The 140394-nt window shown below is 35.1% G+C and overlaps 13 protein-coding genes and 2 pseudogenes across 21 annotated transcripts; 7 read left to right on the forward strand and 8 right to left on the reverse strand.

Annotated features, from left to right (window-relative positions):
- Positions 1–6793: 6793 nt before the first annotated feature.
- Positions 6794–13837, forward strand: LOC129877856 (transcription factor ILR3-like). 2 transcript variants are annotated; one of them, XM_055953387.1, is made up of 5 exons: positions 6794–7099; positions 12247–12309; positions 12906–12983; positions 13064–13226; positions 13370–13837. In XM_055953387.1, the coding sequence occupies exons 1-5, from the start codon at positions 6969–6971 to the stop codon at positions 13628–13630; spliced, it is 696 nt and encodes a 231-aa protein (XP_055809362.1). In that variant the 5' UTR covers positions 6794–6968; the 3' UTR covers positions 13631–13837. The 2 variants fall into 2 exon arrangements, with proteins under 2 accessions (XP_055809362.1, XP_055809363.1); XM_055953388.1 differs by lacking the exon at positions 6794–7099 and adding an exon at positions 10131–10901.
- A 980-nt stretch (positions 13838–14817) lies between these two features.
- On the reverse strand, positions 14818–18795 carry LOC129877853 (probable galacturonosyltransferase 12). Its single transcript, XM_055953386.1, has 6 exons — positions 18549–18795; positions 17678–17733; positions 17285–17440; positions 16123–16713; positions 15734–16036; positions 14818–15357 (listed from the first exon to the last, which is right to left on the reverse strand). Exons 1-6 carry the CDS (start codon positions 18769–18771, stop codon positions 15073–15075), a joined length of 1614 nt encoding a protein of 537 aa, XP_055809361.1. The 5' UTR covers positions 18772–18795; the 3' UTR covers positions 14818–15072.
- Positions 18796–21788: 2993 nt separating this feature from the next.
- On the reverse strand, positions 21789–26197 carry LOC129877858 (uncharacterized). Its single transcript, XM_055953389.1, has 5 exons — positions 25981–26197; positions 25716–25813; positions 24430–24529; positions 22724–22906; positions 21789–22083 (listed from the first exon to the last, which is right to left on the reverse strand). The coding sequence occupies exons 1-5, from the start codon at positions 26035–26037 to the stop codon at positions 21961–21963; spliced, it is 561 nt and encodes a 186-aa protein (XP_055809364.1). The 5' UTR covers positions 26038–26197; the 3' UTR covers positions 21789–21960.
- A 1000-nt stretch (positions 26198–27197) lies between these two features.
- Positions 27198–30036, forward strand: LOC129877855 (polyubiquitin-like; annotated as a pseudogene). Its single transcript, XR_008763637.1, has 2 exons — positions 27198–27307; positions 28505–30036. The product of XR_008763637.1 is annotated as a polyubiquitin-like (transcript).
- Positions 30037–31460: 1424 nt separating this feature from the next.
- LOC129877854 (polyubiquitin-like) lies at positions 31461–34631 on the forward strand (annotated as a pseudogene). Its single transcript, XR_008763636.1, has 2 exons — positions 31461–31476; positions 32887–34631. The product of XR_008763636.1 is annotated as a polyubiquitin-like (transcript).
- Positions 34632–39584: 4953 nt separating this feature from the next.
- Positions 39585–44746, forward strand: LOC129877859 (protein translation factor SUI1 homolog). 2 transcript variants are annotated; one of them, XM_055953392.1, is made up of 5 exons: positions 39707–39792; positions 43525–43621; positions 43933–44138; positions 44238–44291; positions 44467–44746. In XM_055953392.1, the coding sequence occupies exons 2-5, from the start codon at positions 43585–43587 to the stop codon at positions 44509–44511; spliced, it is 342 nt and encodes a 113-aa protein (XP_055809367.1). In that variant the 5' UTR covers positions 39707–39792; positions 43525–43584; the 3' UTR covers positions 44512–44746. The 2 variants fall into 2 exon arrangements, with proteins under 2 accessions (XP_055809365.1, XP_055809367.1); XM_055953390.1 differs by lacking the exon at positions 43525–43621 and having other exon boundaries at positions 39585–39792.
- Positions 44747–51513: 6767 nt separating this feature from the next.
- On the reverse strand, positions 51514–56166 carry LOC129877357 (DDRGK domain-containing protein 1). The gene is made up of 9 exons (XM_055952856.1): positions 56082–56166; positions 55474–55620; positions 54729–54834; positions 54023–54129; positions 53044–53145; positions 52809–52970; positions 52532–52588; positions 51938–51974; positions 51514–51816 (listed from the first exon to the last, which is right to left on the reverse strand). The coding sequence occupies exons 2-9, from the start codon at positions 55591–55593 to the stop codon at positions 51608–51610; spliced, it is 900 nt and encodes a 299-aa protein (XP_055808831.1). The 5' UTR covers positions 55594–55620; positions 56082–56166; the 3' UTR covers positions 51514–51607.
- A 3838-nt stretch (positions 56167–60004) lies between these two features.
- On the forward strand, positions 60005–63709 carry LOC129876893 (COBRA-like protein 10). The gene is made up of 3 exons (XM_055952372.1): positions 60005–60827; positions 61614–63056; positions 63464–63709. The coding sequence occupies exons 1-2, from the start codon at positions 60239–60241 to the stop codon at positions 63035–63037; spliced, it is 2013 nt and encodes a 670-aa protein (XP_055808347.1). The 5' UTR covers positions 60005–60238; the 3' UTR covers positions 63038–63056; positions 63464–63709.
- Positions 63710–67785: 4076 nt separating this feature from the next.
- LOC129877498 (uncharacterized) lies at positions 67786–78117 on the reverse strand. 3 transcript variants are annotated; one of them, XM_055953007.1, is made up of 14 exons: positions 77982–78117; positions 76271–76516; positions 75241–75336; positions 74959–75062; positions 73743–73924; positions 73530–73613; positions 73218–73340; positions 71951–72039; positions 70606–70711; positions 70081–70178; positions 69666–69923; positions 69137–69220; positions 68675–68742; positions 67786–68077 (listed from the first exon to the last, which is right to left on the reverse strand). In XM_055953007.1, exons 2-13 carry the CDS (start codon positions 76382–76384, stop codon positions 68722–68724), a joined length of 1359 nt encoding a protein of 452 aa, XP_055808982.1. In that variant the 5' UTR covers positions 76385–76516; positions 77982–78117; the 3' UTR covers positions 67786–68077; positions 68675–68721. The 3 variants fall into 3 exon arrangements, with proteins under 3 accessions (XP_055808982.1, XP_055808981.1, XP_055808985.1); XM_055953006.1 differs by having other exon boundaries at positions 77635–78117; XM_055953010.1 differs by lacking the exon at positions 77982–78117 and adding an exon at positions 76778–77107.
- Positions 78118–81705: 3588 nt separating this feature from the next.
- On the reverse strand, positions 81706–83878 carry LOC129875862 (vascular-related unknown protein 1-like; the record flags this gene model as incomplete). Its single annotated transcript, XM_055951083.1, has 3 exons — positions 81706–81959; positions 82594–82659; positions 83513–83878. Coding segments are annotated over 3 exons (564 nt in total), but the record flags the coding sequence as incomplete, so codon positions are not given.
- Positions 83879–92396: 8518 nt separating this feature from the next.
- Positions 92397–96214, forward strand: LOC129875863 (homeobox-leucine zipper protein MERISTEM L1-like). The gene is made up of 7 exons (XM_055951084.1): positions 92397–92783; positions 92949–93050; positions 93239–93556; positions 93651–93837; positions 94306–94571; positions 94665–94760; positions 95873–96214. The coding sequence occupies exons 1-7, from the start codon at positions 92397–92399 to the stop codon at positions 96212–96214; spliced, it is 1698 nt and encodes a 565-aa protein (XP_055807059.1).
- A 469-nt stretch (positions 96215–96683) lies between these two features.
- LOC129876160 (uncharacterized) lies at positions 96684–107677 on the reverse strand. The gene is made up of 16 exons (XM_055951507.1): positions 107440–107677; positions 106536–106676; positions 105294–105385; positions 104979–105075; positions 102661–102704; positions 100328–100416; positions 99957–100048; positions 99728–99874; positions 99292–99439; positions 99121–99197; positions 98457–98528; positions 98157–98204; positions 97938–98065; positions 97684–97840; positions 97348–97558; positions 96684–97088 (listed from the first exon to the last, which is right to left on the reverse strand). The coding sequence occupies exons 1-16, from the start codon at positions 107554–107556 to the stop codon at positions 97042–97044; spliced, it is 1707 nt and encodes a 568-aa protein (XP_055807482.1). The 5' UTR covers positions 107557–107677; the 3' UTR covers positions 96684–97041.
- Positions 107678–112950: 5273 nt separating this feature from the next.
- LOC129877149 (uncharacterized) lies at positions 112951–123783 on the reverse strand. Of its 2 annotated transcripts, XM_055952634.1 has the most exons (5): positions 123147–123779; positions 122241–122282; positions 121319–121405; positions 119273–120721; positions 112951–113315 (listed from the first exon to the last, which is right to left on the reverse strand). In XM_055952634.1, the coding sequence occupies exons 4-5, from the start codon at positions 120717–120719 to the stop codon at positions 113281–113283; spliced, it is 1482 nt and encodes a 493-aa protein (XP_055808609.1). In that variant the 5' UTR covers positions 120720–120721; positions 121319–121405; positions 122241–122282; positions 123147–123779; the 3' UTR covers positions 112951–113280. The 2 variants fall into 2 exon arrangements, with proteins under 2 accessions (XP_055808609.1, XP_055808610.1); XM_055952635.1 differs by lacking the exon at positions 122241–122282 and having other exon boundaries at positions 123147–123783.
- A 2671-nt stretch (positions 123784–126454) lies between these two features.
- LOC129876675 (tryptophan synthase beta chain 1) lies at positions 126455–130700 on the reverse strand. The gene is made up of 5 exons (XM_055952165.1): positions 130318–130700; positions 128821–129177; positions 127376–127818; positions 127141–127235; positions 126455–126814 (listed from the first exon to the last, which is right to left on the reverse strand). Exons 1-5 carry the CDS (start codon positions 130654–130656, stop codon positions 126639–126641), a joined length of 1410 nt encoding a protein of 469 aa, XP_055808140.1. The 5' UTR covers positions 130657–130700; the 3' UTR covers positions 126455–126638.
- Positions 130701–132347: 1647 nt separating this feature from the next.
- Positions 132348–140006, forward strand: LOC129875877 (FHA domain-containing protein DDL). 2 transcript variants are annotated; one of them, XR_008763227.1, is made up of 11 exons: positions 132348–132449; positions 133822–134864; positions 135562–135590; positions 136189–136255; positions 136512–136569; positions 137383–137475; positions 138664–138778; positions 138860–138902; positions 139001–139046; positions 139142–139212; positions 139628–140006. XR_008763227.1 is itself a non-coding variant. In XM_055951102.1 (11 exons), exons 2-11 carry the CDS (start codon positions 133863–133865, stop codon positions 139662–139664), a joined length of 1566 nt encoding a protein of 521 aa, XP_055807077.1. In that variant the 5' UTR covers positions 132348–132449; positions 133822–133862; the 3' UTR covers positions 139665–140006. The 2 variants fall into 2 exon arrangements, 1 of the variants encoding a protein (XP_055807077.1); XM_055951102.1 differs by having other exon boundaries at positions 138860–138907.
- The last annotated feature ends 388 nt before the right edge of the window (positions 140007–140394 follow it).

Consider the following 140394-nt stretch of genomic DNA (forward strand, 5'->3'; position numbering starts at 1 on the left):
TGGATTATACCATACAAATATTGGTACTGTTGAATCACATGCCATAGTAAATAAAAGGTTTACTAATTCTAATGATTTTATCATTTGGCATGACCGGTTGGCCATCCCGGTTATAATATGATGCGCAAAATTATTGAGAATTCACATGTACACACTTTAAAGAATCAGAAAATTCTTCAATCTAAGAAATTCTCTTGTGTTGCTTGTTTCCAAGGAAAATTGATTATTAAATCATCAGCAACTAAGGTTGGGATTAAATCCCCTGCGTTTCTGAAGCGTATACAGGGTGATATATGTGGATCAATTCACCCTTCATGTGGACCATTTAAATATTATATGATTTTAATAGATGCATCTACAAGATGGTCACATATGTGCTTATTATCAACTCGCAACATATTTTTTGCGAAATTGTTAGCTCAAATTATAAGGTTAAGAGTACAATTTCCAGATTATGCAATAAAGACAATTCGTCTTGATAATGATGGTGAATTTATATCTCAATCCTTTAATGATTATTGTATGTCGGTTGGAATAAAAGTTAAGCATCCGGTCGCTCATGTTCATACTCAAAATGGTATAGCAGAATCATTGATTAAACGCCTCCAATTGATAGCTTGACTATTACTAATGAGGACAAAACTTCCTCTTTCGGTATGGGGGCATGCTATTTTGCATGCAACAATACTTGTGCGCATAAGACCAACAATTTTTCATGAATTTTCCCCATTATAGTTGGCTTTTGAAAGGGAGCCAAATATATCCCATCTTAGAATATTTGGGTATGCAGTATGTGTTCCAATTGCTCCACCGCACCACACAAAGATGGGTCCCCAAAGAAGGTTGGGAATATATGTTGGGTATGTGTCCCAATTCAAGCAGAGTTAACTTTACTTGAAAAACGTAAAGTTTTTGGATCAATAATCCGAACACCTAAAGGTGTCAAGCCAATAGGGTACAAATGGGTTTTTGTGCATAAAAAATATGAAAAAGGTGAAGTCGTAAGATATAAAGCACGACTTATAGCCAAAGCTTTTTCGCAAAGGCCTGGCATTGACTATATGAAAACATATTCCCCTGTGGTGGATGCAATTACCTTCAAGTATCTAATGAATTGGCAATTCATGAAAAACTTGAAATGCACCTAATGGATGTGGTTAATGCCTATTTATATGGCTCATTGAACCACAACATTTTTATGAAAATTCTCGAAGGGTTCAAATTGCCTGAAGAATACAAGGATTCTCGAGAAACTTGCACATAAAGCTTCAAAAATCCTTATACGGGTTGAAACAATCAGGGCGCATGTGGTACAATCCTCTTAGCGAATATTTGCTAAAAGAAGGATATAAAAATGATCCAATTTGCCCTTGTGTCTTTATGAAAATGTATGGATCTAAATTTGCCATAATAGCAGTATATGTTGATGATTTGAATATTATTGGAACTCCGGAAGAACTTTCAATGGCAGTAAAATGTCTGAAAAAGGAGTTTGAAATGAAAAACCTCGGAAAGACAAAATTTTGTCTTGATCTACAAATTGAACATTTTACAAATGAGATATTTGTACATCAGTCAACACATACTAAAAATACTTTAAAGAGATTTTATATGGATAAAGCACATCTATTGAGTACCCCAATGGTTGTGAGATCTCTTGATATTAATATAGATTCGTTTCGACCTCATGAAAATGATGAAGAACTTATTGTTGCTGAAATACCATATCTTAGTGTAATTGGTGCATTAATGTATCTTACCAACAATTCTATCAGATATAGCTTTTTCTGTAAGCTTGTTATCAAGATTTAGTTCTTCTCTTACACGAAGACACTGGAATGAAATTAAACATATATTCAGATACCTCCGAGGGACCATTGATATGGAATTGTTTTACTCAAATAAATCCACGTCACAATTGACTGGTTACGCATATGCAGGATATTTGTCTAATCCCCATAAAGGTCGATCGCAGATATGCTATTTATTTACATGTGGTGGTACATCTATATCATGGCGTTCAACAAAGCAAACTATGGTTTCTACTTCCTCAAATCATGCAGAAATAATAGCCATCCATGAAGCAAGTCGAGAATGCGTTTGGTTAAGATCAACAACTCAACACATTCAAGAAACATGTGGCCCTTCTTTGAAAAGAGACGTTCTAACAATATTGTATGAAGATAATGCTGCATATATAGCTTAACTGAAGGGGGATAAATCAAAGGAGACAGAACAAAACATATTTCACCAAAATTCATTTTCACTCATGATCTTCAAAAGAAGGGTGAAATAGATGTCCAACAAGTTCCCTCAAGTGACAATTTAGCAGATATGTTTACCAAGGCATTGTCGACTTCAACCTTTGAGAAAATGAGATACAAAATTGAAATGCATCGTCTCCAAAATATCAAATGAAGTTTTCATCAAGGGGAGTAAAATACGCGTTGTACTCTTTTTTCCTTAACCAATGTTTTGTCACACTGAGTTTTTCCTAGTAAGGTTTTTAATGAGGCAACACTCAAAACGTATTACCAGAAGTTGTGCACTCTTTTTTCTTTATTAGGCTTTTTCCCACTGAATTGTTTCTAGTAAGATTTTAACAAGACACAATATTTATGGATGTTCACGATAACTATGTATATTATTTCTTGTAAAATTTTTAATGAGGAACATTTCTCGTGGACATCCAAGGGGGAGTGTTATAGAGAAGTGAATGTCATTTTAGTGGAGAAGTGGATGTCATTTTAGTGGGACCCACTAGCAAATTGATGAAGTAGGGCCCACTAGGCAAGTTGTCCAACGTGCTCCCTTTTCTTTGCTATAAATTGCCAAGTTTTGGCAACATAGAAATACAGAAGACACGACTTTCTCAATTCTTCTTCTTCTCTCTCTTTCTCTTATTCTTACCTTATTTTGCTAAGTTAATTTACTTTATAACAGTTCACACAATTGCTAAATTCAATCTTTTAACCTTTTAATCTGATAAATATTTATTTGTACTTGATGTTTATATCAACTCAATAAATATATGACACATGTTCTGAAATAGTGGTGGGAGTAAATTTTTTTACTAAAATGAGTCAAAATATAAATAAGTAAACACATGAAGAAGCGAATGAGATTCAACATATATTACAACAACAACAACATACCCAGTGTAGTCCGACGAGTAGAGTCTAAGGAGGTTAGAATGTACTCAAACCTTACTACCCATACTTTTACAGGATAGAAAGGTTATTTTCAATAGAGCCTCTACTCGAATATATATATTGACATCCCTTGAACAAGCGTGACTGTTATTGTCTTGAAATATGTACACTGTTATCACTAAAACATTATTGTTTTAATTTATAACTTAATCACTACGATAAATTATGAGTCGAATCTGTCACATAGGACTTGCCTAATGTGGTTTACATTTTCTGTGTAGTTTGCAGGCTATTACACAGTGAGGGTTTATCCAGTGCACACAAAGTGCTCACCCAAAGGGCAAAGATTATAGCGATTGCGGATTATTCTTGAAATTCCAAAAAAAATAACTATGATTTGATGTAAATATCGGATATAAGTAAACTTTTTACTCTCATAATCTACCACTAGATCACACATCTTGATGTAGTAGTCAACTTATCCCAGATCTTTGGACCACTCAGAATGGTGCTATAAACCATTTCTATTTTTAATTTTTATATACCAAAGTATTTTTTTATTTTAATTTTATATACCAAAGTGTACTTGGTTCACTGTATTCAAACCCTTTTCTTCTCTAGCATATACAGCATATATGAATGCACAACCTGATCTGAATCAAACTAAATACTATATATATAAAGCTTTATAGGCAATATATTAAATGTTTTTTTTCCCAAGTGTCATAAGATAAAGATTTAACGTAAGATTCAAAGACATAATTAATAAACTTATAATTCAAGTAGACCAAGAAAAGGGACTTGACCAATATCAAATAGGGAGAAAGCTCAGAACAAGATGAGTCAAGAATTCATAATTTCACAAATTGATCATTGGATAAGAAAAATGTTTTGCGCAATCTTTCAATTCTATTTTTTTCGTAAACGTGTCATCCTAATTTTTCAGGTCAGAAAACTCTGTAAACGTGTTATTCTATTTTTTCAGGTAAGAAAACTCTATAAATGTGTCATCCTAATTTTTCAGCTCAGAAAACTTTATAAATGTGTCATCATAATTTATCAAGTCAGAAAAGTCTATAAACGTGTCATTAAATTCAATTAGGCTAACTCCAAACGCATGATGAAACTTCACCCAAAAATAACTTGTCAAGAATATTTGAGAATTTGGGGTCAAACGCTAGCATAAGCAATGTGTTTACCAACTGCTTTTGTGAATCTACAAATGTCATAAGATAAGATTTAACATAAAATTTAAAGACATAATTCTAGACTTAAAATAACCTTTTTCTTTTTACTACTAGATAAGGAATAATAATGTAGCAATTTGAGTTTAAGTGATATTTGAATTTACACTAACTGGTAATTTTTAGTATAATATAGCAGGTCATTTACTATTTATTTTATGTTATCAATTAATACATATTAAATAGGAGTTTAATGTCATTGTAATGATTTTTTTATATCATTAAATCACTTAAAAATAATACTCCCTCCATTCCATATTAAGTGATTTGTGAGGCAATGCACACATATTAAGAAAAATATTTAAGGACATAATTTGAACCATATTTTTCACTATTACCCTTTGTAAAATCATAAATATAACTTTGCAAGCAATGTGATTTATCTCCTAGAAAATATAAAACTTCAATAAATGAAAATGCAGATATGGAAAAAATTTCAAACATCTATCTTGAACTTTGAACAATTCAATTATTTTGAACAATGAAAAATCCCTCAAAAATTTACTTAATATGGAGTGGAGGGACTAGCAAATAAGTCGATTTAACAAACATTGATTAGTAACCTATAATAAATGATATCGAAGAAGTAAAAGTTAGTTACACAAGTGATGGCCAAGAACTCATTTTTATTTAATTTTAAAAAAGTCACTAAATTATTATCGATTTTCTATAATAATAAGAACTATAATAAATAAATAAAATTGAACAATTTTTGATAGATCAAAGCTCAAATAATCAACCTCCAAAAATAGAGAATAACCAACATTCTTTGTGAATCTACAACTATCATACGATAAAATTTAACATAAGATTTAAAGACATATTACCCAACTTATAATAACATTTTTTACTTTTACTAGACAAGAAATAATAAGATAACAATTTGAGTTTAAGTGATATTTGAGTTTAACATGATATAATAGGTTACCTATTATTTGTTTTAGGTTATTAATTAATGTCTATTAAATAGGAATTTAAGTTATGTGCGGTGATAATGTAGTAGATTTTTATATCATCAGACTATTTAAAAAATAATTATAAGAAAATGTATTTAACAAAATATTGATTAGTAACCTACCATAAAAGATAAGTAACATGTTATACCATGTCAAATTACATATAACTTAAATTCTTTAAAATAAAGTTATTTGTTATTATCTTTTAAGCAATTTGATGGCTAGAATATCTTTTATACTAGAGTTTCAAGTGAATCAAGAAGAGGAGTATGACCAATGTCAAATAGGGAGAAAGCTCAGAAGAAGATGAGTTAGAGATACATAATGACTTCATAAACTGATCGTCGAACAAAAAAAAAATACACTACTCAATTTTTCAATTCAAAAAATTCTGTAAACGTGATATTCTAATTTTTCAGGCCAAAAAATTCTGTAAAGGTGTCATCCTAATTTTCAGGTCAGAAAACTCTATAAACGCGTCATTCTAATTTTCAAGTCAAAAACCCAATAAACGTATCACTAAATTTAGTTAGGCTAACTCCAAATAATTTTCAAGTAAAAAAACTCTATAAATGAGTCACTAAAAATAGTTGGTTAACTCCAAATAATTTTCAAGTTAAAAAACTCTGTAAACATGTCACTAAAAATAGTTGGTTGACTTCAAATAACTTTCAAGTCAAAAAATCCAATAAACGTGTCACTAGATTTAGTTAGGCTAACTCCAAATAATTTTCAAGTCAGAAAACTCTATAAATGTGTCACTAAATTGAGTTAGGCTAACACTAAATGTTTTTCAAGTTTGAAAACTCTATAAACGTGTCACTAAATACAATTATGCTAACTTCAAATCATTTTCAAGTCAGAAAACTCTATAAACTTGTTACTAAATTCATTTAGGCTACCTCCAAATAGTTTTCAAGTCAAAAAATTCTATAAACGTATCACTAAATTCAGTTAGGCTACATCCAAATATTTTTCAAGTCACTAAACTCTATAAAAGTGTCACTAAATTTCATTAGGCTGACTCCAAAATTGCATATGATCATCATAATTTTCAAGTCAGAAAACTCTATAAATATGTCACTAAATTCAGTTAAGCTGACTCCAAAATTATATATAATTATCTTTCTAATTTAACATCATGGGCGATAATCAGACACTCAACTTTACTTTGTAACAAAAAATCACCAAACTATTGTCATTTCACTCATAATAATTAAAAATATAATAATAAATAATAAAATTAGACAATTTGGATTAGATCAAAGGCTCAAATATTCAACTCCCAAATTCCCAATATGACATGATTGTGGGGAATCTTCCATAATAGAGGGAACACAATATTTTTATTTTACAAAAAAAAAAAGAAAAAAAAAAAGGAAAAGGCCAATATATTGCATATTTAATAAATACCCCCTAAAGTTTCTGTAATTGTTAGATTCCTAATATATAGTTTCATCTTCAAACAAGAATGATCTATCTTTCAAATTTCCAATCTCTAATCTTGGTAATTGAAGACCCCTTTAAGTAAATTCTTTCCCTTTTCTCCTTTCCAATTCCATTTTTTTCTACCTGCCGGAAATATATTTTCTTGAAATTCCGGCGACTGATCGGATATGGTTCCACCGGAAAACACCAACTGGTTGTACGACTATAATTTTGAAGATATAGTTGTCACTGATGCCAATTTCTCAGTTTCTGGGTTTTCTTGGTCTATGCAGGAATTCAATGGTTCAACTAATGCCAGGTTACCTATTTAGTGTTATCAAATTTGACTTACTCTATTCTGTGTTGTATTTGCTAAGTTGGGTTGTCTTCTTTTAGCTGATTGATAGTTTTTTTTTTCTTCTTAGCTAAGCAGAATGGATATAGAAGATTCATATAAAAAGTTGGGTTCTTTTAGCTGATTGATGAGTCTTGTTTCTTTGAATATAAAGGTGGAATGCTGATAAAGGATTTATATAGCTGTTCCAAATCAAAATTTGGGATCTTTTAGCTGATTAATGAGTTTTTGTTACTTCTCGATAGAGCGGAATAGATATAGAGGATTCATATAGTTGATTCCAACTAAAGTTGAGATCTTTTAGCTGATTGATGAGTCTTTTTGCTTCCTAATCATGCTGAATTGATAAAGAAGATTCATATATAACTGTTACTGAAAGTTGGGCTCTTTTAGATGATTGATGAGTCTTGTTTCTTTGAATAAAGTTGGAATGGTGATAAAGGATTCATATAGCTGATCCCAACTGAAATTTGGGGTCTTTTAGCTGATTAATGAGTGTTTGTTACTTCTCGATAGAGAAGAATAGATATAGCGGATTCATATAGTTTGACTCTACCTTTTAGCTTATTGATGAGTCTTTTTGCTTTGGAATAAAGCAAAATGGATATAGAAGATTCATATAACTGTTAGTAAAAGTTGGGTTTTCTTTTAGCTGATTGATGAGTTTTGTTTTTTTTGTATAAAGTTGGAATGTCGATAAACGATTCATATAGCTGACCCCAACTAAAAGTTAGCGGAATAGATAGAGAGGATTCGTGTAGTTGATTCCGACTTAAAGTAGGTATCTCTTAGCTGATTGTTAAGTTTTATTGTTTATGAATTGATAGAGAGGATTCATATAGCTGACTCTAACTAAAAGTTGGGATATTTTAGCTGATTGATGAGTTTTTTTGCTTTCCAGTTGAGCAAGAGGGATACAGAAGATTCATAAAACCGTCACTAATAGTTGGGCTCTTTGCTGATTGATGAGTCTTGTTTCTTTGAATAAAAAGAAGTTGGAACTTATATAGAGGATTCATATAGCTGACTATCTAAAAGCTGGGTTCTTTTATTGATTGATGAGTTCTGTTGCTTCTGCATAGAGCAGAATGGATACAGAAGAGTCGTACTAAGAGCTGGGCTCTATTAGCTGATTGATGAGTCTTGATTCTTTGAATAAAGTTGGAATGTCTATAAAAGATTCATAAAGCCTACCCCAACTAAAAGTGGTGATATTAGCTGATTTATGAGTCCTGTTACTTCTCAATATGGCGGAATAGATATAGACTACAGAGGATTCATATAGTTGACTCGAACTAAAAGTTGGGATCTTTTAGCTGCTTGATGAGTTTTCTTGCTTCTTAATAGAGCAGAACGGATGCAGAATATTCATATAACCATTACAAAAAGTTGGGCTTCTTTAGCTGATTGATGAGTCATGTTTATTTCAATAAAAAAAACTTGGAATTTATATAGAGGATTCAACTAGCTTACCGACCAAAATTTGGGATCTTTTATTGATTGATGAGTTCTGTTGCTTCTGCATAGAGCAGAATGGATACAGAAGAATCATATTAAGAGGGCTATTTTGGCTGATTAATAAGTCTTGTTTCTTTGAATAAAGTTGGAATGTCTATAAAAGATTCATATAGCCGACACCAACTAAAAGTTAGGATGTTAGCTGATTAATGAGTCTTCTAACTTCTCAATATGACAGAATAGACTATAGAGGATTCATATAGTCGACTTCAGCTAAAAGTTGCGATATTTTAGCTGATTGATGGGTTTTATTGCTTCCTAATAGAGAAAAAGGGATATAGAAGATTCATATGACCGTTACTAAAAGTTGGGTTCTTTTAGCTAATTGATGAGTCTTGTTTCATTGAATAAAGTTGAAATGTATAAATGATTCATATAGCCAACCGCAACTAAAAGTTGGGATCTTTTAGTTGATTGATGAGTTTATTGCTTCCGAATAAAGCAAAATGGAAACAGGATTCATATAACCATTACTGAATGTTGGGCTCTTTTAGCTGATTGATGAGTCTTGTTTGTATGAATAAAATTGGAATGTCAATAAAGGATTCAAGTCAGAAAACTCTATAAATGTGTCATTAAATTCAGTTAGGCTAATTCCAAATTTACATACGATTACCTTTGTAATTTAGCATTACAGGCTGTAGTCAGGAATTCAACTTTTTTTTGTTATAAAAAAGTCATTAAACTATTGTTATTTCATCTATAATAATAGAAGCTATAGTAATAATAATAAAATTGAACAATTGTGGATAGATCAGAAGCTCAAATATTCAACTCCCAAAAATAGGCAATATATTGAATGGTATACCAACTGCCTTTGTAAATCTACAACTGTCATAAGATAAGATTTAACATAAGATTCAAAGACATAATTGCCAAACTTATAATAACCTTTTTCTTTTTCTAGACAAGGAATAGTAATATAACAATTTGAGTTTAAGTGGTATTTGAATTTATACTAATTAGTGATAATTTAATATGATATAATAAGTTATTTTCTACTATTTATTTTAGGTTAACAATTAATGCCTATTAAATAGGAGTTTAAGTTATATATCGTGACAGTGTAATAGATTTTTGTATCATCAGACTACTTAGAAGACAGTTGTAAATAAATTTATTTAACAAAACATTGATTAGTATTTTAGTAACCTAAAATAAATGACAAGTTTGTAATATGTTATACCATGTTAAATTATTTCTAACTTACATTCAATAAGGAAAAATATTTGGGATTATCTTTTGAATGGTCTGATGGCTAAATTTTTTTTATACTAGACTTATACCAAAGGGACTTGACCTACATCAAATAGGGAGAAATCTCAAAACAAGATGAGTCAGGGATCCATAATGACTTCACAGACTGATCACCGAACAAGGAAAACACTTTACGCAACCTTTCAGTTTGATTTTTTTTTGTTAACGTGTCATCCTAAATTTTTTCAGGTTAGAAAACTTTGTAACGTGTCATCCTGATTTTCAGGTAAAAAAAGCTCTGTAAATGTGTCATCCTAGTTTTTCAGGTGAGAAAACTATGTAAGCGTGTCATCCTAATTTTTGCATGTCAGGAAACTCTATAAACGTGTCATCGCAAATCAGAAAACTTTATAAATGTGTCACTAAATTCAGTTAGGCTAACTCGAAAAATACATATTATTACCTTTCTAATTTAACATCACAGGAGATAATCAAGAACTCAACTCTATTTTGTAACAGAAAAGTCACCTAACTATTGTCATTTCACCTATAATAGCAAATAATAAAATTAAACAATTTTAGATTAGATCAAAAGCTCAAATATTCAACTCCCAAATTCCCAATATGACATGATTGTGGGGAATCTATAATTGAGGGGACAAAATATTTTTCAAATAAAAACAAAAACAAAAAAAACGGCCAATTTGTAGCGTATTAAAAAAAATACCCCCTGAAATTTCTGTAATTGTCAGATTCCCAATATATAGTTTCATCTTCAAACAAGAATCACCAGTCGTTCCAATTTCCCTTGGTAATTGAAAACCCCTTTGTTTAAATTCTTTCCCTTTTCTCCTTTCCAAACCCATTTTTTTTCCTAGCCGCCGGAAATTTTTTCTTGAAATTCCGGCGATTGATCGGAGATGGTTCCACCAGAGCAGATCAACTGGTTGTACGGCTATAATTTTGAAGATATAGGTGTCCTTGATGCCAATTTCTCAGTTTCTGGGTTTTCTTGGTCTATGCAGGGATTCAATGGTTCAACTAGCGCCAGGTTACCTATTTAGTGTTATCAAATTTGACTTACTGATTCTGTGCTGTATTAGCTAAAATGGGTCGTCTTCTTTTAGCTGATTGATGTGTTTTTTTGCTTCTTAACTAAGCAGAATGGATATAGAAGATTCATTTAAAAAGTTGGGTTCTTTTAGCTGGTTGATGAGTCTTGGTGCTTTGAATAAAGTTGGAATGCTGATAAAGGATTCATATAGCTGATCCCTACTAAAATTTGGGATCTTTTAGCTGATTAATTAGTCTTTGTTACTTCTCGATAGATCGGAATAGATATAGAGGATTCATATAGGTTACTCCAACTGAAAGTTGAGATCTTTTAGCTGATTGATGCGTATTATTGCTTCCTAATCAAGCAGAATTGATAAAGAAGATTCATATAACTGTCACTGAAAGTTGGGGTCTTTTACCTGATTGATCAGTCTTGTTTCTTTGAATAAAGTTGGAATGCTGATAAAGGATTCATATAGCTGATCCAAACTAAAGTTTGGGATCTTTTAGCTGATTAATGAGTCTGGAATAGATATAGGATTCATATAGTTGACTCTACTTTTTAGCTTATTGATGGGTCTTTTTGCGTCCGAATAAAGCAAGATGGATATATAAGATTCATGTAACTGTTACTAAAAGTTGGGTTTTCTTTTAGCTGATTGATGAGTCTTGTTTCTTTGAATAAAGTTGGAATGCTGATAAGGGATTCATATAGCTGATCCCAATAAAAATTTGGGATCTTTTAGTTGATTAATGAATCTTTGTTAATTCTTGATAAAACAGAATAGATAGAGAGGATTCATATGGTTGGCTCCAACTAAAAGTTGGATCTTTTAACTGATTGATGCGTATTATTGTTTCCGAATAGATAGAGATGATTCATATAGTTGACTTCGACTAAAAGTTGGAATCTTTTAGCTGATTGATGAGTTTTTTTTCCTTCCCAGTACAGCAGAAGGGATACAGAAGATTCGAAAAACCGTCACTAATAGTTAGCCTCTTTTACCTGATTGATGATTCTTGTTTCTTTAAATAAAGTTGAAATGTATAAACGATTCATATAGCCAACCCCAACTAAAAGTTAGGATCTTTTAGCTTAATGATGAGTTTATTTCTTCCGAATAAGCAAACTGTATACAGAAGATAGCTCTTTTAGTTGATTGATGAGTCTTGTTTGTTTGAATAAAGTTGGAATTTCAATAAAGGATTCATATTGCAGAGTCCGACTAAATGTTGGGATCTTTTAGCTGATTCAATCACTTTTCTCCAGCATTATACTATATGTATTCGATCCCTTTTCGATTGTGTTTTGACCACTTTGCTTTTTATGTCTATTTTAGTGTTGATATTGATGGCTCACTTGGTGAATCAGACTGCCTGAAGGAAAGTGGTTCTAAAAAAAGGTAAAAACTTTTGTATTTACGGACATTTTTGTGTATTTCCTAAGCATAGAGATCTGATTGTTGCACTAAGTCGTCACTATTAGCTATCAGATTTGATCTGATTAGCTACTTGTCGTTCACCATTGTTAAAGAAAAGTGACGAATTCTCCCCTCCCTTTGTTTCATTTCCAGAGTATTACTCTGTTATCTCGAAGGCTCACGGTTGAGAAAATAATGATCTCATTATGCTTTTAATTAGGATAGTTTTAAAGATTTTGACTTGTTCTGTCCTCTTGTTCTAATTGCCGATATGGAGGACTTATATTCCCTAAACGGACTTCTGAAGATTTTATAGAGATATAGTTCTCTTTGCTCTATTTGAAAGTAATCTATGCTGCAGCAATTCCACAAATTTAGTTTAGATTCAAATTCTTGTGATGTAATGATGGTACACAGAGAAACCCCCCCCCCCCCCCCGCCCTTATGTTATTCTTAGTTTCATAATTCTACTATCAGCCTGCCTTTTGTCCTCGTAGTATTGGTTTGAAAGGAAAGCCAGATACCCTCTTATGTACCTACACAACATAGTCTACTCATGTTTCCAACAATTGTTACAGGACAAGAGCTGAAGTATGCACCTCGTCAAGTTCCAAAGCTTGCAGGGAGAAGTTAAGGAGAGAGAAGCTGAATGACAAGTGAGCTTACTATTCATTCCTTTTAGAACCATTTCACTATTTATTTCATTTTATATATCGCTAAATGAATATGGTCTCAGGTTCATGGAACTGGCGGCGTTTCTTGAGCCTGGCAGGCCTCCAAAAACAGATAAGAGTGTCATTCTAGCTGATGCTGTTCGTGTGGTGACACAGTTACGTGGCGAGGCTCAAAAATTGAAAGACACAAATTTGAATCTACAAGAAAAGATAAAGGAGCTGAAGGCGAGTATTTGTTACTTTCTTTCCATTGGCTACTAGGTTGTTGACAAGTTTTTTCAATTCCGCAAAACAACCTGATGACAAGAAAAGCTAAAACATCGCTTTACTATACTTCTCCTGACTTCAAGTATGTTTAATTTGTGAAGGTTGAGAAAAATGAGCTTCGAGATGAAAAGCAGAGGCTGAAGTCCGAGAAAGAGAAGCTAGAGCAACAACTAAAGACTATGAGTGCACAACCTAGCTTCTTGACTCCTTCCATGCCCAGTGGTTTTGCTGCTCCAGTTCAATCTGCAGGAACCAAGCTGGTGCCAATCATAAGTTACCCTGGAGTTGCCATGTGGCAATTCATGCCTCCTGCTGCAATAGATACCTCGCAGGATCACGTGCTCCGCCCTCCTGTTGCTTAAGTTTGCTGCTAAACCTATGATAATTGACTTTACTCCGATATGTTGTTCTAGTCAAACGCTCTTTAGCTGTGTTAGTTTATTCGTCGAGTCCTTTTGGTGTATTTGGTGGATAATAGATGTTTTCTTGTAATTTTTGCACTTTTAATGTGTTAAATGCTGGTTTTATCAACTGTAAATTTTAGCAGGTTCAAACTGGCATTACATGTACATTCTTTTCCCTCCTGGTTAAATTCTTTGTTATTTCTTCCTTTTGTTTGACATGAATTTGGTGTGTACAGCTCTGTAGCGCCTGGTATTCGAATATTGGCTCAAAACATTTTTTTCTAACCTTAGCCATCAAAAGTAAGCTAGTCCCCTCTGTCCTTCGGGACCAACAAGGGATATATAGGTAATGTTTCGAGTGTTTGAACTTCCCTCAGGACCAACAAGGGGTAGATAAGTAAAGTTTTGAAGTTGAAATGAGGCTATCAATTATCAAAGTCAAGAATGTCTTGTATAACTTGATAACTTGGTATTTGCCAATCACAAAAATCACTGAGTTCTTGTAAGTTTAAAGGTTGAAATGTCTTGTATTACTGCATTACTAATTGCAAAATTCACAGGGTTATTGGAGGACTTGGTATTAAATGTAACAGGAAAAAGGTACAAGCCAACAATTCATCTGAATGTACTTATATTTGTTTTAATCTATATCGTGTAATTAACGAGAACTCTCTGAGAAATTTTTTTGTTTGCTCAACTCCCAGGGCTTTGGTCTTATGGTCTAGTCTACGAGTGCAGCGTGTTATATGTGGATTAAGCGCACATCACGGTCATTCACAGATTCAAACCTTTCACAGACAAAAGCCTAGTATTTAAGTCGAGAAGGGTGGAAGGGTGGGTGAGGTTCATTTTCTGCACTTGTTCTTTACTTGTCTATTTGGTAATTTCATTTTCTTTTAGGACCTTTGAATGGAAGATGAGACTCCCTCCATTCCATTTATGTGGCATTATTTCCTAATTAGTCTGTCATTAAAAGAATGACATCTTTCTATATTTTGAAAACAATATAACATCAATCTTCTTATTTTATCCTTAATGACATGCTTCTATATACACAAAAATCTCATGGAATGTTTAAGACCACAAGTTCCAAAAATCTCTCTTTCTTTCTCAAACTAGGTGTCCAGTCAAACTACGACACATAAATTGAATTGGAGGAGTATCCTTTTTTTATTATCTTTGCAAGTATTATTTAGTGAAAAAATCCACCATGTACATTGTATAATACATTGGGTGAACCAGAAATTATAGTAGCTTTGAGGAGTTCAGGAATGTCAGGCTCGGGAGCTGTTGCCAATCTCGCGTCAGGGAGTGGAGAGACCTTCTATACATGCTTCACCTCTCTCAAAATTTTGTTTCTTGATTACAAGCAACATGGTTAACAAATCCCTTGCCTCATTTCAAGTTGCTCTAATATGACAGGTTCTGATAAATTTATTGGAGAAGTTAATGTACTTTGTCCACAGGGATCGAAGTTGCGGGAATGCTATATCTAGCCAAGGTTTTGCTCGACCATTGAAGTGGATCACACCAGCACTCTTAGCATCCGCGATGCTCGTGTTATCTTGGTACCCGAGTCCTAGCATGTGCCAAAAGGGATCAATAGCATGGACATTACCATGAAATGCAATTAGACCTGGAGGTAATGTTCCTAGCTGCCACAAACTTAGATCTGACTTCAAGTTCTGCACAAGAAAAGGAAGACTATATCATCATCAAATGTTGTAGTAAGTTCTTTCTAGCAATTGCGATTTACTCCCTCTGTCGTGATTAATGTGATGGACTTTCCTTTTTAGTCTGTACAAAAAGTCTGATACCTTTCTATATTTAGAAGCAATTTAACATCAAGCATCCCATTTTAACCTTAAGTGAGATGATTTGTAGCTACACAAATATCAATGATTTATTTTGAATCATAAATTTCAAGAGTCTTTCTTTGTTTCTTGAACTACATGGCCAATCAAGTGTTATTAGTTAAAACAAAATGCTTGAATGTTGCATTATGTTCAAAATGCTTTTCATGGAAGTAACAGTTGATGTCACTTGTAGAGATGTCGTTACCTGTTCGAGCCAGTAGTGGTATGCCTCACTTATATTTGTTTCTCTCCATGCTTCTAGATCGAAAATGTTCATGCCATAGGCCCATGCACATTCATTAGGATCAAAGTTCTTCGATATGAGAGGATGAGAAAAGTTCAAATAGTTTTTGAAGAGCTTTGCCATCACAGACTTGTCCTCTCCCCTGCATGTCTCTACCGCTCCATTCACCTTCCCGTTCATGTCAATATCCCATAAAGATGAAAGATCGGTTTGAACCACGATGTCATCGTCCAGAAACACTACCTTATCAAGACTGGGAAACAACTGCAAAGACATTTGTACTTCTCAGTATTAAATTTTAAGTGCTTTGGAGGCGCGCAATTTAAGTGAGCTTTTAAAACTATTGTTACCTCTGGCAAATATATCCTTATGTGGTTCATTAGAGAATTGTATTTGGGACTGAGTGCTTGCAACTTTGCTGCAATAATATGAGGCTTTTCGGTTGTATTTGCTACAATTGCTGATGACCCTCCCCTGAATTGTGATCTTGCCTTTTGGTCTTTCTCCATCGCTTCCAGAACCGGGACCTTTCCCTTTGTTAACCAATCGAAATGGTGCAATGCTTTAACCTCGATGATTGCGGGTGTCAAAGGATGTAATGAAAACCAAGCTTGCATCGGCGAGAAGGTTTTGCTATCCGTGATTATGTGAAGGACAACTTTCTCAGGGCTGAAAGAGTTCTGGACAAGCGATGATGCAACAACAGAAGCAGCAAGAATATTGTCAGTGGCTAGGACAAAATGGAAGTATGAATTATCAACGAGGGCAGGAACAAGTTCTGCTGATGGTAACTGGAGACGGGCATTGGCGTTGATGGAATGCTCGTGTGCTAGCTTGAGATCAAGGCAGTGCAGCTGTTTCGGGATGCCATTAGATGCCACATGCCGATAAAGGTATTCTTGAATCTTGGCAGTTCTTGTTCTTTGTTCAAGGAGAGTTACCTGCAAGAAATAAACATTAATTTTTTCAAAATGAAAATGTGCTCTCGTAAATAGCTTAAGCCTTCCGATGAGATGTACATAAAATTCAACACTAGTCAGGCCTTGAGTGGTTATTATGATTACATTGTGAATATCTGATGGCTTTTACTTCATAATCAACTGGTCTGCGTTCTGGTTAATTGTTTAGCAGCCAGGAAAGTTAAATAGAAAAACGGCAGTTCAGTGTACTAAGCTCTTGCTATGCACTGTTCTACGAAGGTCAGGAGTCGTTGGTCTACTATAAGCAATGTTGCTCGGACTTTCCAAAAATGCACTAATTTTAAAGGATCTGGCACACACCCATTGGCAATTTTGAAGAGTCCGATCAACATAGACTATAAGCAGCCTTACTTGCATTTCCACAAAAGGTTGTTTCCATGACTTGAGCTAGTGACCTGTTGATAGTAATCAAAAAAGTAAACCAAGGAAAGTTCTTTGTTCGCGTGCAATTTGTTGTCTACGACACAATATAGTACTTTAAAATTACTTTATTTCTGTATATGATGGAAAAGGCATGATAAGTACATAATACCATAGCTTTAAGCTTGACAGCAAAAGTTTCTGCATCTGGCTTTGTATCCTTCATTTGTTCTATAAACTCTTCCAATGATTGAGGAGTATCAGGACCTTCTTCGACTTCAATCTGGTCCGTAGGTTCCTCCAATACTTGATAAATCACCTCGGGGACCTAACATAATACAGGAGAATAGAGATTTTGAGCAAATGACTCTACAAAGATGTCTGGTCTTTCATATACCGATCTCCTGTGTTATTTCATACTGTTCTCTTGTGATAACGGAGAAATAACTAAAAGAATATTTGTAATAGGCCATAAAACCAATCTCCCCTTGACGAGCACGTCTCAAAGGAGATTTCAAAGTTACTATGCACAAAAAGGACCAAAATATGGGGCTTAGAAGCATACAGTTGATTCGAGTTGTGTCCCCAAAATCCTTGGTCCAATTTTTCTCCCCAAGCAACCTGCCTTAGAATGAAATGTAGAGTTTCTTCAGTAGGCAAACAGTGAAAATGACTCTCACATCAGTATGTTCTTTATTAGTAATTTTTAGCTAACGTTCTAAATCATTTTTGTTAAGTTACAGTCAATGGATCTGTAGATTTTTTGGTTCATCTACATGATTTTTTGAGCCAAGGGTCTATTGGAAACAACCTCTGTTGCTATTTGCTATTTTCCTGTATTGTGAAGATTCCTTAGTTTCCTGATGTACCTGCAGACCTATGTTGCTTGGACTCTCAAAAAATGCTACCGCACCGATGTCGGATCCTCCAAAACTGCACTATTTTTGGAGGATCCAACACGTCATTTGAGTCCGGGCAACACTGTTGCAAACTGTTATTATATCATACTGAAATATTTACATACCATTCTATGTTCAAAAACATCCTTTCTATTATTAATGCATTTTATATCTGCAATAAATCAAGTATTATATTATAAAGATCACATATTACCACTAGGCCTATTCATTTTTCCCCAATATTGCTAGCCCACTCGTTTCTCGAGAAGAGATTGGAAACATGCTCAATATCATTTGATTGAATAGTTGGTCTGTAATACCATTTTTCTGTCCTATCATTCCTGCAAATCCTGCTTCAGAAACATTTCTTTTAAGCTCCGAAACAACCTCTCTACCCGCAAAGGTAGGGGTAAGATCTGCGTACATTCTACCCTCCCATACCTCACTTGTGGGATTACAATGGGCATGTTATTGTTTCTTAATACAATATCTTATACTTGGACAAACAGACAGACAGACAGAGAGGGAGAAACGTACCTAGCGTTGAACATTTTCGTTCTCCATCGATGGTGTCTACAGCCGTTAACGCAAAGACAAACCGGAGAAGAAACGTAAAAAGCAGGAGCGAATAGAAGACCATGAGGTACGATATTCTCCTCGAACCAGCTTTTACTTTGATAAACTCCTTGAATCCTTTAGCTGGTAGGACAGTAACATGCCTCAAACTCGGCGATATGAGTAGCTGCATTGTATGTTTCATTCAAATTGCCAAAGAAAAATGAGGGTGCAAAAACACAAATGTTGGTGCTATTTGTGTTTTTGGCCTAGTTATTGATGAATTGGCTATCACTCATATTATGGTAAAGTTTGATGAGTTTCATTGGAAAAGGAAAGACTATGCAAAAGTTGTTGATGTTCAAAGTTGCTGTCATTCACCTAACCTTGCTTAGCATGGAGGTTAAACATGCATTTTTTCCAAGTTTTAACAAGCTTGCATCAATTTTTGACAGAGAAAGAAGACTCATGGATTGTAGTAGTTGGTTCATGTCAGAGTTTAACTACTATACACCGACAACGTAAAAGAATTTCTTTACTATTAAGTCTACAATACATTAATCTCAGCATAAAGTCCCGCATAAGATAATACGATGTTTAGTTGTCCGTATAAGGGGAAAGAAATAAGTGTGGCATAACTAGACCGATGTTTAGTTAGTGGTGGTTTTAAATAGTACTTGTATTAAGTTATGCAAGAATCTATGTATGTGTGAATGGTTTTATGCACAATAGAATGTGCGAATAAGGACAACATTGTTCTAATTGCATGATAAATCTCGTATAACTAGTAAGTGAACCAAACGACCCCTTAAAACATAGTAATTATAGGTGTTGTCCCCCCAAAAAGGTGAGATTTTAAGCTGAAAAACAAAGTAGATTACCTACCAAAATGGGTTCATAAAAAAAAATTATATTGTTAGTGTATATAAGTAAAATCTTCTGAAGACATAGAAGACTGGCAAAAGACTGCAGCTGATTAGTGGATTTAATTTGCTTCGATTATCGTATTATTTGTTGTTACTACTGTTTTTTTTTCTCTCTCTTATTTTCGACACTTCTTCACTACTGTATTTCCTTTTCAAATTTGCTTTAAAATGCTTTCACTTAAGCTGATTATTTATCAAAAACAACTTATTTACCTTCACAAGGTACGGATAAGGTTTGCATACATACTACTCTCCCTAAACCCCACTTGTGGAACTACACTATATATATATTGTTGATTTTGAAGATGGGACTAAAAAAGTTTTTTTTTTTTTAGATTGGAGAAGTTTGGTGTTATTTCACTTTGCCTTCATATGAAGTTATGAAAATATAGTAAGATTGAAAAACATGAGGGAATTTTGGGCTTTTTGATGATTTGAACAGAGTTTCTAAATGGACAATGACCTACTGTCTTCCTTCTTTTCTTTCTTTCTTGGACTTTGGGTTGTTTGGACACTAATAAACTATTTTAATTAAGATTTACGCTTAAGTATACTGATAGTATAAAGATTCTTTTGGGACGTTTATGTGGTTTTCTCAGGCAGCTAAAAGGTATTTCCACAAAAATGCATATTTTAAGAAATATTGTACGTCATACGAATTAGCCAACAGGTATGTGCGTTGTATATTTTTGGGGTGTACAATTCACTTGTTATATGTGATTTAATTGTTCGTATTATATTGAATACTATTAAGTTATACAAAATATGAAAGGTATATAATGTACATAACTACTGTTGTGTAACTTTTTTAAGTGGTTAATCTTGTTCATAAAAAAATCAGGAGAAAAGAAATTAATTTCTGATACAAATGACATTTTTTTTTGAAAATTAAATTACGTGAGCATTCGAGAATTTTTTTTTACTTGAGCATTGCATCTCTGATGAATAGAGTTACTCGTTACCTGTGCTGATGAAAGGTACAAGATATTCGGTGAAATAGTTGAGATGCACACAAGCTAACCAGATACAAATCAACCTTATAAAAGAAGAAAAGATCAATTTTACGTTTATTCATTAGCTCGATCACATTTACAATTTTCCTTGTAAAATTCTCTTAAATTTGATGTAATTACTCAAATTTTTCGAAGTTTGGAAATAATTGTGTGCACCCAATACTAAACAGAGATATGTGATGTTTATCTGTTTAATGCAATCAGTGAGATACCCCTCAACCAGAGGTCTCAATTTCAAGCCTTATTTATGGAAAAAAAATTTGGTAGGAAGCACATCGCCAAATAAGCCCTATGTGGCGCGAATCTAAATCAGTAATCTGAATATCGAACCCCGAATAGGAACTCAAAGAAAACTGTGTCAAAGGAGACCACATTCTCAACTTCAATGAGTCCTTCATTTTCATATAGCTACTATTAAGGTATACAAAATATGAAAGGTATATAATGTACAAATAACTACTGTGGTGTAACTTTTCAAAGTGGTTCATCTTGTTCATAAAAAAATCAAGAGAAAAGAAATTAGTTTCTGATCCAAATGACATTTTCTTTTAAAACAATTGAATTACTTGAGCATTGCATCTCTGATGAATAGAGATACTTGCTACCTTATAAAAGTAGTCGACGTGAACACAAGGTGATCAGATAATAGTCGAGGTGAGCACAAGCTAACCAGACACAAGTCATATCCTTATAAAAGAAGAAAAGATCGTGAATTTTTTTTTTATGACAAGGGAAATCCGCAGCTGCTATTTTTTGGGTATGTGTAGGGTAAAACCCTTGCTCTTATGCAATAGCTCGCAAACCGCATTGGAGAGGTAATCGTGAATTTTCATTTGTTCGTTAGCCTAGATTGCAAATACATTTCTCCACTAAATGCTAATAAATTCTCTTCAAATTTGATGAAGTGTTTCCCCCAATTGGGCCTTATGCAACCGAGAATTTGGATTAGCCGGACTCCATATGGATACCAGATATGAGATGGGAAACTCAAGTAAAAAACTATGTCAAAGGAGATCAGATTCTCAACTTCAGTGACTCCTTCCTTGTCATATAGCTCTTCTAACTATATGAAATATAGTTCTTCTAACTGTACCCAAGAAATATATATATATACTCTGTGTGTGTGTAATTTTGCTCACATCGATAAATTCCACAATACCGACCACTCTCCACTCATCAACAACAGATTCCAAGTAACTTCATCCACATCCATCTATTTTTTTAGGGATAAGAAGAATGAAAGTTGAACCAACGAAAAGAAAAGCAGAACACGTGCAAGAGGATGGCAAAATAAATTCTGGGTAGCTTCTAACCATAAACATTGTAAGTGAATACTAGAAAGAAATATTTTTATCACAATGGAGGGTTAAGGGAGCTTAATATTTCTAGATCACATAGCACAATGCGCTTTAAGATGAACTAAAGAAGTAATACAACATCCATAAGTTTCAGCTGTTACTCGTCGTCTTTGTAAGGATACTCCTCAGGAACTTGCTTCAGAAGTTTCAGCTGCAGCTCGAATGCATCATCCCCTCTAAGCATATCACGGATCCATGTGATTTCAGTCTTCATTGACACCTGAACAAGGCAAACGCAGATAAATTTGGTACTCCAGCGATAGCTAAAATAAACGCAATACTCTCAAATCTACGTTACTGAGGCAGATTATACAGTAGTATATTTTTGCGTCTCATATCCTGCAGCAACTCGCCTAACAATTACTAATGGACCAAGGGGGAGACAATTCAGATAGATTGTAAAGATCCCTACCTGGCAATTCTCTAGTTAGGGAGACTGCAAGATTGGAAAATGATAACTCATCTGACTTTAGTATGGCATGAAATACACAAGGAATACAATGCACTGCAAGATTGACATCTTAAAAACAAAGTAAAAACGAAAACAATGTAATATAGCTCATAACGTTTCGATTTAGAAAAAAAAAGCATTTCATTTGTATGCTATTCACCATATCAGTAGGGAAGACGAAGTCACATTAGTGATACCTATTAAAACATGACAGTAAATGAGATCGTACGCCGATATCTATAAGAGGTGTCTTCTTCTTCTTCTCTCTCTCTCCATATATATATATATATATATATATATATATATGGAGAGAGAGAGAGAGAGATGTGAATCAGTTCATGTATATTTTGTGAGGCCATCGTAAAGTAAAAATTGGTATTAGCAGATGGTATAGAAGGGGGAAGCTCACCATCTCTAATGCCCCTCTGATTACTCCACTTAAGATGTTACAGTAATATAGACCTTGACATGTATCAGGGAGCTCAACAAATTCTACCAAGGGGTTGTCCTCCAGAATTAAACTGCACGTTGTTCCCTCAGCATTCCAATTTCCCACAGTAGCTGTGACACCTAGGAACATTTTGAGGCCAACCTGTTCATATGAGCAGCAAGAGATCATGTTTTCTTTAAAACGAAAAATTCAGCATAATTTTGAAAGGATGATCAACTACGTCCAAGTGTATGTTATAAAGAAAATGAACTTGAGAATATGAAGGGTAGTTATAAGCTGAGGCGCTCAGCTCAAATATGACACAGAAACAACAATATATTCTGCTCACTGCCAATGAATACTGGCAGAGGAACAACAATCAACCCATAAAACAACTAGGAGATTCGTTCCCAACTTTTTTTACTCAACAGCCGAAAGACATAAATGAAGGGAACATGAGCTAGAGATAAAAGCATTTAATACCTCCTGCTGCATACTTTTTGTGTATGTGTGTGTATGTAGAGAACTAGAGATTCACACCATCAATCTTCCATTAAAGAGCAAACTGTGAAAGGAACATTGGTGGTTATATTCATAGTAGACACTTGGAATGTGAATTAAGGTCCAGAAAACTTATCCAGCCTTATTGCGCTCACTATATTTGAGATTTGCTAGGAAGAAAAATATCCAAGAATCCTCATTATCATATCCTAGGGGTAACAACAATCCTCTTTAAAAGTGGGCAAAGAACGATCAGACATCCTCTCTCATTTTCAATATCCCTTTCTCCATCTTTTTTCTATTCTTCTTCCTTAGAAACCCGGGGCAAATCCGCGACCATACACCCTCTAGGAAACCATCCCTATGCAACCCCCCTCCCCCATAAAAACTCTCATAGTTTCTAACTTTTTTAGTGGTTAACTATATTTCTCAACTTTGAAATGATTGAACAAAAATGGTGGCGTGAGTCTCTGTTTCAAAAAGAAAAAAAGTTATGCTCTTGTATACGTTTTCTTTTCTAATTTGATCATCTCTTTGTTTATGCACCATTAACAGACTTGATAATGAAGAGCTAGTTCGGCAAAATTTAGATGTTCTGTTATGCATTTTCTTTTCACTTAACGTACTACATGACCCCCTTAATAGAGTAAATGAAGAAGTAGTTATTCAGTTGTATAGAGACACACCGAGGATTACAACCAAATGACCAAAATATCTCTCTACTTTGTTGTTCAAGTCTGACTGCTAAAAGACTATTTGAGAATAAGGATTTGGCAGTCAGCATCACAGTACAGCTTCCAGAACAAGATACTTGTTTTCAAACTTGTCTCAATTCTTACTTCAATTCAAATTACTGCCACATTAATCTTCATTACAACAACAATAACAACAATAAGAACAACACCTCAATCCAAGCAAGTTGGGGTTGGCTATATGAATCCTAATTCCTAACTGTCCATGTCACTCCATTTAATCACATCTCGGTGATTAACCTCCATTACATTCATAAAATTTATACTTCCATAGTATTCCTTCTGATATTTTTGAACAACTCTGTTTTGTATTGACTATTGGCATGTGTGGGATATCAGCATTCAGAACTACTATTCCAAAATAAAACAGAAACTCCGTAATAAACCAAACACACACTTAAATATAATGCAACTTGGAGGGGGGAGAGAGACCTTGGCAATGACTTCAGCTGTTTCCTTGAAATCAATACACCTAGAAACGTTAGATTTTGCCAGAAACTCATCAATGAGACGAATTCCAATGTTATAACCCCTGCAATTTAGTAAAACTTCACAAATTTAGTCTACACTTCCGAGCCAATACAACTAAATTAAGTTGCCACTGATAATTCCATTCAATATCAATCAACTATGACTCAATCCTAGCTAGAGTCACCTATATGTATCCTCTGGATCCATTCACCTGATTCATCCATACAACAACAACTACAATAAGCCTAAGGTCCAAACAAGTTGGGGTCGGCTTATATGAACCTCACTTCTTCATTTAAGCTCATTTCATAGGATTCATCATTAATAGACTCTTTTCACTCAAACCTTAACTCTCCTCCTTTTTCTGGATTTCGGATCACATAGATGGAGTTCAATTGAAAGTTCTATAACACTAACAAAACAACTATTACCAACCCACAACCTAGAAAACAAATTAGTACATTTTAACTACAGTTTTTGAGGGGGGGGGGGGGGACAAGATAAAGGATTTACATTTGATCAAGATGTATGGTCAGCTCTTCAACCTCCTTTAAATCAGCTTCAGAACACATAGAACAGAGTTCAATTGAAAGTTCTATGACACTAACGAACCAACTAATACCAACCCACAACCTAGAAAACAAATTAGTACTACCTAGTTTTCTCTCCCACAAATACTATAGTTAACACAACTAAGACAAAAATACTAGGTGATTTCTGTCTTCTTTATATGTGCTTCAGATCACATAGATGGAGTTCAATTCGAAGTTCTATAACACTAACACTACCAAAACAACTAAAACCAACCCACAACCAACTAATCAAATCAGTACATTACCTAGTTTTCTCTTCCTCAAATACTATAGTTAACACAACAGAAACAAAAACACAAGGTGATTCAAATACTATAGTTAACACAACTGAAACAAAAACACTGGGTGATTTCTTTCCTCTTTAGCTGTGCTTCGGATCACATAGACGGAGTTCAATTCAAAGTTCTACAACACTAACAAAACAACTAAAACCAACCCACAACCTAAAAATCAAAATACTACATGTTAACAACTCCTTTTGTCCCAATCTAGACGACACACTCTTCTATTTTAATTTTTGTTTATTTTAAGGATAATTTGACAACAATGGCAAAGTCTTTCCATATTTCTTATTTAACTCCTCCAGCAAAACTACATCACATAAATTGGAACAAAAGAGTGTAACTTTTGAGGAAAAAATAAAAAGACTTTTACATTTGATCAAGCTGTTTGTTGACTTCCTCAACCTCCTCCAGATCGGTAAGCAGTTGTCGCACGATCGCACCGTACGTTAAGGTGAAAAGTTCAGCATTCTACCGAAAACCCACAAAAATTAATCCAAAATTTAGTACCCCTCGTTCAAAGTTGAATGAAAAATCTCAAATTTAGTCAAAAAAAATCTCAAATTTAATCGAAAAAAAATCAAATTTAGTCTAAAAAAAATCTCAAATTCAACAGAAAAAAGATATGGAAAACTTACCACTCGTTCAACGTTGGCGAAAATGGCGTCGCCGGATCTGGGAGCAACGGGAGCCATTATTAAATCTCTGAGAATTTGCGGCTGATTTTTTCCGATCGGATTTTGAGTGAGCTAGTTTTTCTCAGTTGAATTTTGTCGAAATAGAAGAGAAATGAGTAAAAATTGCATAAGGTAGCCATTTGTGATGTTTGTTTATGTTTTAACCAGCATTTGCAAATTGTTTGAGATTTACCTGAAATTTAATAGATGGTCAAATATATTAATTTTTTTAAACGTTGTCCAGTGTTTGCATCGAAGATCGCCTAACTTAAATTCGTATTATAGATAGGCTATTCTTGACAAATGCTCTTTATCAAGAATTGATCTTTGATAGGGAATACTTTCCTCGAAGGAGTCTAATACAACGAGTTCAGATTAATCAGATTTCAATAGGATATTTTTTTCGTAGTTTTTTCAAAACGGGATCAAAATCGATAACTAAACAGATTTTTTTTATTGGTTTAGCGATTTTGGTAACATTTTAAATTCCTTTTATCATCGATTTGTTGATTCTTATCGGTTTGAAGTTTTTTCTTAACGGACTAATCAATAACTCGATAGTAAATTAATAAATTATATTTATATCATTCGATATATAAAATTCTATGACTTATGGTTAAATTTCTTACTTTTATTTCTAGTTGTTTCAAACTATTAGTTATTCTACAATGTGCATTGTTTTGCTTTTGAACAAGATACAATCTCTCAACTCACGTGCATGATTCGTTTGATCTGTCACCTTATTTATAAATTATTTTCAATAATTTTTTTTATGTCAAATCTTAATGGTTAAATCGATAATGATCAATAACCAAAAAATCAATATCTTAATGGTTCTACAACTGTTTAGCATGTCTACAAATCGATAATCGATAAGTCAAGTCGATTAACTTTAAAATCGAATCAACCGATATGCAACGACACCTCCCCGAATGTCCTCTACGCGACATAAATCCAAATTAGTTGAATTCCAATACTGATACGGAATACAAATAAAAAATAAAATAAAATAGATTGATAATTATGTCTCAACAACTTTAGTTGGATTTGAATATTCTTGTTGTTGGATTGATAATAATAATATAGGAAGTTGCCATCCAAACGGCACCTAATTTTTCTCCACCCATCAAAGAAAAGGATACGTGTCATCCTATTATAGGCTACTTTATGCGGCAATTTCTTCTCAAGTTGGCCATTAACACCTATAAAAGGAGCCTCTCTGTCACCCCAAAGTATTCCTAAATTGATTTTCTCAATCTCCTCACATTCTTCAAAAAAACCTCTCAAGGTATTAAACTTTTCCTCCTTGTTTTTCTTAGTATAATTTTCTGTATTTTTTGTTATTTCCTTTATTTGATCTGTGATTAGAATCAGAAAGGCCTTTTAATTCTGTTTTAAAAATTCAATCTTTATGTTGTTTAAACCTTCTGTATGTGTTAGTTTTCTGTATTTTGTGCTATTTGATTTATTGGGTATGTGTTTATGTGCTGAGAAGTCTTTTAATTCAGATCTAAAAATTCAATCTTGATTTTGTTTCAACCTTCTGTATGTGTTAAATTTTCAGTATTGTGCTATTTGTTTTATTGGGTATGTGTTTATGAGCTCAGAATCTTTTAATTCAGATCTAAAAATTCAATCTTGATTTGGCGAAACCAAAATTTTCATTGAGGGTTTGAAATATAAATTGTAAATATACGAAGAGGCCAAAGGGGTCAACATCTATTATATATACATAAAAATTATTGTAATTATGTATAAACATTAGTTGAACCCCCTTGGCCCTTGCTAGCTCCCCCCCTACTTGAGTTTCTAGCAGAAACAACCTCTTTATCTGGACTTCACTTGTCGAGTTGCACTGGTTATGTTGTATTTTTTGCCGTGTGTTTCTGTTGGATCTGTGTGGTGTTTAGGATATGAATAACCTTCTATTTCTATTTTTGGAAACTCAGAAATCATGATTTTGTTTCAATGTTTTTGTTTATGCACAGAGTTTAATTTGTGTGCTGACTGCTGCTTATCCCTTTAATTTTCTGTAATTTGTGCTATTTGTGTTATTGGGTCTGTGTTTATTATCTGAAAAACCTTTTAATTATTTTGTTTTAAAAAAATTGAACCCTTTTTATTTGGATGATCATGATAGTTACCAAAAGTTGAAATTATTGATCAATGGAGGAATAAGATACCGAAAGTATCTTAATTGACTCCATTCCATACTATAAATAATAGCAGGAAATTCTTTGATAACCTGGATTCCTATTTTCTAATGATATTACCCAATCAAGACAATTGACTGAATCCTGTGATAGCAGCGGTTGATTCGTTGTATTTTCGATATTTTATGCTATGTGATCTGTTGGGTCTTTGTTTATGATCTGAAAATCTATTAATTCTATTTCAGAAACTCAATTGTCATCTTGTTTTATAGCTTTGTGTCTGCGCCTATTTGAGTTTGTGTGCTTATTTTGGTTGAATTTTGTGTATACAGATGCAGATCTTTGTTAAAACCCTCACTGGAAAGACCATTACCCTTGAGGTGGAAAGCTCCGACACCATTGACAATGTTAAAGCCAAGATCCAGGACAAGGAAGGCATTCCCCCGGACCAGCAGAGGCTGATCTTTGCCGGCAAGCAACTTGAAGATGGCCGTACCCTTGCCGATTACAACATCCAGAAGGAGTCAACTCTCCATTTGGTGCTCCGTCTTCGTGGTGGGATGCAGATCTTTGTCAAAACCCTTACCGGAAAGACAATCACCCTTGAGGTGGAAAGCTCCGACACTATTGACAACGTTAAGGCCAAGATACAGGACAAGGAAGGTATTCCCCCAGACCAGCAAAGGTTGATCTTTGCTGGCAAGCAACTTGAAGATGGCCGTACCCTCGCTGATTACAACATCCAAAAAGAATCCACTCTCCACTTGGTGCTCCGTCTTCGTGGTGGAATGCAAATTTTCGTGAAGACTTTGACTGGAAAGACAATCACCCTTGAAGTGGAAAGCTCTGACACCATTGACAATGTTAAAGCCAAGATCCAGGACAAGGAAGGCATTCCCCCAGACCAGCAAAGATTGATCTTTGCCGGAAAGCAGCTTGAGGATGGCCGAACCCTTGCTGATTACAACATCCAGAAGGAGTCAACCCTTCACTTGGTCCTTCGTCTTCGCGGTGGGATGCAAATCTTCGTGAAGACCTTGACTGGCAAGACTATTACCCTTGAGGTGGAAAGCTCTGACACCATTGACAATGTTAAAGCCAAGATCCAGGACAAGGAAGGCATTCCCCCAGACCAGCAAAGATTGATCTTTGCCGGAAAGCAGCTTGAGGATGGCCGGACCCTTGCTGATTATAACATCCAGAAGGAGTCAACCCTTCACTTGGTTCTTCGTCTTCGCGGTGGGATGCAAATCTTCGTGAAGACCTTGACTGGCAAGACTATTACCCTTGAGGTGGAAAGTTCTGACACCATCGACAATGTTAAGGCCAAGATTCAGGACAAAGAGGGTATCCCACCAGATCAGCAAAGGTTAATTTTTGCTGGTAAGCAGTTGGAAGATGGAAGGACACTGGCCGATTACAATATTCAGAAGGAATCAACCCTTCATCTTGTGTTGAGGCTCAGGGGAGGTATGCAGATTTTTGTAAAGACCTTGACTGGGAAGACCATCACTCTGGAGGTGGAGAGTTCTGATACTATTGACAATGTGAAGGCTAAGATTCAGGACAAGGAGGGAATCCCACCGGACCAGCAGAGGCTGATCTTTGCAGGGAAGCAGCTCGAAGATGGTAGGACTCTGGCGGACTACAACATCCAAAAGGAGTCTACTTTGCACCTTGTCCTGCGTCTCCGTGGTGGTTTTTGAAGGAGTCTGTTGCTGTTGCTGTCTTGGGTCTATTTGTTGCTGTGTTTCGTTCATGAACTAGTCTGTTTTCCTTGTGTTGTGTCCTTAAGAGAGTCGAGAGAAGACTCGTGAACTCATGTTTTTATTTGGGAATAATAATGAACTTGTCTGTTTAATTATGTTTGGTATTGGAACTTTTTATTTTTCTCAATCTATGAGATGACTATGTTATCTAAGTTTGGGTCTTTTAAGTTCGTGTTGATGATCTATAATGTTGTGGTGTACTGTTTTCTTACTTTGTTGAAGTTCAGTTTTATATAGATGACATTCTATATATTGTCACAACAGATCAAACGTTTTGATTATACTAATGTCCTATTGATGTCTATAATGTCTTCTTACTGGAACAGAAGAAGAGCGAAGACAACTATGGTTTTCTATTCTTCTCTCTGTGTTCCTAGCTATGTTGTCCTGATCGTGCATCTGGTAAGTTGATTATGGCTATCATAAGTGTGAAACACTTGGATATCATTATTCTGATTTCTGTGCTTGGTTTCTTATATTTAATCCACTTGGTTTGCCTAGGTTCTTGTGTTCTGAACTAGCTGATGATGATACCCTTGAGTTACATTACAAGCTTCTGTTTTTACTATCTTAATTATATAACCAACTTTTCTTGTTTTTCTGGTACCCCTTTCAAAGGGGTCATGGGGAAAAGGGCTGCTTATTGTGAACGTAGCATATAAAGGGATTCTTCAGTCAAGTTACAACCATCTTTGATGAATTTTGATGAGAGATTTTGGTTCTTGTCAACCTACAACATCAATGTCTCTGTCCCTGAACTTCATCACAACTTCACAAGCAGAGGCGCAGATAATAGGTAAGAAATTCATCTTTTTTCATACATATGCAGCCAATACGAAAGAAAAGGAGCAACCTGTTTCCCATAGCGGACTCAGATTTTTTAAAAGTCAAGAATGCTCAACTCCTTTTGATCTAAAACTACTTTCTAAGATTGCGTGCTCAATCAATATCTTCATTTTTAATAGAAGCAACCTTTCTTAGCACACTTTTCAAGTGCTTAGCTTCAGTTAGTGACAAGGGAGGCAAGGCCATGTTGATTAGTTGGTAGCCTAAGCCAAGAAGGTAGAACGAATGTCCCTTCAGAAGATATTGTCAATATTTTAGTAATAAATCCAATAAATCTTAGTATTTAGTGGGGTGAGGCTCATAGAAAGAAAGGATGGGGTAAGCATGCATGGTATTTCTCGACTCTATCTCTAAGGGATGGTTAAATTATCGACTTATGAATATTATTGGTAAAACTTGTTACCCCAAAAATAATAGAAGTGCAATAGAGCTTGAATTTAAATTAATCAAATAAGTAAATTTCAACCCCAAATTAAACAAAAAGAGGTAGCCTTGGCGTGTAGGTTCAAATAATTGGATACAAAAGTCAACAGGACACGTTTCATCTTATTATAGGTTACTATGTTTGGCAGTTTATTCTCAAGCCGGCCATTAGCACCTATAAAAGGAGCCTCTTTGTGTAACCCAATAGTACTCATCCATTGATTTCTCAGTCTCCTCAGATTCTTCAAAAAAAAATACCTTTCAAGGTATTATAGTTTTCCTTTTCCTTAATGTTCTTGGTTTGATTTTTCTGTAATTTATGCTATTTGTTTTATTTGGGTCTGTGTTTATGATCTGAAAGTTTAAAAACTTGATCTTGATTCTGTTTCAATGAATTGTATATGCAACAAGTTGAATTTTCTATATTTTGTGCTGTGTGTTTTGTTGGGTCTGGTGTTTAGAATCAGAAAGTTAAAAACTTAATCTTGATTATGTTTCAGTGTTGTGTATGCCCCAAGTTGATTTTTGTGCTTAATTCTATTGGATCTGTGTTTATGATCTGAAAAACCATCTATTATAAAGAGCACGTTTGGATAGGCTTAAAAAAAGTAACTTTTATGTATGAAGTGCTTTTAGAACTTTGAAGTGTTGAAAGTTATTTTTATAAATAAGCAGTTGAGTGTTTGGATAAAAGTGCTTAAATGAGGAAAATGATGTGAATTTTAGGGTTAAAAGAATAAAATGGGTAGTTTGGGAATTTAGTTAAAATATAAGGGATATAAAAGTAATTTCTATGGTCAAAGAAAATGATGTGAATTTTAGGGTTAAAAGAATAAAATGGGTAGTTTGGGAATTTAGTTAAAATATAAGGGATATAAAAGTAATTTCTATGGTCAAAGAAAATGACTTTAAGCACTTCATTTTTGACTGCTTTAAGAACTTTATGACTTAAACTTAGCATTAGGCAAACACGTCCAAAAGCTAAAAAATTCTTTAAGAACCAACTTAAAGCCCATCCAAACGGGCTCAAAAACTCAATCTTGATTACGTTTTATAGCTTTTTGTATATGCCTTTGATAAAGTTGTCTCCTTATCACGTGTTTGAGAGTTGGCCACTAATGCTTGCATAGCCCTTGGGTGCGGCCCTTTCCCGTACCAGATCCTGCTAGCACGGGATACTTTGTGTATCGCGCTATCTTGCCTGTTGTATACGCCGTGTTGGATTTGTCTTCTTAAGTTGGTTGTATGAATGTTTCTTCGGTTAATTTTATGATTTGTTCTGTCTGTTTTATTGGGTTTAGAATCAGAAAGGATTTGAAAATTCAATCTTGATTTTGTTTCAGTATTTTTTTTATACCACAAATTGAACTCTCTGTATTTTGTGATATCTGTTTTGTTGGCTCTGTGTTTATAATTAGAAAGGTCTTTCAATTCTATTTCAAAAACTCAGAATCTTGCTTTCGTTTATTAGCTTTGTGTATGCACCAAGACAAATTTGTGTGCTTATTTTGGTTGTGTGGTAGCTGCTTCTTTGTTTTATTTTCTGTACTTTTTGCTGTCTGTGTGTTGGTTTGTATTAGGATCTGAAAAACCTTTTAATTATGTTTTAAAAACTCAAATCTTGATCAGCAATTCAAGTTTGTGTGCTAATTTTGGTTGAATTTTGTATTGTACAGATGCAGATCTTCGTGAAAACCCTCACCGGAAAGACCATTACCCTCGAGGTGGAAAGTTCAGACACCATTGACAATGTTAAAGCCAAGATCCAGGACAAGGAAGGGATTCCCCCAGATCAGCAGAGACTCATCTTTGCCAGGAAATAGCTCGAAGATGGTCGGACCCTCGCTGATTACAACATCCAGAAGGAGTCTACCCTTCACTTGGTCCTCCGTCTCCGTGGTGGTATGCAGATTTTCGTCAAGACCCTCACCGGAAAAACGATCACCCTTGAGGTGGAAAGTTCAGACACCATTGACAACGTTAAGGCTAAGATCCAGGACAAGGAAGGCATTCCTCCAGACCAGCAGAGACTGATCTTTGCTGGAAAACAGCTCGAAGATGGCCATACACTCGCCGATTACAATATCCAGAAGAAGTCCACTCTCCACTTGGTGCTCCGACTTTGCGGTGGGATGCAGATATTTGTTAAAACCCTCACTGGAAAGACAATTACACTTGAGGTTGAAAGGTCCGACACTATTGACAACGTTAAGGCCAAGATCCAGGACAAGGAAGGCATTCCCCCCAACCAGCAAAGGTTGATCTTTGCTGGGAAGCAGCTTGAGGATGGCCGGACCCTCGCTGATTACAACATCCAGAAGGAGTCAAGTCTCCACTTGGTACTCCGTCTTCGCGGTGGGATGCAGATATTTGTTAAAACCCTCACTGGAAAGACAATTACACTTGAGGTTGAAAGCTCTGACACCACTGACAACTTTAAGGCCAAGATCCAGGACAAGGAAGGCATTCCCCCCCGACCAGCAAAGGTTGATCTTTGCTGGGAAGCAGCTTGAGGATGGCCGGACCCTCGCTGATTACAACATCCAGAAGGAGTCAACTCTTCACTTGGTCCTCCGTCTCTGTGGTGGAATGCAGATCTTTGTCAAAACCTTGGCTGGCAAGACTATTACACTCGAGGTTGAAAGCTCCGACACCATCGACAATGTTAAGTCCAAGATTCAGGACAAAGAGGGCATCCCACCAGACCAGCAGAGGTTGATCTTTGCGGGAAAGCAGCTTGAGGATGGCCGTACCCTTGCTGATTACAACATCCAGAAGGAGTCAACCCTTCACTTGGTCCTTCGTCTTCGCGGTGAGATGCAAATCTTTGTGAAGACCTTGACTGGCAAGACTATTACCCTTGAGGTGGAAAGCTCTGACACTATGGACAATGTTAAGGCCAAGATTCAGGACAAAGAGGGTATCCCTCCAGACCAGCAAAGGTTGATTTGGATGGAAGGACACTGTGCCGATTACAATATTCAGAAGGAATCGACCCTTCATCTTGTTTTGAGGTTCAGGGGAGGTATGCAGATTTTTGTGAAGACCTTGACTGGGAAGACCATCACTTTGGAGGTGGAGAGTTCTGATACTATTGACAACGTGAAGGCCAAAATTCAGGACAAGGAGGGAATCCCACCGGACCAGTAGAGGCTGATCTTTGCAGGGAAGCAGCTCGAAGATGGTAGGACTCTGGCGGACTACAACATCCAAAAGGAGTCTACTTTGCACCTTGTCCTCCGTCTCCGTGGTGGTTTTTAGAGGGGTCTGTTGTCAGTGGTAGTGCCTGTGTCTTTTGGTCAGTTTGCAGCAGTGCTTTGTTCATGAACTAGTTTGTTTGCTTGTGATCTTCTGATGTTTCCAAAGATAGTCGAAAGGACTCGTAAACTCTCATGTTTCTGTTTTAATGAATAATAATGTCTTAAGAGTTGAGGTTTAAAAATGTTTGGCCTTGAACTTTTTCTTTGTTTGCGATCTAGACTATGATCTCAAAGTTGTCTTTCTATCTCCTGTGTTGATGATCTTTAATGTTGTAGCATACTTCTGTTTTCTTACTTTGTTGAAGTTCAGTCTTATATAGAGGACATTCTATAAATTAGCAAACGGATTAAACTTTTTTATTACACTGCTATCCCATTGGATGTCTATAATATCTTCTGATTGGAACAGAACGAGATTTCTCAATTGTGTATCATATGTGAAAAAAAATAGAACAGTCATCAGTGTGTACTCTCTTTTTGTAGCTTAATTTCTTTGTACACCTAACTCTTATTATGTAGGTTCCTAAGATTGGATACTTTGCTGGTTTAACCTGATTTTGGTCCTTGTCATTTGGTGAATTCTCCTCCATGTCTGGTCATTTCAGTTTTAGCCTTTAATGTTGAACTTACAACTGTAGTTGCAAATTCTTTCCTAAGAAGGGGAAGTTTTGAGTTATACACAAATCCTGTTTGTGAATAAGATCTTAGATATCTTGTATAGTTTTTTACACCATTTATATCTGCAATTGTGCAGTTGGTCATCTTCAATGTCATGATCTACTGGACAGAGAATTTGTTCTGTCCAACGATATCTGCATTTGCGCAGTCGTCTTTACAACTGCGCATTCTTCCTGAAGTCCCCTGAATAATTTATTGATCTTTTCTTTTACGATGCAAGTTAAGATCTTCAATTTGACTTGTATAAAATTAGCCCACTCTTTGTTGAAATATTGTTGAAGAATGAGGACTACTATGCTTTTATGGTTGTCTACTCTTCTCTCTGTTCTTAGCTTTGTTGTCCTGAAGGTGCATCTGGTAAGTTGATTTTGGCTTCATAAGTGTGAAACTGTAGGAGATCATGATTCCGGGCAAGAGGAACTCCCATCGAAGTTTACTATGAATCTTCAGGTACGTCTTATTTTGATACATGCCAAAGCCTTCCATTTCGCCTTATTGAAAGAGTCATCAATTAATATGTTCTCTTTCTTAGAAAATAAACTACTTGGCTTCTTCTATTTATATATACTCCACTTGTGTTATCCGTATTTTGTTCTCATGTTCTGAACTTGCTGATAATAGCCTTGTTACTTATGGTCCATATGCTCAGTGTTCAAGGTGTCATATATACCACTCTCGTCAGACCCCATTTATGAGACTATACTCGGTATAATCTGGCCATCAGAAGTCATCATATAAGCCAACTCAGAATAGTACTGATGCATATCAAAGATAATAGAGCTAGCAACGATTACACTATTGTATCAACAATGTCTAATTTATCAGATATCAATAAATCTCTCGTACCTTCGTTATAATGTCACCTAAGAGACGAATATCTTGTTTTATATAAGTCAATAATCGTTGATCTATCGTACTCAGATGCAAGTTTCATAAGGAATGATACGTTAGAACCTTATTAATAGTAACTAATTAGCTGTCATAAAATTAAATTATGAAGCTTTTTATATGCAAATTTAATACATTCTTGTTGTTGGAATGATGATAATGTAGAAGTTGCTAACCAAAGGCACCTAATTTTTCCACTGATCAAGGAAAAGAACCAAAAAAGAGGTAGCCTTAGCGTGTTGGTTCAAATAATGTGACCAAAAAGTCAGTAGGACACGTGTCATCTTATTATATTGGGCAATTTCTTCTCAAGTCGGACATAGCACCTATAAAAGGAGCCTCTCTGTTACCCCATAGAATTCATCCATTGATTGATATTTTATCATCTCCTCAGATTCTTCGAAAAAACTCCTAAGGTATTATAGCTTCTCTTTTTCTTAATGTTCTTGGTTTGATTTTTCTGTAATTTATGCTATTTGATTTATTTGGGTCTCTGCTTATGATCTGAAAGTTTAAAAACTTGATCTTGATTTTGTTTCAATGTTTTGTTTATGGACCAAGTTGAACTTTTTGTGCTTATTCGGTTGGGTTTGTGTTTAAGATATGAAAGAACCTTATAAATCTGTTATAAAAACTCAATGTTGATTTCGTTCATAGCTTTTGTATATGCCGTGAAGGGGAATCTTGGAGCAAATCTAAAGTTGTCTCTGCGTGATCTAGGGTCACGGATTCGAGATGTCGAATTCAGGTTCGAGATGTGGAAGCAGCCACTAATGCGCAAGTCTACATAGCACCCAGAGGCCCTTCTCAGGATTCTGTGCTAATGCTGGATACTTTGTGCCGCGCTGGATTTGTGTGCTTATTTTGGTTGTATGAATGTTTCTTGGTTTAATTTTCTGTATTTGTTCCATCTGTTTTGTTTGGGTATGTGCTTAGGATCAGAAACACCTTGTAATTATGTTTTAAAAACTCAATCTTTATTTTGTTTTCAGTATATATGCACTAAATTGAATTTTCTGTTTTTGTGCTATCAGTTTTTGTTGGCTCTTCGTTTAGAATTAGAAAGATCTTTCAATTCTATTTCAATTCAAAAACTCAGAATCTTGCTTTCGTTTATTAGCTGTGTATGCACCAAGTCAAATTTGTGTGCTTATTTTGGTTGCGTGGTAGCTGCTTCTTCTTTTTATTTTCTGTATGTTGTGCTGTCTGTGTGTTGATCTGTGTTTAAGATCTGAAAAACCCTTTAATTCTATTTGAAAAACTCAATCTTGATCAGCAATTCGAGTTTGTGTGCTAATTTTGTATATACAGATGCAGATCTTCGTGAAAACCCTCACTGGAAAGACCATCACCCTCGAGGTTGACAGTTCAGACACCATTGACAACGTCAAAGCCAAGATCCAGGATTTTAATGAGAAGAATGATTTTAAAGTTTGGTCCTTTTAAAAGTTGATGCAACTTTGCAAGTGATGAGCTTTACGGTGAGTGTCCAATTATATCTATCCCAAGAATTTGATAATCGCTTTGGCAGCATTAGTCTTTGCAACTATGCATGCTTCGTGGCTCATGCATGAATAATTTTTTGATCTTCTCTTTTATGATCCTTACTTGAGGCCACTATGTTGCTTGCCATGATAGCCTGTTTTTCTCTATACACTGTTGGCTTTGGCGGCGTCTGGTAAATTGATTATGGCTTGATATCATGATACACTAGGATTTCAAGATTCCGGGCTTGGCTTCTTCTATGGAACCCCACTTATGTTTTGCATATAGATTAAGTTGGCATGGCAAATGCAGTCAGAAGCTTGTTGTAATGTTCTGAATATGCTGATAGCCATGTATTTGCTGGCAATCACATGCTCTTTTTCTTGTTCAAGTTCTCATTTATTTAGTTCCATCTTCAAAATGATGAATTTCGAGGAACGATTTGCTGCTCCCTCTTCTTGTTTGAACCTCACAGTTCAGTTTATTTACCTAAGAATGATCTTTCTCATCTCTATTATGAATTAAATGTTGGGTTCTTGAACTCTCTTTGTTTGCAAGTTGCTACCAAAATAAAGAATTCATCTCAAATTAAGGTGTTCCACGTCTTTTATGCTCCTAAGAATTTGATGATTCTTAATGTGATGGTTCAAATGCATCCACAATTTTCCAGACGAACGATATCCTATACCTAAGAATGGCAGAATTTGATGATTGGTTTTGGCAGTCTTTCTTTGTCAATTGCCTAATATTCATCTTTGTAATGAATTGTAGTCTCCAGAACAATTTATTGATCTTTTCTTTTATGATGCAAGTTGGATCCCATGTAAAGCCACTCTTTATCGATAGCTGCTATGCTCGTCTATTGTTTGTTCTATCTGTATTCTTAGCTCAGTTGGCCTGAACCGCGTCTGGTAAATTGATTATGGCTTCATAGGCGTTGACACGATAAGATTTCATGATTCTTGGTTTGGCTTCTTCTATGTACTCCAATTGTGTTAAAAGGCTGTTCTTTATGTTTTGAACTTACTGATAGCCTTGTTATTTGTGGTATTAATATGCTCAGTGTTCAAGGTGGGATACTTCTGTTTTCTAATTCTCTTCAAGTTTTCAGTTTGTTTACTTCAATCTTTGATAAATTGTGAGGAAAGATCTCCTCTGTGAAAAAGTTAAAAGATCCTTCAACTCTTACTGTGCTGCTATTGTTCGTCTACTATTCTTAATCAGAGATCGTGAAAGTCGTTCATATCGTTGTGTGACTACTACGATTAGGAGTCAATCATGAATCACAAAGGACGACTTTAGTTAACAATACTTCTATTTTTAATACTCAGAATTTGAAGACTTCAGGAACACAATTTTCATAATATAAACATTATTAAAATTTTCAATGACGATTGAGGGATAATACCATGTCGGATGATAAGTGATAACATAAGTAATGACGAAAACACAACTACATAGGTCAAATATGATTTTCTTCCCTAATAATAATAATTAAACTTTGATATAATTAAATTAATTGAGAATTATAGCTTAGCGGTTTGGGATACACAAAATGTATGATGTTTGTATATTCAATTATATTTGTAGGGGGCACAGTTAAATATACAATAGTTTCTCAAGATAAACGAGTGCATGTTAGGACTGCGTATCGATCGGTTCAGTTAGATTTTGAAGTTTATTGGTTAGACTTATCAGTTATCGATTTGTAGAAATACTAAAACATTATAGAACCATTAAGATATTAGCTTATTGGTTATTGGTTTATCGTACATGAGTTGACATATTGTATCTTGCTCAAAAACAAACATTGCCACATTATAAAATAACAGAGAATGTCAAAAATAAAAGTATGAACTGCCAAAAAGTTTATATACCAAATGATATAAATATAGTTATTTAATTTACTGTAGAGTTATTGGTTAACCCGTTATGAAAAAACTTAAAACTGTCAAGAACCGATAACACAATAATAAAAAAAATTAAAATCATTAGCGAAATCGCTAAAGCAATAATTCTTTATTGATAAATTAATAATTTTTTTTCAATTCAAATTATCGATTTAGATTCGATTTTCAATGGTCCTAGTGCACGAGGCCCAATTATTTTTGGTCCTCAACCGACATAACCCAAAACCCGAAGGCTTTTTTCGTATATATATCGAAACCAAAACTATTTTCTCTGTACACTTTACTCCTCTCTATTTCCTCAGACTTATCCGAATCCCTATAGGTTTCTCCCTTTTCATCTCTCAAAACCCTAAATTTTCAGGTAATTTATAATTCCAAATTGTTTGTTAATCTTGATAATTTTCAGATCTGCTTAATAAATCTGTTCTCTAGTGATAAAAATCTGATTTTTATGTGAATTTTTTGTATTTTTTTTGTGGGAATTTTGATCAACAGTGATTCGATTTCTATAGCTTAGTCTAGTGGATTTCAATCTTGATTTGATTTCTATAGCTTAGCAAACATATGTTTCTGTAATCTTGATGATCTTCGGATCTGATAAATTAATTGTCTTTGGAGTTTTTACTTATTATAAAAAATCTGATTTTTATTTGAAAGATGGTTTCTTTCTGGGGAATTTCATTTATTAGTGACTCGATTTTTATTATAGCTTAGGAAACATGTGTGTTTTGGATTTTTGTTTGTTAGCCTGTTTGGGTTGAGGGTCTATCAGAAGCAGCCTTTAAGGTCTGTGTAGATTCTACCCTCCCTAGACTCTATTTGTGGGACTACATTGGGTATGTTTGTTTGTTAAAGCCTGTTTATCTAGATTTTACATGTGAAAAAAGCCTGATTTTTATTTGGAAATTTGTATGATAGCTTATCAAATAAACCCTCCCTAGACTCTATTTGTGGGACTATATTGGGTATGTTGTTTGTTTGTTAAAGCCTGTTTATCTAGATTTTACATGTGAAAAAAGCCTGATTTTTATTTGGAAATTTGTATGATAGCTTATCAAATAAAAGTTGTTTTGGGTTTTTGTTTGTCACCTTGTCTGTACCGAGGGTCTATTGGAAACAACCTATATGGTCTGACTATACTTTGCCCACACCAGACCACCCTATTTTGTGGGACTACGCACTGGGAATTTTGTTATTTGTTAGTCTGTTTATCTAGTTTTTACATGTGACAAAAGCCTGAGTTTTATTTGGAGATTTGTATGATAGCTTATCAAATATAGATGTTTTGGGTTTTTCTTGTTACGATCTCGCTTAATTGACCTGTCTCTCAGCAAATTGATAAAAATAAGATGATTTTTGAAAGTTGGTTTCTTTTTTGGGGATTTTTGTTTAGAGTGATTCCACTTATATAGCTTAGAAAATATATGTGTTCTGGGTGTTGTTTGTTAGGACAGTGTTTGTTAACCTGTATCTCTAGTTTGTACATCTGAAAATGTGTATCTTTTTTTGGGGAATTTTATTTTGACAGTGATCCGATTTCTCTAGCTTAGGAAAAAATTGGGTTTTGTTTGTTAGCCCTGTGTTTGTAATCTTGATAATCTTTGGATGCACTAAATTAACCTTTTCCGCTATATTGACACCTATCTGTAGTTTTTACATCTCACCTCTCTCCCCTACAAAGGTAGGGGTAAGGTTTGCATACATCCTACACCCTCCCAAGACTCCACTTGTGGGATTACACAAAGTATGTTATTGTAGTTTTTGTATTTGATAAAAAATTGATTTTTATTAATAGTGCATCTTCTATAACAATCTTTGTCTCCTTAGACAGAAATATAGTAGCCGTTTTGGAGACTTCAATAATTTTTGAATTACTAGAAATTGTAGTAGCATTTGCTTTTCTTCTAAACAAGTAGGAAAAATATGTTCTTGTCTTTAAAAATGGCATGATTCGTTCCACTATTAATTACATAAATATTCTCGTGATTGATTATTGATCCAAACAAAATTTGAGGCATATTCATATTTTTCTTCAAAAAGAATTAAAGTAAATATTATAATTAAAACATGACTCATTATACAAATTTTATTTATTTACCTGAATCAGAAAAATATAAACATATTATTTAGTACAGACAAATTAAAAGAAAATTATTTAAATATTATTAGACTTATCAATATTCATATTTTCTTTTGAAAAATTAAAGAAATCAGCTACATCCAGGTGCATAGGCTCAATATTATTTTCAGAGATAAAGTTTGTTTCTGAATTATTTTCTGCTTTCTTTAAGGATGCTTGATATAGCTGAACTAGACATTTTGATGACTGGCAGATTCATGATCAGTGTCCCATACCTTCACATCTATGACATATATTTTCTGAATTTTCCTATGGTATAGCTTCTAGCTTTTTTACTCTTCTTTTTAAATTGCTGATCATTTCTCGATGCCAGATGAGCATTATGATTATAATTTCTTCTTCGACCACGACTACGACTAGTGCCATGACCTCTTTCTCGTTGGTTATAGTTTGCCTGATTCACTTCAGGGAGTGACAAAGAACCAACGGGCCAACTATCATGATTTTTCATACGTTCAGCAATAAAAAGGGGAGAAAGTAATTCAGAATATTTTTTAAACCCTTTTTTGCGATATTGCTGCTGCAGGAACATTAGGCAAGAAGCCTGTTTAGGTATGCCATTGAGCCAGGTGGGCGTTAGGCAAGAAGCCCACCTAAATGGGCTTCCTGCCTAATGCTCCTACAGCAGCAATATCGCAAAAAAAGGTTTAAAAAATATTCTGAATTACTTTCTCCCCTTTTTATTGCTGAACGTCATAACGACTTGTTAATGAAAAATCATGATAGTTGGCCAGTTGGTTCTTTGTCACTTCCTGAAGTGAATCAGGCAAACTATAACCAACGAGAAAGAGGTCATGACACTAGTCGTGGTCGAAAAAGAAATTATAATCATGATGCTCATTTGGCACCGAGAAATGATCAGCAATTTAAAAAGAAGAGTGAAAAGCAAGAAGCTATGATACTAGTAGATGGTCCTTTTGGGACATCATCCAGACAAGCACATTCACTGCAGGGATATGCGACTTAGTTATCCGTTGCAAATCAGTAAATGCATCTGGCATTTGATTTGCTATTTTCTCTAAGTAGATGATATTCTTGACCTCCTGCTCACATGTGCGGGTATATATATATGTGTGTGTGTGTATTTTGTTTGTTTGTTAGGATAGTGTGTGTTATATTGATAATCTCTGGATCTGCTAAACTAACCTGTCTCTCTACTCTTTGCATGTGATGGAAATCTGATTTTTACTTGAAAGCTGGTGTCTTTTTGGGGATGGGATCTTATTTAGAGTTACTCGATTTATATAGCTTCGAAAATATGGTGTTTTGGATTGTTGTTTGTCAGCTGATTTGGCTATCATATGTGGTTTTTATCTTATGAAAGCTTTATTAGAATCAAATTATTGTGGTCGGGCCCTTCTCTGAGCCCTGCGCATAGAGGGAGTTTTAGTGCACCGGACTGCCCTTTTTAAATTTCGATTATCTGACTTGGTTTCATGCCTTTGAATTGCTTCTTTTGTTAAGATATCTGGATTTTGTTTGATAAACAATAGCCTTGTCTGTATCTTGGTTTACTGTTCTTCGATTTCATAGCAAATCTTTTGTTCTGGGGGTCTTGTTTGTTTGCATAATCTTTGTTGTTTTAATGCCTTCAATTTTTTTTTGGTCATCATGCTATGAGAAATCAGATTTTTCTTGACAGAATTTTGACTTCACGGTTATTTGATTTATATAGCTTAGCAAATTGTTATTTGTTTGGATTTTTTGTTGGCCTTAATTTTGGTTATTTGATGTGGTTTCATGCCTGATATATTTGTGTGTGTGTCGTGAAATCTTAGTGGTAGAGGTAATCTCTTCTTCATATGCTCTACAACTTTAATATGGTAGATGCTTCTATTTTAAGTATGATGTGTTTTGCTGGGGTGTCATCTCTTTCATGCCCCCTCCGCCAGGCAGTTCTCTTATGATTTCTGGTTGTGTAGTTGTAAATGATGAAGCCTTTTTCCTACTCAGGTCTGAGCATCCAAGTTTGTTGATTTGAGCACGGTTGTCTTTTATTCTCTACAAACTTTCATGTCTGATCTCGACCTCCAAGTTCCCGCTGCTTTTGGTATGCAACTTGTTTGATGTATTATTCCTCAGTTGAATTTGGTATTTAGTTGTTTTATATCATATTTCTCTTTCAGTTTTTTTTTTAAAACTTGCAAATGAGATTTTTTTATAGCTTAGATGGAGCGACGTGGCTAGTGTGAACTCATATAGTCATCCCAACTTGCTTTGGGATAGTGGTGGTTGCTGGATTAGATGTAAATGGCACATGGAAAAAGATTATCTATCTTTTTTTGGGGGGATTGGGCGAGTGTGTGTTCTAGTTATGAATCATAACTGACCGGTATTTCTTTGTTTTGATGACTCCTTTAGATCCCTTTGCCGAGGCAAATGCTGATAATTCTGGAGCTGGGACAAAAGATTATGTACACATTCGCATACAGCAGAGAAATGGTCGGAAAAGCCTGACAACTGTGCAAGGATTGAAGAAAGAATTCAGCTACAATAAAATACTGAAGGACCTTAAGAAAGAGTTTTGCTGCAATGGTACTGTTGTCCAGGATCCAGAACTAGGCCAGGTTCGTGTCAAGGAGATTGATATCCGTCTTTTAGTGTCTTGTGACATTATGCTTGTTTTGATTGCGTGTCTAATGTAGTTGTGATTATGCTTTTCACAGGTTATTCAACTCCAGGGTGATCAGAGGAAGAACGTTTCTACGTTTCTTGTCCAGGTGATTGTTCTTTGCATCAATAACACTCACTTGTGTTCATATTAGTATATGCTACTATCACGAGGACATTTTTGCTAAATTTTATCCTTGCATCCACTGTTGATATTGAAACACTCTTTATTAGTGTATGCATTATCATTACTAATAATCTTCATCTTTTTACTTTTGGAAACAGGCTGGAATCGTGAAGAAAGAACACATCAAAATTCATGGTTTCTGATTCCCATAATCAATCATCGCAAAGTTCTTATATTTGTCGTGTCCGTGTGCAGAAAATGCTATCCAAGTTAAGTTATAATAAAGTTTACTAGTACTTTATCCAGCCCAAAAGGAAAAAGGACTTCGTAGTGTTTAGCTTTCTGCTGGTTTGATATATAGTAGCTATGGATGATGATGTATTTTCTAGAACAATCGTTGTGCGTGCAAATAGAACTTACTGGCTTTATCATCTTTCAGTTGTTGCTTAGCATTTGTATATGTTCTTGGCTTTCCTTTTAGGTTGTGTGGCTGTTTTAGCATACTTGTTTCTTCTGCTCGGGGTGTCATAGGGCACTCTGAAGGGGTTCGGCAGAAGAGGCAGCACGAAGTTCCGCCGTGAAGGTGGGAACAATGACATTCTGATCTGTTGTCTGAACGTACCCTGCTAACCGTGCAACATAAGTTGCGACATGCATGAATGATATACAGATTGTCCTTACATCGTAGCGTTAGTGACATGCATGGATGATATAAAGAGTGTTCTGATATCATTTGTTCAGAAAGATGAATTTATCAATTTGTAGCGTTAGCAACCTGAACAAATGATATGAGCAGTTCTGCAATGAGATATTATTGATCACCACGAGATTGGAATTTAAGATTTTTTTGATTTCTCGAGTGTGTTTATCTATAGCTTTTTTGGTATTTACTGGATCGATTCTAATATGTCCTAAACTTGGTGTGTCCAATCCGAAACCATCTTGGTGATCAATATTTCGTCATTACTGATCATTTTTTTGCGTTTTAGGGTCACAAAATAGGAACTTTAAGAGTTGTTTTTTGAGTTCTCCATGTGTTTGTCCATAGATTTTTCAATTTTTTTTGGATCGACTCCATTCTGTCCAAAACAAAACATCGACCATAAAAATGCAATAAATACTTGTCACCAACCTTTTCTTACCCGGCATGTTTAAATTTGGACCGAAGGAGTTGATTGGAAAATTTCTGAGAAATCTATGAACCAACGCAGCAAGAACTTAAAAATAATGAATTTCATTTTGTATAGGATTTATGCTACTTTTTAGAGTATAGAGGCCACTTTTTAGCGTTCAGAGGTCAGAAAGATGAATTTATCAATTTTTCTCAGTTTTTCGTGTGTATTAGCCTAGAAAATATCTTAAATCTTGTTGAGTGATTCTTAAATGATGAGAAAATGCCGTAGATCATGCCAAGAATATGCATACTTTTCACCCAGTTTATTACGGAGGCTCATAAAAGGTTTTGCAAATTGAGGAACAAAGAAGTCGCCTCGGTCAAAGTCCTGTGGAGGAACCAATTTGTTGAGGAAGCCACATGGGAAGCGGAGGAAGCCATGAAATCTAAATATCCCCATCTATTCGTGCCTACCGATGAGAATGTTGAAGGTAATGTCCATTTCCTTGATTTGAATTCATTTGTGCATCTTGAGTCTTGATTGATAATTGATTGAGAATTTGACTGATTGAATGACTGAGTTTTGATTGTGATTTGCACCCCGAGTCTATTCTTGATTTCTCGTCATTCGAGGACGAATGATCCCAAGGGGGAGATAATGTAACACCCCTCAAAATTTTTCCAAAGATTCAGACCCTTCTTGTGTTCGGGAGGGGTCGAACCCGAGTATTTTGAAGTATATTCGTGAGTTAAGATGAGTCTCTGAGGGACTGAGCAGTGTTAGAGGTGATGTGGGGTCACCAAGGACCCCTAGGACCGAGCTAAGTCCAAAAGATCCGTCGTGGCTAAGTTTAGGATGAGTTCGTATAAGGGTCGACTTTTAACGACCCTATCTTTTGAAGGACGTCAATCCGGGTGGCCCACGACCTATCAAATTAAAGGTCGTCGAGTCTTCTTCCCAACGCCACCAAGAACGTAAATTTTGGAGTTCGAAGTCAAAATATATGACGATCCTAAGATGAACTAGCACGGCAGGAATTTCATTTTTTGGCCTGGGTTGCAACTGCTGGGGAAATGGCCTTGGCGCTGTAAGGGCGCGACGCGCCACTATCACGCCAGGTGCGTTTTTAGCCTATTTTCAGAACTTTTTGAGGAGGGGTAATTTGGGAACTTACCCAAGTTATATAGGTATTGCCCTTGGTCATTTTGGGATCAAAAATTTTCAGCCCTCTCTCTCTCTAAAAGCCCTAGAAATTCCTCTCTCCCTCTCTCTTCTTCATCTCCTTCTTCTTCTCCATTCTCAACAAAGATTTGTCCCAAGAGCTTCAAGATTTGAGTCTTCCATTGAAGACCCAGCATCAAGGTTTTCTCCAAGTCTTCACTAAGGTATGTAAGGCCATCTAAAACATGGGGTGAGTCCACCTATGTGCCCTACTCTTGCTTGAGGTTAGATGTCCATAGGAATGGAGTTTCTTAGTATGGTTTATGCTTGTATGAACTTTGTCCCCTATGTATTTGATTCTATATGTGTTGATGTTGTTGAGCCAAGAAGTTCCTAAATTGAGCCTTTATGTGAGTATGAGTCGATGAAGATGAGTTGTTAAATATGTTTTATTGATCTTCTTAATTATGTGGATTATGATGAAGGATGCTATTTTCTTTAAAATGTTGCTTATCTTAAATTGTTGACTTAAAGCCTTGGAGTTGTGATGAGTTTCAAATATTGAGTAAATGGATAGAGGAAATGATTGGTTGTGCTTATATGTCGCTATAAATGTGCATTCAAATTTCTTTTAAAAGATATGACTGAGATTGACCGGATAGTATGATTGGAAAAGATTTGATCATGATAGAGTTGATGAGTTGACAAGGTTGTAATGAGACTTGTCGATATGATTTGATTGAGTTGATTGGATGGAATTTTATGAGCATTGAGTCTTGGAAGGAGTATTGAGCACCGAATTGGGCAAGAGTAAAGTCCATACTCGAACCCAATAACTACGTCGCCAAACGTAGGAGGGGATTGAACCGTTAAAGTCGGATGTTTCCCCAAAATATTTGTCCTGACATTATAGGACTTGGTTGGATTGGATCCATGATTGGTTGATTCGTTCATACCCTGGCAAGGTATGAACGGACGCGGCAACAACGTCGGTTTGTTGTACTTTCACTGGCTCATAAGTGATGGTTGTCGGGTAAGAGAAACTCCCAAATAGGTCTTGATAGTACTCTGAGTCAGATTGAGTTGAATTGTATGTGATTGGTCCCGTCTAAATCATATTCTTGTTTAGACTTAGGACATTGGATTGAAGTTGTTATTCCTCTTGAGTTGAGCTTCCGAGTTGATTAATTCTTCCTTGATGTTCGTTATATTCGGCCATTTTACATACTCGTATATTCCATGTACTGATACCATTTGGCCTGCATCGTTTCATGATGCAGAGACAGGTACTAGAGATCATCAACCGGCACTCCGTTGAAGATCCACATACACTTCCAGCTAGTTGGTGAGTCCTCCTAGTTTCCGGAGGATATTGAGCCTTCTTGTACAGTTTTGTTGTCATTTCTTTTATTTTGATTGTTGGTAGCCATTGACTTGTCATTGGCACCTTTTAGACTTGGATAGAGGCTTCATAGACTGGAGTGTGGGGAGGTTGAACGGTTATTTTTTAGGAGTCTTATTTTATGTGTTTGTCGGGTTTATAAATGTTTGGCCTTCGGCCCTCATATTGTGAATAGTATTTCATTAATTGAGTCTCCGCTAAGAGAATGTGATTGAATGAATGTGTGACTGGATCAGGTGGTTCGCTCGGAGGTCAGAAATGGCCTTCGGGTGCCGGTTACGTCTAGGGTACCCTCCCGGGGCGTGACATCCGGATCAAATATTCTTCAATTCTTTGATAGTAGCATCTGTAACGATCTTGGGAACGACTCCAGTATCCCCGGCGGCACTTTAGAAGGGTTTAGGGGAATTTTATGTACGACACAACAAGAATTAGGTGATTTTACCAGTTTTTCATGTGTGTTAGCCCACAAATTTTTTAGATGTCGGGGGTACGAGTTGAATTTTCTTGAATTCTTTTATAAAAACGTCCATAATGACCTGGGTAATGATTCCAGTGTATCCAGCGGCACTTTAGAGGGGTTTAGGAGCATTTTATTGGCGGTGCAACAGGAATTAGGCGATTTTGCCAGTTTTTCGTGTGTGTTAGCCCACAGATTTTTTAGGTGATGGAGGTCCGGGTTGAAATTTCTTGGATTCTTACACAGTGGCGTTCGTAACGACCTGGGGAACGACTCTAGTATCCCCGGTGGTGCTTTAGATAGGTTTAGAAGAATTTTATTGTAAACACAATAGAAATTAGGCGACTTTATCAGTTTTTCGTGTGTGTTAGCCCACAAATTTTTTAGTTGTCAGGGGTCCGGGTTAATATTTTTGGATTCGTCCATAGAATCATCCTTAACGACTTGGAGAACGACTCTATTATCCCTGACGGTGCTTTAGAGGGGTTTAGGAAATTTTATTAGCGATACAACAGGAATTAGGCGATTTTGTCAGTTTTTTGTATGTTAGCCTACAGATTTTTTAGGTGCGTTTCTATGATTCTTCCATAATAGCGTCTGTAACGACTTGGATAATGACTCTACTATCCTCGGCGGTGCTTTAGAAGGGTTTAGGTGAATTTTATTGGCGACGCAACAGAAATTAGGCAATTTTATCAGTTTTCTGTGTGTGTTAGCCTACAGATTTTTTAGGTGCCGAGGGTCCGAATCGAATTTTCTTGGATTCTTCCATAGTAGCGTCCGTAATGACCTAGAGAAAGACTCCAGTATCCCCGGTGGCACTTTAGAGGGGTTTGGGGAATTTTATTGGCGACGCAACAGTAATTAGGCAATTTTGTCAGTTTTTTGTGTGTGAGCCCACAGATTTTTTAGTTGTCAGGGGCTCGGGTTGAATTTTCTTGGATTCTTCCATAGTAGCGTCCTTAACGACCTGGGGAACGACTCCAGTATCCTCGGCGGCACTTCAGAGTGGTTTAGGAGAATTTTATTGGCGGCGCAACAGGAATTATCCGATTTTGCCAGTTTTTCGTGTGTGTTTCCCACGGAATTTTTAGGTGTTGGGGGTCCGAATTGAATTTTCTTGGATTCTTCCATAGTAGCGTCCGTAACGACCTGAGAAACGACTCCAGTAGCCCCAGCGGTGCTTTAGAGAGGGTTAGGAGAATTTTATTAGCGACGCAACAGGAATTAGGCGATTTTGTCAGTTTATCATGTCTGTTAACCTACAGATTTCGTAGGTACCGAGGGTTCAGATTAAATTTTCTTAGATTTTTTCATAGTAGCATTCGTAACGACCCGGGTAACGACTTCAGTATCCCCGACGGCGCATTAGAGGGGTTTAGGGAAATTTTCTTGACATGATTTTTTTCTTCATTTCAAATGAAGCTCATTTTTTTGAAATCCCACTATAGTAATGCCAACAAAAATCAAAAAAGAGAGACCCAAAGTAATGAGGAGCCGAGTGACGTGTCAGTGCTACTAATTGAGTGCAAGCACCTAGCTGTGTTGTCAGAAAGAAGGTAGTCCCGCCGACACAAACTCCGAAGCAAAGCATAGGCATTTTCTATTTCTAGTTAGCGTTGTTTTAGGCCCCTTTCTCTGGCTTTCCCTTAAGTGACAAGGGGGGCGAGGTCATCGATAAGCTTCAAAACTCAACATTTCTCTAATTTGAATTGAAAGTTGCTTTTTAGTCCTCCTCCTTTGAAGGCTGGTTACATCCAATGTCTCCTATGAGCTCTTTGGGTGCAGGAAAAAAAGGTGAGTTATGCGCCTCCTCCAAGATATCATGGCGCAGGTCACTGTCCCGAGGAAAACATACTCGTCCCCGAAATAGAAGTGTGCAACATTTATAGGCAGGGAAGTAGCCTTGCACACTCTTTATGTATAATATGTGTATAGTCATATATAATAAGTGTATATCTACATCTATTTTACCTTAAAAGCATGAACTTTCCAACTTAAATATTAAGTTACTATAATACCTTCAATTAAAAACATCCCCTAACTTAAGTGTTAAATTACTATAATACTCCAAACTAAAAGCACTCATCTATATCTACATGGGTTGCACAAACAAAATTAAGCGATTTTCTCATTTTTCGCATGTGTTAGATCATGAATATTTCAGTGATATTGATTTCGGTAAAAAAAATGTGAATCCTTAAGGTGTCCTCATCCTTCAAGGACAAGACCTATGTTTATTTTCTTTATGTCAGTCATTCAATTTTCAAACAGTTAGAGAAAGTTGAAAGCTTGTCCCAACAACTCATCTTAATAGAGGCTTTCAGACAGTCATAAAGTAGTTTCAGCTTTATAATTTTGTTCAAATGGTTTTCAATTGACTATTAAGTTGTTCGGAATTTTACAGATATCTTTCAAATTTAGCTTCCACATTAAAGATTTTCAATTTTTATGCAGCAAAGCTTAATGTCATGCCAAACCATGGGTTAGCTTGGAATTTTGCGACTCTAACTACTGTGTTACGACTAGGAGGTTATCTCGAATCATGACCGCTTCTATAAACATTTGTGATAATTCAAATAGAAAATCAACACAATTGATAGCTTAGACATGATACTCAAAAAATCAAGATAATGTAAGTGTGTTTTTAACCCTCAACCCTCAAAAGTTTGGTTGATAGAACATAACATTAAAGAGTATATCAAGGCATCATCGAAATGGTGATATTTTAAATTAAAAAAATGAACAATTGATAGTTAAATGTGTTTCAACAAACATTTGGTAATAATTCAAGTAGGAAACCCACACCCCTAATAGTCCACGTATGGAACTCAGAAGATCGAGATAATTTAGATGTATTTTTAACCTTTAACTCTCAAAAATTTGGTTGATAGAACATAACATTAAGGAGTATATTGTGGAATCATCGAACCACGATAACCAAAAAAAGGAAAAAATCTACCCATATCGGATTTATTTCGAAATGGCATAAAATAAAAAACAAAATTACCCACTAAATGAAAGATTTCAAATCGTACCGAACGATCGATAAACACCCAAAAAAAGGAAGGGTGAAGGAAATGCATGTAAATTAAGGTAAAGCATGTCTATTAAACATTTGATTTTCCATAGAATTAATTATACATACAAGTTCATTAAGCTCAAGCAACAGTAGTCTCCGCAACGATGCTGCCTATATCCTCAGCTAACTCGACTTTTGGTTCCAAATCTATGAATTGATTAGACTTGCTAGCTAAGTGTGAGATACTCACTCTACCTTCACGTCTAATATAGTCAGCCACGGCTCTCATTTCTTCTAGTGAGATGTATATGTATTTCCCTCTATCGTCCATAACACCAGAAAGTCTCCCTGATGAAAATCACATCGAAATATTTTATCGCTCAGTTAATGCGAGAGGAACAAGAAGTCATGGCTTCATGAAAGGACAACAAATTTCAATTGAAATTCAAAGAGAAGGAAAGGAGAATACCCATTTCTTCGAGCGAGTTGATACGGTTGATACACTCCTGCATAAAGAAATAAACAGTAATGGGCAACGAGAGGGTGATTCATGAATAGTGAATAGCTTATAGCTGTGTGTTGGTATGAAGGAAAATGATTTCCTGGAATATAAGTGCTTTTATTACTTATTTTATGGTGTTCAATAAGCAATCAAAAAATACTATTTCAAAAGCATTTACGTATAATCTAGACAAATACTATCAGAGATGGGGGCAAAGGTGTGGGGTGGTAGGAGTGAGGGTGAGGAGGAGACAATCAATGTGAAATGTCACTTGTGGAATTTGTTTTCCTACTTCTAATAGGAAATCATTCTCCTCATTTTTAAAAAACTCATTTTCCTGCAAAAGATGTTCTCCAAAAATTTTAACCAACCAACCATGGAAAAATTAGAAAAATATTTTCCATCCCAAACACATTTCTATATATCCCTATTTGAAGTGTAGGAAGATGAGCAACCTTACTCAACAATTCCACGTCTAATATTTATACAATTCCTTATACATACGTACAGATATACAAACATATATATACAGAGTTTCAACCGAGTAACAAAGGCGCTTACCTGAGTCCTTAACTTGAATTCTGCCGCAAGATCCTCCAACGGCACACATTTGTGTTTCTGCAACAGTAAATTCTTTTGGCCATAAATTTATTGTACAAGCTTAAGTACATTTAGACGAATGCTAATAATTCTAGTGTGAATTAGAGGAATATGTACTTATCAAGAAAGAGAAGATCTCACGACATCCATAAGGCGAAAGAAAAAGAAGAGGAAAAATGTAGATATAGTATATGAATCGTTGGTGTGTCATTAATTAACTGGCATGAATTGAAATTACCTTAATGTATTCCACAAAATCAAAAAGTAGACCCTGGCTTCCATCTTGTATTTCGTTTTCAGTTGTTCCCTCAGCATCAACTGAAATTTCACCTTTCCATTTTTCAAACTCTAATGCAGCAGCTTCTTCCTCTTTGGCCTGTCGAGCCTTGGCTTCTTCTTCCTACACAAATAACCCAGTTCTCTCAAAAGAATTCAGCAACATATCAAGTGATTCCACGCAGACAGATATTTACCAGTGCACGCTCTTGAGCCTCACGCTCCTCCTCCTTCCTCCTCCTGATTTCATCATAGTGGCTTTGCTTTGTCTGTTTTGATTCTCGAGCAGCTTCTTCAGTCTATATAGTCAACGAGAAGGATCAAGACCAATTCTGATTTTCAATTTCTAAAAGTTGCAATAGGCGATAGAAATGCACATTTCCTAGAAAAGATCCTAGTGCTGTTCCCACAGCCGTACTTAAATTCAGTTCTGATCTAAAAGACAAGTCATGTGCGGTATAACTTAAGGTTATGAAGATGGTATTCATGACTCTTGAAAGGAGACGGCAATAGAAATGCACATTTCCTAGAAAAGATCCTACTGTTGTTCCCGCAGCAACAACAACAACAACATACCTAGTGAAATCCCACAAGTGGGGTCTAGGGAGGGTAGGATGTACGCAGACCTTACCACTACCTCATAGAGGTAGAGAGGCTATTTTCAAAAGGTTGTTCCCACAGCCTTTACTTATATTCAGTTCTGATCTAAAAGACAAGCCATGTGTAGTATAACTTAAGATTATGAAGATGGTACTCGTGACTCTTGAAGGGAAACTTCATTCTATGGTGAATCCCATTATTAACACACAGCAAAATGTGTTAAATCGTGCCACTCTTTAGCTTTGCATCCTCAAGATGTGAGATAAATTACCCCAACAACAGTGATGGGAAGCAACCAGGTAAGGACTGAACATTTGCACACTAAGCAGATTCAGTTCCATATTATTAATTCTCTTCAAAGTATACTACTGTTCCATTTCTATCTTAGTATTTGTTTATCTATTTAGAATTTGTACCTATTCTTCTTAGTTTCGTCAAGGACCCAAATAACTTGAGTGCATAAAATGTTGTGTCTTATGTTGGGAAAGCTTGTACTCTTTCTATTTCTATATATTGAGAGGACTTGTTGCAGAAGCTTGTACTCTTAAAAGGCAAATGCTTAAAAGTCTGAGATACCTGTCTTTGTGCTTCCCGCTCTTGACGCTTCTTTTCCCTTTTCTTTGACGACTTTGCAGTATAATATCCATCTCCAGGTTCTTCATCATCACTTCCATCAACCGCTTCTGCACATATTTGAAAATATATATAAACATGAATCAGTCACCATGAAGCACCAACTCGATCTAGGGCACCTAAAGCAGGGAAAGCAGTTTGGGGACAATAACCAAGAAGAGCTAGGCCACCTAAAAGTCACTCAAAAAATACATCTCTGTACCAAGAAACATAACAATAAGCATGTTTTTGTCCATGAATGTTAGCCCTTTACTTCTTGTTTGATGCAATAACTTTACAAATGAAGTTGTCACAATGAGGATGAGCATAAAGCAACAAAGATATAGCCAATTCAATAAGCAGCTAATTAGGTTCATTTTGAATGAATGGAAGGAGACTCCTCCTGTAGTTTTATCTTGCATATTCTACTTTGAAGCAAGGGCTCAAGGTGAGAGACAGTGGCCTATTTCTTTTTACCCTCCAACTTGAAAAGTTGAACCAGATGAGCAAGATAATACTGGAAAAAAAATCGTGGAAAAAGTGCTATTGTATCTTTGGATTTTAAAAATAAATAAGGTAAGCAGATATGGAAAGAAAAATATAATTAGACATGACCAGAAGAAAATTAACCAAACAGTTACAATAGAGCAAGAGATGAAGGAAAGAATACCATCTATAGTGGCTGCAGCTGAAGATGTGCTAGCAGCTGAAGAAGCTGGTCTTCGACGCATTCGACGCGTTCCAGTGGCTCTTACTACAGTGCCCCTCTGCTCAACCTGATATTTAGCCAAAAATAGTTTCAGTTCTTGCAAAATTTGAATGATGGATTTCTTAATTCTCCAAATACAATGAAGATTAAACAACATCGAGGCACCTTTTACAATTCCATTAATGCCACCATAGTGTGTTTATTAATGCTGATGCCTTGCACTCCCTCCGTCCCGATTTATACAATACCCTTTCCCCATTTCAGGACATCCCAAGATGTTCAGCATAAACACATTTCTTTACAATTTTCACACCTTTAAGAACTCAAATCATTAAACTATTCAAACTTTAACTTTATCAAACTACTTTTAACCATTACAATGATATTTTCTTTCATTGTCATTAATATAAAATAAAGTTCAGATTAACATCTTAAACTCATCATATCCAGTCACATATTGTTATATAAAATGGGCCAAGGACTATTAATTACTATGGTTATACCAAAACTTCAATCCAAACATCAATTCATAATCTTCTCAAACCTTAATGATGGTGTGATACCCACTTGCAGATCACTCTCTAGTTAGGACGGTTAAAGAATCAATCCCTTATTCCTATATCAAGAATATTCCTCTTACGTCACCAAGTTTGTAACAGAAAGCAAGCTGGAAAAAAACATAGACCAAAAGGATAAGCAATTCAACCTGAGGTTCATCTTCATGTTCTCTGGAGGACTGAGAATTTTGCCGGCGTTTCCACAGATAAAGCGGAACTAATACTAGAGCCAGAAGCATCGAGAGAATCACGATCAACATGTCCTCCATTTTTCAATACTCAGTGCAGTATCCTGTCTGATAATGCAATACACAATGTATGATAAGTACAATAACTATGCCTCAGTCTCAAACAAGTTAGGGTCGGCATGATAAGTGAGCTACAAAAAAGCCTTTTTTTGGATATATGATGGTTTTTCACATAAGTTGACTTCACATTATTGAAACTTTTAAATTTAAAAGGATTAGAAATTGAACTCCATCAAAGTGAGTTTCACAGGGGCATAACCAGTCGGAGGCGCCGGATGAAGGAACAGATTTGCCACAGGTTTATAGCGTAAATTAATCTATCCAAAACAAGGACGGCTCAACCCTAAAACCCCAAAAAAATAAGGGCCTCCAAAGAACCAAAAATCCCCCAAATTCAGTTCGTTCAAATACGAACAACAGACCGACGATGCACAAAAAGGAAACAAATTCGATCGATTAAACGAAGAACCAAAAGAAGTGAGCAGACAAAAGATGAAGGAGATACATACCTACATATATAAAAGAGAACCAGATCAGATGAAAGGCGATGTAAAATGTTGAGAAGCACACTTGGAATTATCTATTTATTATACCATTATTTTTTTATCTCTTAATTTATCTAATTCGCTTCAATTTAAATCAATCATATTTTAATATTGATACACTCAAAAACTGAATATAGCTTGATTATACATAAAATATATATTGACTTATACACTGATTATATAATATAAATTACTTATACATGAGTTATACACTGAATATATATTATGATACACTCAAAAACTGAATATAGCTTGACTATACATAAAATATACATGCATATATAATAAATAATCATTTTTTTGATAATTACTTTGACCGAATGACCATTGGATGTAATTTGCCTGAATAAAAACTCTGGTCCAATTTGAAATCCAGTTGGTTTAGTAGAAGGAAAAATTAGACAAAATATGAAATATTCGTCAAAATTGTGGATATTAACAAATAGATGAAAGAGATTTATTCGGTTAAAAATTTAATTTGTTGTAAATGTGAATCATTTCAAGTAAAATAATATATCAAAGGATTTAAAACTTTTAAGTCAATGGTATATTTACGTGAGATAATGCATAAATGTTGCCTAAATTATGATTGAAATTCCAGCGACACACCTTAACTTAACTAAGGTCTTATTACCCCCTCGAACTTATTTTTTTATATATTTTCGTGCACCTTTTGTATTGATGTGACATCTCCAATCAAGTAAGTTGAATGTGTTTCTAACACGTGCGCCACATGTGTAAATAAAAGTGTCCTTTGATTTTCATGTTGTCAATTTTTGTCGAATTGAATCGATTTGACATATTTTTATTTTTTATATATTTATATAATATTTTTTAACATAGTTAAAAAGAGTTTCGTGAGCAGAAGCTTAGTGCAATGAAAGAAATTTAGGTTAGCTTCAAATATATACAATAAAGTAATTAATTTATAATAAATATAAACATGTTTTATTTACGTAAAAATAGACAAAAGTCATAAAAAATATACACTAACTATACATTATGATATACTTAAAAAGCTAAATATAGTTTATATATACATGAGTTATACACTAACTATACATGACATATATACTAATTATTCAACTCCGACCAAATCAAAATCTCCTCTAAACAATTCCAAATTTTAAATTTGAAATCCTCTCGATGTTTAGAGTCTTTTGATATAGAATTTACTTGAAATGATTTATGTTTGCGATATGTCGAATTTTAAAGAAGAAGAACGAGAAGGAGATGAAGAAGAGGACATAGAAGAAGGATGAAGCAACAAAAGAGGAAGAAGAAGAAGAAGAAGAAGGAGGAGGAGGATGAAGAAGACGCAAAACAAGAGGAAGGACGAAGAAGACACATAAGTTACGCGACCATTTTTTTTTAAAAAAAATATGCTTGAATAACTATTTTAGGTCAATCTAAAAATTGAACTAAAAAGAATATTGTCTCACTAAATAATAATTTCATACCAAATTTTAAGTCAGATACACCTAGATATATGTATTTTTGTGATTAGATACACTCTAAAATACAGTTACATAGGGAGAGAGGCAAGCGAGAGGGGGAGAGAAGCGAATGAGATAGGACGGAGGTGAGCAGTAATAGTGTATTTCAGATACATGTGAATACACTTCAATATAGTGTGTTTGAAAAAATTATACCTAATTTTGACTTCTTGTATCCGAGATACATGTATCTAAACGCATTAAATACATGTATCTGGAGATCAAAATATGACACGAATGATAATTTCAAACAGGCACGTAATAGGCCCTAAACTAATGAGATTTGTGTTGTTTATCTGGTTGATTTGATTTTTATTTATTTGGAATCAAATCAAATGAAATATTATTGATATTTTTATTATTTAATACCAAATCAATCCAAAGAGAAGAAATTGTTTTGATTCAATTTTAAATTGAAAAAAAATATGTAGCAAGAAAAGCATTTGTATGTATTTAATATACACCACTAATTTAAAAGAATTACAATTCGCAGCTAAATTTAGGATTTTATAACTATTTTCTCTTTCCTCTCTTCCTCTCTCCCTCGCCTCTCTTCTCTCTCTCTCTCTCTCTTTAGATTCTCGCTCGCCTCTGTCCTCTATTTGTTCCCCCCACCCCACCCCACCACACCCCTCTTTCTCTCTCATCTCCTGCTTTTTATCTTAATACAAATACAAATAGTAACAATCAATTATATAAATACAAATATTAATTATTAATGATACAAATATAAATTATACAAATATATAGATTCTTTTTAGTGATACAAAATATAAATACATATGACAATAGACGAATACAATACATACACGACAAAAAATATAAATACAAAAGGCAACAAATCCAAATCAATCAATCAATCAATCAAATTCAGTGTAATCCCACCATGTGAGGTTTGGAGAGGGTAGAGTGTACGCAGACCTAACCCCCATCTTGAAAGGTAGGGCGGCTGTTTCCAGGAGACCCTCGGCTCAAGAGAGGAAAACAAGACAAGACAAGATAAAAGGTCAGATAGGGCCAAACATATCGAAGACAAAATGAGAACAAGGAATAACGAAAGCGAGAAAGTCATGGTAGAATAGTACGGAAAGAAAGAGGCATTAGTTACTATAGATAAATAAGATAATCAAAGTACACGGCCCCACACCTATAAACAACAATAAAATACAGAAATCAAATGAGCAGAACTACAACTACTAGATGAATGCTCTCTTTCAGTGATACAAATACACATGAATACAAATGCAATTGTTACGAAATACAATATTGATACAATTGTATTCGTTGATACAAATTGTATTTTATTAATAAACTTAAACTTAACACAAATGTATTCGTTGAACAATTTATTCATTGATACAAATTATATTCGTATACAAATTGTATTTTTAATACAATTTTATTCATTGGTGCATGTATATAATAGTTGTATATACAATTATCTAGCTGATACAAATACACAAATTGTATTTGTTAATGCAATTGTATTCATTAATAGATATACATACTAGTTACGTATATATAATTATCCAATAGATATATAAATACATAAATTATATTCGTTAATACAATTGTATTCATTAATACATATACATACTAGTTATATGTATACAATTATCGAGCAGATATACAAATACAATTCGTCTCTTTCCTCTCTCTGCCCTTTTTCTCGCTCACCTCTTTCCTCTCTTTTCCAATCTCATTCAGCTCTCTCCTCCTTATAACATCTAGCTACGAATCGTAATTAAGCAAATTATGACAAATAAGCTTTATTATATTTCTAGTCTAAGCTATTTTTGAAATTCTCACTTTTAAATTTGGTGTGTTTTTCTCATTTTCTTTAATATTTTCTAGAGATAATGATAAAAAATACATATAAATTGAGTTTTTTTTTACTTTCCTACTTGAACTATTATCGACTACGTCAAAATACTTAACTAGTATATGTTGGTGCGTAGTGTATAATTTCTTTTGCTTTATTTAAAAATGGTGTCAAATGACTTCTCCATGCGAAAATTATTAATTGAAAAATCTTTTAACAAAAATAATAAAAAATAAGATCAAAAACAATGAATATTACTTTTTTATGAATTTTCTATTCGAATAATCACCAAATTTATCAAAATATATTTCAGTATTAAAAAATCAATTGTCATGTAGATGAAATCTTATGGGCAAATTAAACTATCACAAAATCCCATATTGACTTCCTCTAGAACATTTATCATAACTCCATCTCTAACCATAAAAAAAATAAAAAAATTCACTAAGACATATTACATATAGAAAACATACCATTTTGTGTCTCCTCCTTAACTATCGCCATAAACTTGAGGATGAAAATTGAATTTTGAAAGATTAACCCAAATTTCGTTTTAATTGTTTGATTCATAATCTTTCTTCTTTTGTATCGTTCATTTTTTCTCTCTCCATGTTCAACATTAATCAACTTATTTGGAATTGAGACGTAGTTGATCGATTTGATTGCCGTGTGTTTTTTTTCACGCGGCATCAGCTCATCCTCCTCCGCTGAAAGAACAAAAATAAAATAAACTGAAAAAAACAACACGAATTTTTTTTTAAAAATTTAATAATCAACCAATTTCCGCCATTAAATTCATTCAAATGATTGTAAGAAGTGAAGGAATGAAAATACCATGGATGAATTTGATCAATTGCATTGTGATTATTGTGTTTTGTTATAGCATTGAGGTATGTAACGGTCAGGATTACGGCGGCGATGAGGTTGTTAAGGCGGCGCCGCCGCCGGCGCAAGAGAATTGTGACGGTGTATTTGTAACGTACGCGTTTGATAATCGTGAAAGAGAATATCCTTATGTGAAAAACGTAACGGCACAGGCGTGGGCATTTACTTCGATGTTGACGGTGATAAATACAGGGATAAATGAGCTGAAATCATGGAAAGTTCATATAGGGTTTCAGCATAATGAGATTTTGATTTCTACTGATGGAGCTGTGGCGGTTGCCGCCGACGGATTTCCGGTTAAGACCGGAAAAAACGGTACCGTTTTGGCTGGGTTCCCGCAAGCAGATCTGAAAACGGCGATTGATACCGCCGGAGATTTTACGCAGATGGCGGCACAGGTGAAGATAAAAGGGACGCAATTTGGGGTTTCAACGAAAGCAACTCCAATGCCGAAATCAATTAATCTCCTCAATGAGGGATACAAATGCCCTGCTCCTAAGAAATTCAGTACGTATATACATATGTTTTCTCTGTTTCATTTAACGGTTTCTCCAACGATCTCAAATTAATATCATATCATAATAATAATAATAATAATAATAACTACTGTATTCACCATCAATCATGAGTCTCTGGACCCGCTAGATCCTCCCTCTTGGGGCATATATCAAAAGTTTTTTAGAATTTGTGATATTAAACGTGCATGCATGCAGGGGTGGATTCAGTGGTCAAACTCGATAGAAAATTATATTATTTATATATGGTTAAAATAATTTTTTTTATGTATATATAGTAGGTGTCAAAGTTCTTCTAGCCATATGTCTACTTCTTCACATTTTGAACCCCTTAATCAAAATCCTAACTCCGCCATTGGGCGGATCTACTTGGAGCAAAGGGATGTCTAGCGACACCCCTTTCTGGTAAAATTTTACTATATATATATATATATATATATACACACTATGTATAAAGATATATATTTAACAAAATGACACTATTTTGACAAAAGATACCTATTGGCGTTTTGGTTCTTCGACACTGCTTCCTAAAAATATTGTGTATGCCATTGCATGCATGACGGACTAAAAAGAAGGAAAGTTTTTTTTTTATCTGTACAAGCCTTGGTGATTTGAGTTATTCGGAGTTTGTGATGGAATTACTCGAGATCCACGCAAGCTGACTCAAACGCTGCGATCATTTCCTTTTTTTCCCATACAAAAAGCTGTTTACTGAATTTTTGTTTACTAATTGTTTCTGAATCTGAAAATGTTGTATAAATTGTGAAATTTGCAGAAACTTATATGCAGGTGTGCTGCAAGAGGGATCCCAAGTTCAAGCCAAAAAATACTTCTATCAAGTTCATGGAACGTCAAAACGGAGACCTTTCGTTCACATATGATGTTCTATCCGCGTTTGAGAACAAGTATCAAGCTCAGGTCACCATCGACAACATCAGCCCATTAGGACGTCTTGATCATTGGAACTTGACGTGGGAGTGGATGAGGAATGAGTTTATCTATAGCATGAAAGGTGCCTACATTCACAAAAAAGATCCTTCTGAATGCATTTACGGACCTCAAGGACAATACTACAAGGATTTCGATTTCAGTGTCGTTATGAATTGCCAAAAGAAGCCAGTCATATCCGATTTGCCATCTGAAATGGAAAATGATGACAAAATTGGCAAGTTACCTTATTGTTGCAAAAACGGAGCTCTTTTGCCACCTACTATGAACGGGACTAAGGCTCGATCTATTTTCCAGATGGAAGTCTTCAAACTTCCTCCTGATTTGAACAGAACCGCCTTGTATCCGCCTCAGAACTGGAAAATCGAAGGTAGAGTTAACCCGTCCTACAAATGTGGCCCGCCTATTCGAGTGGATCCAACAGGATTCCCTGATCCTGCTAAAATCGGAATGACTTCTAATGCTGTTGCTAGTTGGCAAATCACTTGCAACATTTCGCGTCCACAGCCAAAACAGGCCAAATGCTGTGTTTCTTTCTCAGCTTTCTATACTGATTCTGTTATCCCCTGCAACACTTGTGCCTGTGGCTGTGAAGAAACGTCTAAATGTGATGGGAATTTAAAACCGTTGCCTCTCCCTGCGCAAGCCCTTCTAGTCCCTTTCCAGGACAGGGAAAAATTGGCTAAAGAATGGAACAGGATCAAGCGTTTAGGCGCAATGCCAAAGAAACTCCCCTGTCCTGATAACTGTGGGGTAAGTATCAATTGGCACTTGGAGAGCAATTACAAGACCGGATGGACAGCTCGTGTGACTCTCTTTAACTGGGGAAACGAACCGTTTGTGGACTGGTTCACAGCTGCTCAGATGAAAAAGAATATTGGTGATGGCTACGAAAACGTTTACTCATTCAACGGGACTAAGTTACCTCAACGAAGCAACACGATTTTTATGCAAGGCTTGAAAGGATTGACCTATTTGGTTGGACAAGTCAATGGGACTAATCCTGATAAAGATCCAAAAATACCTGGAAAACAGCAATCAGTGATCTCATTCTTGAAGAAAAATACACCAAATGTTAACATTGAAGGTGGAGATGGATTCCCTTCTAAGGTGATTTTCAACGGTGAAGAATGCGCGCTTCCACCAGATTTTCCTAAAAATCATGCAGCATTCAAATCCCAAGTTGGTTTATTGCCTGCAGTTTTGCTTGCTCTCCTCACTTTTCTTCTGTTGACAGATCAATTACACTGATTTCCCATCCTATCAACTGGTATAGTCACATCTTCTTTTGTGAAAAAAACGCGTACACATAGTCATATATGATGTGTGTGGTAGGACAGAAGTCATTTTCTCGAAAAATGTTTTCTGGGGTTCAGTTGGATTGTGGAAAATATTTACTAGAAAGAACACGTATTCCTATTAAATATTGATGATAATATTAGCAAATTATCTAGATAGCCTTTAGATGTTAAATGTGTTTGGTATGACAAAAGTCATATGTTTTCGGGGGCGCGGATCTAATAGCTTTCGTCTTGGCTCTGTATATGTATTAAGAGATCCACTATAATATTTCTCTTTGTACTCATTATAGTATATATTAACTTGAGATCGCAATAGAAATTCGTAAAACTTCAAATCTTGGATCCACCTCTGATGATCCGTGCTTATTTGTTGCAGGGTTTCTGTTTCAAGATTTTCTATAGAAGCAAAATGGACCTGAAGTTGGGAGTTGTAAAAGAAATCTAGTAAAGCAAATTCCAAGACATGATTTGGGAATTACAAGACTTTGTAACGAAGTTTCCAAGACAGAAAAATGAATGTATACTTGTTTGATTCATGTATCTATTGTTCAAAAAAAAAAAAAACTTAAAACACAAATGAAACATAAAACTTTTCTTTCTTTCTTGTGTAGTGGAGTTTGGTGGTGAGAGTAATTGGATATTATTGAAACTTTTTAAGTTACTTCAATAGGAAGTACATAAAAGGATTACTATAGTCTTTTAGATATACTATTTGTTCTAGTTCTTCACAAGGAGTACTATTTTTAACACTTCTTTAAATTTCTATCTAAGTACTCTTCTTCAAGAATTTTTCTTTTAAAATAAAATTGGGGGTCGGGGCATGGATGACAAGGTGGAAAATCAAACTTTCATCAAGTAGGTGGAAGTTTAGATAGTCAATCAGTTGATCAACTACTAAAATTTTCCCCCCTTCTTCAATTGATTGTTTATCATGATCTATATTAAATCAGAATTGTGTGTTTCCGAGCATAAGGTTGCATCTAAAATTAGAACAACCTCTCCTTCCTGATATCCAAATGAGGGTAGAGCTTCATTTGGTTGATCAATTGTCATGTCCCAAGCCTAAGGCCTAGACGCGACATGGCGAATGAAGCACCCGGAGGTACCTCACCCTAGCCTCTTAGCATTCGTTAAGCATCTCATCGGTAATGATAAACAACAAGCGGAAACACAAGGGGGGAAATCGGGGCTAAGGGACTTCACATTCAATAAGATTCAAATCAACATATCGTCCTTTTACTATGTCCAACCATACCTTCTACATTAAGACTTGGCAAGGGCTAAGACATGTCCATAGCTCACCTCAAGATTTAGTCAAGGATACGAAAATGATAGTCAACGTCTAAACATATAATGAACTAGAAAGGTAGGAGTATCGTTCCCAGATCATGGGAACTCACCACTAGTAGTAGCCTCAAACGAACAACCTAGCCAGAGGAGGAGAGTGTGGAGCAACGCCGGTTCCTACATGGTGATATCATATAGGCAAAAGTATGCGTTAGTACTTTAAATGTACTAAGTATGAGAGCATGCTAAAATGAAGAATAACAAGTCATATATATATAAGCAATATGCATAATGAACGCATGCTTGAGAAACATCATATAAATCCTTAAACCATTCCTTTTGTGGGAAAGTGACCTTAACCGACATTTAAGACAATGCGAGATACTACATGGAATCCAACATAACCCCCTATGTTGGCAGGGGAGAGTACTTGTCGGGTAGAACTCCGTCAACTTTAAACATTATTTAACTTTAACTTTAATGGCTAATCGTAGATCCACTAGCCTAAAATAGCCGACAAGGGCCCCTATGTTGGCGCATAGTTAATGTAGCATGAGACTTTACTTAAGAACCCCTTAGGTCGAGTCCCCATCTACATGCTACATTTGGTGCTAGGTCAATCCCACGGAATAACATTTAAACATCACAATGGCATAAACATTATATAACTTTAACATAAAATCATCATTTGGTGGAATAACTCATTAAAACCTTTCATTTGATTCAACGTGAGAATTATCCTTCCACATTGAAACCTTAATTTGGCTGAGTAGCCCATTTCATCAATCATTCATTTCATAAAGACTCCATTTACATAAACCTTTATTTCATAACATTCATTGAAGTCAAAACTTCATTTCACTTTACTTTAATCATGAGGAACACTAGGTGGATTTTCTTCATAAAACCTTTAAATGCATTTTGAAGAGTTATTGCAAGCAAGAGAGTGATGAAATGCATCAATTTAAAATATCTCAAAATAATCCACCATTCATTCTTAAAACCCTCTTTCAAGCCTTCATCGAGACACATTAACAAATCATTCAATTCATGCAATTGAGAGTCAAAATACATCAATATAGGTAAATAAACTCAAAATACACCATAATCTATACATTTAAAGTCATCATATAAAAGCCCATGAAGATTCGTCCTTAAAATTTCAATATAAATTTTGAAAATAACTTTTGGACTCCATGGGTGGAAGGACCTATGGATGGAAGCTCATATACCATGAGGGAAACAGAAACCCAAAGAGACTTGAGGGAGAGAGGAGACTTGAATGCCTTGAATTGAAACCCTAGCCGTGTCTTGAGGTTCTTGGGAGAGCTTGAGAAGAGAGGAATTTAGTGTTTTGAGTCTAAGTGCAGAGAATGCGGGTTTTAGAGGTTTTAAGGTCTTTAGATAGAAGGATTCAGCCTCCAAAACTACATCATTTAGTATTAAAGCGCAAGAAAAGACTAAAAAGCCTTTTTTTTAAATCTGACCGGAAAGACTTCACGGGGACCCTTCACGGTCCGTGGTGCCCATCACAGTCCGTGATAGTGTCCCGTGATAAGGGCTTAGATGAATTTGAAAAAGGGCTAGCAGGGATAGTCTCTGAAATTTTATCATGGGACATCTTCACTGTCCGTGAAGTGCACGACGGGCCGTGAAAGGTGGCCATAGTGCAGGTCTGCAAGTGGACCTGTAGGGTGTCCACCACGAGGACACACCAAGGTCAGTGGAGGGTTCCACGATCCGTGGTGGTCGTTCGTGGACCCTGCCTTGGGCAAAATTTTGAGGGTCCTGGGGAGGGCTCACCACGGAGGGCTTCACGGCCCGTGGTGCTCACCACGATCCGTGGTCCTCCTTCTTGGTCCCTTCCCTGCAAGTCTGAGTCTCTAAATCTCTACCACGGTTGCTCTTCAGGGTCCGTGGTGCTTACCACGGCCCGTGATGGCTTCCGTGGTCAACTCCTGGTGCCAGTTTCTGCATTTTTTTTTGAAAATTCATCATTGGTTCCTTAGTTTAGGACCTTTCACATTTTTTGGGTCTTACACCAATAGTACCTCGACATTGAACTTGTCATAATATTATCAATATTTGATTTTTTTTTCCTGGAAAAAGGCTATATTAATATTGAATCTATATTTGCACTAAAGATGTGAATAGAAGACAATTATCTTTCGCACATACATTTATCACTTAATTGTGATTGGTATGTATTCTCACTTATTCTATTACTCAACTTTTGTTATATGATACAATATAAATATCGAATGTGGATAAATATTTGCGTTATTGCTACAATATTAAGAATCTAGTGGGTGTAAACAGTACAACATACTATGTATAATCCTATTATGAGATTAAATTGGCAATGTTCTTTATTTTATCCAAACTCTTGTCATCAATGATTATCTTTGCACTACTCAATTTCGATATAAATTTTGAATATATTTTCATGAAAATTAGTATGTACTGATACACATGAAAAATAATCAAATTCATGAATTCATGTCTTATGACTTTGAAACGCTAAAATAACCAATGTTAATCAAAGCAAAACTATGAGTATTGCTCACCAGACCAATTCTGATGAACCACTAAATATTAGGTCAATTTAGTTTGTGGAGTAATGATCTTCAAAAAAATAAATCAAAGTGACATATATGTCCAAACACAAATTCAACCTCCAAATATATTTTTTCAACTTCAACTTTAAATACTTTTTTTATGATTATTTTTTTTTCAATTAGAGTTGAACCAAATATCATTTTTCGACTTCAACTTCAAAAACTCCTACGGAGTCTTTTGCAAAACAAATAGCCATACCATATATAGTTACTCTAATTTGTCTAAAATAGTGTACTAACATACTTCTTTATAACAATCATTTTACTATAATATATATTTTTTCTTTAAAATCGATTTTATGTTATATTATACATCTATAATAGCTTTATACTTATAGCAACATCCATACACTCCATCTAAAATTACCTCTCTATAACATCCTTATTCAACTATCTATGTATTTAGTTATTAATTTTGATAACAAAAAAACAATCTATTAATTATGTTTTACTGGAGAAATAACTTTATTTTGTAAATTTCAACAAGCAATCTGGAACGTCAATAACTCTTGTGAACTTAAAACAAGCAAAAATAAAAGATGGAGTTGTGAACTTTTTGTATTGACAATTTTTTCACACATTCCACCTTACATTCCTTCAGCCAATTCTATCATTTTTTACAGCATCGTCCATGTCATTTCTTGGGTAATTTTTATCTATAATAGTCATATAAAATATGAATATCAAATATATCTATAAGTGTATAACAACTAATTATTATAACAAGAAAAAAAATTAGAAAAACGCGACTATTATAGAGAGGTTCGACTATATCTGTTCTTTTTATTTCTCTTCTTCATATAAGTAGCAGCATTCTGTTAGACATGGCTCTCCAAAAGTAAAATTCACATTATACATGCTTTGGAAGAGTGTTTTTGTATACATCAACCCTTGAGGCACATTTACTACTTGGAAAAAAAATAATTACATGTACATGATGGTAGTTCCAACTATGGAACCAGAAAGAATTTACAATTTACATATTTCTCTTTACTAAGTCAATATCACAGTATACAAAAGCAGCCATTGTCCCTTGACTTGGCCAAAAAACATCGAAATATCAAACTTGTTAGAGCCTCCTTGGTCTGCATAAGAAATGGTCAAGTTCATTCAGAAAGTCGGGATAACCAGAAGCAAATCCCGAATTTAGGCCAAAACAACATATCCAATGAAATCCCACAAAGTGAGGTCTGGTGAGGATAAAGTGTACGCAGACCTTACCCCTACCTCGTGGTGGTAGAGAGGTTGTTTCTGAAAGACTCTCGGCACAAGTGAATCAAGAATTCAGAGTAAGTACAAAATCAGTTTGATCTTATTATATACTTGCTCCCTTCGTTCCAATTTATATGCCATAATTTGATATAATATGGAGCGTAAGAAAGAACGGAAGACTTTTGAAATTTTTGATCTAAAATGTGTCATGGCATTTGTGTGGATATAAAACTTTAGAAACGTATGTCTTTAAACATGTCATAATGTCATGTTTGGTTATAAAAACTTTTCATTAACAAGTGCCATTTTTTGGAACGGACTAAGAAGGAAAGTCCGTCACCTAAACTAGAACAGAGGGTGAATATTTTATGTAGTTTATTTTGCATATGTATACATTGTTCGAGCCAAAAGCAATGTGCTCAGAAAGATAGCCACAAGGTTAAAGGAGGAGTGTAGCAAAAGTTACTTACATGAGCTCCATGGTTTATGAATCACCTAGCAGTTTCTTTTGGCTCGGCTACCTGTTGGTGTTCGCCGCCTGTTTTAACCAGCGTTAGTATTTCGAAAGGTAATAGCTTCTTGCAGAATCAATCTTGCATATATTGCTAATATAATATATTCGCTAATACGCTAATGCTAATAAATGACAGTTTCTGATAGACAGACGTTTGCATGCACTAGTGGTGGAGCTAGGATTTTCACAATGGGGATTCAATATGTAAAGATGTAAATACACGAAGAAGCTAAATATACAAAATAATATTGACATTTTATATTGGTACAATATAATATTTTCGCAACGGGGAGTTTGGATGAACCCCCTTACGCCCCCTAGCTCCGCCCCTGGCCTACACCGTACTGCTCTGCATTGTTTTGGAATTATTGTTGGAATAACATTTGCTTGTAGCCATCAATAGGATTTCAGAGATTACCTTTTTAAGATACTTCTTATGAAGTTTCATTGCACCGGTGCATGCCTTTTTAGCGTCCAGATTTCCGTTAACATCATTCAATATCTGGAAATAATAAATAGATGATTAAAGTATGATTTCATAAATGGTAAGCAATGAACCTTTGTTAAAATATTTTCTTGAGTTCTTAGTGTTTGAAAGTCGCTTTTTTCGATGGACTTCTAATAGTTCCACTGAAATCATTGAAATCCCCCCTACACTAATCCTACAAGAAAAAATGCATGGGTATTTCCAAGATTTTCATGACACGTATTATTGTCAACGCTTTGACCCCATGGATTATGGAAGTTGCCTACAAGACGACTGTAGAAAAAGGTGTTTAACTAATATCCATTGACAGTGTAAGGAATTTTTACACTGTCAGGTCGCCTTTACATGTTGTAGCAGCAGGTATCCTTTGGGCAACTTGATAGTGTAAAAATTCTTCACATTGTCGGTGTATATAAGTTAAACATAAAAAATAGCACTGCAAATTTATGTAGTTGAAAACCTTAACAACGTCGTCCAGTCCTCTTGCTTCTGTTAGCAATTTATCACTCTTGTCTTTCAGGACGCTGGCTACGAGGAAAACGGAAATAGGGAGGGGGGCTTCAGCAGCTTTGCCTGCATTTTTCATGTTTTCTCGCTCATATTTCCCAACCTGGCGTGACTTTGATTTTGATTTAGATTCTTCAGATTTTTCCGCAACTAATTCAGGGTCTTCATATATAAGAAACAAGTCTGGATCATATTCCAGCGCCCACATCATCTGTTCAAAAAAGGTCAAAGACGGTGCAAAGAAAATTTAGTAACAATAAGAACATGATTAGATCGTCGAATAAACATACATCGGATAGACAAATGGAAAAGCAATCTGAATAACAGGTCCAAACAAGGAAAAGTTTTTTTCAGTAGAGAAACCTTACCTCCCAAAGATATAATGAATCACAAAAAGAAAACTCTCGACGGAACAAAACCATGAGCATCCGGACAGCAAACAGGTAATCACCTCCACCTAATTTATCTGTGAACCAAGATCAGAAGGAATGCACTATGTTACTTTTTTCACAAGAGATACGAGGAAGTATTTATTTTCTTTTAAAAAAAGAGAGATAATGGTCAAAAACACATACGAACTATCACTTTTTCACAAATTTCACACCTCCACTATTATTTGTACCCTTTTCCTACCTGAACTATCACATCAGATAGTTGGCATAATATGCTTCGAGGTGTGTTTTAATAGATAGTTGGTAATAGTTCAGTAGTTGGAGTGTGAAACTAGCGAACAAGTGATAGTTAAGGTGTGTTTTTAATTATTAACTTAAAAAAGAAAGAAAAGAGGGCATCATATTTGAAAACTTATACCAGAGGATCATTTCTTGATAGAAAGGAATTTATAACTGTCTGCTTAGTGCATAGTATTTAAACATTAAAGTAGATAGGTTTACCTAAGTGTTGGTGAAGTTTGGGATCAATAACTTGAGTTACTGAAGCTAGATTATTTAGCTGGGATTCTACTCCAACAGAACTCTCGGTGTATCTGAAATTTCCTCTCTTTGAAAGAAACAATAGTTGGTATCAGTCACAATAATATCAAACAAATATAACATACAGTAACGCAAATAACTGAAGATGTGGCTCAAAATATGGCGAGTGTTGTAAGAACAAAAGTTTATAACCCAAATGAAATAACAGACAGCAAATCTGCTAGACAAGAAACTTATTAGCTTATGAGTGTTCCTACTATATCATTCCGACTAATATTCTAGTCTCCAGACCCCACTTGTGTGATTACACTAGGTGTGGTGTTGTTGATAACATAAATACTCCACTTCAACTAGAAAGGGTGAAGAATTTCCTAGATGTACCATATCATATGCAGCCTTCTCACGATATCATAACATGAGATTATGGTTGCATGACAATCTTAGCATATCAACATCAGTTTAAATTAAGGCAACTCTGCTTTAATCATGTGCACAAACAGGACAACTGTGGCAAGATATTAATAGTGGTTTGACAAGCAAATTTGGGATGGATGGCACATTAGAGAAATGGGTAAAAGAGATTTCCACCCAAGATCTATAGCTGGTCCATTCTCATGCTCGGTAAAGTCCATGTTGTTGCAATCTATGTGCGCGTTGCATTGTAGCAGACACCATGGGATGCAATTTCTTTAACTACTACATCCATTTATGATGACATGTCAAAAGTACAGTAATATACTCTTTATCGTTAATGCTCTTTTCATGGTAAACGTGACCCAATCTTTTAGAGAGAGATTAGTAGGTAGTCAAATGTTGTCTAGTTCCCTTATTAGTAATGTTATTATTACTCTCCTTCTGTTAACTCTTCGATTTTTAGTATCTGTCATTTTCTTTGCTTCAGTTATCATATTATTTTTTGTTGTTTTCAGCATGATTTCTTTGCTACTATATTTGTTTTACATACTTGATTTTGATATGCCAAGGGTCTATGGGAAACAGTCTCTCTACCTTCATAAGATAGGGGTAAGGCGTACACACCACTCTTCACAGATCCCACTTGTGGTGTTACATTGGGTATGTTGTAGTATCTTGAGAAAGCGCACATATCTGGATGGTACTAAAATTTAGGTAAAGAAGAGACCAAAAGAGATGCTATGCAAAATGATAATGTGGGCATCCAGGAAAATTTGGGGCATCACAGTTCGCAGTCAATAAGTAATACTTGGAAAGCACATTATTGGGAAGTACTTTATAACATCAGATATGATGTAAGAATGCTGTTTGAGTAAAGATTATAACTATGTACCAGTCTTCTCATTAAACGTTCGAAGCACCAAAATGCATCTGCTTCATCGTCGAGAAGAATAATCATTGGAGAGCAAAGATCACTCATCCCTGTTCAGCAAAGTCAAGATCTTTATAGTTTTAGAACAAACAAGAAGAAAAAAGTAATGGATAAGCTTATCACCACATCATTTAAAAGAGCTCAATAAATATGCATATATCAAAACAAGGATGCCACACATCTCATTGGTACGGGGTGATTGAAATGGAGGCTAGCATCTGGTGTCTTATGTGATAAAAAGGTGTCACTAAAACGTAAAGGTAAGTTCTACAAAACAGTAGTTAGACCGGATTTGTTGCATGGGTAGAGTGTTAGCCAATCAAGAACTCTCGTATCCAAAAGATGAAAGTTGCGAAAATGAGGATGGTAAGATGGATGGGTGGGCTTACTAAGAGAGATATGGCCAGAAATGAAGATATGTGGGCCAAGGTGGAAGTGGCCTCCGTGGAGGACAAGATGTGGGAGGCTAGGGTGAGATGGTTTGGGCATGTCAAGATGAGATGCATAGACGCGCTAGTGAGGAGGTGTGAGAGTTTGACGCTGAAGGGCTTGAGGAGAGGTAGAGGCAGGCCGAAGAACTATTAGAGAGAGGTGATTAGGCAAGACATGGTAAGCATGCAGCTTACCAAGGACATGACCCTTGATAGGACGGTGTGGAGGTCGAGGATTCGGGTTGAAGGCTAGTAGAAAATAGTTTCACGTCGGCTCTTTCCGACTAGTAATATTAGTAATATTTTTGGTATATTGACTACTTCCATGTTTCTCACTAATACATGTATTTGTTCTACACCCAATTCAGTATTTTTGGTATATTAACTACTTCCATGTTTCTCACTCTCAATTTCCTATTACTACTTCTTGTCTTGTATGCTTCTATTTTATTACTATCTAGCTATTTGTTATGTCTTCATAACGGTTGTGTTTTTTCTTTCTTTGAGCTGAGGTTCTTTTGGAAATAAACTCTCTACTTGAGACTTCACAAGGTAGAGGTAAGGTATGCACACACTTTACCTTCTCCAAACCCTACTTATGGGACTACATTGGTATATTGTTGTTGTTGTTGTATATCATCACATTACTCAAAAAGATATCAACTAATCTTTATAGTTTTAGAACAAACAAGAATAACAAGTAATCGATACTTCATGTGGATTAGTAATTGTAGAATCAAAGAGACACCAAGATAGTGAAAAATATAATTTCAAGAAGATATTGTGACAACCCGCACCTTGACAATAATTAACATCTTTGTCAAACCAAGCATAAACAGACAAGATATCCCAAAGCTTCGATAGATTCTCTTGTTTCTCATAAAAGACAAGTGATCTGTCGGTTCGAGCCACATCGAGTCCTAGAATAAGCATGAATCAAGAAATGAAAGGTTACAAGACATAAACAAAGAAACTATCAATATGAAGAGAAAGGAAACCGACAAGTACTCTCATATTGATAAGATAAATCTCTAGCGCATCTGTCAAATCCATACTTCTGCAGAATGACTAGGAAAATAGATCAAGTGAAATATACATATATGACCAACCTATCTGGTGTAAAGAGAGTTTCCACTCTATCACTCTTTTGTCATGCTCCTTTACCATTTCATAATCATCGGAAGCACCTGTTACTGCACGAAAAATAGAGGATTAAATCTCCACGCCATAAAGCGTTCAACGACCTGACAGCCATATAGATGAAAAAAGATGGAAGAAAATGAAAAGGACACAGGTTGAGAACTCTACATCTTCATGATTACCATTTCCTTGACCACCTGAAGTCGCTTCTTTTGCCTCTTTTGCTGCTTTTGCCTCTTGAAGTACTAAAGGATCTAGAATAGGATCGCCGTCTTCTGTTATTACAGGTGCAGTAATATATCGACCACTTCCAATCACCGGAAACATTGTGCGGCATTCTTCTTTTAGTATAGCATATTGTGTCCTGAATGTACACAAGAAATGCATGTCCAGATTATCATTTAGAACACGGATAGTTTCATTTTGACAGCGGAATGTTAAATTCTCATCAGATTTGCATATGAAGATAATTTGAGGGTAGTTATTCATAGTAGTAAATCAAGATGAGGTCTATAGGAATAGCATTTTCAAAGCCGGATGACTGGATGAGCTTCAGAATCCCATGCAAGATAGACTAAGGGGTCGTTTGGTAGGATGTATTAGAAAAAATAATACATGTATTAGCTGTGGTATTATTTAATCCTTTGTTTGATAGGATTTTCAGCCTATATACAAACTAATACATGTATTTTTATACACCCTATTCAGTATTATAGGGTATATAACTAATACATAGTGATACAAGGGTTATTAATACATGGATAAGCATGGTTAAGGACGGAACTACCTTTGGATAAGAAATAGTCTTAGCATAACTAATCTCATCCCAGCATAAGTAATACATCCTTTCCAATAATATTCTTATACACTCTACCAAACCACCCCGAAATGCAAGTAGAACATTTTCTAGACACTAGCAATAAAAATGAGATAGCATCATGTATCCTTTGTGATGAGAAGGGTATTCCTACTTGTGAAGAAATGGACCTTGCACCTAACTCAACCACAAAAACTAGCTCATGATACGAGGACTGGCTAAAGACCATTTAAGGAGACCACAACCAATATGGGACTTGACAATCCCAAAAATTCCCCAGGAATGACAACTGATTGTGGATAAAATGACACGGGGCACAACATTGAGAAACATGACAACAAGAACCGTTTGGTCTTGCTATGATACCATAAAAAGAAATCAACCTTCGGCTTAATCCCAAAAGTTAGCTCATGAGAGGAGGATTGCCCAAGATTATACCGCGAGACCACAACCCATTCTCTCGACCAATGTGGGACTTGACAGTCTGAATATTTAGGCAACATATAAACAATCCATACTTTTGTTCTTTTTGATAAGAAAATAAGCAATTTATACTTTTGCTGGAAAAGAAAGTAAAGTACCTCCGTTGTCGTCTCATATCCTCTCGCTCTGCATATGAGCTCTTTGGATCATAGCAACCAAGTAAGAATTCCCAAACTTCACCTCTAATTGATGGATGAATTCCCTAAGATGTCACAGAGACGTGATGGTTTCTATATTACAATAATAATCATCTCTCATTGAATTAGTTTATAAAAAGAGCAATAGCCAAAAGCCAACATGACAAAAATGTTGAATACAACATTCGTGAATCATATGCCACATAAACCTTCAAAAACTTTAAGTCATGAAATCAAGCTTACCCCTCGATGAATTCGACCGAGAGTTTTGCCTATATCAAGATAACCTTCTGGAGAAAACGCAGCACGCCATTTTCTTTCACTTAAGGTCTTCCCATTCTGAATAAGTAGATTGTTAGATCGTAAACATGAGTAGAACTTGAGTTGTAGTGGAAACCAGATAAATTAGAGCAATTTCTTGAGAGCTAAACAACAACAGAGATAGTCAATAGTTATCATCTCATCTGTGTCCTTAAATGCTCGTCCAGCCTCCAGACAACACAGAATGAGGACATATATACATACCTACAAGGCTACGACCAGAAAAAGAGACCACTTTTACCTCTTTCGTCGTAGTATTTCTTGCAGTTGCAGCACAGTCCTCTATGACTTCCTACTACTATATCTAACCAGGCTATGCAAAGGGGTTTATGGTTCACTCTCGCTACTCCAGCCCAGCCTCCATAATGTACTGAAACCCGTCTTTTTATCCCCAACAAGCACATCATTCTTCCAAGCGTCAATGTATCTATACTACGTGAGATATAAGCTACTCCATGAATCATTTTATAAAGCCTAGAATGCATACCGATAATCCAATGGGGGATGTGCAAATAAACTACATGCTCCTAAAAAATGAAGGAAGTACATCATTCTACAATAACCACAAGAGCGTTAACAATCCAAGCTTTAGACGGCTCAATAAGTATGTGTTACAAGCCGAAAACATCACGCTAAATCTCTACACAAACAGAAGTAAAAGAAAGGGAAAAGGGGGAAAGACAACGAATACTTCCACAGTAAACATTATTTCCTTATTAGTCTGTTTATATTTAGAAACAATTTAACTTTAAACTTCCCACTGTACCTAATCAGAAGCTTTCATAGTCCCACAAATGTTATGACATGTTTAATACCACAAGTTTCAAAAATATTACAGGCACACAAATGTTATGTCAACGAACACAAGCTTCAAAAGTCTGCCTTTCTTACTTAATACTACATACCGAACCAAACTGCATCACATAAATTAGAATAGAGGAAAAATGCCAACCTTGATTCTAAATTTGGACTTGGGAATGTCCTTACATTCCGGCCGAACCTGATAGAATGAATCAGCCGGAGCACCAGGATCCCTCCACATTTTTGTAATATCTAAAGTTGACATCTTTGATATAGTATAAATCCACTCAAATCAATCTCAAAAAAACCAGCACCCACCAGCTGCAGCTCCTTACCAAGATCAAAAATTTCAACAAGAAGTAATTATGACCCAGACAGCCCTTTGCTCTGCTGGTGGCTACAAAACAACAAAAACCAAAAAAAATGAATGAAATAAATCCAAAAGTCAATCTCAAAAAATCAGCACCCATCAGCCAAATCAAACTTTTAACAAGAACCCTTTGCTCTGCTGGTAGCTTCAAAACGAAAAAAAACCATAAAAAGAAACAACTTTTTTATGAAGAACTAAATCAATCCAAAATTCAATCTCAAAAAAACCCAGCTGCAGCTCCTTATCAAGATCAAACTTTCAATAAGAAACAAATGTAAAACAACATACCCAGTGTATTCCCACAAGTGAGGTCTGAGGAGGGTAAAGTGTATGCAGACCTTACCCCTGCTCTTTCTGCTCAAGTAACACAAAACAATTTGGAAAGGACAATACAGAGGTAGAACAAGGCATAGAAAATAATAGAGAAAGCGTAATAGACCATACAAAGCAGAATAATGTGACAAACGAAGCATAAGAAACAACACGCACTAGCAATTACCGAAGAACAAGAAACTACGAGAATCATACTAAATACTATCTACCCACCAAGCTTACCCAAATAAACTTTTGCTCTGCTGGTAGCTTCAAAACAACAACCACCATTAAAAAGACAATTTTTTTATGAAGAACTAAATCAATCTAAAAAAATTTTAAGAAAAAAAAAACAGCTACAGCTCCTTACCAAGAATCAGAATTTCAACAAGAAACAAATGTGACCCAAATAACCCTTTGCTCTATTGGTGGCTCCAAAACAACAAAAACCATAAAAAGAACATTTTTTTAATGAAGAACTAATTCAATCTCAAAAAAAAAAAAAACAGCTGCAGGTCCTTACCAAGAATCAAAATTTCAACAAGAAACAAATGTGACCCAAATAACCCTTTGCTCTATTGGTGGCTCCAAAACATCAAAAACCCATAAAAAGAACATTTTTTTTTATGAAGTACTAATTCAATCTCAAAAAAAAAAAAACAGCTGCAGGTCCTTACCAAGATCAAATTTTTAACAAGAAACAAAAATGACCCAAATAACCATTTGTTCTGCTGATAGATTCAAAACAACAAAAACCATAAAAGAAAAAAAAACATTTTTTTATGAAGATAATCCAAAATTCAATCTACAAAAAAACAGCTGCAGCTCCTTACCAAGAAACAAATGTGACCCAGATAATCTTTTTCTCTGCTGGTGCCTCCCAAACAACAAAAACCTTTAAAAAAACAAAACTTGAAGGAAAAAAAACAAGAAAGTGGACTTTCTGTTGGAGTTTTCTTTCTTGCTTTTGTTTTTGCTGTTCTTGCTGGGGTGGTGGCGTTGTGGTGGTGGGGGAAAAAAGATTTCTTTTTTTCTTCTTTCTTGTTGTAAAATTTCTGTTTTTTAACACTCTTGTTTGATTTATTCTCTGTAATAGCAACCCCCAACACATCCACACACAAAAAAATTTGGCTGTTTAATGCTTTGAAAACTTGTAAATTTGTTGTCTTTGTGGCCTTACTTTTTTTTGGGTCTTCGTTTTCTACCCATTGTTGTGTTGTGGTTCTTTTCTCTGTAGAAGAAATTTTGCGAGGAAGACGGGGAATCCAAGGACTTGGTACCCTCAAATTTCCCTCCATACATGAGTTAGTAACTCAATTGAATGGTCATTTGAAAGGTCAATTTGACTTTGAAGGAAATGAAAATGGTCAATTTCATTATTTCATTTTGTGTTTTGTTTGGACCAATTTGAATGCACTTTAATTATGATTAAAAAAAATTATATGTATTACGAGTTTAATTAATAGTGATTTGAATTGGTTTGACATAAACATCCAATGCATATAGGTAGTTAGCTTTTGTATGAGGTGAATAATGATCTTGAGTAAGTAAACAAATGATGCGGCGACACGTGGCAAGTATTATCGATAACAATAGTTCGATAAGAAACATTGAGTAATACCTTTGAAACAAAATTGGTAATTGTTCAGATCAATTTGGACGGACATCAATTATGACTTATATGTATTACAAGTTTAATCAATAGTGATTTGAATTGATTTGATATAAACATCCAATGCAGATAAGTAGTTAGCTTTTGTATGAGGTAAAAAATGGTCTCAAGTAGGTGGACGAATGATATGGCGATAAGTGGCGAGTATAACTAGTAGTTCGATAAGAAACATTGAGTAATACTTTTGGAACAAAATTGGTACGTAGATGCAACTCAGTTCAAGAAGGAGTTCTACAATTTATGATTTAATTAATCATTTGTATTAGGCTGTTCCACAATTTCTTATTAACATTATATGATTACAATCTCATTAAGCTTCAAAAGCTTATTGTTCTTTTACTCTTCGGTGATTATTATCAAATTCATTACTCAGATTATAATACAAATATTACGTCCTATTTATTTCATTATAGCTCTTATGCTTATTGACATTCGATTATTACTTACATTGAATTATTATTTCATTATAAAGGTCAATTCAATTCGCTTGCCCTTAATTCACTTTGCATAAATTTAACTATATCTTTTTAGTACGAAAAGGAGGTTCGGTAAAAAATAACATTGTAAATATGAGGTTTAAATTATTTTATAGAGAGAGGGAAAGAGCTGATGTTGAATACTCTTGACTTCTTCATCTGTTTATTTCTTTCTATTTTGAACTCTTTCAATGAAAATTGTAACTCTGCCACTACACATAGCACTTTGTTCTTAGAATTTAAAATAATTTTCTTGCTTACATGGTACCATCATGACGAATCTATAGTCTAACATGTGAACATTTACATGAATTCGATAACTTTTCTACAAATTTTATATATGTATTAAGAAAATTATTAAATATTTAATTATGAATTTAATCATCACATGACGATTCATAAATTTCAAATTTTAAAGGAATGTTTTCTCTCTTATCTTTGAAGCTTGTTGATTCAAATTTAAATGATTGGTATAATGAACTAGTTAAAATATTAAAAAAATCTAGAAACTACTTTGAATAGTTTCATTTAGGTATAAAAAGGTAGACGATCTAAGAGAATGTCAAGAAACAACACATATACTCCTATTATAATGTTTGGAATCCTCAATTCATCCCACTCCAAGAGAAAAAATGGAGCAAGATAGATATACTATTCTATTAATCAACATGACACGAATTAGATTCTACTCATTTTTTTCACTTTTTAAGAGAATCTACAATATTACTTTAATAATAATAGATAAAAAGAGAACGCTTTATTCAAAACTTTATCAATGAAACTAGAATTTATAGCACTATGGGAATTTGTGTGTCTCAATTAGAAATAAATCGATCACAGGAATATAACTTAAGATCGTCTTCTCTTATTGCTCTATATGAGGTCAACATGTGAAAAAAGGGGTAATTCACCCCAATGAGAATAAAAAGAAAGGGAGATACCACATTGAGTCTTTGTCCAGATTATATTTGTCCAACGATAATATATTCAATGTAATTTTATAAGTGAAGTCTGAAGAGGGTGGTGTATACGAAAAGTTACTTCCACCTTACAGAGATAAAGAGATTGTTTCGATAAACCTCGATTCAAATAAAATAATTTTTTCATGGTATAACTATATATTTTGTCACATACCCAAACTAAATGAACAGTAATTAAAGAGGGAACTTGGAAGTCCTTTTTTAAAATATCATTTCTCATGTTGTATGGTTCGAAATTTCGTGGATAATCAGCTCGCTTCTTATATTTTTCCTCTTGAATATCAAGATTTGATGAGTTTGAATTTGTGATATATGTTTAACTCACACATGATAGATTCGATTAGGAGCCAAAAATATATCTTCTCACTTTGACTATACTATCGAATGTGTTATTGCATTATGAAAATTAACTTATTCACACTATGTATTTATATTAAAAATAACAAAAATATGATATGTGTTTGCACATTTATAATTATGATTATAAGTTAATATGGTTCATTGCAAACAAGTATAGAGGGTACAAAGCAATGTTTCTGAAATTAAAAATTTTAATTACTAAATAGTCATTTCGAATTTCCAACAATATATTTTACATAACTAATAAACCTTAATTATACTAAGCCTAACAATGGTGGATCTAGAGTAGGTTCTGTAAGTTTATCAGGACATATTATATATACATATATATGAGAAAGTTAGAGCAAAAATTTCATGATACCTATTATATATACAATATCAAATTAAAAATAAAGTAGAATCATTTTATTACTCAATTAAGTACTTTAATTCGATATAGAAAATCTAAGAATGTCAAGAAACAATATGTAGGTATTATTTTTGGTAGGTCCAAAATTCTCGATTCATCCAACTCGAGGAGAAATAGGACAAGATGGACCGTTCTGATGTTAACATGAGCATAAATTAGATTCTATTCGTTATCTTTATTCGAAGAGAATTGATTCTTTTCAATATTTTAGCAAATCAAGGGGTAGTTTAGGTATTTTGCTATAGAGTGCTATGTTCCACCTAAAACAAGATGACTTTATGAAAACAAATTAATTATTTGTCATCCTTTTTTGGACAAACATTAATATAATTATTTTTATTAACTATTTATGATCAATATAGTTTATAAGGAATGGATCATTGTGGACTTTAGAGGTCAGCTGTTAATATATCCATAATTTCTGATTTTCCTTGAAATTAATCAGATCTTAGGAAAATGTCAACTCTGACCTTTAATATTAAAAGTCAATTTAATTAATTTATCCCTTCATCACATCTATAATTTTCTATCTTTTAGAGAACTAATTAATGATATCTCCAAACAAGAGTAATGTGTTATAATTAATTAAACATGTTTATTATCAGTGAGAATTTTTTTTTCTTATGAGGAACAGATGAATTATCCAAGAGTTCCTTAATGTCTATTTTTGTGCACCTTTTAAGTTTTAAGAAAGATATTTAATATATAGTATTTAATTTGTAAGTAACAATCATCTATTTTTCTTCAATGATTCACTTAATTAGATGAATTTTAAAAGAAAGATAATAACTACGTGTTGTTTTTCTAAAAACTATACATATTTTAAAACAATTTAATTTGTCAAAAATGATAAATAACACATGTAGCAAATGTCAACTGCCATTGCAACTAATGATATATATATATACAGAGAGAGACACATATGGTACATAAGTTTATGTCCTCTGGTACGAGCCTTGAGTATAGAGTCGTCTTTATTAGGGATTGTTTTACCCTTCAATATGAGATTTCCCGACGTAAAATCAAATTTTATTGGATCCCAATTCATGTATCAGACATCGAGTGGAAAATCAAAAAAAAATTGAGAAATATATACAGTTTATGAGTACCAAATTTAATTATCCATGCATCACTTTGTGAACATAGAGATAGGTACTAAGCATAATCCTTTTTTCTTCAATTCTGTAGAGTCATTTTCCTTTGTAGAAATATTCAATCCACTAGTCATCATTTGCTGGCCAGAAATACTATTTCCTTTTCCCTGTTGAAAAAAATATTCAAAAACAATTGTCTTGAGTACAAATGACAAGTCAAAGAACAATACTCCTTCCGTTTTATTTTACATGGCGGGATTAAGAATACGAGGGTCAAAATTTTATTTTACATGGCGGGATTAAGAATACAAGGGTCAAACTATTTAATTTTCGGCATAATTTTAACTATATACAGAATCGTTAAGTGTTTTTTTGAATGAAATATACGTATTTAATTACTACTCATAGAAATGTTATATGTCACACTAGTTAGTTATTAATTCACATAGGTTTCAAGAAATTAAGTTCATATATATAAAAATCTTATCGACTCTCCAAAAAGTAATAATATTGCCACGTAAAATGAAATAGATGCACTAATAAGGATTGCGGTGGAATGAAGAGGTCTCTCCTTAACAAAACGTTTTGGGTTTAATATATGGGTATAAAAAGATCATGGTATAAAAACTTTTTTTTGTGAATCCAAATTAGTCAGGGGACCTAATATGAAATATCGGGCATCGAATGAAATTTCTTTGAAATAATACTAATTCTCTCTATTTTACAAAAAATAATTTTGATGAATAATGACTTTCGTTGTGTCAAATGCACCATGAAGGATTTCTTTTATCTCTCTCTTACCTCTAAAATACTTTCAGAACTCTTCCCTTTCTGTCTATTAATGCACAACTCATTCATATAAGACACCTGCAAATTAAAAGCAATAGGAAATAATTTTAAAAAAAGTGAGAGATAAATAAAAACCCTAAATAGAAGGTAAATGAAAACTAATAATATTATACTAGCTAGCTAATTACACTAATAAAGTCATCATCAAAGGGTATGATAAAAAGTAATAAGTATTTCTTCATCGATAAATAAAGATTTTGGTTTTGAATCGTAAAAATCAATCAAAAATTGAATTTATGACGCAAATCAGAATTATTCAGAGATATCGAACACCAACCACTAGGAAATTAAAGAAGGTATTTAGTAATCAATAAAGTCACCATCAAAAAATATAGTGAAATGATAAGTAATCATTAATCCTTAACTAGAGCTTTCATATTCGAATTCTTGAAATGAAACCAACTAAACCTCTCAGTCTCAATCCAAATTAGTAGTCCGACCTCAAAACAGACACCAAACACTACCAATGGAAAACCTAATTAGGAAACTTAAGTCGCCACCAAAAGTTATGTTGAAGTCATGATAAGTACTTCTCTCGCATTCTTAATCAGATCTTTCATATTCGAGTTTTAAGAATGAAACCACGGTAGAATCTCCCGATGTGAATCCATATTAATCAAACCCCAAAACAAATACCAAACACGACCAATGGGAAAGCTAATTAAGAAACTTAAGTCACCACCAAAAGTTATGGTGAAGTCATGATATATAAGTACTTCTCTCGCATCCTTAACCAGATCTTTCAGGTTCGAGTTTTAACAACGAAACCGCGGTAGAACCTTCCGACATGAATCCATATTAATCTGACCCCAAAACAGACACCAAACACCGGCCACTAAGGAAACTAAAAAAAATAATATGATTGACTAACCTTGGGGCTATTGACAGGTGAACTTGCTGTATCTTCAAGATCATCATCAACTTCTCTTGCTCCTCCTTTCATCTTTCTCTTCTTAAAAACAAATTTATTATTATTATTATTGTTGTTGTTTCTATTTTCATTAATGTCTAAAGCACCATTTTTATTGATGAGTAATTCTTCAGAACACAGAGAATTTTGTTCATTATAATTATTATTGTTGGACATGAAATCTTGAAAATAAAATGTCCAACTACTTTCTTCTTGGGAATCATAATCTGGGTTTTTTGCACTATAATTATTGGAAAAACTATTACATGTAGAAGAATTATCCATTTGGATAAAGAAGAAGAGGAAGAAGAAGATTATTTTTTTTAAAAAAAAATTAATATAAGTTTAGGTTTTTGGTCACTCTCAATAGAGAGATGTTGGAATTATATATAGTGGAGAAATGACTAATAGATAAAGAATGCAAGGGAAAATAACATAAATGGTCCTTTATGTTTGGAATAAATTCAAATTAGTTCTATAAATATACTTTTGGGCAATTTTAGTCCTAAGTTTTTCAAAAATGAGCATTTTTTTATAAGATAGTAGAACTGATAAGAAGAATAGAGATGGTAATAGAGATCATACTGAGACATAGAAAAATTTTGTGTCGATACAACTATTATTTGAATGATTATCAAATACTTAACAAACTAGGGTTCTTAGATTCAATGGGAACTCACATTTGGAAGTGTTGTTTCTGTTACAATTTTTTTTCTATATATATTTGATGTTTGGTACAATTTTTGTTATAATTTTGTTCTATATGAGGTGGCACTTTTTGATATTTTTTTGGTCTATTAGTTTTTGTGTCTAATGCAATTTTTTTAGTGCTTTTATGCTGATTTTTATGCCTATTTTTAATTTGGGTCTGTTATAATTTTTTTAATTTGATGAGACTTTTCTAGTATTTTTGATTAAATATTAATATTATTCTTCATAATTCTTGACTTCTTATTAATCTAATGGCTAGAGTTTGTAAATATTTAATGAAGATTAAAAGTCCTTATATTTTACAAATTAAAAAGAAACTATTCACAAATATATTTAATGGACTATTTTAAACTTACTTCAAACATAGGGGATATTTTTGTTTTTTTCTCAAGAATACCACAAAATGAGTTTAAAAGACTTGCAGGCTTGGGGTGGGGTAGGGCGTGGGGGTAGGGGGTGGGGTGGAGGTATGGAATCTTGATTGTGGGCCATAGTAGAGTTGAAGTTTAGAAAATGCAACAGAAAAAATAGATTTGACCTATGATTTTATGATTAGATTAGTGGAAACAAAGATTTGCCAAATCTAATTTTCTATGGTGTATTTGCTAATCTCAATTTAATATATTGAAATGGTCATTAATTAGGTCATTAGATGACTTAGACAATTTCATTAGTCATTTTCTTCCTTCATTCTTGAGAACTTTTTTTTAGTTTGTACAAACTTCTCAGAAACTCGTCATATTTATTATTATCTTCATCTCAATTTATGTAAAATTAAAAGATTCAAAATATGAGAGTTTAAACACCTTACGTTCTATAGTTAATGACTCATTATTTTTTAAAAAAATTGGAGAAATCATAGCAAAAAAATTCTTGTCACAAATAGTAATATCTTCATATAAAATGAGGCGAAAAGAATAATAAGTGTTTGGACAAAATTTGATTGAAGATGAAAAGAAGAGTATTTGAAGTTGAAATTGGGAAGAAAAAAAAAAGAAGTGAAGTTACGTTAGCCAAATTTGTTATGATCAGTTAGACAGTCTCGCCATCGTAACTATATATAGAGATTCATATCACTTTTTCAAGATTTCTTATTCTGATTGTGTAAGAAGGATTGTGATAAGTCGATCGATTTATAATGAAAGCATCGATAAATAAAAGTTATTTGTTGATTGGTGGACTCATCCTCAATGTCGTTTAAATGTGTTTAGGTTATATAATTTTTTTATGAAAAAATAAAATATGTATAAGTGATAATTATCATAACAAAATTAATGATTTAATTATATAGTTAGTGATTGTCAACTCATTAGACCTTATAATTGGATGTGAATTGTATTCTTGACTTCTACAAGTGACAAGTGTATAATAACTGTTTGACATAACAATTTTGTTCTAATTAAATGAATAATTAAGAAGCTTATGACTAATTGAATTTATAATCATCATTAATTAATTAGTTTAGTATGTGAGATGACGTATCAACAAAAAGTTCCATTCTAATTATTGTCATTTGTTTTATAAACGTGTCATTATCTATTCGTTAATTAATATTCTCTCTCGTCCTTTTGATTTGGCATTTTAGCATAAAATATATATCATTTTAGAAAATTAAGAATGGGATTAATTTTTACTACTTCCTAAAATGTATATAGTCATTAATTACTCGTTTAAGAATAAATTAATATAAGGACAATTTAATCAAATACCTCTTATAATTAAATTTATTTAATGACTTTTTAATGAGTATATTAAAACCTTAACGACAAATAAAAAGGATAAGAAGGAATGTTTTTGGACCTAATTGCACTTGTCCACCGTCAAGAGTTGTGATGAGATTGGTAGGATCTTTGTAGCTACATATCCTTAATAATAGATTTTGAGTTCGAGTCTTGAAAATTGAAAACAATTCTGATAGTGTGTTTTCCCTCTATAAATTTGTCTTATACGGCACGGCTTCAAATTAATTACGACCGCAATACAACTATCGAATATTTCGTGCCCTGCCCTGCCTACCTTATACAATTAGGATAAAGATATATCTGTCGCTGGTGCTGATATTTAATTTGTAAGTAGTGACTTATGGAGGAGGTTGATAAATAGTGATTGTGTAGTGTATGGTAATAATAATTATACGTAATAAATGTATCGATGGTAATTGATAATGATGGTGATATCGATAAAAAATAAATTGAAAGACATCATTTATACTTTAAGCTATCCACACAAAGGTTCAATCAATTCATATTGTCTCCATCATTGGAGTACTCACATTATTGTAGGACAAAAATTAACATCAAAATTATAAGGTCTAGTATTTATCACTTACCATTTTAGAATTTGTGTGCGCAAACATCTTCTTCATCATGTTTCCCATGTCTTTATACATTTAAATTTAATTTTTTGTATAAATCACATTCATTTTTTTAAAAAAAATTAAAAATAAAGTAGTCTTACTAAAGCGCTTCCATTTTTTTCCATTCTTGTGGGATATAATATTCCCTCTGTCTCAATTTTTTTCTCGTAATTTCTAAAAAGCGGATATCTCGAATTCTTTTTCATTTTAGAAGTTCAAGAGAATATTAATTATTTTTTTCTCATTTTACTCACGTGTTAGCAATTGTTCTTGGACACTATAAACACCGCCTCAACTATGGGGAGATGTCACATAAATAAAGTAAATATTCAATGAATAGAAATTACTCTATCCGCCTCAAAATAAGTGTCTCTTTAGGAATTCAAGATAACAAATAGCAATTATTTCTAATTATACTCTTATATTAAATAATTACTTCTTCTTAATAGTGTTCATTTCTTGAGAAATATTTAATAAAAAGGGGTAGCTTAGTAAACTACATCTTATATTTATTATTTTTCTTAATGAGTTTGAAATACGTTAAAACACTTATTTTGAAACAGAAAGAATATATCCTAAACATAAATAAGGATACAATAATCTAAAAAAAATCATTTAATTAATGTTTTCTTAAGGGGCATATAAAAAAGAAAGACGACAAATAATTTGAGACGGATGGTGACTCTCCTCAACCTTACAACCAATCCTTCATTATACCCTATTCCCAATTTATTTTATTATATTACTCATATAGTTATTATTATTATTTCAAATATTACTCAGATAAATAAATAAACAAACAAAAATTTGTAATATGAACACATGAGAAAGGGATGCATACCCACTCCATGTTGTGCCTAAAATGTGGGTGACTCCTCTTTTCTCGTGTTTAGACAGCACATTTTTATTTTTATTTTTATTTTAACTTGAAATTTAATTTCTAAAAATTAAATTTGAGTTAAGTTTGAGCTCTCAGAAAAAGAGAAGTTCATGATAAATAGCATTTTCTTATATGGACTCTATAACGAGAATCAAAATTAGTTGTAACAATAAATATCGGATATCAGATGATATTAAAAAAAAGATAATTTTGAACTTAATTAGTGCTTGAATTAAGGTCAAATACTATGTACACAAATCCTCTATTTGTGTTTCGTATTAATTCACATTGGAAATTCGATTAATTTGAATTGACATCGCGTAAGAACCACTTAAGGGCAAACACTCCATAACATAATTTTTTTCATTTTTAAAATTTGAATCCGAAACATCTTATTAAAGATAATTATATGCGTATTTATATGAAGGTACAAATGTTAAGAATAGTTAGAAAAATGGATTTTTCAAAGTTTCAATCATTTGCTAATTAAGGAATATTGATTAATCAATCTCATGATAATGAGTCCAAATCATTGCTCTTCACATAAAATCCTTTATTAAGAATAACTTCTTTTTTTCAAATAATCGGTACGATTAAAGTTAATAGAATTATTGCGATTTGATTTGGAGGTCACATGTTCAAATTTTAGAAACAGTCTTTTATCAAAAAATAGGATAAAATTACATATAATAGACTCTTGTAGTTAGAGTATAAAATAATAAACTTGAGAATGAAAGCAAAAGCCTCACTAACGAAGAAGTTGCAAGAGATTTAATTAGTAATACCAAGAAGTATTTAATTAGAGAATATTCCAAAATTAAATAGAAAGTGATTTTAGTTTCTAATTTGAATATTCAAACGGAATATCTTTTTTTTTTAACAATACTAATGCTACTAATTCTAAACACTTGAGAAAATCCCTAGGAGCATGATGCATGTCATATTTCATAGAACTAATTCATACTTCCTCGGTTCCTTTTTAATTGTCACGATTTCCTTTTTTTAGAGTCAAACGATATAAATTTTGACTAACATTTTAAGATATATTTTTTCATCATATTGATATGAATTCTTTTTATATAATTTATAGTACTTGTCGTATAGTTTTTGAATATCTAAATTTTTATTTTAAAATATCAAACTACTATAATCTAATTTATCTTTAAACATTAGTCAAATTGACTTTCAAAAACCGCAACATGACAACTAATATGAATGGACGGAGTAATAAATTAAAAGGGATACATTTTCATTATGGGAGGACGAATTTAAACTTGATGAGTTCAATATTCAAAAATTTTCCTATCGAACTTTCATGACCTTGCTATTTAAGTTAGTTTCAGTAATAAATTAACAACGTTTATCAAGGACATGACTTTAGATTAAAGGATATGGAAGTCGCAAATTGGGATAGATGGTTAGTTATGAGTTGAGCATCGTTGTCTCACTCACCAATGGGATAGACTTGATGATAGTTTGGAGCATCGTATTTCTCCTTTAATACCACTTATATTAGTGTATTCTCGTAGTTTCTTATTCTTTGAATCCTTTCTTTTTCTTTATTTTAGATAAGGGTCCCTCCACAAGGTAGGGATAAAGTCTGCATACACAACTCTTCAAATCATACTTGTAAAATTAAATTGAATTTGTTGTTCCAAATACATATCTAATATTATTGAAATTTGGCATAATACATAAATAGGATCTTAAACTTGGCTTCAAATTTTAAGTTGGACCTTCAACTTTCAGAGTGCATAAGTAGACACTTTAACTATCCACTCTTAACAAAAAAAATACGCGAATCTGATCTGGCATAACGCTTGATCGGAACGCAATTCAGGCCCGTCCGAAGTAAAATTCGGGGCCAACAACAGTAAAAAAAGCGGAAATGACACTTATGCCCTCCCTTATATATATATATATATTCTTTATTTATTCAAATCAAAATCCCATTTTTTTCTTACTTTCTAATTCAATACTCAAGCTTTTTTTGCTTTCTTTTTTTCACCATTTCTGATCCTTTTTAATGGAAATGGCTTCAATTTTTTTTTTGTCATTGTGGAAAAAGTGTTATAATGAAAATGACCCATATGACCAAAGCTGTAAAAAGGAACTAATTTATAGTCATGGTCTCAAAAAGATTCTGCAATCTATCAATAATAAACTTTCAAAAGAAAAAAATTAATCATACCTTGACTAAATTGATGAAGAAGAAAAGGCAAAGATCCAAGAATATCAACTGAAAGCACAAATCTTGAATAAATTTTCCTTTGATTTGCGAAGAAATTATAGCTAGAGTTTGCGATTTTGAGAAAATAGTGAGTGAAAAGGTGAATTAGTTGGCTATTTTATTTTTAAATTTTAAAATCTACGTATAAATTAGTTGGCAACCATTGAATGACTAATAAATCCATGTCACAGCGTTTGCCTTACACGCATTTAGGCTGCAGGTGTTGAGTGCTTTTTGTTTAAGCGTGGAATAGTTAAAATGTCTATTTGTGCACTATAAAAATTAAAGGTCCAACTTAAAATTTGAAGTTAAATTTAAGATTCTATTTATGTATTATGCCTTGAAATTTTAGTGAAAACATTATACTAAGGAATGAAAACACTCAATTCCACTCTAATCTCGATAAGTGGAATCGTCTTAACCAAAAAAAAAACCAGATATTGAATGAAAAAAATAATAAAATTGGCTCTATCAACATTCTAATAAATTATTTTAACTCCATGTACAAATTAGGAATATGGCATTATCCATGCTTTTCATAACACTTTCTATAAGCTGGACTATACATAGCTTGCCTGCTTAAAAAGGCCTCTTATTATAATACTCCATTCCTCCTAAATTATCTACTATTTTTTAAAACAATTTGATTGATTTTTAAAATATATTTAGAGATTGTCGAATTATTTGAAAATATGAATTTGAAATTTGTCCATAATTCAAAGATAATTGATTAAAAATTTAGCTTAGTGGAAGTTTGACATAGTAAATCTTGAAAAAACAAAAATTGACTTGTCATAACGGTTCTTTTTTTTTTTTTAGGATTATGGTAGACAACTAGTAGGCATTAGAACGTTTTTTTCTTTACAATAGTAGAGAAGATTAAAAGTATAAATATATATGTAAAAAAGTACTAAAATCTTTACAAATATTAGACCAAAACCCATAATTTTAAAATTAGTGAGTTCAATGCTAAAAATCTTAAAAGTTGAATCCATTAAATTTAAATTTCGAATCCGAGTAGGCATGAAAGATTAACTTTTTAAGAAAGTAATTTTATTAATTTGTAAAAAAAAATGAAGAATTTAGGGTGCAAATCATAAAAAAAAATTAAAAAAAATAAAGTGCAAATCACAAAATAGAACCTACAAAATGCAACAGACTCCTAATCTAAATCGGACAAAGAAGTTTAAATTCCCTTATTTTAAACAGAAATGCCAATTATTAAGTAACATAACCCTATTCTAATCCTAATTCACTCATTTACATATTAGATAATTTAATGAATTAAAACAAAAAGAGAAGAGGAAAGAGTAACATGAGCAGTATTCAGTGTAATTCATTTCTTGATTAATTCATTTCATCGGAAAAGTTATCTCCGTGTGATCTATAGATAACGGATTTGAGTTATGGAAACAATCTTTAATACTTGCATTAGGTTAGACTGTCTTCATCACACCTGTTGAATTAGATGGTGCTCTTCCCCAAACCCTACATGAATGCGCGATATGCTTTGTGCACCTAGGGCTGCCTCTTTTATAAACTACACAATTGTATATGCGTGGGCATGCATGGCATAATTACTTCTCATTTAATTTAATTTATCTTCATATATAGTTCTTCAATTTCAAGTAATCTTTCCATTTTGTATTTTTCTTTAAATTTGTGTTCTTCATTTAATCAAAATCCTCCCTTATTATAGTTCGAATCATTATTAATTTTCTCTTTTTTACGTTTTATTATCACGTTCTGATAAAAATGTCCATTGGAAATACGTAGCTTTAATTTCTAGTACTGATAATTATTTTTTTTCTGACCTGACTAATTTAAATTCACATCAGGTAGAACGGAAATTGTTATACAGGTTTTCCAAATTACACAAAATGTCCTCTGAAGACAAACCAGGGTTGGAGCACTATGGATATTTAGAGGTAAATTCACAAAAATTATATATATGGATATGCATTTGGACAATATTTAGTTCAAGTTGAAATACAAGTTTCTGAACATGAATTTCATTTGGCAAAAAAAAAGGACTTAAGTTTTGTAAGTGCCAATCATTTTCTCAACAAATTTTGTCACGATTTCAAATTGAGATAATATAAAAAACACACACCTCAAATATTACGTTTTCGTGAGTTTCCTATATGAACTATATAGGTTGTAAAATACTAAACTTCAGTACTGGCATATGTTGCTTACTCTTCAAAAATATCGCCTTGTGTGTGTCCGATCCTCCTAGTGTGTGTCTGATCCTCCAAAAAGCTATGCATTTTTTGAGTATCCGACATCGGCTCGCCAATATTTTTGGAGGGCCCGAACAACATAGGTATTAGCAAATAATGAATAGTATCTATCTATAAACATGAATATCATGAGTATTTTGTCAAAATAGAACATATGATTAATTTAGCTAACGTTTTGCCATAGATTTTGGGAGTAGTTTTTGAAAATTTATCTTCAAATATTTGATTGACCATGAAATTTGATCAGATTTCTTCAAATATTTTCAAAAAAGGGGCTCAGACTAGCTTCAAAAACTCAAATTTTCAAGTTTCAACTTCATAATCTATGGTCGTATGTTGTGAATTTTGATATATACAAATTTCTCTATACTTAGAAATTTAAACTTTGATTTTGTCAGTCGATGCAATTTTTGGAAAGGGACAATATGCCTAGAGCAAGTGACCTCCTTTTATCAGTTTCAGTTTGTGCTGAAGTATACAAAACCAAAATTGTTGAACTTGCCTTAGCATCAAGTGAAGAACTAAGACAAATGACTCAACAACAAGAACCATTATGGCTATTTGACACAAATAAGCAAACAGAAGTACTCAATGAAGCAGAATATAAACGACGATTCGTCCATCTTGATCCAAGTTTAGAGGAAATTATCAAATTCATTGCAAATGGAAGGCCTATTGACATGCCAAATTTTAATGGAAATGTCGATATTGAGATGGAAAATTCATCGACTCCTTCTGTTATTGAAGCGTCTAGAGCAATTGGAATTGTACTTGTGGATCCAATCAACCTTGTGCATATGCTGATGGATGTCGTAAGTTACATATTGCTATGACTCTTCAAAAGTAGTGCATTTTTGAAGGATTTGACACGGGTGCAACAACAACATAGTAGATAAGCATAGTACTATTAACTTTATTGTTCTGAGTTTTGTCAATCAATTGAAACTATGATGTTTTTTTTTTGGTTGTGAAAACAGGACAATTGGTCATGTATGTTCTCCAACATTGTTTCAAAAGCAACAAATCTTGGACTTCTTTTGATAGGAGGAGATGGAACTCTTAATGGAGCTTTACAAGTGGTAATCTAAAATTAGCACTTTGTCTAATCTTTGTTGAGCTACTAATCCATTTTTAATCATGTGGGTATAGTACATATGGTAGACACAAGTTGCACGTTGGTTTCAGTTCGAACTATGTATACATATGCCAAAAAAATAATATATAGTATGATTACACTTATTCTGAACTGGCTGACTCTAAATCATAGATTCGTCTTACTTTAAAATTCTCAAGGCTTGTCATTTCAATGAGGGAACATGGTTGGATTCATATAGTCGACCCTAACTTGTTTGGTACTAAGACAATAATTTTTTTTTTTTTTCAGATGACAGCACAGTTTCATCTTCCTTCTCCACTTGCTAGGCCTCGCGAGGTCTACTTCGCGAGGCACTCTCGACAACTAGATTTCAACACTTGGCTAGTAGCAGATGTCTCTTTAGAGAGTGTTTTTCCTAATCCATTAGTACAGTATAAAAGAAGACCATCAGGATGCCTAATCCATGGACTTCAAAGTGGACTATCATTGGTAAAATGAATACATATTAATCATCAAAATATTTTAAGTTCCTAGTTTATTAGTGCATAATTAATCATAAAGATTTTTGTGTGTAAATTTTTAGGTTACTTGGGTGGAGAATAATTTAGTATGTGATGGTTCGATTCCTGAAATGTTCAGGCAGACGTTTAAATCAGGCGTTGCATTCAGCGCGAAACGCTGGATGTTAACCATGGAGAGACATTATGACAGATATGCAATTTTGCAGAAACAACATAATCAACTATTGGGACAACCTTTGCAAGACAACAGTAAGCTGGTTTGCTTTTTTTCTTGATCGTTTTCATTCAAGAAAAAGGGTCAAAAATACCTCTTTACTATATGAAATATCTTAGTTTTGTGCTCCGTTATAATTTGGAGCCATTCATACATATGTTGTTAGCAAATCATCTCGTATTTTCCCTTGATCCTAACGAAGCTCCAACCTGATGTAGGATAATTTTAGACCATAGTGAAAATTAGAGGTAAATTTGGATTTCTTTCCTGAAGTATTTTGACACACGGAATCCACTTTGTCAATGACAGAGCTTCTTTAAAGTAAAGGATAAATATGAGATGATTTGCTAACAGCAAAGGGTATGAATGAGGCAAAATTAAGATATTCCATATAGTATATAACATTTCCCTTTTCACTCTTCAAGATGTCTATTTGTGATGGGAAAACAACTTGATTTGGCACTGATTATTGGTGTTTATCGCGTTATCTTCTATATTTTTAGACGTAGGGGAAGGACAGAAGAATTTAATGAAGCTAGCAGAACGAACGATCAAAAGTTACAATACTATTTTTAGCTCATGCAGAGAAAACCAGTGGATGCCCTTAAGTATACATGGTGGTGAGGATATATTTATTAAAACAAACATGAATTTAGATGCTCCAGGAACCCCTCGTGGTGTTGCAGTAATGATATCAACTTCCTTGTGGCTACCAATACCACAGAACGACATTTTTAAGTTCCTTCGTGCAGGGGAAAATCGCTGGAAGGTACTCTTATACAGAGTTTTCTCAACATATAGCCATGCTAATAAATTGATTATACTATGTTCTGAACTTATACTACCACATATATTTTTGCAGTGGGATTTACTCTCCTATGGGTGTATGACTAGGGATGCACTTCATATTCCCTCAGCAAGAGACCCTGCCAACTCTGTTTCACTAGTCATAGTGGAGGTAACACCCAATTAATAACTTCTTAATCCTTCTGTTTCAATTTGTTTGGTTGGTTTTAACTTGTCATGGAGCTTTTGAATTTTGTTGTCTTAAATTAAAGATATGTAGAATATACTAAAATATCTTTTACTCTTATGACCTTAAATTAAAGATATGTAGAATGTACCAAAATATTTTTTAATCTTGTGGTATTAAATTAAAGATATGTAGAATGTATCAAAATGTCTTTTAATATTGTGGTTTTAAATGTGTCATATGGAAAGCTAGAATCAACGAGTAGTTAGTATATTTTGATGTTAGAATTTTTTTTCTCTTTTGAACAATGGTTTAGTTTGGATCAACTTGCAGTGACCTCGACGATTCCATCAGATACCTTCTAATTTCCATCAATATAGGTAACAAATAACTCCCTATCTATCAAGAAGGTAGTGACGGGGCATGATTTTTACCAAGAGGTTCATCATCTATTATGTATACATAAATAAAATCTGACCATATATACACATTGTGATTTTCTGGCAATGAACCCCCTTCCGCCCCTCTAGCTTCACCGTGGAAAGAAGGCTTAGGTAGATATGACATTTTTTTATTTACTTAATGTCGTTGTACGAACCCATAAATCGTGAATTCTCCTCTAGGCCGAAAAGGGATTTATCCAGGCATATATTCGCTGAGAAATCACATTGTATATATAAAGTCAATTTTTTTATTTATATATATATAGAGTATAATGATGAGCCCCTTGGTGAAGATCTTGCCTAAACAAGGTACCTGCTACTTCTAACCAGTACAACTATCAAATAACTCTTATCTATCAAGAAGACTTAAAAAAGGGCAGCCCGGTGCACTTAAGTGCCCGCTATGCGCAGGGTCCGGGGAAGGGCCCGACCACAAGGGTCAATTGTACACAGCCTTACTTTGCATTTCTGCCAGAGGCTGTTTCCAAGGCTTGAACCCGTGACCTCCTGGTCACATGGCAGCAACTTTACCAGTTACTCCAAGGCTCCCCTTGAGAAGACTTAAACAAATGGAAAATAATCACCTAATGATTTTTTATTTAAAAATTCTATGAGGAATGAAGTAAAGTTTCTAATAGTTTTCTTGATCAATAGCCTCCCAATGGAAGAACAGACAAGTCAGAAATGTTTTACCTACAAGAAAGCTTCTCAGATTCAACAGGAATGTACATAATTTATGCACCAGTTGATGGCTCAGCTGTGCAATCTATTATGGAAGGCAAAGACTCTGATGGTGTAGACATGTTGGCTTCAGGATTTGCTGTCCTCCCTTGTACTTCTGAAGGCAGTATTCTAACAATGGCATTTCAGTTGATGGATGAAGAGATATCGACCCCGGAGTATCTTCCCCCGCACTCAGTGTTTACAGCAAACAGGCTCGTATCGGAAACAATCTCCCTTATCAAGGCTTCATTGATGTTCAACTCTGCATTTTGAGACATTATTTTGTTAGTAGAGAATAGAGAAGGTTCAATTGGGCAGAATTTTACATGTGTTACTGAAGTTTCCTAAGTATTTAACTTGTAGCTAGTGTTGGCATGCGTTGTTGGCTGCCCTGCATAGCAACTTCATGTTTTTTGTTTAGTGGGAAAAACAGTTGTTTTTGGTTCAATGAAAAATGAGATCACTTATCACTTGAACCGAGCGTATACCCTCACCACACCCCAATTGGGAGATTACATTAGGTATGACGTTGAAAAATGGGATCACCTTCAATCGTGAAGACTCGGAATCAGACCTGGACAACTTCAAATGTTCAGGTCTGAAGTTTGGGACAGTCAAGTCCAACTTCAAACCTAATGATATGATTTTATAGTTATAGAATTGTATATGACATGTTTTAGAATACAAGATTCAAAGTTATTTTTTCTTTCTTAAATTCTGTGCCCCAACCAAACACTTGATGTTAAGGCTGAAGTAAAGCCAACCTACCCATGAAAGTAAGAAGTCATTTAAAAACCAAAAAAAAAATTAGAGTTAATGTACATTTTTCTATTTCTAAAATGTTCCAACATAAAGCAAAAACATCCCTCTGATCGAATACCAAAAAAGTAAAGTATGGATACAGATGAACTACTTTACACTTTTAAAAAATTTGGTACGTCAGAAAGACTAAATAAATTACTTAAAATATCTCATAAGCTACATGGATTGAATCAACAAGGAGAAGAAACTCCATATCTTTGAACGGCAACTCCCAGATTATCAAATCTTCTTTGCTCAAACACATGTATAATGAATCACAAGCAATTCCTGACAATAAACTATCTTCCAGGAAGAACATCCCTAAATGAGAAATCATGGGGCGGACCTGCATATCAACGTTTTATACATCAGTAACAACGATTAAAGTTTTCTTTTCTGAAAGATCAAATTTAGATAACATTAAGTTAGCTCAATTGGCAAAGGTTGAGGAACTTGTATGTCCAGTATTTAAGTGGAGGGGTAGAGGGACGGCCCCATCAACCCCGAGTTACAAAGGATGTTGTTGGCCCAAATAGTTGTCTCCATTTGGATTTCTTGGTCATCTAAACAATGAAAAAAATAAGAAAAAGTCACGCACAGCTTACCTTCTTGTGCACCTAAAAGGTAAAACGGAAGGTGAGAAATCATTTTAGTTCCCCCTTCACTCCAATTCACTGTGCCAAGTTTCTGCTTCCCTTTACTTGGAGATTCACATGTGCCCAAGATAGACAAACATATAGCAGGTTCATTCATCAGACCCAAATAATCACGTGCTCGTTTCCACACCCTTGCATCTGAGATTCGCGAACGTGCAACCTGTCAACCAGATTGACCAAATTATTAAGCTTAATAATCCAAATTCTAGGAGGCATTTTACCACCATGATCAAATTGCTGCCATGAAAGACTATTTTTCTCTGGAATGTAATAGCTTACACTAACCTTTGTCAAGGATACACGGGCCCTGGGCACCAGTTCACGGTGATATGTGGCAAGCTTTGCAATGGCAGTCACAACGAAACATAATAGCCTTGATTGCGATGATTTTCTGGATTTTGTAGAATCAGACCCAAGAGCTGATTCACGCAAACCCAGACGGCTTTATCAGCAAAAGGCAAACATAAAAAAATCAGTAAAGAGTGGTATCTCAAAATGAATCTTTGATGTTGTGCAAACCAATCAATTCACAGTCTTACCTTGATGAAAGATTTTCATAGAGAAGTAATTCCAAGCTCTCAAAGAGTTCACGAGCAGCATCTTTGTGGTCTTCACCACCACCTCCATGCTCCCCGATTGCCCAGCATAGTTGTAATGCCAGTTCAGTCTAGAGAAAAGTTTAACTTCAGTCAATTCTTGCAGGTTAAATGACAGAGAGAATATGTCTTATTGTGACTTGGGAAAGAAGGTCCAGTCACCTTCGTCGGACTATCATAAGCTTCTCCAAGTCTGTCCACTATAGGCTTCTGCACAAACATAAGGGTGGCTGTGAGCACATGAAATCGAGGAAAAGGGAAAGAATGGGGTTAGCGGGTTTTATGATTCATTGAGAAGAATTTAATTATAAAAAGTTATGAGATGAGATATGGGCAAAATCAAAGACACAGAAGATGCGCTGGTCATGCAGGAATGCACTTTATTACCATTCTATCCATCTCGATTTTGAATTAATATACAGATTAAAGGTGAGGATTCACTAGGAGTAATTAAGACAATACCTTCAGAAGTGCAATGAAACTGGGAGATCGATTAAAGGCAGCAAGCATGAGCTCTAAGATCCTCTTTTGAACCTACAAATATGTGTAGGAATGTATCACTAATTAAAATCAAGTACACTCAGACAATAAAACCCCTAATCTGATACTGTGCAAAGGTGACGTCAACCCAAAAGGCCCCAGCATTAGGAGAAGGATCCTTCTATAAGAGACCAACCGTAACTAGACCGTTCAAAAATGCTCCCCTCTTCCTTTCTATCTTCCTTGTATCAGTGAAATTCTCCTCTTTCTAAAATTCTAAACAAGGTTGGAATTATATTTCCATTACTAGACACCATGGTTCATTGCATGGATATCAGTTTTGATATAAACTCAATGCCTTGGAACAACTCTCTGACTCAAAGAAAAGTAAACTTCATTTTTAAGAGGCATGAAAACAAGAAGCAGGGCAATCTGCTCCACTGGAAGGAGTCACGTATAGTGTACCTCTGCTCTACAGGAAGGGAACACTAATCCAAGTACCTTTAAAATTACATAGTAAAATAGAAAAATGACACTGCTAATTTATAGGGCTACCATAGGGGATTTCTCCAATAGAATATGCCTCATCAACATGAAAATACATATGAGAAGGCACTCTTCAATTTATCTACATGAACTTAGATACCTCGTACAAGAATAACTTTTCTGGAAATAGATTGGAATATCTTGCCATAAGTAGGGGAACCAGAGCACAAATAAGAGCTGCAACAAAAATGTTATGAATCAAGCTCTTCATAAAGTTGCTTCCTTGTTTATTTAGAGAAAAAGCTCCCCTGCATAAATGGATGGAACTAACAATCATTGACTTCACGGATCGCTTCAGCAGTATACATATCAAACAGCCGAGGTGCCATTCTCAGTGCTTGTTTCAGCCTATCAGACATAGACGTGCTAACTGCTGCTTGTAGAACCACAGCTACTGCAGGAGAAGCCCAATGGCGTTCCTAAAGATCAAGAGAACCATGAAAGATTCAAATTAGAAAAACTTGGTAAGATAACTAACTATAGGATGATCTAGTAGATGATATCATCAAAAGAAGCATCTATTAACATATTGGAAGTGAGGCATTGTTATGTGCACTTTTTTTTTTTAAACTGGTAAAATTACATTGTTATGTGCACTTTTTTCTAGCTTAATAAATGCTAGTGGTTTTACTCGGAAGTCTAGTCTCTCTTTTAATAGCATGCAAACCTGCAGCAATCTAGAGCTTACGACATAGAAAAGACCATACAGCTAGACCATCATTCTCATCCTTGAGAAGCTCAAGAAAGAGTGGATCAGCTACTGCCATTGTGGAGCTATCCTCAGATTCAGAGTCCGCTCCTCCATCTCCTATGGTTGATCCGGTATATGCTTCATCCATGAGTGCTAGCAACATCTGTTAACAAGAGGAATTTCCTCAATCATATCCCAAATTTGGAAATTTCAGTAATTCATAATTCAGATGAGCAAATAGTAACCTCTGGAGCTGTACTCTTCTGCATTGAAGCTATGCTACTGCCAACCAATGATCCTGAACTCTTCTCCACCTTTTCCAGTGCCACAACCAATACTGGAAAAATGAAGAGAAGGTCTTATACTAGCATAAAAAGAGGAACACCTAGAATGCACCACTAATGGATCTTTATGGCAACTTGATAGAACAACAGTTTCAAGTACAAGTATCCCAACTCTTTCGACTATTATTTGGTCGGATATCACTTTGCAAGATCAAGCATAAGTTTTCTGGAACAATTCAAAGAGTAAAATCACAACCCCTGATCTTATCGTTAAACTTTTTTTCTCCTTTGAGGTAAGGATGAGCAAGAAAGCCATAAAGAAACACACTCACTAGGCAAGTCTACGATTGATGGAAACAGTGGAAGAAATGAGCCCTGGGAAATCAAACCAGGAAATACTCTACGAAATGCTTTTTCCAATCTGCATGGATGACCAAAAGTGCTTGTTAAGTGCAGTTTCATAAACATTAGCCATTGGATAAACAGGAAAATAAAATAAAATGAAATAATGTTAAGGAGAAACTAGCTGAGAAAAGGTGCTATACATTATCCTGTCCACTTACAGCCTGCCTCTTTGACAGTTGATTAACTATCATATTATTTATCTCAGCATAAGTACACCAAATAGTCCAAAATATGAGACATCAAATGTTGCAAAGTGTCCATTCATGACATGGATTCACATGCTGGAAAAGGTAGGAGGGTCTCACAAGAGTCAATTTCTAAAGCTGCAGGACACATGAGATTAAGCAAAACTCCTGCAATCATGGAGAGGACACTACATCTATGGATGGAAAATCAAATTTGGCAGAATACGGTTAACTATATAACTACAAATAAGAGAAAGCACGAACACCAAATTTTAGGTTACATATGGAAGTCATACTCAAGTCCAACATGCCAATGGTTAGGAGCCAGGACATGTGGTTGACACTTCCCTATACTTCTATTTATTTTTTTCTAAAGATTCAGACAATTCTCTCTAAATTCAGAAACTTGTATTCAACACTGAAAACTAGTTCTGAACTATTTCTTCTTTAGGGTTCAACTGGACCTATGGAATTGATACTTTTTAGGATATACAATGATTTCAATCACTTTTAGAGGACCAAGTTGCATAACAGAAAAGAAGAGAAGACTTCTGCATTAGATTTAGACCTTCAGTCGTAAGAATGTTTTCCAAAGGACTTTTAAGTATGTTAGACACTTCATATACTTCATTGTAGTTTTTCATGACTTGAATATAATGTTTATGATGTTAAAACCTGAGTTTGACAGAGTTCCCCTTCATATGTTGAGCTAACAGTAATTAATCCCTCTTTGATAGATTAAATTCATATATTAGCCCATGTGTTATTCTTTTCGTGTTTCCCTTATTTTCAAAGTTTTCATGGCTTAGTTTCTGCATCCAAACCAAAAATAGTGGTTTGATCGAGTTAGTATCTGATCCTCCTGTAAATAGCCCAAGAGGCAAGTGAAGCAGTGCTCCAAAATTTAAGAAACTCAGGAAGATAAGAATTTTGTCGCTGTAATATCAACTCTTGAAGGATGACACTACTACAATTATTAATGACCAAGAAAAAAAATTAGGAGTCCCTTCATGGGCATTCCCATCACAATTATAAATAAAGAGCCATCAATCAGCAGAAAAGCAACTTTTCAGTCCCTTCATGGTCATTGCCATCACAATTATAGATAAAGTGCCATCAATCAGAAGAAAAGCAACTTTTCAATCCCTTCATGGCATTGCCATCAGAATTATAAATAAAGTGCCCTCTACATGCATGTGCAAGAACAAGCAACAGGTTCTACTTTCTGAAAATAATTAATGGATCACTCCGTTTAAAACCGATGCAGTTGCCAAACAACAGAGCAGCAACCAATCTGCTATTATTTAAATGACAAATCTTGGTGCCATGTGGTGCAATAAAGGAAATTTATTTCAGCACAATTTACCCAACAAAAAAAAAGACAAAAACAACAACAACAACAACATACCCAGTGAAATCCCACAAGTGGGGTTTGGGGAGGGTAGGATGTATGCAGACCTTACCACTACCTCATGGAGATAGAAAGGCTGTTTCAGAAAGACCCTCGGCTCAAAAGTCACAGTCTCAAGTAAGAGAGAAGAACAATATATATAGCATAATGGCAAAAAATGAAAAGCGATGCAAATTTTACAAGACAAGAACAATAACGATAGCAAAGAAATGTGATAATCAAATGCAATAACAACACAAATATAAAGGCACATCTAGACCTACGACCACCCTAAACAGATACACGACAAGACATCATTCTATCCCTACTAGCCTTCTACCCTAATCCCGACCTCCACTCCTTTCTATCTAAGGTCATGACCTCGGTGATATGGAGTAGCGCCATATCGTGTCTAATCACCTCTCTCCAATACTTTTTCGGTCTACCCCTACCCCTCCGCATAACCCCCAAATCCAACCTCTTGAAAAAAAAAAGACAAAAAGAAGCTGAAAAAAAATAAGGATATTGTATAAAATTACTTTCTTTACAATTCAAAGCCAAGGTTTGATTAGCCAATATAAGATATAAGAGAAACAACATAGTACCATAATCTATCCATTCGTTGGCATAATTCAGTAGAATTCCCGATTTTAATTTATAAATGAGATATGATAGTAGGACTTACTTCTCCCCATTCCATGCAATTAGCTTCAGCAATAATGGGAAAAACTGCAATGTCATGAGAGATCAGATTACCGCATTTGCATGCTTCCAAGTGCATATAAACATCCAAACAAATATATAGACAAAATGGACAGTATATCAGAAACATCTCATAGGTATCAAAAACTTTTATGCAAACATCTTTTGTGAGTACATTTTATGGAAAGATCTTGTCTAAAATTAGAAACAATTTACACTACATGACCACGACTAAGAGAAGATTCAAAAGTAGTTCAGGTTAAGAGGAAACAGAAAGCTAACATGTCTATATTAGGTAAAGCCAGCATGATATGCAGGACTCATACGAATTTGCATACAACAACAACAACAACAACAACAAACCCAACGTAATCCCACAACTGGGGTGTGCAGTGGCGGAACCAGGATTTTCATCGAGGGGGTTCAAAAAAATAAGTAAACACGCTAATAGTATCCACAAATAAGCAGATCGGATCGGGTCATATATGAACGGGTCGGATCAAATATAAGCAACTAGATAAAATTCAACTTTAGCTCAACACTAACAATAAAATAGAGAAAGTACGCGTTTGACATAATATTAAAATCAATATGAGAAAATGTATTTTTAAAATTTTAATTATGGGTTCTGTCGCCGTCATTGTTGTATAAATACATTATTCAATTTTTGAAACTAAATAAGGAACACAAAAGATTATACTATCCAAAAAAATATATTAAAATAAGAGAAATAATTAAATGAAAGTTTAATAATGAGGATTTTCTTAATTCTTGATTTGTACGTTAAAGGCATATTTTTTCTTAAGTTGTGGTCACTAATCTGTAGTAGAAGGATAAGAGAATACTTTCAAAATCCAATCCTATTTATTTAATCTTACTTATAATCATATTATTCCTTAATCAAATAAAAATTAAATGTTTGACTTAAAATGAGTATGAGAGAATTTTTTTTAAAATTTTAAATATGAAAACTCAAAAAAAGTTATAACTTTTACTTAATTTTATAAAAATAGAAATTTTTTTATTGTAAAGTGTAATTCATTTTATGTTGTGCTCTAAAATATTAATGTAAAATAATTAAACACATATAATATAGTTTAATATTACAATATTGGGGTTGGACGTTTCATTTATTAAGCAAATAAAAATTAAAATTGGCTGAAACTAAAATATGAACAAGAAAATGTTGCTACCCGGGCTCGAACCCGCAGACTTAGCTCCAGAATTTGCAATTTCGTGAACCCCTTTACCACTGGACCAAGTCTTTGGCTTGTGTTTAGGGGGTTCATTATTAAATATATACTCATAAACCAACAAATTGATTCTATACATACGGTGTAATTTTTCGACGAAGGGGGTTCGGATGAACCCCCTAGGCTGCATGTAGGTCCGCCCCTGGGGGTGTGGGAAGGGTAAGATGTACATAGCTCTACCCCTACCTTTATGGGATAGGGAGGTTGTTTCCGATTGACCCTCGGCAACCCTCCTCCTTTATCCAGGCTTGGGACCGGCAGTGTGAGCAAGCTCAGTAAAATTATACTCACCCTATTTCAATCTATTTGACATAGTTTAAACCAGTACGAAGTTGAGAAAGAAAACAATATTTTTTAAACTTGTGGTCTTAAACATGTCATAATATCCTAGTGGTTATAAATTATAATATTTCTTAAACTTGTGATCTTAAACATACTATAACATTCGTGTGGCGATAAAAGCTAGTCATTTAGGGTAAATTGGGAAGTTCAAACTAAATATTTTTCAACTTCAGAAAGTTGTCATTCTTAATTTCTTATGGAACGGACTAAAAAGGAAATGTTGCCACATAACTAGAATGGAGTGATTAGCATATATCATATTTGTTAGACTGATCAATAGTGTTAGCATATTCACCATCATCAGGTTACAGGAATATGATTCATATAATCAGGGTAAAGCAATGTGTTAAAGCTGCAGATGGTCTATACTAACATGTAGAACTATTATATCTACTTTTTAATTGTAAAATTTCTTACATGCACAAAGGGATGTAGAACAGTGATATCTTTTACTAATTACATTGTTTTTATCGGTACTAAATACAGAAATAAAGGAGAGGGGGAAGGATGTTTACTTCACCTCCACTGTGTCAAAGACAAAAGAAATTACAGTGCCACATGAAGATATCAAATTTGCGTTCTTTCAAAGATGCTATTCTACTCTTTGTTACAATTGATGTCTTAAGCATTATAACCCCTTCCTCCACCCCCCACCCCCACCCCATAAATTCGAACTAACTAACAGCAACTTAACTTGAATATGTACCTGGGGAAGCAAAGTAGGAAACGAACTTGAAAACTTTTTCTTGTTTGCATTCAGAAAGTCAAGGGTTGCTTCTGCAACAATAGGATCTGCAAACTCACTGCAGTAAGCATTAGGAATTGCTTAACAAATCCACAAAGTAGAGTGATTTAATTACTTTATGTCTGATAAAATAAAAATATATCAATCTACTACATCAGAAAAAAGGTACTTCTAACTGCATGCTTATAACATATTAACACATTTATGAAAGGTTAGGCTGAAATGGAAATCATCAAAATTTTAACAAAGAAAAGTAATGATGTTCTCCCTCCCTACCGGCTTAAGCATGACTTAAAAAAGGTCCGTAAATTAGGATCAGCATCATGCAGGACCACATCTCCAAAGTCGAGAAAAAACTGAAGTATAGCCTATATAACAATGAAAAAAGACATGTTTGGAATTAGTATATATATACCTCGTCCCAGGAGGAAAGAAAAGAAAACATGATAGTGGAAATAAATGCTTACTTTGGAAGAAATAGACGTAAAGAGGCCCGAATTTTTAATCATCAATCAGAATATGAGGTAAATTCAATGCCATCGGCATGAATTCCTCAAAGAAGTGTAGAAGAAGCACTTCGCATAAAAGAATTTTACTACAGACAGTTCAAAAATTCTCTTTCAAATATTATTGTGCCCTTTATGTAAGCAACAATAAACCAGTTTAATAAATTACGTAGAGTCCAACCAAAGGTTTATGTCCAAGAGTGCAAACATAGGTATATGGAGATACATGTATACATGAGTGCCTGTCAAGTGTACCACATATACTCCTTCACCACAGATAAAGCTAGTGCACAAGAAGTTAAAATCTAACTGAAATGGTTCCACCAGCCAAGACTCAGATTCCAGAACCTTTTCAGAACTATCTGAAAAGACGGATTTGTTACATAAGGTTACTCGTGACACAGTTAACCCTTTTTCTAATAGCAGCACTAGTCCTTTTTAATATCTCTCATTGTCTTGCTGTTGTAAGTTCCACCAACATTTTGCATAATTAACTCTCTCTTCCCAGCAAACTAAATTATTTCATTTAAACAAGCAGTAATAAAGGAGAAATTTTACCTTCTCCCAACATAAGCACGTATCTTAAAATCTCTCTCATTGTGTTGCTATTGTAAGCTCCGAAATTATGCATAATTAACTGTCTCCTTCCGATAAACTACACTATTTGATTTAAACAAGCAGTAAAAAGGAAAAAAAAATTACCTTTCTTCCAAAGAAACATGTATCCAATAGACTTAATATTAAGAAGGCATATTCCAAAGTTCTAACAATTTCAACTTATTAATATGCAAAATGCAGTTAGAAGTTCAGTTCAAATAGCACACAGCATAACGTAATTAAAAATGAGAGATTTTACCTTCTTCATACAGAAACAAGTATCTGATAATCAATATGTTAAATTTTTTTGAAAGTTCTTTTAGTTTCAACTGATTAAGTAATATGCAAAATGCAGTCAGAAGTTCAGTTTAAAATAGCACACAGAATAAAAGTGAAAGCAGGGGAAAGAGTATACCAATAGAAGAAGGCCATTGGAGGTCTGAGTCTGCGAAATTGAAGAAAGACATCGCTGAAATATCCTATTCAGATGAGGATAAACCCTAGCAATCAAATCTTCTGATTTCTCACTTCTACATAAATCGCAAAGACTTTTGACCTGAAAATGAACAACAAAATCAACAATTCAACTGCTATGCCTCAATTCTAAATAAGTTAACATTGGCTATGTAAATCATCTACGTCAACAATCTTCTTCTACATAAGACTTTCGACCTGAAAATGAGCAACACAATCAATAATCAACTGCTACACCTCAATAAGCTAATATTGTCTATATAAATCATCTATATCAACAATCTTCTAATTTCTCATTTCATAAATCACGTTGACTTTGACTAGAAAATGAACAACACAATCAACAATTCAACTGCTACACCTCAATGAGCTAATATTGCTATATAAATCATATATCAACAATAATGAGCTAATATTGGCTATATAAAACATCTATAGCAACAATCTTCTAATTTCTCTCTTCTACATACCTCAATGAGCTAATATTGACTATATAAATCATATATATCAACAATCTTCTAATTTCTCACTTCTACATACCTCAATGAGCTAATATTGGCTACATAAATCCTATATATCAACAATCATCTAATTTCTCACGTCTAGATACCTCAATGAGCTAATATTGGCTATATAAAACATCTATATCAACAATCTTCTAATTTCTCACTTCTAATCATAAATCACAAAGACTTTTGAACCTAAAAATAAATAACACAATCAACAATTCAACTGTTATATACCTCAATTCCAAATAAGTTAATATCAGATTTATAATATCATATGTATCGATTGAACAATGTGTATGACTGCGTGCGTGCGGAGAAAGAGAGAGAAAAACTGACGGAATTGAGAAGAGAAGGATCGGAGGCAGGGTCTGTGACGAAATTGGAGTCTCTAGAACTGGAAGATAACGATCTCAGATGAAAATCGAACTCTTTGAATTTATCTTCTCCGGCCATCTATTTATCGATGCGAAGCATCAATGGCGAAACTGTTGTATACCTCTTCTTCTTCTTTTAACTAAGATGATGGCTGAAATTTTCGTTTTGCGAGAAGTAGCTTATCTATTGCATCTAATAATATTTGAGAGAATATTAAAGTACTAAATAACAATATAAATATGAAAAAGAATATAAAAGTAAACAAGACATGATAAAAGAAATTAAAAATAATTTAGATGAAAGCAATTATCTTATAGAAAAAATAGTATTGTGCTTAATTATTATTTATTTATTTTTTTAAAAAAAAGTAGCTTGATGTGGGAAAGTTTAGAGGGATTAGAACAATTCAAAATTTGAACTCTATTATAATTTGAATCATGATATTTTAGCAGGTCCTTCTTTGGCTAACACGTCGAGACCCTCTCTAGAAAGCCCTAAAAATATGCCCCTTTTCTGAACCCTAACAAATTATGGCCGCTTTGGCCGCCGGCCAACCATCACCGGCGGCTACACCGCTAGCTACGAACCATATGAACTTCCCCCTCCTCACTCAAACTCGTCGTGATACTTAACCATCTCTATCATCCACTTCTTCCTCACCAAACTTCGCCCAAGTCCTTATGCATGGAACCTCTCCTAAAGCTAAAGGTCTTTCCATACCAATGAAAGAGGTATCGTACCTTGAGGGTACCCCGGTGGTGCGCTGGACAGCCACAGAAGTGTTAAGAATGGAACAGATGGAAAATCTACAAAATGCTATAGTGGGTAAGTTTTCTTATGGATGGCCGGAGTTGCAAGAGTTGAGAACAATCATCCCTCAACAGTGTGGAGTGAAGGGAAAGTGTGATATCGGTCTCTTGAGAGACAGACACTTACTGATAAGATTTTCTCTAATGGAGGATTTCATCAATATTTCCTCGAAGGGTGCCTATTGGTTGAAATCTAAGGATGGTTCTACATATCAAATGAGGCCATTAATTTATACTTCTACCTTTAAGGTTGAGGAAGAAACGTCAATAGCCATGGCCTGGATCTCTTTCCCGAATTTACTCCCAACATATTTTGTGAAAGAATCGTTATTTACTTTGGCATCTGCAGTTGGGAAACCTCTAATTTTGGATATGGCTACCATAAATAAAACTAGACCCAACTGCGCAAGGGTAAAGGTCCAGGTAGATTTGCTATCTGATTTACCTAAGTGTGTGCTGATGGAAATTGAAGATGAGAAGACTAAGGACATCAGAGTTGAAAAGGTGAGAATACAATATGATCATTTGCCAAATATTGCACACAATGCATGTTACAAGGACATTCAATTGATGACTGTCGAGTCCTGCATCCTGACCTGGTGGTAAACACTGCAAACATCAATGAAGCTGCAAAGAAGAAGGGGAAGGAACATGAGAAGGGATACGATACAAAAAGCAGAAGACAACAGGGATGGACACGCCCCTACCAAATATATGTTCCTAAAGTTCTATCAAGTGGGAAAGTTGTTACTTATCCAGGAGAAAAAGGAATAAACAACAATAAGAATCATGGTAAATTGGGGAGTGTTGTTTCGACCCATAATAATTTTGCTGAGTTAGGAACAATCTTGGAAGAAGAAGCTGATAATGTAGAAGGCAAGGGAACAGATGATAAGAGCAAGGAGGAAACAAGGCAGATACTAAAAAATGAGCACGAAAGTGAGAGTGAGGTGACTGATGAAGGTCTCTGTGTTATTAATGAAACAGATCCTAACAAGAAGGAAATTGAATCGACCGATCTTTCTAAGAATTTTGAAGAAACAAGAGCAGATTTACAACAAGTAAATAAGGATGGCATCAGTACTAATGAGGAAGACATACTTTCTGACAATGGACACGACTCAGGTTTTAATTTGGAACAGACAGAAATGAGCCCAGTCAATGAAATGCAGGGGATAGAAACAAGTGGGAATGATATGCAGATTTCAACAACAGGCAAGAAGGAGTTGGAGATTGAGGAAAACCAGACTTCAAAGCTTGCACATTTGGATCACAGCCACGAATTCTATCCTAATGATACAATGAAAGATGGGGATCTGAGCATCTCAATTGACAATGGAATAGGCTCATTTCCTCCGCAAAGGGAAGTGAGCATGGATTTAGCAGTGGCACAAGTGGAAATGAACAGCTCTCAGTCATCAATCCACCAAAGAAAATCTTCTCCTTTGAAGGAATTGCATGATGTGATCTCTCATCACATACATGAGGCCACTGAGGTGCATAATGTAGAGGACTTTTTCTCTAAAAGTGAAGAAGAAGATTCAGTGAAGCAGATTTTAAGCACTGTGGTCAAAGAAGTAGATCTTTCACCAAGGTCTAAACAACAAAGTCTCAAGAAAGGAAAGAAATAAGTAAACATAGATGCTATTCCCATGAGAGTGGTGCCAAGGAGAGGTTGTAAGCCAATTTTTAAATGATGATGAAGACACTATTTTGGAATATCAGATCTGTGAAAACACAAAAAGCTTTTCACAGAGTTCAAATGTTACACAGACATCACAAATTTTCCATTATAGCTTTAATGGAACCTTTTCAACACTACAGACATATTCAGGCTTTCAGAAGAAGATTAGGCATGACACATGCCCACTACAACTGCAATGGTAAAATTTGGTTCTTTGTAAATGAAAATATAGATGTGGACATTATACAGGATCAGGAACAACAGATTACTGTAAAGCTTTTTTTCCAGGAATTGGAAAAATCACTTATAGTAACAATGATCTATGCAAAGTGTGATCATCTTGTTAGAATCAGTTTATGGGATAGTCTATACAGTCTGGCTGATCAAATGGAATTATCATGGTTGGTAGGTGGAGATTTTAATTTCATTATGAATGAAGATGAGAAGATTGGTGGATTGCCTGTTTTCCCACATGAATATGAGGATTTTGCATTTTATATCAACTCATGTGAACTTCTTGAAATAAATTATAAGGGCAGCATATTCACTTGGTGGAATGGGAGGACAGGTAGTGACTGTATATTCAAAAGGCTGGATAGGATGATTGCAAACTCAAAATTACAAGATTGGTTTGCTCACCTGGAAGTGCAACATCTATCCAGAACTGGCTCAGACCATGCTCTTTTACTACTTACTTGTGGTGAATTTGCACAACACATAAGGAAGCCTTTCAGATTTTTAAAATTCTGGACAGAACATGACACATTCTTGGAAGCAGTTAAACAAGCATGGAAGACAGATTTTGAAGGAAATCATTTTGTCAGTTTCAAACTGAAATTGAAAAATGTGAAATCTGCTTTAACTCATTGGAGTAGGGCTACTTTTGGTGATATCTTTAAACAAATAACAGTAAGAGAAGAGGTGGTAAGAATTAAAGAGCAATGTTTTGAAGATGATCCTACTCCTGAGAATAGGATGGTACTACAACAAGCACAAGCGGCTTTAAAAAAATACCTGCATTATGAGGAAGAATTCTGGAGGCAAAAGTCACATATGACTAGTTTTGCAGAGGGTGACAGGAACACAAGATATTTTCATAATATTGTGAAAGGTAGGAGGAAGAGATTACAAATCAGAACGATTAAAAATCAACAAGGTGCTTGGGTAGAAGGGGATTCACTAATAGCAGAAGAAGCTTGCAGTTTCTACCAACAATAATTCTCACAAGAAGCTACCATTCTTGATTTCAATCTGCTAAAACATGTTCCCAATATGGTGGATCAGGGAACTAATGATCAACTGGTAAACATACCAACTTTAGAGGAGGTGAAGAAGGTTGTTTTTGCATTAGCTCCAGACAGTACTGCTGGTCCAGATGGGATGACTGGTACCTTTTATCAGGTGTGTTGGGACATAGTAGGTATTGATGTGCACAGAATGGTGAAAGCCTTTTGTGATGGCCAAACTCTTCCTAAATCAGTAACACATACCAACCTGGTTCTGATACCAAAGAAGAACAACATTGAAACTTTTGCTGATATGAGACCAATCAGTCTCAGCAATTTTATCAATAAGGTCATTTCTAGAGTGATCCAGGATAAACTGGAAGGCATCCTACCTTCTATAATATCTCCTAATCAGTCTGGATTTGTCAAAGGCAGAAGTATCATTGAAAATGTCCTCCTAACTCAAGAAGTAGTGACGGACATTAGACTAAGAGGAAAACCAGCCAATGTGGTACTCAAGCTTGATATGGCCAAAGCATATGACAGAGTGTCATGGAGTTACTTAATCAGAGTTTTAAGGAAGATGGGATTTGCAGAAATCTTCATAGACATGATTTGGAGGTTGATAGCAAACAACTGGTACTCTGTACTAGTTAATGGTCAAACACATGGTTTCTTCCACTCCACCAGGGGGGTGAAACAAGGAGACCCTCTCTCTCCTGCTCTATTCATCTTATCTAATGAAATTCTATCAAGATCATTAAACTCTTTATTTGAGCATAATGAGTTTAGAAGCTATGGAATACCCAAATGGAGGGAAAATCTGAATCATCTAGCTTATGCAGATGATACAATAATTTTTTCTTCTGCTAATACTACTTCTTTAAAATTAATTATGCAGGTGCTACAATCATATGAACAATTGTCAGGTCAGCTCATAAATAAAAACAAGAGCTCCTTCTATGTGCACAGTAAAGTGTCTAATGATCTGATACAACAGATGGAGAATATTACTGGCTTCAAAAAAGGTACTTTCCCTTTCATATACTTGGGTTGCCCTATCACTCACACAAGAAAAAGGAAGGCTGACTACAATGAGCTGATCAAGAAAATCAAAACGAAGCTGCAGAACTGGAAAGGAAGATTACTATCATTTGGTGGAAAGGCTGTCCTGATCAATAATGTATTAATGAGTATACCAATACATCTATTATCAGCCATCAAACCTCCAAAATATGTTATCACTGACATGCACAAAATCTTTGCAAAATTCTTCTGGAACAATAGTGAGGAAGGCAGAAGAAGACACTGGGCATCTTGGATACATCTGTGTAAGCCAAAAGAAGAAGGAGGAATAGGATTTAGATCTTTATTTGATGTATCAAAAGTATTATGTGCAAAATTGTGGTGGAAATTCAGAACAACAAATACACTATGGGCAAATTACTTGTGGATCAAATATTGCAAAAGAGACAACCCTCAGACTGTGCAGTGGAAGGGGGGTTCTCAAGTATGGAAAGCTATGATAGAGGCTAGAGACAACATAGAGCATGAAATATGGTGGGAACCAAGGAGTGGAACTGCAAATATATGGTTTGACAATTGGACAAAATTAGGGGCTCTTTACTACATCATTGTCACGACCTAGCCCCGTAGGCCGTGACTAGTGTCCGAATTGGACACTCGTATACACACATATTATCTTTTGTCAATCGACAATTAAACACGATATAGAATTTATATGGGTAGCACGTTGTCTCAAACTGTCACTTATATATATACCAAAATTAGCTATTTCTTGGGGAGTCTTAATTGTCAAAAATAAGATAACATAATACGTAAGCCGACAAGGCTTTCACTCCGAATGTAAATGTCCAAAAACATATGCCATACTAGTACATCAGACAATATCTACATACAACCCACTCATGTGTCTACAGACCTCTAAGAGGATTAACAATAGCATATGACGAGACAGGGCCCCGCCGTACCCCCAAAATACACAAATATATACATTATAAGGATTAGTACCAAAAGTTTAGGCTCCGAGACAATGGAGCACTTCAACCCGTTGAGTAGAATCCTAAGGTGGCGGCTCTCCAAAATAAGTATCTGTACCTGCGGGCACGAAACGCAGCCCCCCGAAGAAGGGGGTCAGTACGAAATATGTACCGAGTATATAAAGCATAAAATATCGTAAAGGAGATCACATCTGAAATAAAGATTCAGGAGTCAAGTGTCATAATCAATAAATCACTGTACCTGTGTTATAAAATAAAGACATGCATATCATCATCATATATCGTACCTGGCCCGTTATGGGACTCGGTATCATAATTATATCAATATATCGTCATATGTATATATATACCATACCCGGCCCTCTAGCAAGGAACTCGGTGAATAGAGTAGTGTACACTGATACCGTACCCGGCCCATTATGGGACTCGGTGCCATAATCATATCGTCATATCATTATAATATCATATTATCATATCACGTACCCGGCCCTCTAGTAAGGGACTCGGTGAATAATGTAGTGGAATTCATACATGATAACATACCCGGCCTATCGTAGGACTCGGTGAATAATACCATAACAGCATGCACGAATAAGATATCATTAGCAACCTTGTGAAATTTAATCATTATCGGAGACTTAATAGAATAAGCAAAACAGACCATCATTTGAAAACCAAGACAATAGTCATTATAAATCACACTAATTATGGATTATACTAAAATATGAATTATACCACAACATGAGTTATACCAACTAGGATGGCTGGAATTATACACATGAGTCAAGACATAACAATATAAATTTTGAAAATCAAGAACGGTAGCCATCCGAGTATATCTACGAATAAGAGTTTCTTTGGAATTTAAGCATACGTCATTCGTTCGTTTCATATGGATCATGCCAAAAGAAGAAAATGTTAACTTTACATACCTTTAGCGTTTATACGTATACGTTATCCAATATTGTCTCAACCTATATTAAAACGTTAAGCACTATGATTAAGCTATGGACAAGAATAAAACGTAGTCTATCGTTAGTAGGTTATTTCTAAAAAAAATTGGACAGCACCTCCCCTATACCACTCACTTTTCCCACTTTTAAACCAGCCATATAATCATCAACCAACATCAACAATCCAAAATATTGACACAAAATAAGATTTATTATTCATGTTACCAAAGCAGTAAATTCGGAAAGTCAAGTACCTCACGTTGTATCTAAAATTTGAAAATGAAAACGGCAAAACTGGACTTTATAACCTTCATGAAACATTTAGATCTATGTCTTAAGTTTCCAATGCAAAAGAAATCAACTCAAAATTCATTTTCTACAAAGAGATATCATCAAAATACGAACAGCTATACATGAAGGAATTTTCAATCCAGAATCTGGACAGAATTTGTCTTAAGATTCATGCTCAGTTTTCGACATCATAACAGCAGATATAGACTAAGACATAAACATAAGAGTTGTAGGTACGTGTATTAGCTTTCCAAAACATGTTTAATATCTAATTTCGAAGGTCTACACAATGAGATATTCCAGAATTACTACCAGCTACTCAATTCCAAAAACGGGTTTGAACATTCAAAATCTTCATACACCTTTTTCCTCCAAATTCAAGAACAACAACTCATCAACAACATCAAAACAATATCAACCATTATTATACATCATCACTAACCTAATTTCATCCATTTAATCTACCTAAAACAACCCTTTAACCCATAAATCTCAACAAATCACCAAACTAGTTTATAACACTATTTTCTCCGTTCTAATCCGTTAAAACTCTAACTAAACTTGTTAACAATGAAAAGGAGACTTTAATATTACCTTGAATTTGCAGCACCACATAAAATCTTCTCCTTATTGGTTGATTTCTAGCTCAAATTGAAGCCAACACGACGTACAACAATTTTCTCTTCATGAGCTTCGGATTTCGGGACTTAATTTTGGTCGGATTTGGGATTTTTCTCAAGAACTCCCTTTCTCTCTCTCTTTGGAAATTTCCAGAATTATGTTGATCTTTGTATGAAGGAATAGTTACAAAAAATCAGATTTAATTTTGTGGGTATTGGGCCTGACCCGAATTAAAATTGGGTTGGGCCGAATTCACTATTTAGTTTGGCCTGTCAGATTTAAAACGTCTATATCTTATTACTCCGATATCACATTTCGTCCCACGACCTATGGTTGGAAAGATATTTCAATTATCTACAACTTTCATGTTGAGAGTTTTCCCAAATTCTCAAATTATAAAGAGGTTATGGCCTCCCGAAGTCAGCTTACCCGAAACGTAACTTTAAGAAAAACATATTTGATGGCTTCTATTTTGATTCGGCTTAAGGGTCCTTCTTGAGATGTATTTTACTACACATAATTTATTCATATAACTTGGCATCTACAACAAATCATGTCCTTTTAAAAATTCAAAATTAAAAGCCCTTGAATTTATAATCGTTAGCTTACGAATAATCCAAAATGCAAAAATACGGAATGTAACATTCTTCCCCCCTTTAGAACATTCGTCCTCGAATGTTAAACCCGCCTCATAAAGTCTTATAAGAAATTTGGGGGAATAGTCTTTTTTTTTTTTTTGCAACAACAAATAGTTTCATATGTCAATCAATATAATTAATCGAGAGGTTTAGATTACCTGTAGGCGTAGAAAACAAGTGAGGATACTTATCCTTCATCTCTTCCTCGGCTTCCCAGGTCATCTCTTCTCTATTGTTATTTCGCCACAATACTTTGACGGAAGCCACATCCTTAGTACGTAACCTTCTGACTTGGCGATCAAGTATAGCTATAGGGTTTTCCTCGTAAGAAAGCTCCTCCGTCACCTGGATATCATCCATGGGGAATACTTTAGAAGGATCACCAATGCATTTGCGAAGCATCGACACGTGAAAAACAGGGTGCACTGCTTCCAAATCAGATGGTAGGTCCAACTCATATGCAACCTTGCCTATTCTACGAGTAACCTGATAAGGGCCAATGTAGCGCGGGCTAAGCTTTCCTTTCTTACCGAATCTCATTACCCCCTTCATGGGTGACACCTTCAAAAACACCCAATCACTAACCTGAAACTCTAAGGGTCGACGTCGATTGTCTGCATATGATTTCTGTCGACTCTGGGCTGCTAATAACCTTTCCCGAATAAGCTTCACTTTATCAACAGCTTGTTGAATCATATCGGGTCCGATTAACTTAGCCTCACCAACATCAAACCAGCCAATAGATGACCTACACTTCCTGCCATATAAAGCCTCATACGGTGCCATCTGAATGCTAGAATGGTAGCTGTTATTATAGGCAAACTCAATAAGTGGCAGATGGTCATCCCAACTACCTCTAAAGTCAATAATACAGGCCCGTAACATATCTTCTAGCGTCTGAATAGTGCGTTCAGCCTGCCCATCAGTCTGAGGGTGAAATGCTGTACTAAGATTTATTTGTGTTCCCAATCCCTTCTGAAATGATCTCCAGAAGCTAGCTGTAAACTGAGCCCCTCTGTCTGAGATAATAGATATGGGAATCCCATGAAGTCTTACTATCTCTTTGATATATAACCTTGCATAGTCCTCCGCTGAATATGTAGTTCTAACCGGAAGAAAGTGGGCTGATTTTGTCAGCCTATCTACAATCACCCATATGGAATCATACTTCCGTGGAGTGCGAGGTAAGCCTGTAATAAAATCCATATTAATTGCTTCCCACTTCCAAGTCGGGATTTCTATCTCTTGTAATAGTCCGCCAGGCTTCTGATGCTCAATTTTAACTTGTTGGCAGTTTGGGCACTGGGCTACAAACTTTGCTATATCCTTCTTCATTCCATTCCACCAGTATAAACATCTAAGATCATGATACATCTTTGTCGACCCTGGATGCACAGAATACCGGGCATAGTGTGCCTCTCCCAAAACCTGTTGTCGTAGCCCTATAATCTCAGGTACGCATAATCTGCCTCTATATCTTAGCACTCCATCAGGTGTGACCTCGAATGGGGTCCTTTCCTTTTGAAGGGTTTCATCTCGGTACTGTGCCAGAATAGGGTCTTCATACTGGCGTTGCTTTACCGCTTCTATGATAGAGGATTCAGCAACTCCTCGAATAAAAACTCTACCATCACTAGAATCAGCCAAACGGACTCCAAGGTTAGCTAACTGGCAAATATCACGGATTATCTTTTCTCGTTCTGGTTGTACATCTGCCAGGCTACCCATGGATTTACGGCTAAGTGCATCTGCTACAACATTTGCTTTCCCTGGGTGGTATAGAATATTAACATCATAATCTTTCAGCAACTCTAGCCACCTTCTCTGTCGCAAATTCAGGTCCTTCTGCTTAAAGATATATTGGAGACTTTTGTGGTCCGTATAGATATCAATATGTACACCATATAAATAATGCCTCCATAGTTTCAAAGCATGAATTACTGCTGCTAATTCCAGATCATGAGTTGGATAATTTCTTTCGTGCTTCCTTAACTGTCGGGAGGCATAAGCTATGACTCTACCATGTTGCATCAATACACATCCTAACCCAACACCAGAAGCATCACAATAAATAACATAGCCATCTGGTCCTTCAGGAAGGGTTAGAACTGGGGCCGTAGTCAACTTGTCTTTCAGCAACTGAAAGCTTTGTTCACAGGCATCGGTCCACTGGAACTTAACGGCCTTTTGAGTTAGCCTTGTTAAAGGTGCTGAAATTGAAGCAAATTTCTCAACGAATCTCCTGTAATATCCTGCTAGCCCAAGAAAACTACGTACCTCAGTAGGTGTCGTAGGTCTAGGCCAAGTCTTTACGGCCTCGATTTTCTGTGTATCTACTCGAATACCATCAGCTCCAATAATGTGCCCCAAGAATGCTACTGAAGTCAACCAGAATTCACATTTAGAAAATTTAGCATACAACTTCTGGTGCTGGAGCACCCCAAGTACCTTCCTCAAATGATCTACGTGCTCCCCTTCCGATCGTGAGTAGACCAGAATATCATCAATAAATACAATCACGAACAGGTCTAGGAATGGCTTGAACACTCGGTTCATAAGATCCATAAACACTGCTGGGGCATTGGTCAGCCCAAAAGACATCACCCGAAACTCATAATGCCCGTATCGGGTCCTAAACGCAGTCTTTGGAATATCTGCCTCCTTTACCCGTACCTGGTGATAGCCTGACCGCAAGTCTATTTTTGAAAAACACTTAGCACCTTGCAATTGGTCAAATAAATCATCAATCCTGGGGAGAGGATATCTATTCTTTATTGTCACCTTGTTCAACTGCCTATAATCAATACACATTCGTAGTGACCCATCTTTCTTTCTCACGAATAATACCGGTGCTCCCCAAGGTGATATACTGGGCCTAATGAAGCCTTTTTCTAATAGGTCTCGCAGTTGCTCCTTCAACTCCTTCAGTTCTGCGGGTGCCATTCTGTAGGGAGGAATAGATATAGGCTGGGTATCTGGCAATATATCTATATTGAAATCTATCTCCCGCTCAGGAAGAAGACCTGGAAGTTCATCTGGGAATACATCTGTAAATTCGTTAACTACCGGAACTGACTGAAGAGTCGATTCCTCTGCTTCCAAGTTATGGATACGAACCAGATGATAAATATAACCCTTTCTAACCATTTTCCTTGCCTTGAGGTATGAAATAAACTTACCCCTCGGTGATGCTGTATTGCCCATCCATTCTATGACTGGTTCTCCTGGGAATTGGAATTGAACTACTTTTTCTCTACAATCAACATTAGCATAACAAGAAGCTAGCCAATCCATGCCCATAATAACATCAAATTCTGTCATAGCTAACTCTACCAAATCTGCCTTGGTGTGTCGACTATATATAATCACCGAACAATCTCTATATACTTTGTTGGCTATAACAGAATCTCCTACCGGTGTAGCTACCTCAAATGGTTCTATTGATTCAGATTTTATTCTGATTCTACTAGCAACAAAGGGAGATATATATGATAAGGTGGAACCTGGATCTATCAATGCATATACATCCTGCGAGAAAATCGATAATATACCTGTAACTACATTTGGCGACGCCTCCTGGTCCTGTCTACTAGCCAAGGCATATATGCGGTTCGAAGGACCGCTAGAACTGAAAGATCCACCACGGCCTCTACCACGGCCTGCTGTTATCTGAATACCCTGCCCCACAGGGCGCATAGCTACAGAAGAAGATGAGCCAACAACTGACCCAGTAGGCTGAGCTGCACCACTTAAATTACCCCTAAATGGACACTCCCTCATAATATGGCCTTGACGGCCGCAAGTAAAGCATGCACCTGTAGAAAAACGACATTCTCCAAAATGTGACCTACCACAACGAGGACACCGAGGCAAAGGTGGTCTCGATTGACGCGAACCCCTGTTTATCTGTGAACTTGAAACCCTGGAGCTTTGACCGGATCCTGAATACCCTGTGCTATCGAATCTACTACCTTTGAATTGTGGGGGTGCACTCCGGGCTGGCTGAGAAGGATATCTACTGTACTGCTGAGGCTGCCCGCCTTGAAATTCCCCAGAATAACTAGCCGATCTAGCTCTTTTACGCTGGCCTCTATCATGATCTCTATCGGGCTGACGCCCTCTGTGCCGATCTTCTACCCCTTGTGCATATGCCTGTACCCGAGCAATGTCCATACCTGGCTGAGAAGCCATTGCCATACAGCTATCAATCAAATAACGATCCAGCCCCATCACATACCGATGCACTCTATCAGCCATGTCAGCTACAATAGCTGGTGCATGTCTCGCCAACGAGTCAAACTCAAGGCTATAATCTCTGATGCTCCTGCCATTCTGCCTCAATTGTAAAAACCTGTCTACTCTGGCTCGTCTCATCTCTGGAGGTAGAAAGTGGCCAAGGAAGGCCTCCACAAATTCACCCCACACCGCTGGAGGAGCACCCTCGCCCCTAGATAACTCCCATGACTCATACCAATTAACAGCTACATCACGCAGCCGATAGGAAGCTAACTCAACAGACTCTGTCTCAGAAGCCTTAATTATTCTCAACGTACGCTGCACCTGTCGGATAAACTCCTGCGGGTCATCCCCGGGCCTTGACCCATAGAACTCTGGAGGATTACAAGTCAAGAAATCACGAGCCCTTAAACTATCATGTCTATCAGCATAGTCAACCCCTAACCCATGCCTGCGAGCCTGCCCTGTCGCTATTCTGGTCAGCAACTGAACTGCATCTCTCATAGCCCTGTCCTCTGCCCCTGGCTGAAGAGCTGGAGGCTCAGGTACTGGAGCCTCTGGAGCTGGCGGTGAAGCAACCCCCCGATCCATAGTGTCAGTTGCTGCTTCTCTCTCCTCATATGGCGGTGTAGTAGAGCTCGCCGACTGGAGCACAACCTCAGGCATAGACTGGGCACGGGCCCTAGTAATCCTCGGGGTCCGACTAGTCTCTCCTACTACTGACTTTCCCTTTTGGGCAGCTGTCGCTTTTCTTGGAGGCATCGCTGTAAATATAATAGTATGTTAGGGAGAAATTATCCTGATAATATAGCTCTATCGCACGATTTAAAGTAAAAGAAATGATAACATCCTAAATATCCTGTAGCCTCCTGTTTATAGATGTGGTGCACAACACACCGATAAACAAGACTCTACTAGACACGGTCTGTAGACATTCCGAGGATGAACTGCTCTGATACCACTTTTGTCACGACCTAGCCCCGTAGGCCGTGACTAGTGTCCGAATTGGACACTCGTATACACACATATTATCTTTTGTCAATCGACAATTAAACACGATATAGAATTTATATGGGTAGCACGTTGTCTCAAACTGTCACTTATATATATACCAAAATTAGCTATTTCTTGGGGAGTCTTAATTGTCAAAAATAAGATAACATAATACGTAAGCCGACAAGGCTTTCACTCCGAATGTAAATGTCCAAAAACATATGCCATACTAGTACATCAGACAATATCTACATACAACCCACTCATGTGTCTACAGACCTCTAAGAGGATTAACAATAGCATATGACGAGACAGGGCCCCGCCGTACCCCCAAAATACACAAATATATACATTATAAGGATTAGTACCAAAAGTTTAGGCTCCGAGACAATGGAGCACTTCAACCCGTTGAGTAGAATCCTAAGGTGGCGGCTCTCCAAAATAAGTATCTGTACCTGCGGGCACGAAACGCAGCCCCCCGAAGAAGGGGGTCAGTACGAAATATGTACCGAGTATATAAAGCATAAAATATCGTAAAGGAGATCACATCTGAAATAAAGATTCAGGAGTCAAGTGTCATAATCAATAAATCACTGTACCTGTGTTATAAAATAAAGACATGCATATCATCATCATATATCGTACCTGGCCCGTTATGGGACTCGGTATCATAATTATATCAATATATCGTCATATGTATATATATACCATACCCGGCCCTCTAGCAAGGAACTCGGTGAATAGAGTAGTGTACACTGATACCGTACCCGGCCCATTATGGGACTCGGTGCCATAATCATATCGTCATATCATTATAATATCATATTATCATATCACGTACCCGGCCCTCTAGTAAGGGACTCGGTGAATAATGTAGTGGAATTCATACATGATAACATACCCGGCCTATCGTAGGACTCGGTGAATAATACCATAACAGCATGCACGAATAAGATATCATTAGCAACCTTGTGAAATTTAATCATTATCGGAGACTTAATAGAATAAGCAAAACAGACCATCATTTGAAAACCAAGACAATAGTCATTATAAATCACACTAATTATGGATTATACTAAAATATGAATTATACCACAACATGAGTTATACCAACTAGGATGGCTGGAATTATACACATGAGTCAAGACATAACAATATAAATTTTGAAAATCAAGAACGGTAGCCATCCGAGTATATCTACGAATAAGAGTTTCTTTGGAATTTAAGCATACGTCATTCGTTCGTTTCATATGGATCATGCCAAAAGAAGAAAATGTTAACTTTACATACCTTTAGCGTTTATACGTATACGTTGTCCAATATTGTCTCAACCTATATTAAAACGTTAAGCACTATGATTAAGCTATGGACAAGAATAAAACGTAGTCTATCGTTAGTAGGTTATTTCTAAAAAAAATTGGACAGCACCTCCCCTATACCACTCACTTTTCCCACTTTTAAACCAGCCATATAATCATCAACCAACATCAACAATCCAAAATATTGACACAAAATAAGATTTATTATTCATGTTACCAAAGCAGTAAATTCGGAAAGTCAAGTACCTCACGTTGTATCTAAAATTTGAAAATGAAAACGGCAAAACTGGACTTTATAACCTTCATGAAACATTTATATCTATGTCTTAAGTTTCCAATGCAAAAGAAATCAACTCAAAATTCATTTTCTACAAAGAGATATCATCAAAATACGAACAGCTATACATGAAGGAATTTTCAATCCAGAATCTGGACAGAATTTGTCTTAAGATTCATGCTCAGTTTTCGACATCATAACAGCAGATATAGACTAAGACATAAACATAAGAGTTGTAGGTACGTGTATTAGCTTTCCAAAACATGTTTAATATCTAAATTCGAAGGTCTACACAATGAGATATTCCAGAATTACTACCAGCTACTCAATTCCAAAAACGGGTTTGAACATTCAAAATCTTCATACACCTTTTTCCTCCAAATTCAAGAACAACAACTCATCAACAACATCAAAACAATATCAACCATTATTATACATCATCACTAACCTAATTTCATCCATTTAATCTACCTAAAACAACCCTTTAACCCATAAATCTCAACAAATCACCAAACTAGTTTATAACACTATTTTCTCCGTTCTAATCCGTTAAAACTCTAACTAAACTTGTTAACAATGAAAAGGAGACTTTAATATTACCTTGAATTTGCAGCACCACATAAAATCTTCTCCTTATTGGTTGATTTCTAGCTCAAATTGAAGCCAACACGACGTACAACAATTTTCTCTTCATGAGCTTCGGATTTCGGGACTTAATTTTGGTCGGATTTGGGATTTTTCTCAAGAACTCCCTTTCTCTCTCTCTTTGGAAATTTCCAGAATTATGTTGATCTTTGTATGAAGGAATAGTTACAAAAAATCAGATTTAATTTTGTGGGTATTGGGCCTGACCCGAATTAAAATTGGGTTGGGCCGAATTCACTATTTAGTTTGGCCTGTCAGATTTAAAACGTCTATATCTTATTACTCCGATATCACATTTCGTCCCACGACCTATGGTTGGAAAGATATTTCAATTATCTACAACTTTCATGTTGAGAGTTTTCCCAAATTCTCAAATTATAAAGAGGTTATGGCCTCCCGAAGTCAGCTTACCCGAAACGTAACTTTAAGAAAAACATATTTGATGGCTTCTATTTTGATTCGGCTTAAGGGTCCTTCTTGAGATGTATTTTACTACACATAATTTATTCATATAACTTGGCATCTACAACAAATCATGTCCTTTTAAAAATTCAAAATTAAAAGCCCTTGAATTTATAATCGTTAGCTTACGAATAATCCAAAATGCAAAAATACGGAATGTAACAATCATCCCACAAGATTTTGTAATAGATGAGAGTGTTCAAGATGTAAAGCAAATTATGTTGCAGGGTGGTTGGAATATACAAAAAATGCATCAATTGTTTCCTACTGATATTGTGGATCATATACTAGAAGACTTGCAATTTCATGAAATAAATGAAGATTGGGATAAACCAAGATGGATGATGACAGCATCAGGTAAATTCAGTTTAGGTACTGCATGGGAGTTACTGAGGAGCAAAGCAACCAAATCAAATGAATATAAAAACATATGGATACCAGAGGTACCTTTTAAGATATCTTTCTTTGTATGGAGGTTGTGGAAATATAAAATACCAGTTGGAGAGGTTGTAAGAAGGATAGGGATCAATACAGAGGCATCATGCTTTTGCTGTGATCAAAGACAATATGAAACTGTGGATCATCTTTTTGTTACAGGAAATTTTGCAAAAAAAGTTTGGAACTATGTTAAAAATGCTGCAGGCATCACAGCACAGTTCCAACAACTCAAACAACTACTACAAATCTGGTGGAACACAGAGTATCCCTCAAAGTTCAGTAACATTTTTAAAGCTATTCCTTTGGTTACATTGTGGCAGATATGGAAGTGGAGGAACACAGTTATACATGGAGGGAAGATGTCCATCAACAAGGTGCTATATGAGATAAACATGATCATCTATCATTTGTGCAGAATAAGGTTCCCAGGGCAACAAAATTTACCAAGATGCATACCTCAAATTCTTCAATCTTTTGAAGAATACAGGCCTAGAATTATAAGCAAAATAGTGAAATGGGACTTTCCTAACCAAGGATGGTATAAATGTAACACTGATGGAGCCTCCAAAGGAAATCCTGGACCAAGTTCTCTAGCATTTTGCATTAGGAATGCTACAGGTGATCTACAGTATGCAGCAGCAAAAAGAATACCAGATGGTTCAAGCTTGGTTGCAGAAGCAAGAGCAATACGTGAAGGGCTCCAATACTGTGTTACTCACACATTGCTGCCAGTAGTTTTGGAAACTGACTCTTTGACTATGAAAATGATCTTAACAGAACAGTGGGAGGCTCCATGGAGTATATCAATGATCATAAATGACATCTCAAAGCAGAGGAGGGATAAGGAAGTGAGGGTGGAGCATGTTTTGAGAGAAGGAAATGGACTGGCTGATTTTTTAACTAACTATGCTTTTGATTTTGCAGGAGATCATCACTTTGACAACTTTACTTCACTCCCTGTGAAAGCTAAGAGAATTTTAAACACAGAAAAACTACATATACCATACATGAGGATTAGACCAGCCAAAGATCATCACATATATGCTTATTAGCAAATGTGAAGACCAACAACAACACAACATCTGCATAATAGCAGATAAACTACGGAGCTGCGACAATGGATAATATTTCAATTCTTCCCAAGATGTTTGCAATTACGTCACAAGGAATATGGAGGATTTCTACTCCATCCTGGAAGCCTGAATAAATATTCTTTTGACTTTGAATCATAGCACCTGGTGAGATTTTATAGGTGTCGAAAATGGTAAAAAGTCAAGGCCAGAGGATCTGCAGCAGGATACTCTCCATAAATACATTGGATGTAATACTTTCATCACATTCTGTAATTTTCATATTAGGATAGTTATTTTGAACTTTCTTTTCTTTTACCTTATGTACTGATATACTCCTATTTTAATATACTACCAAACATTTTCTTTGGTAGCCAAAAAAAAAAAAAATCATGATATTTTAGCATTTTAATTCGGGAAGTTATAATTCGATTGAAAAAATCTATTTGGTAATTCTAGCATTTCGATTTTAAGAGTTTATAGTTGTAATATTTGAACTCGCTCTATTTTGGTACTTAAGTATTTCTCACCTTAAGAGCTTACAGTTTTACAATTTCAGCTTGAGTGGTTACACATTCATTGAACATGTTCTATTTTGATATTTTCGCATTCCAGCCTATGAGTTTAGCATTTCAGCTTGAAAGCTTATTGAACTCATTCCACTTTGATACTCTAGCATTCCAACGTAAGAAGCTTACCGTCTTTTATGTTTTATTCTATCCTTGATTTTTCACCCCTCCCTCTCAGTTAATAGCTTACAGTTTTAGCATTTGAGCTTGTTAGACTAAACTCATTCTACTTTGATATTCTAGCATTTCAACTTAAGAGCTTACCATCTTTCATGTTCTATTCTACTTCTTGGTTTTTCCACCCCTCCCTCCCGCTTACGGTTTTAACATTTCAACTTGAGAGTTGAACTCATTCTATTTTGATACTCTAGCATTCCTACTTAAAAGCTTACCATCTTTCTTAAGAGCTTACCGTCTTTCATAATCTATTCTACTCCTTGCCCAGAGTTTACTTGGACTAATACAATTTCGACCAAAATAGTTTACCTTGGAACTTTTAGCTTTGCATCAGCAGTGTGGTACCAAGAAGAGTCTCATCAACATGTAAACAACAAAATCAAATTTTACAAAGACATATACTAAAAACTCCGGCTTTCTGAGCTTGTTCATATTTCAAGCTGGGATAAAGGAGGAGGGGGCTAGGCGGGAATTTGTGGTTGTTAAGTTGTTCTAATGTGATCAAAACAAACGACACCTGGGGTTTTGAACCAACAGCTCCAACAAAAACTTACAAGAAAAATGTTTTATTCGTAAGAATGGGCATTTTACCAATACAACAAACTTGTTTCACTCAGTTTCCTAAAGTACAAGAAAAATGTTTTATTCGTAAGAATGGGCATTTTACCAATACAACAAACTTGTTTCACTCAGTTTCCTAAAGTACAAAATGAATCCAACAGGGATTCAAATTAAACCTTCAAATACTTAATAGCTGTCTGGACATCTTTATCTCCTCTGCCACTGCAGTTAAGCACGACCCTAGTTCCATTGGGTAGAGTAGGACACAACTTCTCCAAGTAAGCCAGTGCATGAGATGTTTCCAGTGCAGGAATGATGCCCTCTAACCGAGACAATCGCTTGAAGGCTGAAAATCAAGATAGACAAAGGAAGAGAGCATTAGTTAAAACGTTACAGAGGAAGATGTAATGATGAAGGCTATGTTGCTTGGACTCCTCACAAATACTTTTGGATGTGTGTCGGTTCCTCCAAAGTTGGTGCATCTTTTGAGGATCCAACATGGGTGCAACAACATTTTGGAGGGCCCAAACAACATAGGCTAAAACCAAGTCCAAGCCATTTTGTATTATTTTGACTAAATTCTCAGATAAACGCTAAGAAAGAGAGAGTTCAAACGGAATTGAAGCAGAAACCACGAATAGAATCAGGAATAGTAGAGAAGTCAACACTCACCTTCTAAAGCCTCCTCATCTGTAATGCTATAATACTCTGCTCGTCCTAAGTCTTTCAAAAAGCTATGCTCCGGTCCAACTCCAGGGTAATCCAATCTAGTAAGCATAAGGAGGAGAAGAAAAGAAAAATGAAAATGGACCGGTGAATAGATGTAAAGATCTGCTATAGAATGACCAGCTAAAACATTCATTCTAACAAATAAGGCACTTCCATGACCAAAAAAAGAAGTTATTACCCAGCGCTGATAGAATGGGGCTCAACTATTTGTCCGTCTTCATCTTGCAGCAGATAGCTCATAGCTCCATGCAGAACTCCAACCTCTCCCTTTGTCAAAGTTGCAGCATGTTTTCCACTATCTATACCAAAACCAGCAGCTTCTACCCCAATCAACCTAACATCTTCATCATCAACAAACTCATGGAACAGTCCCATAGCATTTGAACCTCCACCAACACATGCAACAAGCACGTCTGGTTTCCCACCCCATTTTTCCAATGCTTGCTTCCTTGTTTCTTTACCAATCACCGCATGGAAGTCTCTTACCATCATGGGGTACGGATGTGGGCCTGCAACAGATCCAAGTATGTAATGAGTTGTCTCAACATTTGTAACCCAATCCCTTATAGCCTCTGAAGTGGCATCCTTGAGTGTAGCAGTCCCAGAGTGAACTGCTCTAACCTACACATAAATTATGGAAAATGAAGTCAAGAAATGCTAGCAACTCGAGAGAAAAAATGGTTCAATACTAATTTTTTTAATCAAATTATAATAACTGGTCTGGTACTCTGATCATCCTTGTTAAAATAGAGAAGCCATAGTTAGCAATTAGACGTGTACCAAAGAGGAAGAAAATGAAGCCAAAAGTAACCATCTAATAAAATACTTCTTTGCATTTTTATCGATACTATGTAAATGTACGTCCTTCAGATAAGTCCCAGCTAACACACTTGGGATTCCACAAGTGTTGCAGAATGCAATTTCCAGGACGATTTCTTAATTGCATTTGTATCTGTTAGGCTCCTTCATGAATTTTAAAAACGACTCCATATACTTATCTATATAGATATACCATCCACATTATATGCTCTACATCAAACTCGGGATTTATCGTATACTAATTCCTCCAATTTACAGTATTAGGAACTTAAGCTTTTGGTCTCTGAAACTATGAAGTGCATTTATCACATCAGAACTTCAATAAGCATCAAATGCAACAAAAGATGTACTCCCTTCAAACAAAATTAAATTTCCTAGTTCAATATACGTGGTTATTGATTAGAGGAGTTGTAAAATCAAATTGTTTTAAATTCATTGGGAGAAGATGTCAGACCCTTCCCTTTTTAAGAAAATATAAGAGAATAGCTTTGAAAGAGCAAACAATATTCCTATTAGCTTTTTTTCTATCTTTTTTATTAGTATAATATGTTAGAAAAATACTTTTTATGAGGAAAATGAACATTAGTGTGGAACAGACTAAAAAAGAAAGGTTGTCATTTATGCATGTATAGAGAAAATGCATGTAAGTGAGCATATAGAAGTTATCACACAATTGAAAAGGCAAAATGAGACTAGTGAATACCATGGAACAGCAAAGTCGGTCCATAAATTATTTGCATACTTTTCAAATTCTCTATTAAGCAAGCTAAGAACAAACACATAACTCATAATGTAGGAAACAACCTCAGCTCCAAGCAGGCGCATTCTGAAGACGTTTAGTGCTTGTCTCTCCATATCTTGGGCACCCATATATATAATGCATTCCAAACCAAAACGAGCACAAACAGTAGCAGTGGCAACACCATGCTGACCTGCCCCTGTCTCAGCAATGATGCGTTTCTTGCCCAAGCGCTTGGCAAGCAAAGCTTGGGCAACCGCATTGTTAATTTTGTGGGCACCAGTGTGGTTAAGATCCTCCCTTTTCAAGTAGATCAGTGGCCCTTCCCCATTCGGACGTTTGTAGTGCTCAGTAAGTCGCTCTGCAAAATAAAGAGGGCTCTCTCTGCCTACATAATCTCTTAATATTCCATCTAGCTCTTTCTGCAGACAACATAAATCAGTAAGAGAATTAGCCATTTTATATGGGACATCACAAGCCTTCACAACGAATGGGGGAAAAAAGAACAAAAGAGAGTTGTTAACAAAAAGAAAGGTCATAACTAAAATTGCTTTTTCAGAAGACTTGAACTGTGTTAAGAATCCAACACAGGTTTCCCCTCTTGTAATTTGATAAACACTATGCTTGAGAAGCTTTTCTTGTCATAGCGAAATAACTTCTCTTTTGAGCTCACCACATAAAATACCAGTTCAGGGAAACAAAACTATTAAAGAAGGGAAATTGCAATTGCTAGTTGCATACTCAGCCTTACATGGGTCCATATATTCAAGAGGTAAAAAGACACATATTTTACATTACTGGCTTACTTTGTTAATCAAGGTTGATGACTCGATGAACTAACAGTTTAAGAGGAATATAGGGCACCTGTTGCCCCGGTTATCGGTCCGGATAGTTGTTAAGCTAAACCAGCCCACAAATACTCTTAACATGGTGATGATATTGTCTGCATTGGGCCAAGTACGCGTGGTTTTTCCCCAAAGGACTGACCCCATTGAGAGAATCCTTACAGCTTATATGTAGCTTACGTCTCTTTTTATCAACAATAGTGAGGGCAAGCTTTGGCACAATGGTAAAGTTGCTCTTTTGCTGACCTATAGGTCTCCGTTCGAGATGTGAAAGCAGACTCTTTGCAAAAATGCAAGAGAGACTACTTGTGGTATATGCCTACTCTCTCCCAATCCAAAAATGCAAGAGAGACTCGCGCACCCGATAATCCAGTTATGAAACTCAAAAAATCGGAATACTTATAAAATCAAATATCACCAATCAATATCAAACTACACTTATCCATTCCATATTTCCATTCTACTCTGAGCCATTTCATCCCAATAAACAATTTGTCTTTTAAAGCAAATGAAATCAAATCACTAATTTGAAAACACGGAGTCGAGTTCAAGTAGCATCTTTATATGTATCGGATCATTTGAGAATTATGCAACAAAAATCAATACCAAAAAAAAAAAAAACTTCCGCTAGAACCTGAAAGTCTAACTTTCAATACTACTACACAATCATCAATTTGAAAAATTAAGCAAATTAAAACAAAGTTCATTTGTGAGAACCTGAAAAGCTTCATCGGTAGCGAGTGATTTAAAAGCTGTCTCGAGCTCATCAAGAGCGTGCATTAGGGTTTCCGGCACGTATTTCCCACCAAATTTTCCGAACCGGCCGAACGAATCAGGACGTTGAGGAAACGCCGATTCATCTACCGTCTGAGCCGCCATTGATTGCTTTTCTGTAAGAACACAAACTATGGAAGGAGGAAACTTTGAGGAGGAGGAGTGGCAAGGTGTAATTTTGTTGAGTTTGAGGGGTATTTGGAATTTAGGAAAGTAGACGGAGGAGGAAGCGGCGGAAGAGAGGCGGTAATTTTTGGGCGATACGGGGGAGGAGAAGGCCATGTTTGGATGAACAGTTTAAAGAAACACAGAATAAAGTTGAATTCTACTTCTTTTTTTCTTTTAAATAAGGTGGTGGGGAGGACACCATGGAATTTTGTGTATACGTGGCTGATTTTGATTCATTACTAATTAGACTTTTAGATTTGTTTATATTAATTCTATTTGATCATAAATTGAAACTTGAAATATTTTGAACTTGTATTTAGATATATAATTTTATTTGAAGAAAAACTTGGGCTCGTTTGACATGAGAGATAGGAGATAACTAATCTATGTAGTAATCTTAGGATGAGTTTATCCCTTTTTTTATTGGGATAAATCACGGAATAATTTTTTTCGTGATTTAGTTATTTTGAGATTGTAGTATTATACTTATCCCACATTGAGGGTGCACAATAATTTTGGGATAATTAATCTTGAAAAATTTATTCCCGATCAAACGAGCCCTTAAAGACTTGTGAGATAAAAAAAATCTCGTTTTATCTTATTTATTATTTAATAAGCTCATTTTATTATATATCCTACCTTTTTTATGGTAGTCATATCCCATTTATTATATTTTTTATAGGTTTGTCTTTCAAATTGCTGAAGTATGAGGTTACGTAACGATAAAAAAATGATACTATAATCTATCCAAATGTTACATTTGCTAAAATAATATAGTACGATAACAATAACAACAACATACCCAGTGTAATACCGCTAAGTGAGGTCTGAAGAGGACAAAGTATAAGCAGACCTTACCACTACTTCAAGAAGGTAGAAATATTACTTTCGAAAATAATATGGTACAATATAAATACAATATAATACGATATATTAAGAAACAATACTTAACAACTATCCAAACAGAGTGTAAGTCACTTAAATTAGGATGGAGGAAGTAACTGAGATAAAATAGCACATTGTATCAATTGAAACAAATAATTGGCAAACATTAACCATCTTTTAAGTGACTAAAATTTTTATGTGCTTAGTTTGATTTAATACGGAGTTTAAATAGAGACAGAGCACTAGTTAAAGCTTATGATTTTGAAATCATAATCCTTTTCATTTATCACGCTTTAATTTAATATATTGTAACTATTCGATGAATTTCTCAAGGGGCTCAAGAAATTGACAGTTGCATCAAAACTAGTCGGCATTAAATCACCATTGATTAAAAAACAAATAGAAGTAAGTATAAACCCATAACCATTTTCCTTAAGAATAGTATATATACCTTCTTTCTCTTCTAACTTTCAAATTTGGAATTGGAGTTGTGTTGTGTAATATTTTTCATAGTTAATATCTAAAATTTATATGTATTTGAACATGAAATATAATTTAAATGAGTATTTTATGAAAATAAAAATTTTGGATTTTTTTGAAAGCAAAATTAATTTAAAAATGAAAAAAGTGGAAAGAATGATTGTTTTCCAAATTTCAAATTCAACTTGACCAAACATTATATATTTTTCAAATAAGAAAAATAAATTTTCCAAATAAATAAATAAATGATATTCATGATGAACAACAACAACAATAATATACTCAATAAAATCTCATAAATGAAGTCTGGAGAGAATAAAACGTACACAAATCTTACCACTACTCACGGTGAAACGGGTCAAAATTTGAATCCCAACATGTTTCCCGAAGAAACTGACTCGAAAAGCCCATTGTATGCTAAAGCCCAAAAAGAACCCAAAGATCCGAGACTTTCATTCATTACTATCTTTTTTTCTCTTCTGGTTGCTGAGTTTTTTCCAATTTCCCAATGGGCGACAAACCCTAATCCTCTTCAGCTTTAGGTGAAACTCCATCTCTTTATGCTTGTGAATTATACATATACACCATCTTCATACAAGCAATTCTTCTTTAGCGAATAAGTACTTTTTAGGATTTATTTCTTTTTTGTGCATTTTGGGTATGTCTTCGTATTTGAGCGAACTGAATTTGGGTTTTTTTTTGGTTGCCTTTATTTTTTGAGGCGTGGCTTTAGGGTTGAGCCGCCCTTGTGTACACTGGCAATGTTGTTGTTGTTTTTGCTGTTTTATCAAGTGATTAAGCTCATTTGAGTTGATGGTCTATTGGAAACAAACTCTATGTTGGGATAAAGTATGGGTACAGTCTATCCTCCCTAGACCCGACTTGTGGGATTACATTGAGCTGATGGTCTATTAGAAACAAGCTCTGTGTAGGGATAAAGTCTACTTACATTCTATCCTCCTCATACCTGACCTGACTTGTGGGATTACTTGTTTTTTTTGTCAAGTGGTTCAGCTCCTTTGAGCTGATGGTCTATTGGAAACAAACTTTGTGTAGTGATAAAGTCTGCGTACATTCTATCCTTGTTAGACTCGACTTGTGGGATTACAGTGTGCATATTGTTGTTTTTTTGTCAAGTGGTTAAGCTCCTTTGAGCTGATGGTCTATTGGAAACAAACTCTTTAGCCAAAAGTTAGGGGTAAGGTCTAGTGGTCTACATCCTACCCTCCCAAGACCCAATTTGTGGGATTACACTAGCAATGTTGTTGTTGTTTTATCAAGTAGTTAAGCTCCTTTGAGTGGATGACAAACTCTTTACCCAAAAGGTAAGGGTAAGGTCTAGTGGTCTACATCCTACACTCCCAAGACCCAACTTGTCGGATTACACATGCAATGTTGTTGTTGTTGTTGTTTTATCAAGTGGTTAAGCTCATTTGAGATGAGGTCTATTGGAAACAACCTCTTTACCCAAAAAGTAGAGGTAAGGTTTGTGTACATCCTAACTTCACAAGACCCAATTTGTGGGATTACATTGACAATGTTGCCGTTGTTGTTTTATCAAGTGATTGTAGAAGAACTTATTAGAATAATGGTGTAACGTAGTTTGTTGGGGAAAAATTGAAGCTTGAAAAGTAGTGAAAGTTACATAGAGTATGAAGAGTATCAAGTAAATCTAAACAAAGGGAGTATTATATTTGTTCAGGATATGAAAGCATATTGTGCAAAATGTAATTTGTGTATGTTTGTTGGTTTTTCAAAAACTTAAGTATTTGTTAAAGTAGTCTTTTTGTTGTTTAATTGCTTGAAATGGACTGGGTATCTGAAACTGTGATGTATTTTGTACTTCTTGTCAAATAAGTTTGATTTGATTTTGCTTATGGGTGTTTCTGGAGGATTAATCCTATATTTTTTTAGTTTTTGCCTCAGAAGATTCATCTGCCCATTCAACCTCTATAATGGGGCGCAGTGACTCTAGATCACCTGCCAGGGGGCGTGGATCTCCTCGCAGGAGGAGCCCTTCACGCAGGGAGAGGTCACCTGCTCATAAAAGGAGTTCACATGCTGCAAGTTCAGCTGTAGCAGAGAAGCGTTCAAGACGTGCAAGGTCAAGATCTCCTGTTCCTCTTTCACCTGCTCGAGAGAGGCCTTCTAGTCGCAATAAATCCCCAAAGCGCCGAAAATCAATCTCCCCTGCATCTCGCTCCCCAATCAAAGAGAAACCTTCAAGTCGCATGAAGTCCCCCAAACGAGCTAGGTCAAGGTCTCCGGATTCAAAGCTGTTACAGGGAGAGAAGTCTTCAGGCCGAGCCAGGTCTCCTAGACGTGCCAAGTTGCAGTCTCCTGAACCTCGCTCACCCTCACCACGAACAAAAAGACTGAGGAGAGCAGAACGAGAGGCCGAAGAAAAATCAAGGGAGCGGGAGCCTGCGAAGAATCATGGAAGGTCTAGTGATAGGGATACACATAGGGAAACAGATTCTGACAGAATGTTGCGTGAATCTCGCTCACCATCACCGCGAACAAAAAGTCTAAGAAGAGCAGAACGAGAAGCTGAAGAAAAGTCAAGGGAACGGGAGCCTGAAAAAAATCATAAGAGAGCTAGTGATAGGGCTACACATAGAGAAAAGGATTCGGACAGAATGTTGCCTGAATCTCGCTCTCCCTCACCACGAACAAAGAGACTAAGGAGAGCAGAACGAGAAGCTGAAGAGAAGCCGACGGAGCGGGAGCCTGAGAAAAATCATGGGAGAGCTAGTGATAGGGAGACACATAGGGAAAAGGATTCTGACAGAGTGATGCAAAGCGAAAGGAGAGAGAGAAAATCAGGAAAGGACTCAATAGATAATGGATCTTATAAGTCAAGAAATGGACGATCAGCTTCACCTTCAGAACGGCAGCATAGAAGTCGGCACAGATCGAGATCACCTGCAGCAGCCGATAGTAGAGCACATGCTGAGGTGTCTGGTGATATTCGATCACATTAAGTAACCTTTATTTATATGAAACAAACCATGCCTGCATTTCAGTTGCCTATGACAAACCTTAAAAACTGATAATGCTCTTTTGAAAAATTCACAACTGAGTTTGCCTAGCATTTTATTTATCTCCAGTTTTAGACTGGGAAAGCAGGGTAATGATGAAAGATTTAAAGCAAGAAAAATATGGTTGATGTCCATCTTATCTTCTCTTGTACTTAATCTTCTTGAGGTTTCCGCTGAATGTTTCACTCTTGAACAATGATTTAGGTCCTTTTTTCCCCTCTTATTCTAGAGTACCTAAGTAAATAGTGATTTTGCTAATTTCTCTGGTTGATTCTTGTGGAAATCCTTGCATAGAACATCACTAATCAAAATTGTTTTGACTTATTTATTTGTTGGTCAGGCAAGTTCATTCAAATGGATGAGATGTTTAAAAAACTAAAATTGCTGTATTTATCGACCTGAACAAAATAGCGGAGAACATTTGTAGATTTGAATTGCAATATCACACCATGTATAATTTCTGTACAACTTTATTGAGGTCCTACACATGAAAGATCCCCTATGCAACTTTTGGAGAGATTTATCATTTAATTGATGCAACTGTGTAATTGGATAGCTTTCACTGCACTTTAGTTTTAAAGTTGAGCTCTTATTGGGTGCTTCTGTTTTGCAGGCAACAAACTCAAGGAGAGGTGAACACAGGTAGGTTCCTGCCTTATATTTCCATGAAAGTATTACTTTTGTAGATTTAGCTGATCATACTTTTTTTTTTTGCTGTGATGAGGTCGTAGGAAGGTACACGTACATGCTTTGATGAATTCTGAACATTCTGGAGTAAATGGCCATCTTTCTCATGTTAATTTGAGCAAGATGGGCTAAGACTTGCTCCAGTCCCTCTGATGAATAGTTTTACTTGCAGTCAAGGAGTTAGCTTGACTAAAATTACATTTGTTTTAATATAAAAAAGGTCAAATTTATTGTTAGTGTGTCTGCAAGGTTAGTCTGGAGGAGAAAGCATCACAATTACAATTTATTACTTTACTCTATGTCCCGATACGCATATTGATTCTAAATTTTCTTAAAGCCTTAAAGTACTGTGCTTAGCGGGACAATATAGTGATTTTATTGTATGGATGCTGCTGCTTACTGCTGAAGTTTTGGATCTCTCTTTTACTTGGTGCAAGGATTTCTAATTTGTAAACATCTGGTTTGTTCTCCTGATGTGCTTGCATATAGACTTCAACTTTGTGAAAAATAAATAAGCTTGAAGTGCTAATAAGGTATTATTTTGCCTGGGCAGGAATGGTGAAGATGACTCCTTATCTAAAATGAAGGAAGCTGAGGAGGCCTTGGAAGCTAAAAATAAAGTATTATTTCTTCCCAAATTACCTTGTCTTTCATTCCATTAATTTAGACCCCCAGTTTCCTTTTTTTTTTTTGATTTAAATTGCAAAGGAAAAGGGTGTCCTTCCTGATGCTGGGCCCTGGGGTGAGGAAGAGATCTTTGATTATTCCCACTTTAACTGATTGTTGTTATGAAGATATGTGGATCTTACTGCCTTCTGATTAGTAGCTTAATTAGATGGTTGTAGTAACATTAGTTCTTGGTGCTATGATGTACAGGATAAGCCTTCGTTTGAGCTCTCTGGAAAGCTAGCAGCTGAAACTAATCGAGTAAGAGGTAATGACTAGTAACTAAAGTTGCTTAAGGCTTTAAATCGATGAATGAATTTACATTCTTATTGCAGTCACTTCTTTTGCAAGTTATATTGCATTTCTCTCCCGAGAGTTAGTACATTCAAACTTTCAGTGGATTTTTGGGTAATCTGCCCATGGAGCTTATTTCTGTAATCTTATAAAAAGATCTTCAAGTTCACCATTCTATTATTGCTGCCGGTAAACCACTCCACCTTAATGGGCTTCATGGCTTCGGAGAATATTTTCTGGACTAAAGGGAAGTTATTTAATCTATTCATCTTTCATAAGCAAAGTTCATTATATTTCACAAAATGATTATTTCCTGCATGGTATGGAAAGACCATACATATTGATTTTGAGGTGAGTTTTGGAATTAAACTTGCATAAACTTGATGTATATGTCTTGCTTCCAACAAATTAATGAAACTCAAAGCTAGATTTTGGTTTATGGATGAAGCTCGATCAGGTGAGCCCATGAGGCTTTCGAGCATGTGTTGCTCTAGGCCTCAGCAGCGTGTAACTTTGCAAGCTTGATCCCATCACAAACGTAACAAGGTTTAATGATTGATCATATTACTGGTAACATGAGATCTTAACTGTTAACATATGCTAGGATATCTTTAAAGAGAAGTGGTTGGGAAGAAAATGAAGAACTTGTGTACAGTAGGAGATTTTTCCCTATGTTCGAGCATGAGAGGACATAAATCATATCTTGGTTTCGTGTTTGTCAACTAGCAAAGAGAATACACCTCTGTATAATATCTGCCTTTCCTCATTGTATGTTGTTTCATGCCAGGTATAACACTTCTCTTCAATGAGCCACCAGATGCTAGAAAACCCGACATAAGATGGCGCTTGTATGTTTTTAAGGGTGGTGAAGTCCTTAATGGTACATCTTCTGGATCCTTCTATTTATTCAGTCTTACGTCGTAGTGTGTGTTTCTTTTGAATTGCTCTGTACGTGGCTCCATTTGTCTTTATTATTTTCTTTTAGTATATCTCGTAATATTAAATAACAACAAACGTCTTCGATATGCATTCACAAATTGTAGTGTCACTCTGCCCTAATTAGCGTATTGTACTTGTGCAAATTTGAATACATGTGCTTCTTTTTATTTATTTAATATAGTGGTGGGAAACCTGCTTATTGAGAAGCATTATAAGTATCATGTGCTCCTACCAAGTACACATGCATTCCTTTTTTTTTTGTCGCACTGCCTACTGATATGTCTTTGTTCGGTGTAATATGGTTGGTAGAAATATAACCTATGGATGACATCCATTACACCTGATACTGCCTTTAAATCCAATCGGTTGACTTATGTCAAGTGCAACGTTCTATCTGACTTTTGCTTGCCTTTAATGATGAGATATGGCAGAACTACATGAGATCCCTAGCTGTTCAATGAGACGAAATGATCCTCTTAGTTTGTATATTTCCAGAAAACTATATTTGCTAAGAGTCGCATAGGATGGTATGCTTTTTGAGAATAATTTGACCCAATCAGCCTGATGACTTTCTTTTATAGGCCTTTTCTTGTATTTTTGTGAACTGATTAATGTATTTTATCCAATTCTATAAAACTCTATGGTCGTGACTTTCCATGAGCTCATCATTTTTCAGTGGTTGACAAACAAGGGCAGAGAAAAAACTCTAGAAATGCCAATGTCTTGGTCTTTCTTATCATACCATCGAAAGCTATGCTATAACTCTAGCCACATGTTAAAGTATAAGGGTAGTCTTACATTTCTTAAACTAGATGGGAGCGTGACAGGGTCACATAGTAACTACAGGAGAGGATGTCTAATTAATCCCAAATATGCTGGCTGAGCATGTTTTGTTGGGCTGGAAAAACATTAAGCTTGTGATAAATGGATGTTAGTGTGAGGGTGGGTGCAATGAACTTTTAATTTAAATCGTTAAAGTGGATTTGTCAGGATCAAGATGGAATCTGTGACATTCCAAATGGAGAGACTATATCTTATACTAACGCCCTTTACTCTGATCTCACTTTCCTCCTGGATATTTAATGGCAATGGAAAATGATCTAGCTGATGTGTTTTCCTTATGTTATAGAGCCTCTATATGTTCATCGCCAAAGTTGTTATCTTTTTGGGAGAGAAAGGAGGGTTGCAGACATTCCCACGGATCACCCATCTTGCAGCAAGCAACATGCTGTCCTCCAGTACAGGTACAATATAATCTCGAGTACGAATTCATTCAGCTTCAGTATTTGACAGTTTATGTGATTATTTTTTTATTTGGATTATAGGCAAGTTGAGAAGGACAATCCTGATGGTACTTCATTGAAGCAAGTAAGGTGCGATTGTGGTGCTCAGTTATTTGGTGCAAGTTTATGACATATATCTCTATATATACCTTACTGACAATTGCCTGTTTAATGGGTCTATAGGCCATATGTAATGGATCTTGGAAGCACTAATGGTACTTTCATTAACGTGAGTCATGATTTACATTTCTAGTCTCTTTGTCTAGAAGGCTGTGTAATAATCGGTTCCCTATGGTTCGATGACCCTCACTTTCTTGTGTGCAGGAAAACCGGATTGAGCCTGAGAGATACTATGAGCTATTTGAAAAGGATACCCTTAAGTTTGGTAATAGTAGGTAAGTTGGTTTCATTAACTGTACCAGTTACTTGAATTTACATGCTTCATTTTTATCGTCTAAAAATTGTGATAGTTTGGATAAGTCTCTGTTCTCTGACTATGTTTTGATATTTTTGTTCTTTTATTTTTAAATCCTTGTCATTACTTCATTTCACATCTTCAATTTCCATCAACATCATGGACTCCAATTGCTAATTTTATCATAAATGCAATTTCTCACACAACTTAGCATGATTTTGGAGTGGATTATATCAGTTTGAATTAGCTTGTTTACTGTTATTCTTTCATTTACACTCGCTTTGCCTTAAGGAGTTTGCGCTTGATACTTCTGAATTAACTTTGTATTTTTCATGGATTGTTTGTAAATACTCCTGGAACGTTTTGCATTAATGTGTTGACGGGAAAATTTGCAGCCGAGAGTATGTGCTACTTCATGAGAATTCAGCATGATGAAAGTCGCTAAGATGCTTGATGGAGGTGATATTTGTATCAACTGGCTCGACGTTGAACGCTCTTATTCAGAAGATCAAATATTTGTTATGCCAAGTTTACCAGCACGATAGCCATTGCAAGTGCTCAGCTGAAATCGTGTAATGTTTGGCCATTGCTTACAAAGTTTTTCAGTGCTAATGGAAATTTTGGTTTCTTTAGTCTCCATGATTCTGGATGGTTTGTTTATAGGCTCTTAGTTCCCTTATTAATAGGATTATGTAAAATTGTTGATTAGGTGATAACTAGTGTATGTGCACTCACATTTCTCTCAAGTAATGAGCATTTCTCTGTTTTCTATCATTTCTAGTGATTTGGAATGGTGGATTAACTTCTCATCACCAAAAATTTTCATGTTTTATTTGATTTCATTGTAGGGATAATACATAAATATACGCACTCTAACTTTGAGTATGTATATTTAGACATTGTTTTTACTATGTCAATTGAACACTCCAACTTACCAAATGATCATTTATAAATCTTCAAAATTTATGCATTAGCGTCGTGTTCACACATTGGGATGAGTTCAGTGTTTAGTTGTCAGTTGCGCGATCAAGTTAAAATGTCTAGATGTGCACTCTCAAAGTTGAAGCATTTGTTAGATAAAATCTAGTTTGAATATTTGGTTATGTATTATGCCTTTTATCTGAGTTGGCTTATATCAACTTCCAATAAACAATTTGTAGAA

The sequence above is a fragment of the Solanum dulcamara genome, chromosome 12, assembly GCF_947179165.1.
Source record: "Solanum dulcamara chromosome 12, daSolDulc1.2, whole genome shotgun sequence".
In the NCBI taxonomy this organism is placed as follows: domain Eukaryota; kingdom Viridiplantae; phylum Streptophyta; class Magnoliopsida; order Solanales; family Solanaceae; genus Solanum; species Solanum dulcamara.

Bases quoted from the DNA above. Each gene is read 5' to 3' on its own strand.
- LOC129877856 (XM_055953387.1), top strand. From the start codon at position 6,969: ATGGTTCCACCGGAAAACACCAACTGGTTGTACGACTATAATTTTGAA. The intron at 7,100-12,246 runs GTTACCTATTTA...TGTCTATTTTAG, and splicing joins AATGGTTCAACTAATGCCAG to TGTTGATATTGATGGCTCAC. The intron at 12,310-12,905 runs GTAAAAACTTTT...CAATTGTTACAG, and splicing joins GAAAGTGGTTCTAAAAAAAG to GACAAGAGCTGAAGTATGCA.
- LOC129877853 (XM_055953386.1), bottom strand. From the start codon at position 18,771: ATGAAACATACAATGCAGCTACTCATATCGCCGAGTTTGAGGCATGTT. The intron at 17,734-18,548 runs GTACGTTTCTCC...ATTCTAAGGCAG, and splicing joins ACGAAAATGTTCAACGCTAG to GTTGCTTGGGGAGAAAAATT. The intron at 17,441-17,677 runs GTATGCTTCTAA...GTATTATGTTAG, and splicing joins GGACACAACTCGAATCAACT to GTCCCCGAGGTGATTTATCA.
- LOC129877858 (XM_055953389.1), bottom strand. From the start codon at position 26,037: ATGGCTCCCGTTGCTCCCAGATCCGGCGACGCCATTTTCGCCAACGTT. The intron at 25,814-25,980 runs GTAAGTTTTCCA...GGTTTTCGGTAG, and splicing joins TCGCCAACGTTGAACGAGTG to AATGCTGAACTTTTCACCTT. The intron at 24,530-25,715 runs GTAAAAGTCTTT...ACTAAATTGCAG, and splicing joins AACAAACAGCTTGATCAAAT to GGGTTATAACATTGGAATTC.
- LOC129877859 (XM_055953390.1), top strand. From the start codon at position 39,600: ATGGTCCTAGTGCACGAGGCCCAATTATTTTTGGTCCTCAACCGACAT. The intron at 44,139-44,237 runs GTTCGTGTCAAG...TGCTTTTCACAG, and splicing joins AGGATCCAGAACTAGGCCAG to GTTATTCAACTCCAGGGTGA. The intron at 44,292-44,466 runs GTGATTGTTCTT...TTTTGGAAACAG, and splicing joins TTTCTACGTTTCTTGTCCAG to GCTGGAATCGTGAAGAAAGA.
- LOC129877357 (XM_055952856.1), bottom strand. From the start codon at position 55,593: ATGGAGGACATGTTGATCGTGATTCTCTCGATGCTTCTGGCTCTAGTA. The intron at 53,146-54,022 runs GTATCTCAGACT...TTGACTATATAG, and splicing joins AGCGGGAAGCACAAAGACAG to ACTGAAGAAGCTGCTCGAGA. The intron at 52,971-53,043 runs GTAAATATCTGT...TTATTTGTGTAG, and splicing joins AGGCTCAAGAGCGTGCACTG to GAAGAAGAAGCCAAGGCTCG.
- LOC129876893 (XM_055952372.1), top strand. From the start codon at position 60,239: ATGATTGTAAGAAGTGAAGGAATGAAAATACCATGGATGAATTTGATC. The intron at 60,828-61,613 runs GTACGTATATAC...TGAAATTTGCAG, and splicing joins CCCTGCTCCTAAGAAATTCA to AAACTTATATGCAGGTGTGC.
- LOC129877498 (XM_055953007.1), bottom strand. From the start codon at position 76,384: ATGTCAACTTTAGATATTACAAAAATGTGGAGGGATCCTGGTGCTCCG. The intron at 70,712-71,950 runs GTACATAGTTAT...TTTCTTTCAAAG, and splicing joins AACGTTTAATGAGAAGACTG to AGAGGAAATTTCAGATACAC. The intron at 69,221-69,665 runs GTTTTCAACTAC...TATTATTTCCAG, and splicing joins GACTGGACGACGTTGTTAAG to ATATTGAATGATGTTAACGG.
- LOC129875863 (XM_055951084.1), top strand. From the start codon at position 92,397: ATGCCTAGAGCAAGTGACCTCCTTTTATCAGTTTCAGTTTGTGCTGAA. The intron at 92,784-92,948 runs GTAAGTTACATA...TTGTGAAAACAG, and splicing joins TGCATATGCTGATGGATGTC to GACAATTGGTCATGTATGTT. The intron at 93,557-93,650 runs GTAAAATGAATA...GTAAATTTTTAG, and splicing joins TTCAAAGTGGACTATCATTG to GTTACTTGGGTGGAGAATAA.
- LOC129876160 (XM_055951507.1), bottom strand. From the start codon at position 107,556: ATGGCCGGAGAAGATAAATTCAAAGAGTTCGATTTTCATCTGAGATCG. The intron at 100,417-102,660 runs GTAAGTCCTACT...TCATCCATGCAG, and splicing joins ATTGCATGGAATGGGGAGAA to ATTGGAAAAAGCATTTCGTA. The intron at 99,875-99,956 runs GTTACTATTTGC...TCTTGTTAACAG, and splicing joins AGAAGAGTACAGCTCCAGAG to ATGTTGCTAGCACTCATGGA.
- LOC129877149 (XM_055952635.1), bottom strand. From the start codon at position 120,719: ATGCCTCCAAGAAAAGCGACAGCTGCCCAAAAGGGAAAGTCAGTAGTA. The intron at 113,316-119,272 runs GTATATTATCGA...TCGTGCCCGCAG, and splicing joins GTCGCCAAATGTAGTTACAG to GTACAGATACTTATTTTGGA.
- LOC129876675 (XM_055952165.1), bottom strand. From the start codon at position 130,656: ATGGCCTTCTCCTCCCCCGTATCGCCCAAAAATTACCGCCTCTCTTCC. The intron at 129,178-130,317 runs GTTCTCACAAAT...TGTTGTCTGCAG, and splicing joins CTACCGATGAAGCTTTTCAG to AAAGAGCTAGATGGAATATT. The intron at 127,236-127,375 runs GTAATAACTTCT...TATGCTTACTAG, and splicing joins CCCCATTCTATCAGCGCTGG to ATTGGATTACCCTGGAGTTG.
- LOC129875877 (XM_055951102.1), top strand. From the start codon at position 133,863: ATGGGGCGCAGTGACTCTAGATCACCTGCCAGGGGGCGTGGATCTCCT. The intron at 138,779-138,859 runs GTACAATATAAT...TTTGGATTATAG, and splicing joins CATGCTGTCCTCCAGTACAG to GCAAGTTGAGAAGGACAATC. The intron at 138,908-139,000 runs GTGCGATTGTGG...ATGGGTCTATAG, and splicing joins ACTTCATTGAAGCAAGTAAG to GCCATATGTAATGGATCTTG.